The sequence below is a fragment of the Balearica regulorum genome, chromosome 24 (genome assembly GCF_011004875.1).
Source record: "Balearica regulorum gibbericeps isolate bBalReg1 chromosome 24, bBalReg1.pri, whole genome shotgun sequence".
Classification (NCBI taxonomy): domain Eukaryota; kingdom Metazoa; phylum Chordata; class Aves; order Gruiformes; family Gruidae; genus Balearica; species Balearica regulorum.
In genome coordinates this window covers 6476855-6617529 of record NC_046207.1, presented here as the reverse complement: position 1 = coordinate 6617529, position 140675 = coordinate 6476855, and the positions used below count along the sequence as shown (strand labels likewise).

The 140675-nt window shown below is 45.9% G+C and overlaps 4 protein-coding genes and 1 long non-coding RNA gene across 19 annotated transcripts; 3 read left to right on the top strand and 2 right to left on the bottom strand.

Annotated features, from left to right (window-relative positions):
• Positions 1 to 46717: 46717 nt before the first annotated feature.
• KAT7 (lysine acetyltransferase 7) lies at positions 46718 to 59960 on the bottom strand. Of its 2 annotated transcripts, none has more exons than XM_075775465.1 (15): positions 59723 to 59960; positions 58080 to 58227; positions 56537 to 56713; positions 56117 to 56356; positions 55465 to 55547; positions 55133 to 55222; positions 54460 to 54558; positions 54179 to 54289; positions 53130 to 53321; positions 52842 to 52931; positions 51789 to 51929; positions 50504 to 50597; positions 50175 to 50321; positions 49202 to 49308; positions 46718 to 48538 (listed from the first exon to the last, which is right to left on the bottom strand). In XM_075775465.1, exons 1-15 carry the CDS (start codon positions 59735 to 59737, stop codon positions 48437 to 48439), a joined length of 1836 nt encoding a protein of 611 aa, XP_075631580.1. In that variant the 5' UTR covers positions 59738 to 59960; the 3' UTR covers positions 46718 to 48436. The 2 variants fall into 2 exon arrangements, with proteins under 2 accessions (XP_075631580.1, XP_075631581.1); XM_075775466.1 differs by having other exon boundaries at positions 59678 to 59956.
• A 119-nt stretch (positions 59961 to 60079) lies between these two features.
• Positions 60080 to 91922, top strand: FAM117A (family with sequence similarity 117 member A). Of its 6 annotated transcripts, XM_075775473.1 has the most exons (10): positions 60080 to 60276; positions 60933 to 61037; positions 63539 to 63678; positions 84029 to 84195; positions 87623 to 87718; positions 88238 to 88351; positions 88678 to 88812; positions 89256 to 89478; positions 89813 to 89933; positions 90430 to 91922. In XM_075775473.1, exons 4-10 carry the CDS (start codon positions 84175 to 84177, stop codon positions 90767 to 90769), a joined length of 1050 nt encoding a protein of 349 aa, XP_075631588.1. In that variant the 5' UTR covers positions 60080 to 60276; positions 60933 to 61037; positions 63539 to 63678; positions 84029 to 84174; the 3' UTR covers positions 90770 to 91922. The 6 variants fall into 6 exon arrangements, with proteins under 6 accessions (XP_075631588.1, XP_075631587.1, XP_075631586.1 ...); XM_075775472.1 differs by lacking the exons at positions 60080 to 60276; positions 60933 to 61037 and adding an exon at positions 61979 to 62127; XM_075775471.1 differs by lacking the exons at positions 60080 to 60276; positions 60933 to 61037 and adding an exon at positions 61979 to 62127 and having other exon boundaries at positions 87602 to 87718.
• A 562-nt stretch (positions 91923 to 92484) lies between these two features.
• On the top strand, positions 92485 to 96763 carry SLC35B1 (solute carrier family 35 member B1). The gene is made up of 9 exons (XM_075775545.1): positions 92485 to 92810; positions 93051 to 93154; positions 93397 to 93527; positions 94030 to 94060; positions 94267 to 94424; positions 94782 to 94908; positions 95375 to 95481; positions 95760 to 95913; positions 96251 to 96763. The coding sequence occupies exons 1-9, from the start codon at positions 92617 to 92619 to the stop codon at positions 96301 to 96303; spliced, it is 1059 nt and encodes a 352-aa protein (XP_075631660.1). The 5' UTR covers positions 92485 to 92616; the 3' UTR covers positions 96304 to 96763.
• Positions 96764 to 106352: 9589 nt separating this feature from the next.
• On the bottom strand, positions 106353 to 108182 carry LOC142605134 (uncharacterized). Its single transcript, XR_012838886.1, has 3 exons — positions 108028 to 108182; positions 107783 to 107886; positions 106353 to 107695 (listed from the first exon to the last, which is right to left on the bottom strand). It is a non-coding gene; the product is annotated as an uncharacterized LOC142605134 (long non-coding RNA).
• Positions 108183 to 108229: 47 nt separating this feature from the next.
• On the top strand, positions 108230 to 137354 carry SPOP (speckle type BTB/POZ protein). Of its 9 annotated transcripts, none has more exons than XM_075775549.1 (12): positions 108230 to 108343; positions 111749 to 111820; positions 113929 to 114028; positions 123934 to 124076; positions 124426 to 124547; positions 126198 to 126349; positions 126451 to 126578; positions 130217 to 130394; positions 130975 to 131030; positions 131474 to 131596; positions 135202 to 135344; positions 136095 to 137354. In XM_075775549.1, the coding sequence occupies exons 4-12, from the start codon at positions 123999 to 124001 to the stop codon at positions 136237 to 136239; spliced, it is 1125 nt and encodes a 374-aa protein (XP_075631664.1). In that variant the 5' UTR covers positions 108230 to 108343; positions 111749 to 111820; positions 113929 to 114028; positions 123934 to 123998; the 3' UTR covers positions 136240 to 137354. The 9 variants fall into 9 exon arrangements, with proteins under 9 accessions (XP_075631664.1, XP_075631663.1, XP_075631665.1 ...); XM_075775554.1 differs by lacking the exon at positions 108230 to 108343 and adding an exon at positions 108909 to 109052; XM_075775552.1 differs by lacking the exon at positions 108230 to 108343 and adding an exon at positions 108942 to 109225.
• Positions 137355 to 140675: the final 3321 nt, after the last annotated feature.

Below are 140675 nucleotides of genomic sequence, written 5' to 3'. Positions count from 1 at the left end.
AGGCAGTTAGTAATTTCTTCCATTATCTTTGAATACAAGATGGCCAGGAGCCCCCTCCACTTTTCTACAGAGCAGTCCATGTATGGGATTCATGTTTGCTGGCTGAACAAAAAGGAAAAGTGTCTGTGCTGGAGCATAACCTTCACCTAAATTTAATTGTCTTTTTCACCTTGAAAAAAACCCAGATTAATTTGAAATCAAAACAGTGCTTTGAACCCCCAAAATTTAATTTCATTTCTGATCTTTTTGAAACAAAGCAAACATTTGAACTTCCTCCAGATTTTCCCTCCTGCCTTCTCCAAACTAAACTGCCAAATTCAATCCAAATTCATGAGTAGTTTTGGTCTCTCTTTTGATCATCATGCCCTGAAACATCATTCCTGGTGCATTTGCTTTTACCAAAAAGGCTTTGTTCAGTCCTGAAAAAAAAACACAAAACCCATCTCTGCCTGTTCCAGAGAACACGACGTTACCCACAGCATCTCGCAGCGTAACAGTACTCTGCGCTATGATCTGCTCTGACATACAGCCCGACGCGGACTGCTGGCGTGGACCATCACGCCCAGTGCCTGGAACCTTCCCCTACGGCCAGATAACCTCACACACCTCACACATTCATCCTCCAGGTATATCCCGCTATTTTGGACAGCAAACAACAGGGACCTTACCTCTATACATTCAGCCCAAGCAAAACTCTGCAAAGTTAGCTGCTTCGACACCGGAGTACTGCAATTGGTTAAAGACCCCACAGATGCAGAAAAGCAGCAGATTCTGCACAGCGTGCTGAGGACCCCACGATCCAGTCCGGATTGCCTCAGGAGCACTGAGATCCCAAAGCTCTCCCGAGCAGCTGAGTGGCTCTTATAAAGGAGTTATAACACAAAACCTCAAAATGGTGGCAGTGTGAATCTTAGAGCAGCTGCCAGATCTTCTGGAAGTGGCATGATGCCCCACAGGTGTAAGAGCTCTGCTCTGGGTATCACAGGGGAAGTCCCCAACTTTTTAAGTCCTCTCCTCAGCAGGATGCTGCGGTGACTCTTCCAAGGAGCTTCCTTCTCCTTGGAGTATAAAGTCATTGTACCTACGCTGGACAACCTCTGCCCTGGCTCTGGATGTAGTTGCAGGCTGAATTGCAAGCTGAGTTTGGCTGATCTAAATCCATAAGGAAACACATGACACAGAGTTTTTTGGAGAAGTCTGATAACGGGTTTTGATCATGCCTATCTCTAGACTGAGGTTTCTTCCCCATGCATCCACAGAAGAGACAGAGAAGCACCGAGAGGGAATTAAACAAAGACAGGGAGACAAGACTGGGGCAATGTTCCCCAGGAAAAACATTCAGGCTTTGGTGTGAAGTAGAGATCCCAGTATTTTGTGAAGCTTAAGCAGCCCACTGCACTTCAGATGAGTCAGAAATCAGGAAGATCATACTCAATCTCATCTTCTCTGGGGCTCCAGTGCCTCCTAATGAGCCCTGTGCATTGTTTTCATTCTGGTGTTCTTGGTTAAACTTTATCTCTAGCCATGCTTCATTATTATTTATATTAGGATAGCGCCCGGGGGCCTTCACCCAGCTCCAAGCCCCACTGTGCTGAGCACTGCACAGACATGCTCGCAGAGGGAGCCCAGCCCTGCAAGGCTTCCAGTCTCACTAGACAAAGGAAATATTATTATCCCCATCACCCCCACTTTGAGGAGCAGTCCAGAAAGACTCAGGGAAGTGCCCAGGGTCACAGAGGGTTTCCACCTCCAGCCTATGCTCTATTGCCTTGAGCTAAATTCCCATGTGGCCAAATCTGTCATGACTTCATTGAGTTGAATGGATGCCACAAGCTAAAAGGTCCTTTGTTCCCTGCTGCACAATGTGGGGCAGAAAAGCAGGGAAGGGCAGGACTCCTTTGTCCAAGCACCCCATCCAAAACCTGCTAAAGTCACCGAGTCTTGCCATGAGTTAAGTCATGAGTCCAGTTAAGACTGGACCAGGTCTCTGATATATACCCTGGGTAACCTTCATGCCTGTCACTACTTTGTGACTCGGTTTCCCCACCACCATGAAGCTGCTGGGCTCATGTGCAAAGCACAAGCATTGGTTTCGCTGGTGCCGGCACAGGCAGAGGCAGAGCAAGATGAGATCACCCAAGAATGTCCTGGGAAGAAGAGGACTCCTCCGGGATGTCTTCATCCCCACGAGGAAGGAAGTGGAGGGGGTATAAATCACCACGGCTTCACCTTATCAGAAATCAAAATCTCTGCAGCTGATCCAAGCCCAGACTGCCGTGGGCATCCCTATTGCTTTTCCTGTCAGTTCCCTTGTTGTTAGAAAGGCAAGTACAGAACAGCACATGCAAACAACACAATTAGGATTGTATGTGCTAATAAGGGTTTCGGCACCATGCGGCTTTAATATGCAGCGATCAGAGAATTTTCCCTGGCTCCTCTCCCCAAAGAGTTATTTGCTTAGGCTGCCTTGCTCAGTTGCCTGGGAGCTCTCAGCACCTCGCACTCACTCCAGCAACATCCTCCACCCCAGCAAGGCCACCTATTGAGGTTCTCCCTACCACGTACGCTCTACCGAGCAGGAATGAAAACATTGCTCCAGACGCAGTCTGAACTGCACCCTCTGCCTGGATCCCCTTATCTCGTCTCCGAGTCTGGGAGGTTCGTTTCCCAAAGGGGCTCCCTCCAACATGCCCCCGGATGTGCCAGCAGCTGGCACTTCGTGTCTGTTGGCACCATCTCCACCAAAATCTGAACTGGCAGTGGCAAACTGGCATAGCAGGATCGTGCACCGGCCACGCTCTTTGTAACAATAATCCTTAGCACACGTGGGCCCGTGCTTCTCATCCACCCTGCCTTCCTGCACGTGTGGAGGCCAGAATGACTTCCAGGTGGGGAAACTGAGTCCCAGAGCAGGGAACAAACATTGTGACAGTATTGTCCAGCAGTTACAGCACTCGGTGTAGGCTTCAGCTTTGCCACTGCCACTTGTGTTGTCCCTGAGTGTCACCTCACCCTTGGCAATTCTTTGGCTTCTCAGAGTCGCTTTGAAGCCTGTTGATGAGTGATGCTTGTGTTGGAGCTGAGATGGATGTGAGGGACCTTGTTCTGGTCGCATCCCATCCCCATGCCTCAGCTGCGCTCCAGCCAAATTCTTTGACGTTCAGATCACAAATTGGCACATAATTAAGATCGACTCGGTCCCTCTGGTTGCTGGGAGCTGATCGGCAAAGTCAAAGTAATTCTCCCCGTTTCCAGGCATCGCTCATTCCCAGCAGTGAGATGGCTCTGGGCCACGGAAGGCAGAGGTGGACACTATATTTTCTCAGGGTTTTTGCTAAGAGGATCTCTAAGGAGACAGAAGAGAAGGGGATGGAGGCCATTGGACTCCAGAATAGTGAACTTCATGGTCATTTCTGACCAGTTTGGGATTTGGAGCAATTTTACCACGGGATTGCTGCTACCACTGAGGCAGAATCAGAGACAGGCTGCAGGGCAACATGAGTGAGCCCCAGGGCGAGCCCCAGGACAGCCGCAAAGGGTCACAGCACCATCTCCTGTCCACCCTAGCCGCAGTGGCTGGGACCGGGTGGTGGTTGCTCTACTACCGCTCAGGGATCTCTGCACCTCCCTGCTCCGCTCAGGAATAAGCAGAAGGATGCTCCACAGAAACCTTTTGGATGCAAAAAGTTCTATCACTCACAACAGAGGTGGCACCCACAGAATCCACTGCCTGCCTTCTGCCAAATAACGTCACGGTCTTCGTTTTCCCCAGGGACCTAATTAGCTGGGTCCAAGCTGGTCTGCAAACCCCTCGCACCCCGTGTCAGCTGTGCACCTCCTGCTCCTGCCACCCACCCGCCCGCGCGGATGAGGCAGGATCCAGCCGAATGACACAGCCGCACGGCCCCATGTACTTTTAACCCAGGCAGTCCCTCTCCCTCGGGTGGTTCAAGGTCCGAGCGCGCCAAGCAGTGCTGACAAACGGGAACATAACAGGTGTTGCCTCTAGGGCTGTGGAGCAAGGTCAGTCGGGTGCCTCTCCTGAAAGCAAAGTGGGTGACCAAAAACTTCCATCCGCCCAGCTTTTCTTCCTTGTAATGTTCATGGGAGATGCTTGTGTCCATGAACACCCTACACTGATTCTTGCTGCTGGGACTGCATAACTGCAGCTGGTAGGCTCCTCAAGTCTCTGCAGCCATTGCACCGTGCCATTCCGGGGGAGAGGATAGGCACTCGGGGACATCGAAGCTCCTGCAGGATGAGTACCCTGTTACTTCTCACTGAGGACCCTGCTGAGGAATGATTTTAGTCCAGGCAGGATCTCTTGAAGCCCCTCAGACACGTGGGGAGAGGCAAAGGCGCCTCGAGCTGTGTGATGCCCCAGCAAAGCTGCTTGCTCAAGGGCTTCAAGAAAGTCTTTCTGAAGGAAACCTCAAGCTCTGGGAGGCTCTGGCCGCGGTGCCAGCGGGATGCACATCTCTCTGGAGGAGGGTGCGGCCCACTGAGGAGCTTAGCACAGCACATGAAAGAGGACGCCAGCGAGATCAAGTAAGAGATCTTTGGGAAGTTGCTGAAATTTTCTACCCTAATTCCCTCTAAGCCAAACAAGATCTCCCTCATCTGGCTGAAGTTCCCCTCCGCCACCCATCCTTCTGCAAAAATGTTGGGCTCTGCCTGGGCGCAGCTGAACAGAGACATCTTGCGGTGGTGAGGAATTGGGGAGGGGAAGGAAAATCATCCTTGGGCCCGAGAAGTGCAAACAGACCTGTCGGATGGGGAAGACTCTTACCTGTGGTAGGAACCACTGCAGTGCTCTGCAGCAGGTGGCTGCCAGGGATACCCATGGGGTAAATATCGACAATCAGCTTCTGTCATCTGGGTTTATGGTACCTACAGACCTGCACGCCTTGCCGGCACTAACTGGATTGCCTGCGAGGCAAGGAAGAACCAGTATCCTAAATTCACAGATGGCGGGAAGGGGACTGGGAGGTGTTAAGGCACTGAGGAGAGATGTGTCCTATCCAAGTCAGCCAGAAAACCTATGACCAAGCCAAAAGCTGCACTCGGGGCGGTCAGTACCCTCCCGTCAGCTCTGCCTGTTCCCTGCAGTGACTCATTCCCCTGCAAAATTCCCCTCCTGTGACCCTGCACAAACAAACTGGCTGCCACCGTAGGGGATGCTCTGCAGCACGGAATGGCCGTGTTGTCTGACATGGGTGCACTGCTGTCCTTCACACAGCCCCGGGACTCGCGTCTTTACCTCTGGTGTAAGGAGCACGAGGGGAGGTCAGGAAATAGGCTCCACATCCAAAATCTATTAGGACAGCATAAAGGCACTGGGTGCTTCCCCTTCTCCACCCACAGACAAGCTCTCTCTCCATCCTGCTGGTGTGCCAGCAAGGCTCAGCAAAATGTTCATAGTTAATTGTAAGAAATACCAAGATGCTAGAACCTAAAAAAAAAAATAAAAAATCATTCCCCAACAGCTGGCATTAGACCAGCTCTAATGTTTTTTTGGTAGCACAGTGATGAAACACTTGGCTTTCTTTGCATCTAGTCTCGTTGGCATCTCAGCGGCCTGGACAGCAGCAAACACAGCCTGTGGCTGGCAGCCGGATCAGGCAAAGCAAAGTGTCTTAGTAAGAGCCAGTTGCAACTTTCTAAACTAAAAATTAAAGATCTCTTAATATTACCCACTTTGAAAGTAATAACAAGAGAAGGTATTCCAAATATTTTCCTACAAGCTCCCATTTTTCTTCCCTATTATCTCATATTACTTCTAAGTATTATTGCAATGACCGAACCCCTTTATCAGAATATAGATCCCATTGTTCTAACTGCTGTGTAAACACAGATGAAAAGATAAATTATGCTCAGGGGCCTGAGGGCATCTTTAAAGCATCACAATTGTTATTATTATTTAAAAACACGGGAGCGGAACTTCAGCTGCTAATAACCAACAACAGTTGAATTAATCTCAGTGAAGTCGTGTGCATTTCCATCTGCTGGGAAGATGAAGCAAAAACCTCAAAATATGTTTTTGAGTTCAGAATATGGCATTGGAAGTGGGAACATAAATTATGAAAAAATACTAACAGATTTTAGTTAAAGCTCGTGTTGTTACGGAAAAAACTATTTGCAAAAAGCAACCATTTGGTACTTTATAATTAATCGGGAATTACTTCAAAGCCAGGTTTACCTTATTTTCAGTGGTTTCCTTTTGCTAAGACCATCCGTTATTAAGATTTCCCAAAGCACTCAAAGTGAACACACGTCTTTCACAGCTGGAACTACTAACCAATGGTAACACCTGCCTGTTGTAATCTGAATTGTTGCATTTTTCTAGTTACTTTGAAGGAGGAAGTCACACATGCACATGCATGTGCACAGACACCCACACACGTCTCCTGCGTATAAGAGTGCAAGCAGAGCTCCCAGGGTGTTCAGGGAGAGGTGGGAACCACCAGTCCCACCCGGCCACCCTGCTCCTTGACTGCTCCTGCCGTTCTCGGTGGTCAGACATCACAGCACACGATAGTCATGTAGGGTCGGTCATTTGGTCAATGCCTTGTTCGATACGGAGCTCACCTTCCCCACGTGCAGAAGACCCAGTGTCTCTGACATCCATTTCCCTACACTCCTGCTCAGAATCACACACCTGAAGTTTTCTGCATCGCTGAAAGATGACGGGAAGCTTTGCACGGGCTCTGGATTTGTAGGCAAATTTTTAGTATTTTTCTTTTGACCAATATCTGGACATTTGGTGCCTGGGTCCTGAATAAAGACCCCAAAGCCCAGGAAAGATTGCCACTGGGTTGGTAGAGGCAGCATATAATATCACATTTTTGGTAAACAACCAGCCTCATCAGCTGAGAGCCTTGCACTGCGTCCCATGCAGTAAAATCAAGAAATCAAATTCACTTCTGCTTGCTATGGAATTGCCTTCAGTCCTGGCTTTTCACGATGCTCTCAAAGTGCGTTAGACACATGGGTGTGTGGGGCTGGCAGCTCGCCTGCCTCCAGAGCGTGAAGGAATGACACGACTCTCAATCTGAACCGACTTGTGTGTTTTCCTGGGCTGTGAATCTCATGCAAAGACTCACACGTGGCTAGCTTCCAGTCCGAGCAGGAAATACCACAAGATCAGCTTTTCCCATCAAGTTTCAGTCGTTTCCCTCTCGGCTCTGGCAGGAAGCTGAAAAGACAGGACATTTGGAAGTGCTGGGGAAGCTCACGGAAAGGCTCGGTTAGAAAGGCATGGCAGGTTAAGCAGGCATCCAGAGAATCCTTACTTCAACTTAGGGGTTGTCCTGCACCACTCTTTCTTTTGCAATTCATTTTCTCCATGAAAAAAAAAAAGCTTTTTTCAGACCTGTCCTGTTGTGTTGGAGTCAGAGCAGTGAGCATCCTTGGGGCAGACGTAGCTGTTTCCTATAGTCCGCCCTCTCTGTCCGGCTCCTGAGAGCCTGTGTCACTGCTTTGGGACTAGCAGCAGCTCCAAAAGATAGCGTGGCCCTGCCTTCCTCTCTCCTGTGCTTGCTGTGCATCTAACAGAGAAACGCCAGGGATGGAGGCCAGGGGAAATACTGGTTTGGCGGCGAGGGACAAGTCACAAGCATGGGGCGGCGGGGGCTGCGATGGAGCAAGCACGATTAACTCTCACTGAGCAGTAAGCAAGCTCTGCTTTGGAGAAACTCCCTAATCCTTCTACTGTTCATAAGAAGCAGCCTTCTAACCAGAGAGGAAAGGATTTTTTATAAACCTCAGACCAAATTACTGCTCCCCAGGCCTAATCAAACACAGTTCCAAGAAGTATTGGCTGGCTGGGGGCTAAGTTTAGGAAGGTGTTTCCTTCCCTGCCTCCACTTTCAAACTAACCAGGATGAGGAGGAGTTCAAAGACCTCAATTGTTTGTGGAACACTTTGAACACAGAAAGGGCCTTGGGCAGGGAGATGGATTGTGGCTAAAGCACAGGCCCAGCAGGCAAGAGACCTTGTCTGCATTCCCTGCTCAGCCACAGAATCAGCATATGACCCCGGAGTGTTGTTCCGTGCCTCAGTTTCCCCACTGAAGAAATCAGGCTGAGGATCTGCCATGTAGGGCTGGTTAGAGCGTCTCAAAGGCTCAGCGAGTCCTTTGGATGGAGAATGCAAACCGTTCTAGTTCAAAGGCTTATTCCTTGCTTCAGTCGCGGTGGTGTTGCGCCCCTCGCGCCAGGCTCTGAACCTGCCCAGAGCGATCAGCCCTTGTCTAAAGAGCTCCCCAGTCCAAACAGACAAGAAGAACAAAGGGGTCCAGGGGAAGAGATGACTTGCCTGATATACTGAAGGGAACGTACCAGAGGAATGACTTGACTCCAGCAGTCCAAGAAAAACGCCCTAACGATATGCATAAACATTATAAACACATACGATTGCTTCATTCTACACACTTCTCCCCTGGCTGAGGTCTCTGTTAATCAGGACGCGATAAGGGCAGAGAATTTACCTCCTCCCCATCTACTCGTGCTGTTTCCTTTTCATTTATTCAATGAACAATCCCTTTGAGCAAAGTCTTTATCAGAGTTTTTCTGGCAGCTCACAGCATTCCCTGCCAGGAACAGAGGCACAGAAAACCCGCCCGAGGCTCCAGGGTTTGAGGAATCCCATCTTTGCCACCTTATGGATGCCAGCAGTCCCTGCCCCAAATGGTGCTGGGGTTGGGAAAAATTCACGTGTAGAAACCGTGAGTCTGAATCTGCCTCAAAGAAGACAGCAGTCGGAAACTAGACACATCTCCTCCCAGGCTCAGCGCTCTTCGCAGCAAAAGATATTGGTTCGATGCAACCCTCAAGGTCAAAATGGGTCATGAACTTTTTCAACAGGTGACTCAGAGTCTTCTGCTACTGTGGGAAACGCTGGAGCGATTTTTCAGCTCAAATGATGGCAGTTTATGCTTCTAGTAAGGTCCCAGCTGCGGTTGTCTGCTGATGAAGCCTGCATGCAGGTGTCACCCCAGCAAACCGGCCCATCACCAACCCATCGGCGAGCAGCTCCACAATGTCACGGCAGTCTTGAGAAACAGGGAGACAGGGCTGACGGGAGTTGTGTGGTGGGCAAGCGTAAGGAAGAGAGAAAGAAAACCGTTCACAGTTAAGTAACAGAAAGGAGCCATGCATCACTCTAACTTGGAGCAGAAAAGGAAGACTAAGGTCTGGAAAGGGTTAATTCCATCCAGGTAAGTTCTTTCAAAGCTGAATATTATGAGGTACATCCCATCTTAACCGCAGACATCTTCAAATCCTTGACGGAAAGCTCTCTGTGCAAAGTCAGACTTGTTGCAAAGGACCTGCCTGCTCAGAGCGGCTCTGTGTCACCTGTCAATCCTGGGGACGCCTCCAGGGATGGGAGTCTCGAGTTACTGGAGAGGAACACTCTGCTAGGGCTGGCGACAGCTCCGAGCGCAGGAGGCATCGTGCATTCCTCCCCGAGCTAAAAAAAGACGGTTGGGCTTTGATCTCCGGGCTCCGTCTGCACCACAGTGAGACAATGCAGAAGGCCCTTGGGGAGGAGGAGGGGGGAGGTGGACTTGACAAGACATTCCCTAAACCAGTCTTCTCTTCAGGTCCTAGAATCAAAGGGGATGAGGGGGCGGGCATGGCACCGAGGATGAAAGTGGAGCCGGAGCCTGGCAGAAGGGAAGATACCACAAAAAGCCGATCTGGGCGTCCTTCTAAGGCAGAGAAGGCTCTGACAACATAGGACCAGATGGCTAAAGAGAATGGGAATGAGCCTGAAGATGTTTCTTCTCTTCCCTTTATGCTTATGATGGGAACTGTAAAAACATCCTCGTTGGCAGGCTCCGTGGTTCGACCAGGGGTTGGATGGGCATGGAGACCGAACTCAACTTCCGGCAGCCTTGTGCGAAGCCAAGGAGGGGGTGGCCACAGAAAGGAACCCCACTGCAGGGGCATTTTGGCATGCAAAAGTGGTAAATCTGGAGTCACGGCTCTGCCATGAGTGGGTAAAAGTGATGGAAAAGGTATCAAAGCACAGGAAAGCCAGGGAACATCATTTCTTGGGAATGCCTGTCTGTTAAGAAATCTACCTTTGGCATCCAGTGAAGACTCAAAGAGATTGGGACAAAACAAGGGGGGCAAGGGGATTATCAAAGCTTTTAAGATTTGCTGAAATAACGATTACCTCTATCCAGCTGTCAATGCCCTGTCCCCGTCTGTCCCTCCAATCTGGAGGAGATGGCTGCTTTCCTCTTGCAGCACCCCTCCTTCTGTCACCGGGCGCTGCTCAGAAGACCCCGTTGAACCCCATCTCCACGGGCCACTGTACAGTGTGACTGAACAAGTTCAACATCACTAAAGCCTCTCCATCTTCCAGATGTCTAAGCCTAGGCTGAACCTCAGCTCCCTGCCTCCTTTGGTGCCCCAGGATCTAGAACTGGTAGAGTAAAAAAAAAAAAATTTTCTCCATGTAGAAAACTTGCAAAGCAAAACTTAACCAAAACAGAACAAATTCCAGAAAATTTCATTCTTCCTCCACCTCCACTGGAGTTTTCAGCTACAGAAACTTTAATTAGGATGGCCACCTCAGATGCCTGAAGCTTCTGTAGTCCATTCTCCCAAGTCTTTAACCTTTTTCTCACTATTGTATGGACATTTCCCGGTATATCTCACTACCTGCAGGGTTACAACAGTATTTAGATGAGTTACCTGACTGGAGCCCTACCGCACATAGCATTGGGGATACAAAGCAAGATGCAGCCCCTTTCTCCAAGGAATGGGTGACAGAAAGGGATGCAGTGCATAAACAGAAGTTTGGGAAACTGAGGCAGGGAAAAACTCGACAACTTGTCTAAAGCTGCACAGAGAACCGTGGAAGGAGAGTGAGTTTTCTGAAATCTAGGCCAACACTTCAACCGCAGGGTCGCCCCTCCTTCTGCAAAGCACTGAACCTTCATTCAACCTTCAGAACAGTTCCCATATATTTATATAAATATATATGTACACACCTGAGACATTATTGCTTGAGAATCTTCAGGCCCTGGGCCCTATCCCCGCCCTTCACACTCACTAATTCTCCTTTTTCCCTTCCTCACGTTCACGAAGAATCTCCCCTCCCGCAGGGAGGATTGGCCTTGGCTCCCTCGGCAGCCCCGTGCTGCTCCTTGCCCCTGCCCACAGGGCTGCCGAGAACAAACGCGGTGCTCCCCTTCGCCAGGGACACTGCTGCTCCCGCGATCCCAGCCCTCACCCCATCCAGAGTCCAGATCCCCTGGGAATTTCTCTCCCTGCCACTATCCCCTCGGGCCGTGGGTTCCTGCCCTGAGCAGAACCCCCGTCTCTCAGTCTCTCATGTTGTTGTATAAACAAGGATGGTCTAGATGCAGGGAACGCCGCGTATTTGAGACGAGAACAGCTGGAGTGATGGAATGGGGCTCGGGGATGTGACTGTGCTTCCTGGCTCCGTCACTGGCTTCCTGCATAGCCTTGAGCAAATTCATTTACCTTCTTTGTGCTTTGTTTGCATATCAGTAATAGGAGAGAACAGCGTTCCCGCACCTCGTGTCCATTCTGGTTTCTCTGCTTAAACTTTCCAGGTTTGGGACCATCCCTCCCTGGTCTCCAGCACTTTGCACAGGTAGGTCCGACTCTGATTTCTAATATCAGACATCTCGATTTTCAGAAAGTTCCTAATTTGGGCAGCGATACGTAGTGCACAATCCAGTGCCAAAGCCACTACAACCTTTGGGGACTGAGCTGTGGACTTTCCGTGTTAAAATCTGAGATTCTTTGCTTGGAGGGGGTAAAATAAAGCCTGAGCGGTTCAATACATCATCCCCAGGGTTTATCATCCCCCTGATTTGCAAAGGGGCCCTGGGCTACAAGGTATTCATTCCAACACTGCGCTCCCTCTCTTTCTCCCTCTCTCCTGAGCCTGCACCTACCTGCAAATGCAACTCAGCTAAATTGTAATTGGCAAATGCAAGCGAGCCAGCCCCCATATTTCTTTTAATGTTTCCACAGGAACCTGGGTGATGTCTTTCACATCATGCATCGTGGGTGGCAGAGACCTAAATAACCCCCTTCAGCATTAGAACATGTTCAAGAGGTGCCAGTGTTCCCTCTCTGACTCAAATTCATCTGCAGGATTTATAGCTTCAGACCTGTCAAGCTACAACACTAGCAAGCTGCTCCGTAGGAATCCCTAACCTGGGAAGAGTCTCCCATTTCTTCCCCATACGGATGCCTCACTGTTTTGCTGTACAGGGTTCATCGCCTCTTCCCTTGTTCAACAAATACCACTTTCTGGAGGGGGTCTTATGCCTCGCAAGCAAATGCCTTTAGAGTTTCCAAACAAACCTTTAAAACCCTGGCATTCCGGTCGCGTCCAGTGGTGCTGATGTGGGGTGGGATGCTCAGATTCTAAGGTATCAGGTCCCTCTTATGCACCTAATTTTGGAGACCCAAATTTGAGAGTTGGGGCCAGAAAATACAATTTTCAAATCAGAGTACCTAATATTAAATACTGAAATCCAGGACTCCGTGGTACAGAAAAAAACCCAAACACATCACCTCTAGTATGGCCAAGAATACGTAGTGTCCTTTCAAAATTAGCCCTAAGGAATGTGTATTTAGAGATCACGTTGAGAACCTCAAATCATTTTCTCTCCAAAGAGCTGAGTATTGACTTCTTGGAGTAACAATGTCCTTTGGTGCTAGTCAGAAAGTCAGGGGACAGATCAGACCTTGCTTCAGATACATTTTCTCACACAATTTAAAAACATTCTTTCACACCTCTCAGATTTCCCATGGAAATTTCCTTTACTTTCTGATGGAAAAAGTTGACTTCCAAAAGTTCTGGAATTAAAATTTGTGGATTAGATAGGAAACATTTCCACAATAAAAGTGCACTTTAAAACAACTTTCCTACGGAAAGCTAATTCAGGTGGGAGTTTTCAGACAAATCTTGTTGTACATGCTGATCTGAAGGTGAAGGTCAGCAGGAGATGCCTGGAATACATGAGGTTGTTCAATTTATCAGCTGTTCCAGACATTTCCTAGGGCATTTCTCCTTCCGTGCCGGTTCAGCTGTGCAAAGACCCACTAACACCACCTCTGTTCGCTCCTCAGCTCTGGGAAGGGCAGTCTTGTGCAGAACACCCTGCTGCAGGAACGCAGCCCACGCTGGGCTCCCTCCTGTCCCTCCTGTCCCAGGAGCAGGCACAGAGGATGCCGCAGTGAAGCTCCATTTCCAGGACCATAAAGCCTGTCTCAGCTCTCCGAGGGGCCTTGCTGTCCAACCCTATTTTCATGTTGGGACTGAGCTCCTGGGAGGCTACAGAGACCTCTGCAAAGATAAATGAGCAAGGGCACTATGTACAGTCTGTATTGTACAGCTGGGAACGGCTGAAATGCCTTTCCATTTCAAATGCCTGGCACTACAACTACTCAATGCATTTTCTTTCTCGATTATTGTGATCAAATGAGAAACAATTAATGGTAAGTAATTAACAATAATCTATAATGCATGGAGGCAGAGACCAGAGCACCGGACAGGGACTCAGGACTCCTGTTTCCAGTGCATGGGTATCGATCCTCTTTCACTAATGCTTTGAGATCTACAAAAGAAACTGCCCTGGAAGAGCTGGATTTTAGCAGTATCACCTTACAAATCGAGGGCAGAGCACACACCTGGTAAGTAGGAACTTTGAGGAAGTTGGACTTCAAACCCCGCTGCCCCCACAGCTTCCTGTGGCCTGGGCTAAATCCAGGAAACCTCGATCCTGCAAGGCTGAGCTCTGATCAAAAAAACCCCAAACCACTCACATATGTGCCTAGCTTTAAGTATTGATAGTCTTAATTATTGACTTAAACGGGAATTAAACACAAGCTTAACTTAAGTACTTGCTTACAACACTTTTATTGCATGCTTAAATACTTGGCCAAATCCAGACCCTAAACACATTGCAAAATGATTGCAAACCTCTCTGCTTGCAAGGGGCTGTAAGAAGGAAGTGGCTAGAACACATACGCAGTGCTAAGCAGAGGGCATTAACACTTCTCAGAAGGATCCCCGTGAGTTGTTGCACACCGTGCTGCTCACCAGAAGCACACCAAAAAGCACTTACCTGATCCAGCACTAACCCTCAGCTGCGTTTCGTGTGGGAGCTGGCAAGGAATGGTTTTGTGCAAGGGGGGACAGGAAGGGAGATGAGGGTTTCTTCAGGAAGCAGAGTGAGGAGTCAGGGAGGCAGAATGCACCTCTGGTGCGAAACAGCCTGGACAGTGCGGCTGAGGTCTCCTATAGCTCCTATGGCTCCTACAGGATGGACTATAACGACACCAAGAACTGCCAGATTACACGGGCTGCTGCAATAAAGATACCTGATAACCGGTCTAACGCGGGCGGGCAGAATTGATGACAGTGAAATTCTTGTCTTCATTTGCGTTACTCCCATTTGCTTCCATGCAAGCAGGAGCAGGAGATTCCCTTTAGGTGACTACATGCAGTGACAATATCAAGCCAAAGGTTTGCAGGATGATTTTGTAAAGAACTACGTTCAAATTCTGGCTGGAGGAAGAATAAGACACTCAGAACAGAGAATGACAATTCTTTATCTCTGAAGCCAAATTTACCAAATAACTTGAATTCATCAATATTTCCTTCCTGAACTTAAGCAACCTGTGAGTAGCATGGCCAAGGTAGAGAAACCTGTGAAGAAGGCTGAATGGCACAGGAGTTTTTCAAAAACTACCAGCTCTGGCCTCATTCTGCTCCCACTAAAGCCGAATGAGAAACTTCCTACTGACTCCATCATTTTTCAGACCTTCAGCCCAAAGCTCAGGCCAGGCTTAACTTCCAGCCCCTATAAGCACACTGAGTTCATTCAGGAGAGAATTTGGCCTTGAGCCATCCTCTACATCAAGGGCAAAACTCTGTCCATCGCATGGCACCTTTCCATAGCATCTGCGGGTGTACTGCTTGCACTGGTGAAGGGACTGACGTGCCCATTGGTGCTACACCTGAAGATGCAGAAATGGACCCAGGAGGCTGAATCACGAGTGACGGCTCGACTTTATCTAAAATAATATTTATTTATTTCTGTTTTGCACTAGGCTGAGGACAGGTTTGTTTTAATGAATAGATCTGTACAAACTCAGACCACTGATCAATCACAGTTTTTGCTTTTAACTTATCCTCTAAGTTCTGGACACACCTGGATATATGAATCAGGTTTAGGAGGCACAGCAGTAAGTAAAGGTGCTCTTTTTCCTTTTAGTCAAAACCATTTGCATTCTGGAACCAAGATCAATAGCTGGAATAAATTGAAAACTGCCTCTGAGATGTCAGGTATCTTACAATGCTGATCACAGGGTAGGAGTGGAAGTGGGGAATTCTTTGGGAACCGACCTCCCATAACACGTGGGTTCTCAGACACTCTTATTAGAGTAAGAAACTGCAAGCAATACCTTAGCCAAAAGCAGGACTGTCCAACACAGTTGTTAAGACATCAAGAGCTGTGCCCCCAAACCATAGATTAGCTTTAAAAAAATATCAAAATATTACTTTTATTCTCTGTATTTGCTTTGTGGCTTTCGAGCTTGTTGGGTTAATATTTTTTCAGGTTTACTCCACCGTAATGAGGGTTAGTAACATACTTTTCAGTTTTAAATGAAAGTTGAGCTCCCCAAGTCATCACACCACTCCAGAACCTGGCTCCAGAAGAAAATGACAAATATCATCAGATGTGAGAGTTGGCAGCACAATAAAGAACTAAATAACAGGACAGGATTCTAGACCCAGCAACGTCAAGGGATGTTTTGTCATTAAATTTAATGGAGGTAGGATTTTGCTATGGGTTTCTTGGTCTCCAAAAATAAAGCAGCCTCCCATTGAACTCTGCAAGCCCCCACCAGCTCTCCTGAAGCCCTGGGATGAAACAGAGACACAAGACTGCTGTACACCAGCCAGTCTGCTGTGCTGCAGCACTTCAAAGATGAGTTCATGCAGTGTGCGGAGATGAATCAGGCCCAAGCTGAGCACAGAGCATCGGCCACGAGTAACTCTCAGAGCTCTGTCCGAATTATGTTCCATTTCTTTGGGTCATGCTTGGCTCGGCTCCTGACCAGTCCCGGGTCCTACCAGACGCCTTCCCCTGAATCCTAGAAAGCTCCAGTCTCTCTGGGTTTACATACTCTCCAGCCACAGTAGCCTCCTCAGAGTAGGCAGGGTGCTTATTAACTTTAGGGGAATATCGCAAGGGGAGGACTAAATTGTAGCCTTCAAGGAGACAGCAATCTATCATTTCATTTCCCTCAGTCACCAGGGAGAGCACCGCTCAGTTCAGATGTGATTTCATGGACTGGATCAGCCTCTCCATCAACGCTGCCTTCTGCTCCCGACCTGGCACAGTTCCTGCCTCCCCCCGTACTGCCAAGGCTATGTATTAAAGGATAAAAGGGCAAAAATCAGCCCTGCTCTGGGAGTGGGCAGCGCTAAGGAAATGACAAAAAAAGCAACTTCAAGTGACTTGCAGACAGCCATGATGTTCTCACTGGGACAAGGACTAAACGTATTCTCCAGGGAGTGGAGGAAGCGCTGGTGGCTGGAGCAGCGGCTGTTGGTCGAGGCTTCTTGGCTCGTATTTCCAGCTGTGGGTGGGAGTGTGAGATGGGAAGGGAATTGGGAGCAGGGTGTTGGTTTGAGGGACTTAGAGCAAAGGGACCGGTCACCTGGTCCTTCCATCCTGTCCTCAGCTATCGCTGCGACTATTGCTTGTGGTTTGAGATGAGGATGAGGAGTGGAGACTCCTGGGCTGCATTTCTGGCTATCCCACTGCCTCACAACATGACACCCAGCAAATAGCTTCTGCTTCCTCTCATCTCTGAAATGGGGGTGATAAAAATGCTGCAGGACCTCAGTTTAAATCACCAATTTTTGCAAAGTGTTTGAGCTCATTGGCAGAAAGGCACTAGAGAAATACAAGATGGTAAAGAGACTTTGATGTTAAAGAAGATGGTAAAGAACCTTTGGTAACCCAGGTCCATCCCGAGTCCAAGGTCTCCAAAGCTGTGAAATGTGTGAAGCCAAGGAACATATCAGGGGAGTCACACACAACCACGAAAGACCAAAGAACCTCTTTTTTTCTCATGTCTAGTTCTGTCTTAATCATGATTTATACCAGAGAGCAGTGGGGATTAAAGGATTGGTCAGGTACTCACGGCAGGTATATAGGCAATAAAACCACATGGTAATTAGAAAACAGAGAGCTATACAGAATCATGTTCTTTCACTGCTTTCCAGCACAGGGAAATGTTTTCCTGCTTCATCACTGATGGGTTCCCCTACCTTCCCTGCTCACACCCTCTTCCCCTTGAAGTATTTGCTTTATGATCTGGCTTCCAACAAATCTCAAAATCTGAATGTCCAGCCAAGATGAACTTTCTCAATTCTGCAAGTCTGTGTACAGAAACAGCAAATTAAATTTCAACTTGTGCAGTTCCTGCCCCCGGGCCCTGCTCGAGAACAGCCCCAAACTGGGCCTGGCCATGTTTGAAAGGCAAACCTGAAGAATTGAGTCCTACCCTGAATGAAGACTCAAACTGGGTGGGAACTGGGCGTACTGGGTGTATCCCGATTCCTTTGCAGACACTGAGTCTGGCTCTCACACAGGCAAAGGATCAATATCGAACAGTGATCGGCGCCGAGACATCAGTCACTTTCCCACCTCTCTTCTTCTGCCAGCACCTCTGATCTTTCTTGCTGGTGGCCATGCCACCTTCTCTCCCAAACTGCAGCTGCACCAACTGAGCATCCAACCAAGCTGAGCCTTCCCAATACGCACGTCTAGTTGTAAAAACAGCAAATAAGCAGTACCCTGTCTGAACACCTGACAAATCATCCAGGAGAGGCTCATGTCAGCTCACACGGAGCACACGGAGCCCCTAAACTCAGCGGCAGGCACTGGGGGAAAATGGATCCAGTTATTTTACAGGTTTCTTTCCCAGCCCAGTTTTCTCAGCAGGTGCAACCTACTGATTTCATACGAGCGAGGAAGGCAGGATCAGGCCCGCACAACGGCACTCTTTGTGTGGCTCACAAAGAGCAGATCCTCCTCATAGCCAGAGGCCCTTTGACTGGTCAGGTGCGATGTTTATTCATTAGTATTACAAATATCTGTTGAACAGTAAAGCCTTGGATCTGCAGTCAGAGATGACAATCCCACGCTGCTGGCATTGCAAAAACCAACAGTAAAAGACAGTGCCCATTCTGAATAGCTCTTAATGTCAGGTCATGAATGGCTTGCCCATCTCATGCCTACAGCAGTCCAGTCCTCCACAGAAAAGCCCCAAATCTGGTTCCCAAGAAGAAAGGCTTTCTCTGTAGGCGATACAACTCCCCTTCTAGGTTAACATTAAACCAGCATTAAAGGTGCCACCTTTCTGAACCAGCTGTCATCTCTAGCAATCCCTCGGATGTTTCCACTTTTGGGTGCTATCAGAAACTTCCTCCATCCCCATCCTGTCTCCCCGAGCAGGGCGTGCAACACCTACACAGCCCATAGAGCCCAAAGCCTAGATGCCAATTGCTTTTGCCCAGACAAGAGGAAAAGGAAGCACCAGGAGCCTGTAAACAGGCAGGTCGTCACAGAAGGAACCAGGAACCATCCCTTCGCCTCTCTGCCAGCTGGCTTGGCGTTGTGGGTCCCAAAACCACGTTTAGGCCCTGCAGCTCCTCAGGAGCTGACATCACAGCATGACAGCTTGACACTGCGCTGGGATTGAGTGACATCAAGCAAATGCGTCTAAGCGATGGCTTTATTACGAAGCAGCATGTTCTCTGCCCCCGGTGCTTCCTGCACGCGATCTGAAAATCAGCCCCGCTCTCACGCGTGGGGTTTGCAGGCAAAGCAGCTCGGCAGGCCTGGGCTGGGTCAGTCTCTGGCAGGAGATGCGCGGGGAAGAGCGAGGTGCTGCAGGAAGCACGGAGGCTGATTCAGTAGGTGGGGTTCTCCCCTCGGGGCAGTGTGAAACTCAGTGTGGCTCCTGGGAGCTGCTCGCTGATACGGCGTCCCTGTTGCTCTCTGTAGGAAAAGCAGGACCTGGTGTGGTGTGTGGGCCAGGTTCCAGCTCAGCAGATGGCATGGAGCAGAGATCTCGCCTCTATTTGCAGTTTTTGGATCAGGTGTTACTAAACTGTTAGGCAGTGCTAGTGCGCCAGCCTTCACCCAGAAGGGTCTGCGTGTCAGCGATGCTGCAAGAATGTTTTGCAACAGAGGGAAAGGATGACTTTGTGGCTCAGTTTCTCCAGCGGGAATCAGAAAATCTGCATCACTTGTCAGCTGGGAGGCCTATGGGAAACATGTCCTTCCCGTGTGCTTCACAGCCCACGAGTGGGGACAATCATGCTTTCTCGTCTTTTCTAGGGAGTTCTCAGGTGGGCAATAGTTTCTTGCAGTCTCTGTGATTTTTATCAGAAGGAATCTCTGCTCTCAGCTTGAGTCCCTACGTGTGAGCATCACATGGGTAAGAGGAATAGAAATGCAAGACGGGATAAGCTAATACTGCATCATGCAAATATTCATAACTGCAATTCTTGCCGTAATTAACTTCTATGTTTTAAATCAATTTTGTATTTTATGCTAAGCCAAGAATAAGATTTGGAGATGGACTTCTTACAAGGACAAGAAAGGGGACAAAGATGCAGCCTTTGTTGTTATCTCCCCAGGTGCAGTGCAAACTCCAGATGGTGGGGAGTGGAGCAGCCGCACAACCCGACGCTTCCATTGCACTGAAGTCCGGCCCTGGAGATACCCCGCTCTTCCACCCTTGCACGAGGGATTTTACAATTATTAAGAAAGTTAAGAGTCCTCTCCTCTTTCTAACCTTGCAAAAGCCACTGGCAGGGACAGGGTTAATTGTGGGGTGCCTGTGAGCCCTCGCTATCTGCTGCAGGGTGAAGTCAAAAAGAATGTGCAAGGAGATGGAAGTAACCCCATGCAGCTCTGTGTGCCTCTGCCTCTGCAGGGTTTGCACTCTCTTGCTCTTTCTCACACACACACAAGTACACACACACACACACACACACACACACGGAAAGCCGGAGCCCGTGCGGCACCGGCTGGGCCCAAGGAGGAGACGGGAACAGGGCGAGGCCCATCTCGCAGCAGATTCTCCTGCAGACCTGCAGGCACCTTTCGAAAACCACAAAACGGTAACCAAATAAACAAGCGGGGCGTCTCCAGCTCACCACACCCCCACGTACCCCTGCGGGCACTCAGCATCCCGCCGCTGCCAAGTCGCTGACGGAGTTGGTAAATCAGCGAGGAGCCACAGAGTGCCAGCGCTGGGAGGGGTGGTGGGTAAGATGCTTTTCAGAGTCAGAGGTAGGAGGGTGGGCTGGGAGGAGAAGACAGCAGGCTGTTTGGTACGGCTCCCTGCTGTCCTCGCAGGAGCTGAGCCATCTGTCCTCAGGCGTGTGCATCAAAGGCTGACACATCAGACAGGCGAGCGCTCCGGCTCCCTGCTTGCACAGTCTCCCACACGCCGCCTCCGCCGTTCCTCCAAAATGTCCCAGCCCTCTCGGGAGCTGCCACGGCCCCAGTGGCAGGGCAGGAGGAGATGTTGGTGGAAAAGCGGGCCCAAGAGGATGTGTCAGTCCCCAGTAAATCTGAGAGTTGCACTTCATGTGCCTGCTAGAGAAAACGGCTCTTCTCACCACAAAGAAAGTTGTAAGGACTAATGGTCCGGTGTGACTGCGCTATAGACAGGCACTGGTTTGACGTAAGGGGGTAATCCCTAGATGTCATGCTTGCTGTTTCACTCTGAGCACACGTCCTCAGCGCTTCCCACTCCTTACCAGGTTTCCACGCTCCTTCTACATCCAGTTTGGCTGCTTCTTTTCTTTCAAGCCATCAAGAGCAACCGTAGAGCAAGTTGTCTGTGTAGGAACATCAGCCTGGAGTTCCACTCATTAGTTCAGCCTCTCTTTGTCTCTTGTGACCCTCCTGGAGGCCTCCTAACTTGTTAACGTTTTGCATTTTCCTAATTAGGGCTTTACATTTTCCTAATTATTTGTAAAGGTTTATCTTTGCCCTTTATCAGCATACAAAAGCATGCAAACAAGGGAAGCTAACCCGAGGCCCAGGTTAAAACGAAAGATGGAAGTTTCCCTGTTGATTTCAGGGAGTTTGGGATCAGGGATTAGTTCAGGCAGGGGAAACAGCACATCCGCCTTTGCACAGAGATACTGTGAAAAAAAGAAAAAGAACAGAAAAGAATAACTCTGCTGCAATTATGATCATTTGAGGGCTGTTTGTCAAGATGTCAAACAACAGACAACTTTCTCCAGGGATGGATCATGATGCATCTTTTACCTGCTGCATCTGGCTTGCCTGACACCGTTGCGGCTTTCTCTGCAACCAGCAGACTCCTAAAAACTCAGAGGTGCAAACTGCAGAAAACAACACTGAAGTTGTTCTGCTGCCTAAGCTAGTCTCCACCCTCCAGGCTCTGATCACCTCCACCCCTCTGATGTCCCTGCCCTTGTTTTGTCTCACAACCCTTCTTGCAATCTCCTCTGCGCCCTGCCTTCTCTCCTCCCTTAATGTTGCTGACTAGACGTTACGGTACCTCGGATGCCTGGAACCAAGAACTCGTTTCCATAGCTGTGGAAATGCCCCTTGTTTTCCAGTGTGTCCCAACTATTGAATACTCAAAGCCATGGTTCTGGCTTTATTACTACCTATTAGAACTAACAGCATGTCACAATGATGCCTAGGAGACCCAAACACAGATTGTTGCTGCCTATAAGCGAAGCAGAGAGGCAGTCCTCAAGAGCTTATGACCTCAGATGACATGCTTATCTATGTCACGCACCGATGTCATCCTGGGAGCAGAAACAGGAGCAGGAATCTCACTCAGACTGAGCTTAGGAGAGGCTGCTGAGCCTTCTTGACGGCTCAGGAGCTTTCCTACAGATAGCAAGGAGGCAAAAAGGGACTTTCTCAGTGGTCATAAATTACAGTGAGCAATGTTATTCTTAAAACTGCCCTGCACTGTCTCTCTGGCCTTTGTAAAATCTTTCCCAGCCCAACTCCTGCCTGTTTTCTTGCTAGAGATTAAGACAAAAAATAACAAAAACCTCCATGCCAAAAAGAGAGCTATTGATGAGGGCTGCGCAGAAACCTGGCTCTGGGGGCAAGAGACGCTCAGCAACGCGAGCTGTTGGTATCAGCCTGGACCGAGGGCTGCCGCGGTGCTGGTTACACTCGGTGTCAGGGATCAGCACTTGATGCGAGGAGGGGAGGAACACGCCTGTGTGGAGCAGCCCTTCCCCTAGTACGTCCTCTCAGCTGCTTCTACTTTATTTTTGTTGTTTTAAATATGATAATTGCATCAGGTACCCAACACTTCTTGTGTTTTTGAGACAAATGTGATTTGTAGACCTTTATCATACTCTCAAATCCCTTCGCCAAGCAGGAGACTCTTACTCTGTCTCTTCCCATGTGGAAGCCACTTCCCAGCTCCAGTCATACCGGTTGCCTTTTAGTCACAGCAACAGCCATTACCCAACGTGTGCCTGTCAGGACAGCGTGCACATGCTGTTTGTATCCTCGAACTGTTAAGGAGCAAATACACTACCAGGAATTTAAAAAGCAGCTGCATTTCATAGCTGCAGCAGCTCTGTTACGGAAGCAAGCTCATTGCACAAGCAAATATAATACAGCATGAGATGGCCTCAAGCTATACAATCCAGATCAGGGTATGTCCATGTTCAAGAGAATGAGGACTTTGGCTTGAGCCTGTCTTTAACAGTCAATATATGAGGATTGAATGGGTAAGCAAATATTGAAGTGTCTTTGGTGGTCTCACGGACTGTGCAGATCAGGCTCATAGGAAGACATTAGTTAATCAATACGTCGATGTTTGGTTTTGCAAAATTAAATTCAAATCAGTTTCAGGCTCATCCAGACCTTCAAAATTCAAATGAGCGCAGAGGTTCATCAGCCTTGCCTTGACATTGGTGGAACAATCTCCAAAATACTGCTGTCCTTGATGGGAGAGGCAGGAAGTTTTGCTTTGGGTAGGTCCTGTCTTTTGCATGGCTGCATTCAGTCTTCCAAATGGAGGTCTAGGACGGCCTTTCGCAAGGAAGCCATGGGCCACTGGCAGATGACAATGAGCTTTCATGCCCAGTTTCAGGAAAACTGGAATATGATGACCTTCCAAACCCAACTATCACTACTTGCCCCAGCAGTCCCAGGTTAATGGGAAAAGCTGGGATAAACCTAAATTGTTGGAATGCCAGCTGTTAACGAAGATCATTTCTGCATTATGCAGCGGTACTTGTGGTGTTGCTGGAGATGAAAAGCCAGAAGGCTGCAGTTCACACACATATGTCTTTGCTCCCTCCAGCTACCCCTCACCAGCCCTCAAAACAGCAGTGTGTCTGCCAGACAATTGCATGTTTGAGCATTGCTGATGGTAGAGTTGGTGATTAAGGTGGTGGTGAGGGGGGTGGAGGGATGTACAGTTGTCTAGGACTGTGTGGCTCCAGGAGGGTTTGCCAGGGCACAATCAAATTACTTCCAAGCCGAAAGAAATTGGTCTCTGTCTGTAATCAGGGAGACACTCAGCTGCAGCCAAAGGAGAGGATAAACATCCAGGTTTGTGATCTCCACCAAACAAGGCAAAAGAGGGAGGGAGTGGCCCTTGCAATCCTTGTTTGCCATCATGAGCTCCTGGTCAGGTAGAACATGGACATTTCCAAGCCTCAACAAGAGCCCATTTCGCTCAGACTCCTGTCTCCAAGAGCAGCTGGTGCCAGGTGCTTCAGAGCAGTTCCTTCAAAGCTTTTCAGGTCTGTGGATTACTGTCAGTGTTCAACATCTCTCATATATTAACAAGTGCTACTGGTACTCAACCATCAGCACGTCCAAAGGTGCTCACATTGAGCCAAGAGCAGGCTTGGGGCATCCCTGGTCTCAGTTTCCTTTGCTCTTTGTATTCACGCTGCAGCCTACAGCTTGGCCTACAAAGAGGAGAGTGTAGTCCAGCACTTCTGCATTAATCTCCGGTTTGGATGGCCCCACTCCATATCCTGCTGTGCTACAGTCATCTGTACCACTTCGTGCAAGTAGTTCTTACAGATGGAAACGAGAGCCCAGAGTGAGCTCAGAGGGGCAGGCTGAGGACAACAACATGACCTGACCTCAGAGCCTGTGGTCACAAGGGACATATGAAGATGTAAGGTAGCTAAATGAGTGTATACAAGTGGCTGTACAAGTGGAAGTAGGAGTACAGCACTCTAACAAGAAGATGTCATGAGCAGGATCTCTTTCAAAGCACTGCAGCCAGTGAAGTCATCTTGCCTGTACCCAGAATAGTTTCAGGGAGCAATAGGAGCACTCAGCCTGCAGAGAGATGAGAGGGAATGTGGCCACCCAAGGGTGGCAGGTGGTGCTGGAGGAAGGAGCTGGTCAGGGCCAGCCAGCATTAGGGAGAGATCCCCAATTCCTTCCAATTGATGAGGAACCTCTTCTTGACACAGTCTGGTTTTGCTCAGCAGTGGAAACAGCTGGTTGCACCTGCACAAGCCCCACTGGGGACATGCTTGGGTACTTGAAGGGTTAATAAAATATTTGGTAGATGGTTTATGGGCTTTCTTGGGTTTTTTTAAAGCCTTCATTCATCTGTTTCCTTGTTCCCTGTCCACTCCCACCTTCCCATAGGGCCCCTAGGGCAGAGCTGCTAGGGAGGCTGAACTCCATGGTATGTGTGTGTGCTGTGGCTCCTGGCGACGAGGCTGGGTGGTAAATTCACTTCAAAGGGGCTGCAGTACCAGTGAGCTGCAAAAGGGTGTAATTACCGCCCCGGCTGAACCACCCTCCCAGGCTGTTTGAAGTAGCTCAGAGCAGAGCAGCATCAAAGGGGAGCGCCTTGCAGGAGCTGGAGAAGGAGGGTAGGAGCCACTGCAGGCACATCCCATAGTGTCAAGAACAAACCTACAGGCATTTTACACCTGTCACCTCAAGAGCTCACTAAAGATCAGGACCTCTTGCCTCTGATCCTGGGAACAGCTTCCCGGCAACTCTGCCAGCACAGGAGAAGTGGGGCAGATATCTTCACCATGCAGAGGGTAAGATTAAGAATTTAGGAATAAGGCACTGGGAAGGAGCGTCCTGAAATGAAGATCCTACTGCACCTAAGAAATGCAAATAGAACTTGCATTTGGTGAAGAAGAGCAAATTTCCATTGCATGGGAAATTATGTCAAACCTTTCGTCTCCAAACTATATCCCAAATCAAAGAAAAATAGTTGTTGATCTTTGAAAAAATACAGGTTTTTGGATATCAAAATTACTCTCCTTGGAAGTTCCTCATGTCAGAACATCAGAATGTAATATGAAATGAGGCATTATGCAATATATACAAATATAAAACATTGCAATGAATAAAAAATATTATTAAAATGGTATTTTTTTATAAAAATCAAATTAAAATGAGGTTAGATACAATAAAATCAAGATGAAGCTTCTTGCAGTAAAAATATAGTTGAAATCAGGGAAATGTTTCAGTACTGATGAAAATGCCCATCTTATAAGCCCTTTAGGTGGATGCAACTAAATTCCAGCTGGTTAAGTTGCTTAAAAAATATAAATCATATGTGATCCTAGGCCTCCCATCCACACTTAATCAGATGTCATCAGTCTAGCCAGGCAAAATGGGAAAGCAATCCTGAGTGTTTCTGTAAAATTAATAACTAATAGACTCCTTTTTTCCTCCTCTTCAACTTACAGAATGCACATGAGATGCTGGTTTTGAGATTTTTTTTTCTGCTTTATGATAGCTAAAAACTTGTTTGCTTGATGTTGCTTTACAGAAGCTTCAGATTCGGTAGGCTGATTTCCAAAAACAAAGAGTTGCAAGGCAAATACTAAAACCTGCAACACTCTGCTAACACTGCCAGAGCTGCTGGAAGTCAACCCCCAAAATTCCCCAGTCCGGGTTCAAGGGATCTGGCTGAAACCCAAAGCATGATGTGAAACCTGAAACCAGGAAAGTTCAGCCCAGTTTCATGTTTTGTAACTGATGTTGCACAGCTCTGGCTAACGCTCAGCCACATGGGTTCCGTGCTTGATGCCTCCTTGTCTCCCCTGCCCCAGAGCCGTGGCTGAGGCTCCCTCTGGGCTTTCTCGAAGGCATCATGGGCAATGGCAAACAGCAAACCTAATTCTTCAGCCCGTGATGTAAGCAAAGAAGTATAGGAAGTCTTTGACCCTAAGAAACTGAGCATTAAATGGCAGTATCACTTCATCTCTTCACTGTCATCATCCCATGGGTGAGTCATGCCAGTTGCTAAATAAAACGTGAATTGGCAAACTGAAATGGGAACTTGAATGTGGCTGGTAGTGATGACTCAGTGAAACTCAGCCTGGCAGTCACTGAGGCACTGGTGGGCTAGTCTCCGTGTAGGAAGCACACTTGAGGGTAACCCTAGGGGGATGTTAAGGGAGAAAAACCTCCTCGCTGTTGCTGCTTGACTGTGTAAATTTATGGCACAGTAAGTGGATTTTATGAATAAATAACTACTGCAAATTGTTAACAAAGAAGGTAATTAAGGTAGTACACGTTACCAAAGCATGTGGCAAATTGGCCATCTCTTGGAGTCGTCTTTATGGCTGGAGTCAGCAGACGGCGCTGTTCCGTGTTGCCTTGCAGGTTTGTTTCCATCAGCCCTACTCAGGCGTGTAAACACTGCTCGGGCTTGGCAAAATGCTTGGCTGTTGGTTGTTTTGCGATGCTAATTCTTTCCAGGAGCTGTTGTGAATAGTAAAAGCTCTTGCTCTCTCAGTTAATCTTTCCATCTAGAGTCAGTCTGGGGAGGAGAACTGCCCCCTGAGAAGTGAAGGCGTAGAGGCTTTCTCTTGGCGCTCTTTCTGCACAGCTCCATCCCAGGATTGCAGGGTCCAAGGACAAGGCAAGGCCAAGAGAACGCCCTTCCCAAATGTCATCCTGTGGACATTCCTCCCAACTGAAGCCACCTGCAAACATCTCCTACCAGTCAGCAGAGGGAAGTGAGTGTAAATCAGGATGAGACTGCCCCATGTAAAATCTACAGTCTGGTTGATAACTTCACAGTTTTAGAGGCTTATCTCTTCAGTTCAAGCCATAACACCCTACTGACAGCCCATTAACTCCGTCAAGAGGAAGATGAAGGTCTCATTTCTTGTTCTTTAGTAGATGTTTACCCCATTCTTTAGGCAGGCAGTCATGCCCACAATTGGCAATCAATAAACCACGACTGGCGGTCTTGAAGTTAATCCAATTTTCAAGCCAGTGCAGCCCTGCTGGTGTGAAACCAAAAAGGTCTTTGCAGGCATTCAGTGTCAGCTTCTCTGTGCTGCCACCGAAGGAGAGGGTACTGGAAAACCTCCCACTGACTTCGGGGAGAATTAAATTAGGGTCCTGCTGAGAATTACCAAAACCACTATCTTTTAGTGATTTTGCTTGTCTACAAGATGATTTTACAATAGCACTGGACTTGGAGAATGGATATGGCTTAGGACAACCTCTGTATTCAGGTCAAATCCCTGCATTAAACGATACCTTATTCACTTAACAATTTAAAACTAACTCAGACAGTTTGAGAATGCCAAAATATCAAGGATATTTTCCTATCTGGGAGAGAGCATTTTAATCTAAAGGATTTAATGCAAATGAACTGTGTGTGCGTGTGTCACAACCTTGTATTTCTTACACACAGGGAACTTCCTCAAGAGTGCATGGGCAAACTGTTCACAGGGTATTGAAAAAGAGATAAGGCAGATGGATCGACTGACCAGCTGAGAGGAGTCTGGTACGCAGTGAGAATTTTGTCCCAATCTAGCCTGTAAAGCCTGGTCTTTCAGACAGTCTGGAAATCCTCTGAATGCCAGGAGAGAAGCAATTTGAGGCCAGAGTCCACACCTGCGCCACGCTACTGGACTTGCCCATGTGAAGGTGTGCGCACACACACATGCGTACACACACAGACACAAGCATCTCCTCCTGCCTGGCAGCAACACGCTGTCTGGCGCTCAGCCCAGCTCGTAAATCAGGGGCTGCAATAAAAGCAGAAGAACAGCATTTCTGACAAGCAGGGCAGTATTTATGAGCATCTGCAGCCCTCCTTCACCTCCTAATTTGGACATTGCCCTTATTAAACATTCCTCCCTCCCCCCAGCTTCCAAGTGAAGGGGGCAGCTCCCAGGGGACCTGGGCTGAACTCCAGTGAAGAGCAGCGCTGGCTACAACCAGAGCTCAGAGAAAAGAGTCGGCAAAGCATCTGAGCTTGCTTGATGTGGAGCCTGACTCCAGAAGAACCCATCAGCACAGAGCACAGCCAGCCAGGCCTCCAGTCCGTTTCAAAGCTGCTGATTCAGATGCTGATATGCCGTCAAAAGCTCCTCTGCTCGCACCAGCCATTCTCCCCTGTGCCACCTCATCCAAGCTCTTTACTGTTTCAGCATCAGCTTTTCCAGCTTGTGGCCTTGCCACCCACCTTTCTCACTAGTTCTTGAGTTTTCTCACCGGCCCTCTGGGCTTGGCTGCTAGACTGAGGTTCTGTACACAGATAACTGCCCTGGGACACAGGTCTGGTGCTGGTTTGCCCATGCACACTATGCTACTGCCACTTACAGCCTATCCTGAGGCTTTATGCACTTCAACATCTTTCATATGGAGCTGAATTTAATTTTCATTGCCAGAGCTGGAGACCAGCATTTACCAATTGATCTGTATCTCTGCCCATAGCTGCTCACAGAGGGGAAGAGGCCATCGCACAAGACACAGAGCGGGGAGAGGCCCCATCCAAAGAACTTGGGTCCAGCCTCTGGGAAGCCACATTTTGACTTCATGGGGCAATGGAAGTTGGAGCCTGAGCATGCCTGAAGATCTGGGCCTTAGAAAGGACCATGAAAAAGCTGAATTACTACCCCATTTCACAGGTAGGAACTGAGCAAGGGGATGACCTAGAGAGTCCACAGCAAAGCTGGACTTTGGGTCCAGATCTCCTGAATTCAGCACAATACCTTAACTACAAGAGACTTTCATGCTGCCCATCTGCACAGGATGAGCTAATGCCCAGATTCTGCAGCTATCCAGGGCCACAGCTTGTTGGGAGAAGCAAGAGAAAACACTCACCGCCCTCCCCAGCACATTGATCTGCTCTGCTCTGGGAGGACCGGGAGGGAACAAGCCCCCTGAGCATCTGCTTGGATATCTCCTGACATGAGGGGTTTTTTCCTGCATCATGCCTGCTATGTTTCAAACTGTCTCCTCTTCCACTGCGGAGGTGTCACAACACGCCTGTGTCTGAGCCCTTGGAGAGAGGGGTGGAAGAAGGGGAGACTGTGGTAAGCTAGTGCTTACAGCCGTCTCGCTGGCTCCAGCACTCACACATCAGTGCAGCCCTTTCCTGGAGGTGGTTAATCCACACACACACAGAGGAGACCGCATTAGCCTTGCTGAGAGCTTTGTCCAACAACAGAGATAACGGGTTCAAGGAGAGGAGGGGTGCACAGGGGCCGGTTGGTGGTAGGGGGATTGTTTCATGCTCTTTCTCTCATCCATTTCCCTGCTCGTCTCTAAAGGGCAGGCAGGAGCCTGTAATTTGTGGGGATGAAGAGGCTGGTTCCTTGGGCGGTTAGAGCCTCGGAGACTGGAAGTTCCTCCCCAGCAGCGTCTGCCACCACAGCTCTGGGCTTGGGTTACTTACTGGGAGGTCTTCAAAGCGGGAGAGCGGAGGTGGGGAGCAAAACAGAATTGTCAGCCCCTTCCTCTACTGCACTGGCTGTCGCAGCAAGCTGAGCCTAGAGAGAAGGGAGCATGGCCCCCCCTGGAAAGCACGCACCACAGCCCTGTGTGGTCCCCGAGAGCTGGACCCGCGCACGGGCTGGGCCACTCTCAGCTGGTCTTGGGCAAAACCATAGCATAATATTGGAATACTGAGTAACACCACTGTTCTTTGCATTGCAGAGGTAGTAACAGGCCCTCAGCTAAGAGACTGCCCCTACCTCAAAGGCAAGATGTGAAATGGGAAACTTGGAAAGAAAACCATCCGAGCAGAGCACAGAGAGAACAATGCGCTCTATCTCCGGAGTCCTAGCCATTACCTTCCCTAGTAAGCTGCACCATCTCCATCCCAGGAAAGCAGAGAACTTTATTATAGGACACACAGCTACAGAACCTTCATTTTTCTCCCCTGGAAGGGACTAGAGGCCAAACTAGATGAGCCACCCCCAAGGCGGACCCGGAGGCATCATGGTGAGACCATTCCTGAGCCAATGACGCCTCCTCTGCAGCAGCCACTCAGCTTGGCACCGTGTCCTGCCTGGACACTGGAACCGAAAGACTGCGTGATCCAGTGAGAGTTAAACCAACATATTCCTTCCTGTGCATCTCCCTGTTTCCTCCAGTGGGAAAGTCATCCCTTTTCTTCTCCCCAAAGCACAGAGGCCTTGCAATCCGAAGGGCTCCAAGCATGCGGAGCTGTCATGAATGAATACACTCTCTAGTCACAAGTGCAGATTTTCTGGCATGTTCACAACCTTGCCCTTCAGCCTTTTTCACCAGATGGTGGGCTGTGTGGCCAGGCTACGCATTTCCTATCTGTATTTGCTCCTCACAAAGCAAGGATGATAGTAGTTCTAGTCCAACCCTTGCACCTCTTCCCAGAAAAGAAGAAACTTTCTCACTGGGAAGAAAAATAAATGTTTCGTTTTCTGTGTTTTTCTGGGAAAGCATCCAGACACAAGGAAGGAGGAAAAAAAAAAAAAAAACCAACAAGTCCCAATATTCCCTGTTTCAGATCAACTGGAAAAATAAAGTTCATTCTTGGAAAGAGAGCAAAGGAAATGGTTTAATCTCAGACTGGTTCCAGTTCCAAACTGGTTTTGCTTGTGCACACACAGAGCCCCTCCCAAGTGCCCTGGTAGTTTCCCAGGGGAGGGAACCTCTTTAGAATCAGCAGTATAATTCAAGATTGGTCCTGCTGCCCCAGAGCTGTAATTTACCCTATGTACTTCAGACATCAACGTCCTTAGAGCTTAAAAAATCACCCTTTGGTACTGCTGGGGTACAGCACCATGCTGCCGGTGGTGGGAATTGCAGTCACTAGAATGAACCAGGACAATCTGGGGTTCCAAATCCATCTGCAGCAATTAAAACAACATCGGTGATACGCAGTCCTCGAAAAAGCCAAGGGAATTGTAATGAACAAATGCACTCATGCTCTCACAAGGGCTGTGAAACACAGAAACAGGGTCCAACTCCCCTCTCATCAATGCCAATATAAACCTGAAGTAAATCCACTAAAATTTATACTGGCGTGAGTAAAAGGAGCTTCCAGCCAAGTAACTTTTCCTGTCCTTGACAGCAGGTTTCTCACTGAATTTTTCTCAGTCATAGCTAAAGCATTAGCACTGTGAACTTCTTGCAGCAGTGCCCCAGCAATGTGAGGAGGACCCTGGCAGAGGAAGCCTTCCCCAGAGGAATGCCATGGCGTGTATTTGGAGATCCACATGGCAGTGATGCGGCCATGCTATCTGAAGACCCAGAAATGCAGCAAAGCTGTCAAAGGGCTGTGTTCAGAGGTGAACGCCTAGTGACAAACACGCAGCTAGGACTCCAGGAGCCTCTGCAGCAGAGCTACCTCGCATTGCATTATAACGCTTTCCTTACCATCAGCACCTTTCCTTTAGCTGCCACCTACGTTTTGATGTCGGTGAAGCTATGGGCAGTAAGATGGCATAAGCCTGAGAAAGAACAAAACTGCCATCAGCTGCAGTGGACATCTCGGAGGACTCCATCACACTGCTGCAACTGCTTGTCCCTCCAGCAGACCAGTAGATTTACACCCCAGTAGCTACTAGATTCCTGACTAGATCGGCTCCAAATGTTATTTGTTGGTTAAAACCAGATGAAAATTTCCAACTGCATAATTTCCGTTCCAGGCAGTAGAAGCAAGAACTGTAGGATCAGGGCTATGCGACAGCTTAAATGCCATGATGCCAAGACAGTACCCGAGTTGGTTATGTCCCTGCCTCTGCTTTGTATTCCTGCCAGCTCCCGTGACCAGCCCGCTCTAACGCTGGCGACCAGAGGCCTAGCCACAGTAAGCGGCTGTCTCTGGAGGGCCCTCCCAGGAGGAAATGTGGTTTCACAGTGGCTGCTTGTCCGTGGGATCTATTTGGAGACACGACCCCGCCCTCCCAAGGGCTTGATGGATGACCAGCCAGGAGGATAAAAGGCTTTCCTCTTAAAGAAGCCCAGCTAAATATAAACCTTTGCTGGCTTTAATGTGTCTTGAGCACTAACTAAAACCATCTGCAATGGTAAATCTGCTGTCCCGGGCCCAACCATTGTCTCACATGCAGCTCTGGACCCCGGAAGCTCCAGAAGCCAGGCTGACAAAAGATGGGAGCAGGATGGAGATGCAGCTCAGGTCGTGATGCAGTAGAGACTCTGGGCTGCTCCAGGCTCAGCGGTGTCCCGTGGGAGCCAGCTACAACACGGGGCACTCCCAAGGCTGTTTAAATTCATGCTGAGAGTAAGGGGCTGGTTTAGCCTGAACATTGCTTGGGGGAATGCAAAAGCAACTCAACACCTCCCTTTCTCCCCTTGTCTTCACAGAGGCTGTTCCCTCGGGAAGCAGGGTAGAGTCTACCCTGGGACGGCCAGAGTTGAAGTCTCTTGGCAAAACAAAGTGGAGGGACTCCAGCAATGACACCCCCCGCCAGCTCAGCTCAGCAGTAGGGGGTTTGCTAGAAGTCAGGGCTGACCTAGTGAGTCTGTTAGAGGAAATCTGTAGAGGACTCTGGGGCTAATAAGCATTTATTAGCCCTGAGGTGCAGTGCAATGAGAAGTTTGGTTTAGCCAAAAGCAGCTAGGAGAAACCTGGCTCATTGTACCAACAGCTTGTGGTGATACTGTTGTGGGATGAGTATCCTTACTCCAGGAACATGGGAAAGACCTGAAGACAGACAGTTAGGTAAGAGCCCTCCCAGGGCTTGGATGTTCCAGGTCTGCAGTGGAAGAAAACTCTCATGACCTCTTGCCACTGTTTGGAAAATATTCTGTCACTATCATGGTGTTATTCAACCCACGAAGTGCTAAGCAAGCCCAATAGCAGGTCATATAAATACAAATGGAAAATGAAGGGACTTGGAAGTTGCTTTAAAGAAAGAGAAGTTCCCTTTGCAGTGCAGCTCTGTGGAAGTAGGACAGCCACCCGCTTCACTGGTCCTCCAAAGATGGAACTGGGCCCACCGTTAAAGCCACGAGTCTCTGCACATTTAGGCATCAAACTCGGTTCTTTGGTGCAAACCACCTGAGGATTAGAACCAGCTGGGAGAGGAAGAGGTCCACAGTGCACACATCCACCTGCTCCTCAAAAAGACCAGACAGCACCGTTCTTCCATGCCAGCCACAGCCCAGTCCACCCGCTCCCCCTGCATCCCTCGTCCCGCTCTCCCCACCCTCAACCGCCAAAGTGACTGGCTCTCTCGCAGGCTCATGCAGGGAGAGCTGCGGTCTGCGCTGTGCCAGGGCTCCCTGCCAGCCTTCGCCAATGGCTCCTACGCCTCTGAGCCCAGTTTAGAAGCCTCGTTTTACTGCTTCCCAAACACAGCGGGTTCGGCTCAGTGCACCTTCTCCGGTTTACTCTGCGGAGGATGCAGGCTCGAAATAGAAAAAGGAAGGGACACCTAAAAATAAAATGTAATTACAGAGGGAAAGGGTGTTTGGAGTTCAGAGCTCTTGGCCCTGCTGGTAAGCAGTAACTGAGGCTCCAGGCTCACTGTTCTTCTATAGATGGGCAGATTTTAACCTCTCAGGAAAGACCCTAGATTCCAGTAGCTGCCTTGAGCCCCAAAAGCCCAAATGTGCCTGTGGGGAAGCCCTGTGGCAGCCAGAGCAACCTCTGCTAGAGCTCTGTACCAGCCAAACATGCACAGTCCTGCCCTGAGTCAGCAGAGAGCTCACTTCATCCCTTTGGGACACCTACAAGTGGTGCAGTGGGCTGCTCTTGGAGCACCCCACGGTCTCACCCCAGAGGTGGGGTAGGGTGAAAGGATGGGCAGCAGCCTTAGCGAGGTTTCTCAGTGCTGCCCTTGGGATGGAGGTACCTGCCTCACTCCCTCGGTTGACAGTACATGGGGTAGGAAGAGTTTCTACCAGTGTCTGGGGAACACAAGAACAAGCCACGGGCTGAATCTGTGGCAGCAGGAGTCCTCTTCTCAGTGCCTGTCCTTACCCGAGTCTGACAGAGAACCAAAGGTGACGAAAGACATTTCTCTACTCTTGTGTGACCACAGCTAGTGAAGGAAAAGCTCAATGCCCAACTGGCTGCTCCATGCAGGGAAGGGGTCTGCTGAGCCCCCGACCCCTCCAATAACCTGCAGGATCAAAGGCAGAGGGCTAGAGCAAGGACAGAAGCAGCAACCTGTGCCTGCCACCAAAACAACACACAAAAGGGATTTCCCAGTGGAGACCCAGATCCAGCCCTGCTGGTGTAACCAAATGTGATTCCACTGAGCTAAAAAGGAATTGGGAATTTGCTGTCATCTGTGAATGTTGCCTATAGAGCTAACATACAGTTGCACCACGACCAGGTTTGGCCTCAAAACCTTGGATACGAAGATGGAAAGGAAGCACAGAGGCTCCTGCTTCTAAGGATCACAGGCAGGTGCAGGGCAGCAAGAAATGTTCAGCATTTAAGTCCTGTTTGCTACTACTCTGTTAAAATTTAGATATTCTCCTGCTACCTAGTTGTCCCTCTGAGGTGGTCCAACCACCAAAACTTAATGAATGGCTTTCTCAGCATCTAGTCCCGTCTCCTTTTTACAGGTGCTAAACTGCAAGGAGGAAACAAGTGTCTTTCAGTGGATGGGCAAGAAAAAGTAGTCCTGAGGCCTTTGTCTGCACTGACTGCAAATTCACACTCCTTCCTTCTCCCACCGAAATGAATCCACCTTTGGGATGGAGCACAGGAGCCACGCAGCAATTCCTCTTATCAGTGTCGGCTAAGTAGTATCCTAAGCTATCACAGCGCAATTAATGACCTAAGCCATCAGGTTTGGATCTGGTCTGGCTGAGAGCATCTCCACTAGCATCATCTCCCCCCTCCTAGCCTGCCTGGGAGTGACTCAGAGGGAACAGCATCACCTGCTGAATCATCAGGAAAACTTCCTGCACAAGCCGGCTCCATGGGGAGAACTCCCATGCAGAAATCAACTGACCAAGCCAAACACAGCTTTGCTTGTGGGAGCTGCAGGGCTGCTGGCCAAGAAATGATGGGGCCTGCCCTGGGTGTCTCTGCTCACTAACACTCCTGATGGCGGGATTTCTTGTTCATCGGGGTTTCCTGACTTTAATATGGGCCCGACTGTGATAAGCAAGCATGTAAAGACCCCAGGGTATTCAGGGAATTAGCTTTGTGCTAGCTGCTGTACAAATCTGTCACAGAGACAGCCCCTTCCCAAAAGATGGAGGGGAACTGAACACAGGCAGAAGTGACTTGCCTGAGGTCGCACAGCCAGCTGCAGGCACTCACCTCCCCACCTCGCCCATCTCCAGGCCTGTGTTCAATCCAACAGACATGACAGCCCCCAGCTGAATTCTGCCACGCTGGGCATTCAAGGTGCACTGCTGCTCCCACTGCAACCCATCGGTGGTTTCACAGCAGGAACAAGATAGGACAGGCAGCGCTTCCCCCATGCCACATCCTTTCCCTTTGCCTGAGGAGGCTTGGTTATCTCGTCTCCTCAGCCTGATAGTCTCCGTCTGTCCGTCTGGGCAGGACAGAAGCTCTGCCTGTTGACTGCACATTGTCTGCGTCTGTCTGGCAGCCTTGGCTCTCCCTTGTTCCATTGACTGCTCCCAGCACTGTCTCTGTCTGCCTGTCTCCCTGCTCAGGAGAGCAAGCCTGGCTCCCCGCTGCCATGCCTCTGGCGTTCTGGCAGCATCTCTCCGTGTGTAGGAGGAGGTGGTGGAATAAGGGAAGAGCTCAGAGTTTGACACGACACAAACCGGATGCTGCAGCACCCTTACCCAGCCCTGGGAGGTGCAGAACCTGCCTGGCCCAGAAGCAGGGGCAGGCACAACCCCTGGCTGGAGACCTGGGCACTCCTGCAGCTGTGATCACATCACGCGACATGAATGAAGATTTGCAAAACCAGGCAGGGATAATATCTGCAGTGCCACCCTCTCCCTCAGACTGAGGTAAATCTGCACATGTCAGAAGTGGGGCCAGTCAAAACCAACAGCAATATGGATCGTGAGCCTGGATCTAATGGTGCAAAGTGGGTGAAAGCTTGTAACATCTGGCAAACTTGTTTTGCAGTGATGATATGGCTTTACTAGATGCAGGTAGCACTAAAGAGTCAGTAAAAAAGGTATATCCCCCCAATGATGACTTTTAGAATAAGATCTCCCTCTTTTTTATTCAGCCCTTTTCTCCAATGAATGCTTTAGGGCAGGCATTTTCCATCAGGCTTTCCAATGTTGGGTTCCTGCTGGGAGCTGAGGTGGGATCATGGCAGGAAGTCATTCCCAGGACAGGAAAGGTGGAAAAATTAAAAACATTGCACTAGAAAAAGGTCTGATTTGATGGTTACCAGTGGAGGAGATCTCACACAGTCCTCACTACCATACAGAGCACTCCATAACTTTTGTGTGAGACCACGTACTATGCAGGGAAACTGAAACAGAGAGAATGACAGGGCCAAGGTGGGGCACAGGTAATCTGTGGAGGGAGAAATGCAAGTCAATGATATCTCAGCTGATGATCCAGCTGGTGACCTGTCCTCTTTCGGAGCTGGCCGTGTTATGTCTCACCTCATCAAGGCTCACCTTGCATCTTTCTCATTAATGTGTAAATTAAAACTTGTGGACTGAAAATACTGGGCTCAATTCTGATCTGCTGACCACTGGTGAGGACTTATTGCTCTCAGGCTAAAACGGTTGCAGCCTGTCTGCCTCAGCCCCAGGGGTCTCAGGCAGAGCCCACTGACTCCAGCAGGTTGTGGTTGATGCAAGTGATGGGACCAAACCCTGCCTTCATGTAGTTCCTACTCTTACCAGCACAGCTTCAACACTTGTTTTTCAAAAGCAGCAGGTTAGCATTGTTACTTTAAAGCAGACGCCACTCTGTCCCCCAGATGACAGAAATAATCACAAGAAAGCAGTGAAAGAGAAGATTCTTGGAGTCCTGTCCAGCTCACCTCTCTAGGGTCAACAGAAGATGGTCTCCTCAGGTCTTTTCCTAGTGACCCTGGCGATGAGATTTCTCCCAGGGCTACAGGAACATACCAAAGGCTCAGAGGGCTCATGGTTTTTGTGACAGTCGTCCTATATTTCCCCTCTCTTTCATACCTTTAGTTCCAGTTATTTACCTCTCTATGTCCCCTAAAAAAAAATCTTTCTCCCTCCTTGGGCATCTTCCAAGAATGCGTATCAGCCTCTCCCCCCAATCTGATTCAGTCTTTTGTCACAAACCAGTCCCTCAAGCTCTGGACCAGTTTACTACTGTCCTCTGAACTCTGTCAGTGGTCATCTTCCGGCCGGAAGGCTAAAATTTTCCACAGGGTTTACTGCCCACAGTCAGAACCAGATTTTCAACAACATGCAGCACATCAGCTTGGAGCTGGTCACAATGAAAAAGCCATCTCTTCCTTCAGAGAACACATCAAGTCTCTCCCACCTCCCGACACCAATGCACAGACACCTTCCCATCCCACAGCATGTTTCACTGCTCGTTCATATAGTGGTACAATGAAGTCTGTATCTTAATTAGGGCACTGAGGTGCTAACAAGATGGAAATAAAAAAAAGAAAACCATAACTTGTTGAGCTGTAACAGATTCTACATTCAGACTGAGAGTCCTTCTCCAGAAGGGGAAAATCCTGAGCATTGTTGTCATACACTTGCAGAACCTGGGGCAGCTCTGGTCAATTTTAGTTAAAACTGCAAAACCAGAGGAGCTTGACTTGAACTGATCAACTTCAAAGCCCCTTTTGGTGTAGGAGGCAGAGAGCCTCCTGTTGCTGGTTGCATATATTGCAGGCAGCAGATTATTAAAGCGCTCCCTCATTAAAAGCACGACACAATATTAAAATAAATAAATAAACAAACATTTGCAGCCTACCAGTGACATCTTTAGCCACCCACTTCCACTGCCGAATGGTGACACAAGAGCTGCAGGGCCGTAGGTGTTGCTGGCACTCCAAGGGTTAAGCTGGGTTAGTCATGTCCGGGCAGGGCCAGGGGCAGATGCACAGTCCCGGGACACTGACGGTGGAAGGCCAGTGCCATCTATGGGCCACATCCTGCCTTGGCTGCTCTCCGTGCTGGTCTGGGACAGGGGACAGGAGTGGGGACAGGTCTGGCTCAAGGGACTGCTGCTCTGAGCTGTCAGCAGTCTGCTAAGGGGAGGGAAACTGTTGCATGCAAAGAGAGAGTCCCCAGGCAGATGGGTTCAGTCCGTGCTAGCGGAGAAGCTGTCGCTTGTGTTGATGGGAAAAGAGATGGGTCACGTCTCCTTGCAGCAGAGACACCTGACTGGGTTCCCATCTGGCAGATTGGTTTCCAGTTCAAGTGTCTAGGACGGTGTGGAAACCTCCTCGATGGGAGAAAAATAGATGTCCCGTCCCTGTGAGTGATGGAGGCAGCAGGTACTCCCAAACTCCTAGCAGAGGATGAGGAGAGCAGTATCTGTTGTGAAAACAGAGCAACTAAGGCCTGCAGTGGTGAAGGCATCTGTCACATTCAGCCATCTGCCTGTGCAAAACCTGGGAAGAAAACCCAAGGTTTTCTCCCAGGCACCAGTCAATGCTCTAAGATAAGTTTGCACCTTTCCTAAAGCACAATCCTAAAGCTGGCTGTAGATAAAAACATGCACTGCACACTGCAGAAATGGGTACTCTCGCCATGCTCTTCCTACACACCAAATACCCCTGAACGTGAATGGTTTTTTTTTTTGCCCAGAAAATACAGATAGATGGATAGATAAAAGTTAAACTGAGCTCCCAGAAGAAGTGTAGATGGGCTTCCGTGCTGGTTTGGCAGTGCCTTTGCACAGCAACCTTCCCTGCCCTGGGAAGGCAGCACCCTCTGCTGCCCTCTCAGAGCAAACCAGACCTCGCTATGAAACCTCCTGGACTTCGCTGACATTTTGCTGGGGATTTCCGGGGAGTTTTGCGGTTGCTTGGATTCAGTCATCACGTCTGCAATGCCTCTTCTACTAGCTAAGCATGATGAATTATCAAATTTAACTGAGAAAAAATATCCAGGAACTTTTAAAAGCCTTTTAATCCACTGCTTGTGATTCTAGAAAACAAGGCAGTGTGTGATCAGAGTAGAAGTCCTGGACTGGCAATGTAATACTCTAATAAATACATCCCACATCCGGTGGGTGGGAAACAGATTTTAGGATTCTTAAATATGATCTGAATCAAATTCATGTGGGAAATGGATTTCTCACAGCCCTGTCAAGCAAGTGTCTGTTTTTTAATGGAAAACTTGAGAAAAATTAATTGTCATGGTGAGCTTAAACAGGTGATCTTAAATTGCAAAATTTTCACAAAACAGCAAAACCTTTCTACCGACTTTTTTTATATGTGGTTGAATTAGCCAAAATACAAAACATGAAGAAAAGAAGTATTTAGGACCTGTGTGTAACATCTTCTTAATGTTAGACAACAGCACTACCTGATCAAAGAAGAGCTTGCTGAAGGTTAACAAACACACACAAAGTAAACCGAGCTTCACCTGCATCTTTCTAACAGACATACCTGTTCTGATTTCCAGTGATTTTAACACATGGTGTCTTTATGCCACAGGGCAGTGTGACTACCACGCTCCTCCTTAATGAGCAGGTACCTCTAAATGACCAGATGTGGTCCAGGACAATGTTGGAAGTGTCCTTGTGTGTCTAAGGTTTCTCCTGGGAAAGTGAACACAGGATCAGATAAGACAACCCCAACTTGGCCCTTCTCCTACTCTAGAAAAGACACAAATACCTGTCTGCAAAAGGATCACTGAAAACCTAACTACGAGAAAGTAGTAAGCTAGATACAAATTTATTGCCTACTGGCTACAAGCCATATCTCTGCGTATTTCTGGAAGCAAAGTATAGTGAAATACGGCAAAGCCATTTTCTAAACCAGCAGCTCCCAAGATGTTAAAATCAGTCAGAGTCTTGGCCAATATTAAACTTAGTCACTGAATTTTGCTGTTGTTCCCCATCTGATTTCTGTGTTTCTCATACAAGGACTAGTCTGTCAAAGAAAGATTGCTTGTAGACTTCTGATTGCTGGTTTCCAATGCCAGCATTAAGTAATAAACAGAATGGCTCAAGCAGCAAGTGATTTATCTCTACTGGAAGGAGAGTAATTGGTCTGCACGGAAAACTCCCTAGTGGGAAGGAAAGCAAACAAGTATCTTGATCCAGTGCATTGGCTCATCAGGAGCACACCGAAGGTGCCAACAAACACGATTTACTGACATCCTGTTTCTCTCTGGCTGCTCCAAGGGGTCAATCTGCATCTCCAGAGGTGGGAAAAATACGACCGAAGCTTCCTGTTTCCACTTCTCTGCCCAAGCAACTGTCCTCAGGTCGGAGTGGCGAAAGGAAGCACAGCCAGGTGAAGATGTCCCAGGTGTGCATTAACTGGGGGAGCCCTGGGAAGAGCAGATGGTGCCTCTACATCATCTTCAGCCCTGGCTACTGTGACATGTGCTATGCTGCACTACGTACTGCAGTTGCATGGCTACGCAGTTGATCCCTGGTCAAACCAAGGCTGTGATTGCCTCCATTTATATCTCAAACACCTCTGCTGAGATACACCCCTCTATGGATGAGTCCTCTGATTGATTCCTCTGCAGAAGACTCGGCAGTCACCAGAGCATCAATCAATGGCTGAGCTAGAAGGAAGAACCCAGGAGTTCTGGAGTGAAATGGAAGTGGGTTTGACTTTTTCATTTTCCAGTGGGTGCCCCACTCTAGAAACTGCGCTATGGGGAGGTGGGATTTGTAATTGCTAACCGTGAGCTTCCAGCAAGGGTACTAAATCACACTGAGATGTGTGAGGCACCCCAAGTGTCTCACATCAGAGGGCATCATTTCTCCATTTTAACTTGAGATCTGGGGGGGAGTTTCCCTTTCTATGAGTCATCAAAAGACCAAGTAACTAGCAATTAGTTTCTAAATGTTCACCCGACACAGCCCACTACACCGGGTAGCAATGACTTCCCAGTGCAGCATTAGTCTCTAACCTGGCATTTAGAGGACAGGAGGGACATGCAGCTGAAGTTAATTCACTGAGAAGGGATCAAGGACTGGAGAGCTCTGTAAACAAAATCAACACCAGTGCTATCGATACAAAGAAGGAATCAGACCGTTCTTTACTGCAGAGGAAAGATGAGAAGCCACAGGAGGGAGGATTGTGCCAGCGATTTGCTCAGTAGCCTGCAGAAAACTATATTGAGTTAGAACCGTTTTGCCCATCTTATACAAAAATGGGCTCTAAAGGTGGCTTTGCCACTTGTTTTTCCCTGAGCTGCAGTTCTGGTAATGTTTGTCTCAGGAGAAGCAGTGAGGAGCTCCTTAGAGGGTTTTCTTCACATGAATAGAAATGGTCTCATAATCTCTTAACAGAACTTGCAGTGGTGAGTTTCTGTTACTTCAGTTAAATAACGCCCAGCAGACCTGAAACCCACTGATCTCCTTTTTGTGCTAGATGTGAAAACCAAGAGCTGCTGTACAGGTAACATCCTTTCACACAACGCCCGGGCTGCAATGTAAAACCACAGAACTTTCCTGTTCAGACCAACTGATGGGTAAGAGTGAGTGATAGTGGCTGACAAGTGTACAGATCCCCTGACCTCCCACACAATCTCTTCCCACACTTGTTACCATCCATTTTTATGTTAAAGATTGATCTCAGTTATAAGCCCTTACTCAGACTGTTCATTAATCTCCACCTAAAACCACTAGCTATGGAAGAACCTGATGTAAATCACCTACCTAAGCACCAGGGGAATTAAATATGAAGAAAATGAAAGTCATTGTCATTTTCCTCTGTTCAGACAGCTCCCTTTCAACCACCCCCACTGAACTGAGTACTGCAAAAGCAAATTTGCTTCTGAAGATTGTCGGTTGTCTAGTGCCTTATATAGTTCAGCGTGTTCATTCTTTTACTGATTAATTTCTACAAGTAACGGAATATGTAATCTAGCTCCAGAGCCTATTTTTTTTTTTACTTCCTACTACTAATATATGTTGTAGGATTATTGTAATTTCTAGATTTGTGTACAAAGTAGGCACAAATTTAGAAGTATTTTACCACTGTTCAGCACGAGTTAATTGTGACACTGGAGAAGGGTGTCAAGTCCAGTTTAACAGCTCTCTCTGAATTTGCAATCTTTTACGGTAGAAAACTCGCAAGAGCCTTTGAGATCCATTCACTTCCTGGGGATGTTTTCTTTTCCTTTTGTTTTCTCCCTTTTTGCTACATCTCTGCTGTTATCCCAGACTTGGGTCTGGGTGTTTTCTTGTGGTGTGTGGGCAGGAGCCCAGGGGAGAGGGGAGAAAAAGCAGACGTAATTACAGGGGATGCTCTCAAAAATAGCGTTGCTTTTCCCCTTGCCTGTGAGCTGGTGCAGAGGTAGGTGTTCTAGTTCTTTCCATAGTTTTGGAACAACAGGAAGGCGGAGTTACTGGCAGATGGACTGTCTTACATGTGTTTAAACTAAGCTCAGAGTTACACAGCCATCACAATAGAAACAACTGAAGTAATTTTACATATTTAGCTTCCTTTCCTTCCTGCTTCCCTGCTGTCTCTTTTCCTCCAGTGTTCTTTATAGGAATATCAACCACCTATTCCTTCTCTGCAGATCCTCAGCGTGGCCACAACATGACCACATCCTGCCCCAAACAATTACATCAAAAAGGAAAAGCCAGCAGAACCGCCAGTGCTCAGCTGGCGAAAAGGAACAGCAGTGACAGACCAATTCCTGGAGATGCACGTAGATCTTCTCAGTGAAGAAAAAGAAGCACCAGTTTGCCTCATCGCGGTGAAAACGCTCATTGTACTAATATTGCAGGAGTCTGGGGAGAAAAAAAACTGTGAGAAGAAGGGGCCTTGTGATCTGCCAAATGAAATGGTCCAGGGACAGAATGAGGGAAAGATGGAGAGGTTTGGATCATGTCGGAGATCCCCAAACACCGTGCTGGTACGACAGGACAGCACAACGAAGACCAGGAGTAAGACTAAGCAGCTGGTGGTGAGAGAAGAGTGGCAGTGGGATCCCTATGCCTGTTGCCTTCATCTCAGTTTTCCACGCTGCAGAATAGAAGTTCAAGCAACAGCAGGCCCCGAAGGACTCCGAGGGCTCGCCTGCTCAGTAACAAACACTGGATCTCCAAAGCACAGAGTGTGATGAGTAAATGAGACCATTCCCCGTATAAGGCAGTAGTAGTTCACAGTCTGTTGTCATACCCATTCTAAATTCACATAAATTCTCATTTTGAGAGGTTTTAACTGTAAAAACTTGCCTTGTCCTGGGCATAAGTTCAACTTGGAAAGCTTCCAGCATGGAACTTTCTTTTGAAGAAATTCAGAGGAAAAAATAATTTAGCTATGTCCAAGGTCAAAAGAGCATTTTCCAGTGGTGGATTCTGAGAAAGTCCTGGCCTCAGGGCTTGTTCTTTGTTAGGGTCACCACATCTGAGGTCTTCACATCCATCGTGCTTCCAGAGTCTGGATTAAAGGACAAGGTTGGGGAGAGGCTGCAGTATCGTGTGTTTTAACTATTCTCTGTTTCCCAAGGCTGACGGAAGTTTTGGGATCGCATACTATTAACACAGCCCTGAGGCTGCTCTGATATACACAGGGATGAGCAGAGGATAAAGCAGGGCCCTGGGTGGCTTTAGAATGCATTGGTAAACCATAATTGAACACTAGAGGAGAACACATAATTTATAGATATATTTCTTTAAAGAGGTATGTAGACATCATAATTAATGATGACATACATTGTTGATGCAGTCATTAACCTTGAACACTAACCTCTGACTCCTGTCAGACACAGGATTGGGTTCAACTGATCTTATATCTGATCTAGACAAGCAGTTCTTACACTAGCTGGCACAAGAGCTAAGAATCCCTCTTGCTACGAAATCTTAAACTACATGGAGAAACTTGGAGTTGGTTTGGGGGGATTCTTAAATATACAAGTTGTGCATTAACTAGATCAATTAACTTCTCTTCAGCTCAGCTTCCTACAGCTGAAACAATTGTGAGTCCATCCGAAGAGCCAAGGCTATATCCATGCTGTTTGTCTACGTCCAGCCTGAAATAAGAGTAACTGTGTGTAGTGAAGCTTTAACCTGGGAATAGCAGTGCAAGATCCAAAGCAGAGCAGTGTGAGTGAAACCCTCTGGAAAGCACAGAGGATTTCAAAGCCCGTGTTATACCTGCCCAATTTGTGCTGTACTTTATTACACCTGTACTTTAATATGGAGACTAAAATAGAAAGTGAAGTTGTTTTAACTATGACATCTGGATTGCCAGAAACAGCAAAATAAACAGGGAAAAAGTTGCAGCCTAGGAGGACTGTCAGTAAACCGGCTACAGGGTAGCTGGAGTTTAAGCAAAGGGACAGAAGTCATGGAAAGTTCTCTGGGAAACAAACTCAACAGGAAACAATACTGTTACAGAAGTACACACGCTGGCGACTACCGCACCCATAAAGCTTTCAAAGGGCTATTCCTCATTTACCGACAGTAGAGAGACATAAAAGTTTTTTAACTTTGGCTCTGCTGAATTACCATCTTTTGGAAAAATACATGAGAAGTGCATTAGATGCCATCCAAACCAAACAAACTTCATTGCTGGCCCATGTTAAAAAGGATGAGTTTGATGCTAAAGCATCGGGACTCAGCATTGGAAGATCTGGCTTTGCCTCGTTCTTTGGGCACATAACCTGGGGCTTTCAAAAAGAGCCAATCCCTTATGAGGTTGTTTGCCTTTACTGGCATTCAAAATCCTGTTTGGTTTCTATGACTTTCAGTTCCATAGTCAGTTCTTGTTTCTGGGATGTACAGGTGAGGTGGTCCGGCACTCAACTTCTCATTCAGTCTTGCATTGAATTTGTGCTTGTTTCTTTGGGTCTATCACAGCAAATAACTGTAGGGTACCGGTGTGCTTAAAATTACATACATTATCTATTCCCGTGTTAGGTCAAGGCTAAATGCAAGTGGGTTGGTTTTTTTTATAAATGAGAAAAGAAGGGGACAAGAAGGCATCAATCTAGGAAAATTTACTGAAAGCACCGGCTGCTGTTTGGTAGCATCACAATTTTTGTGGGCTTCAAACTGCCCATACAGAATATAACATCTGCAAGTTTGCAGTTGCTATGAATAAACGGTGGGTGAAACCATGAGCATGTCTCATCCCTTGGTTACCCAGAGATGTTTACAGCTATCTTTATGACTCACTACTTCATCAGGGTTTGTACTACCAAAGCACCCAGAGGTCTCTGTCAAGCGTGGGACCCCATCGTGTTAAGAACTGTACATACACAGAGACAGTCACTGCCTCGGAGAAGTCACAACATAAACAGACTTGACAGAATAAGGACTGGAGGGGAACAAAAGCTTAGAGAGGGGGTGGCTGTCACACAGAGCAGCGTGGGGAATAAAACCCTTAAACCTCTTGTCTCTGTCCAGTTACCTACAAAGTAAATCACCCTGCAGCTCTCTATACTTGCAAGAAAAACAAACAAAGAAAAAGAAAACAAAAAAAAGGCAAAAAAGGCAACTGGTATTGTATAAAACTGTGCTCCAGTAAGTAAAAGCAAAGCTCCCAAATCAAAACAAGACAGAATTACGAAGAGCCTTGATGTGCCTTGAGTAAACAAACATCATCGTTCAGGGAGGTGTCCTTGATTTTGATCTGGATCAGAACAAGACCACCAAGGTATTCCATCTCAGTTAGTTTGCTCTTTCTTCACAAGCTGAGTACCTTGAGTCCCATGCCACGATCCCCGACATGTCAGCCTTACTCTGAACATCACCCTGGCCTCTCTGCAGCTTAGAGCTGAGAGTCCAAAAACATTCCCTACTCTTTTTTAACTCCTTTGAGTTATGAAGAAAAGCAGGATCTCTGTAGGGAGCTGGAACAGGTATGTGTAATTAACCATCTTATATCAGAGATTATATGAAAGTCTCAAAATGTTTGAGAGGTGCTGAACTTCAAACACTTTTTTTCAAGACCAGAGACTTCACTGCCCCAATTCCTCCCACAGTACAAGAAGCAAGAAGGTCATGGAAATACAGAAGAGGCTAAAAGTCTAACTTTTAGGGTAACGCCTTCCTTCTTCAGGTTGAACAGTTGCTATCCCAGTTTTGCATGACATAGTTAAGTTGCTGGTATCTGGCAACATCCGTACATTCCTCATGGCAGCCTCCCGTGCACAGCAAGCTCTAGGGTGAATACACAACACAGGCTACTTCCACCAGGTTTGACCTAAGGCCACTCTAGTCACAATCCTTAATGCACCGGCACAAAGATGGGTTCAGAATTAGTCCCCTGCAACATAAAGCAGCAGCTTCACTTCACTGGAGATGCAAAATAGCATCTGACTGGAAAAAAAAATATATAAAAAGGCGGCATAAACTTGAGCAGAGAACATGCTTTATTGAGAAGTAGATACAAGAATAGCACATTCTACCACATCATGGGAACAGGGTTTAGCTTCTGCACAAGAATGGCCTTCTTCCCTACTCCACAAGATCTACTTTGTTGGATAGTTTCATGAGTATCTGTAGTTAGTTACAATACAGGAGTAAAGGGCATGAGACAGCAAAATTCAGTAATGCCCACAAGGTACACGCCATGTACTGATGATCTTTTTTCTTTTTTTAAGGAGGCAGAGAAAGGCAGACAACCATCAGAAAAGCAACAGAGAACTTTTCCACAGTAGGATGGGTCAGTGGTTAACAGGAAACGGCTCCTACCTACTGGTACATTGCAAGTGCTTCATTTCAGACACCATTCCATGAGGAAGCACTGGAAGGTTTAAATGAAATCGGCACTATATGATGCTGTCATTGTCTACCCCAAGATTGTTCCCCCCTTTTAATCACACTGGAGCCATATAGGAAACTTGTGGCACAAGGACAGTGGTTATACTCGAAAGCCATTGTACAATAGTTTCTTCTGGTGGTGCTGATGAGAGAGAGGAAGTAAAAAGCTTTTCTGTTTTACAAAGACAAACAAGAATGCACTGTCAGAGAAGCAAACCATCCACACAGCTAACTGGAGCTGCCACTGATGCACAGAACGTACACTGTAGGCAATCCAACAACTGACGATACTGGCATTGTAGAGTTTCTGTGGCTGTTTGGACAAGGCTAGCAAAAATCCGTCTGAAGTTTTTTTATTTCTTCAGTCTAGAGGAAAAAAATCCTCTACAACACAAAGAGACCTACAATTCAAGGAAGACTGCTCTGGGAAAAATATCTCCACTGAAATACACTGAACAGGCTGATTTCTGTGTAAAGGAACCCAACAACTCCAAGAGATAAACCAAGAAAAACCAGTAACTTACAATCAAAGAGGTCTGTCCAACAGATGTGGTACTGTAGTAGCTCCAGGAGCATACGCCAGGAGCAACTCTATGAAACGTCTCAGACCATGATGTCCTCACACATTTGGCCTTGACTCCTCCACGGTAACACTAACAATCACACCACTTAGTTACAGGAAATGCTAGCTTCTGACTGTACAATATTAACTATGTGAAGACCTGCTGTATTATATGGAAAACACTGCTGAAAGAGGTGGCGTGTTATCTTACTAAAACTAATTGATACATGGAATGGAACCATCCATCAGACAGAAGTAATTAAAAATGCTGAAGTCAGTGTAACTGCAGCTTGTTGGAAAACCAGACTTTCCCCAAACAAGCATTCTTAGACCTTGTTCAAAAGCCACAGAAGTTATCTCCATTACTTAGAACGCAAGGAACCTGAAGGAAGAAACAACCAGATTATAGGACACAACACAACCTCATCAGAATAAGAACATGAGGGTAAGACCAGTGACTGGACAGGTACAGTACCAGATATCAGAACTCCTTGGGCCAGCGCTGCTAGGAGCTTTATTTGGGTCCTATACAGATCCAATCCTTGCAACCTCATTGAGGCCGAAACATAAAGTTCCTCAGAACTAGCGTCTGTGGTGTGCACAAAAGATCTGGGCCAGAACAGTACCAAGGGGAACTGATCTTTCGGGAGGGTACTGTACCAGCCAATCACAACAGCAACAGATACAACAGAGATCCCTAGGGTACTTCCTACTGTTGGGGTTCACCGGCTTCAGGAGCGATAGACAGTTAAGTTCCCTTAGGAGGGGTCCATTTCAAACAGCTGGGATCCATTATCTTATTGCTGTTGGATCTTTTGGCCTCTTTGGCTATCCATTCATCAATCAGATCCTAAGGAAGAGAGCATGAAAGGGCAGGTTAAAACAAACGGTCCACAATGGACAACTCTCCATGGTACAACACCACACATCGTACGACTACTAGCCTACTAAACTGCTTAGTGTGACAAAAATAACGATTCATCCACAGTGCTTTCTAGAAGCCCTTCCAAACAAACTGATAAGGCTACTTTTAGCTACAAAGCGAAGTGTCAGGGAGGGGAAAACACAAGAGAGAAGCTGTCACATTTGGGGATTTATAAACCACTTGTCTCATATCTCATGAGGGTACAAACAGGACTTATTCAGTATTCCATTCATTCAGGTCACTTCTATGTCATCCATTTGCTCAATAAAGGCAATGAGGAGGAGCATGATGGGAATGTTGATCCATTGCTCCCCTGAAAATCCGCTTACGATAAGCAACGTTACTCAACGCATCAGAAAAGAAAGGTCAATACAGTGTATTTCTACACTACTGAAGAATCAGGTTGGATGCCCATGTGGTGTTTTATCAGTTATTCCATTTGAAAGTTACGGTACTCCCCACACTAGAATGAAAAGGCCAGAAAACCCAGCACAATGCAAAGGAAATACTGATTTCAGCAAGTTCACATGAATCTAACAGCTAAACTTACGGAAACACAAATGCAGAAATAGCCATCACAAATCCTACCTGTCTTTTTAGGACCAGGTGTTTTCCCTTCCAGTACTTGAGCATCTGAAGTGCCTGCAACGTGCTAACAATGTCGACGGGGTTTACCGCAGTCTCCTGGCTGATTTCTGCAAACCAGTATCAGTTTTTGTTAGTATAGCAACAAATTCCTCTGCAATAGCCTATAATTGCTCTTTTTCAACTACTTTTATGCAGCAACTTTTGAAGCGATATACACAAAATGCCTTGCAGATACGAAGGAGTTACATGCAGCGTTACTGTTGCTGCCGGATTCGTACCCTTTCAGCACCCTGGTTATCCGCTGCTCAGCTTGCCTTTGCTTATGTCACTCCTGAGGACTGACTGGTTGCCTGAAGAACCACAGGCTATGGATGCCAACCGTGCAGAGCTGTACAGAAACAGCCCAGCTCACCCAAAACCTGAAAGCCAGCCTAGATATCACAACGATTTAGTGATACTAATTTTAGGATCCAAGGTGTAATCCTCTGAAAGAAGATGAAGCTGCTTCTTCAGAACCACTGTGATATCTCTATGAAATGCCACATACTCCTAGGTGCCATAAACATAACAATGCTACTAAAAGTCCAAATAGTTTTAGTATTTTTCCAAAGTATTTGAAAACCTCTCAGTGGAGCCATTTTTCTTTTTAAAATTAACATTCTCATCTACAGATGGATGAAGTTCTTTGCTGAATCTTTTTTAAAATGCTGGGGGTTTTTAGGGTTTTTTTTTGGTAAAAAAAGAAGAAGCCAGTACCTACTTTCAAAACTCTGCAAGCAGGCTTATCTTTAGTGGTGGCAAGACTGGAAAGGAGCCATACCCAACTACAGGAATATTCCACTAACTGCTGCTACACAAACACCGATACGAATGAGTCAAGCATGACCTGCCTCATATTTGAGGAAAATGAGTGAGATGCATAGGTATGTTCCTGAACCAACTCACTACAAGTTTATTTAGCTTGAAAACATACCTTTTATAGAGATCTCTTTTCCTTGGAAATTATGCAGGTAACGAAGGAGAACTTCCTTCCAGTAACTACGGTAGCTGATGAGACCTAAATCAGAGAGAGGGCGTTCCGGAGAGCCAACTTTTTCTTCTACTTTAGAAAGCAAATAGCCTGTAAAGGAAAGAAAACCTATTTATCCTTAAACTACTCTCTCCTGACTGTTAACCTCTTTAGTACATGCAGAAATCAGCTATAATGAAAACTGCTCAACCACCACCATAGATATGTTAGATTTCTTGGTGAAACTTTCATGTTGGACAGAATGTTTCCACAATTTCTCTCTCCATACTTACTGAAATCAATGAGCATTTTGCCGTAACCTTGCCTCATATATTGAGGCATTGTCAGGATACAAGAAACATTGTAGTTGAGAAAAGAATTCTTCTCCTAAAAACAAGAACACAGAGAAGAGAGATAAACAGGTCTAGATCTGTACAAACAAAGGGTATATCATAATCCCAACAGACTGAACAAGCCTGTGCAACTGATACAATACAAGGTGAAAGGAGCAACAGTAGAAAAACCTGCCTAACAACAAGTAACACGATCGTCCTTCAGCTACCAACCTGGCTTAGTGTCTTACTTTATTAGCCATTAAATTGGGTGTTTGGTGCACAATTTTAAGCCTAGGATGGCTGGCCATGGAGTTGTACCTGAGAAGGAGCCAGTAACTCACTACCACCTCTGTCATTTACTAGGTTTACATGCAACAAGAAAGTGACTTAGCAGCAGCATTATAAGCACATGGTGTATATCAAAATGTTCAGACAAAGAAGAGACTCAAACACACTTATCAATGCAGATTTTTCTTTAAAGCATTTTTTTTTTAAGATATTTATTCAATTTTGACTCAGGTGATTGAAGGAATACAGTTTCCTGCACTTTATTTGGGAGAGTATTCTTCCTACCTATAGAATTTCACCAACTGAAATATCTAAACTGATGACTGCATTGCATCATATCACCATGTCTGGAAGGGTCATCGCTTTTTCTGTAGTGAAGTAAGAACAACCGGGAAGTGTATTTCACTAACGTGCAGCAGAGATTAAGCAGATTGGCTATTTTTTAGGTAGGCAACATGTCTGAGCAAACAGTTGAGAAAACTGGCTCCTACTGTAAGCTTGGCCAGTGATTTACTTGTGGGATCTGCTTAAGTTACTAGAGTTACGTCTCAGCTTCTCCACCTAAGAATTTTTATTCCTTCAAGTATTATTAAAAAAAAAGAAATCATGGTGACTAATACTTATTTTAATGTATTCTTCCCTACATTTCTTTACATTTTCTTTATCCTTATTTTGCCTACATTTAAGACACCATTATGCTCCTAGCACGAACAGTTCATTGGAGCTGATTTTGTTTTTCCTAGTAGCAAGGAAAGATGCTACAGCAAAGCACCTGCAATCCCTGCAGCAAAGAGTAAGAACAATTCGTGCAGATCAGGTTTGAAACTTATCTACTCCTAAAAGCAACAAATCCTGAGACTGCAAAAACTCAGAGGGGAGACTCAGTACTGATAATTAGTGTCCTACGTCTCATTTTACTGTGGTAGTAATGCATATGTGTGTATTTTCAACTAACCTTGGAGAAATATCCTATCAGGTGACAGCCAGTGTTGTCAGCTTCTGTCATGACATAGAAGAGGAAGGGTTCAACATCGTAATACAGTGTTTTATGGTCCAAGAAAAGTTTTGCCAGCAGACACAGGTTTTGACAGTAGATCTAGAAGCAAAAGGAGAGTAAGATACAGCTGTTTATTACAGCAGAACATCCCAAGAGTGGACAAAAACAGGCATACATGGGAAATGACAAGAAAATTCTGAATCATCTGAGAAATGACGTACAGTCTTTCAAGCAGAGCAGCTGGGCCAGGAAACAATTCGATTTGTGATGAAACTTGATAAGCCTAAGGATGGGAATTGATGTTTGCGATATCAGTCTCTGAATGCCAGAAACGTAACATCCTCAGTGAAGGGGAGCAGAAGCTTGGATCTCTGCCTGCATGCACTGTATTGTATTAATCTCATGCTTCAAGATTACCTCTGGTAACTAGAAAAGACTCCTCCCAGCTTCCAACAGTGCACAATTTAGCTTTTGAAATTGTTTCTTTGTTCTCTTCTCTGAAGCCTTCAAGACCAGACACAATCAGAGACAGGGCATAAGCACGGTGCTATGACCCAGCACTGAATCTGCAGTTGCAGAGTCATGTTCCACTCTTCAATTCAAAAATTCAGGAGATCACCCTCACTAACATCAGGCTGCTCCTCAGTCTAACCCAAATTTGACTCGGTATTCCCAGCAACTGAAAGATGGGCAGTAGGGAGACAGATGGGCCAAGCACAGAATCTCCCCACTACCTTTCAGAAAGGGACCTTGACACACATCTCCAAACACGGTGTGAGAAAACAGATGGAACTGCTGGAGCACAACAGGGCTGAGGAACAACAACAAAGAAAACACAGACAAAACCACTGCCAGAATCACAAGAATGGACAGATCAGACTCTAGCAGCCTTTCTGCAATTAGAGGCAGAAATGGCCATTTGCATCCTGTTTCTCTACAGGAAAAGCATTGCCCAGCACATTGGAAAAAGACTCCACACTCAAGACTGGCCTAACAATCGCAGTTAGTTACCTTGTTCTTTTTCCCATCCACTTCAAACACGGAGATGGAGCCTTTGCGGTAGATTTCATCACCCGGTGGATGTTTCCAAACACATTTTGCCTATGACAGGAAAACAAAGTTAGGGAGACACTACTGTTTTAAGGGCGGAAAAGGCTACAACAGCGACTGGATATACGAGGAAACATGCCGTCTTCTCACCTCCTAAAGCGAGCAACTGAGCTAACAGTAATGTTTTAAAACTTTTACACGCTGACATCAGACTTAAAACTCAGGAATCAGCTCTGCCCTAGCCCTTACCATGTGTCTGCGCAGTATTGTCTGGCTCTTCATGTATTTGAGACAGAACTCGCACATGTAGAGACGTCCCAGACGAGCATACTCCTCTGGGTAGGGAGAATGATACCAGGTATCCAGCTCATAACGGCCAAAAGCGATTGTTTTAATCATGTTGCTGCCTTCTGTGATCTGGCCCTGGAGCCGCAACTTTTCCTATGAATGAAAAAGATGGATGATTATTTTTTAAAAAATTAAAAAGTAGGTAGGGCCCTATTTATTTCCCTCAAGGAAATAATTTACTTCAAGGCTTCTAAATCTTTCAATGTGACCACGTCTAATGACCCTTCCCACAGACCTCTCCTCAATCTAACTCTGTCTGAGCACTGTCCACAAGCAGGACAGTTCCTGACCATTCCTTTCATCAGAAAATGTCTTGTGAATCAGCACTTAGCAGCATGCTAACACTAGTATCACACTCTCTCTGTCATAAAAGCAATATAAGCTCCTTCCCACTTCATGCTTCTTTCCTAATCTGTAGGAAGAGGGTAGGGCCTAATTTCTGCCTTAGATATCCCAGATGCAGTTGTTGCTGGTAAGCAGCAAAGCATCTTTTGGTTCATCTCTGGAGATGGATGGTAGCTTTGGAAAGCACCTACAGAAGCCTCAGCAATACAAGGTTTTGAGCTCCATTCCACAGTCACCAGCAACAAAAGATGCCTTTTGTCTTTTGTTATCATCACTCCTTAGCCATTCTTCCAGCAGGTGAAGCTGTCTGTTCTTTCACCAAAAAAGAACATCTATTAAATAGGACTGTTACCAATTATTCCTATTGCAGGCACTGCAGCATTCATGACTGCAAATGCTTCGCTCCAGCTATACTTTCAGCAAACCCTCCGAAGGACTCGCACTTAAACATTATCCCTAGTGTAACGTTGCTGACTTGGTTGAGCTGTAGCTGGTCTTCTTACAAACTCTGAACCTATCTGCCCAAGTACAACAAAACCCAGAAAGCATTTGCATTTCTAACAAAGATATTTGCTGTGAGATATATTATGAGTTAGAAGGCTCACCAGGTCCTCAGATGCCCGTGCTTGTGCTCTTCGGAAAAGCTCGAGGTCATACTCGCTCGTCAGGTTTTCAAGTAGAGGTTCCCTAGTATTGCCATAGGTTTGTCTGTGCTCCTAGAACAGTAAAATAATAGGAGGTTTTGCTGTCTTGTTGCTACGAAGCTGTTGGATCTTGCAGCTTTTTTAGCTGAGAATGTTGCAGGATGACTGGGAAAGCCAAGCTCCTGCTTAGTGGTCTCATTCCAGACGGGAGGGAATGAAAGATAAAAAATTACTGCTTTTACCATGTATTTTTCTTTCTGCTCCTTGCTTAACCCCGAGTTCCTCTTCTTCCTGAGCTCAGCTACTTTCTCTTTGTATCGCAGCTGTCTCTCTGTTGGTGCCTGAAAGAAACCAGAGGTGGAAACCTTCACTAGGCTTTATCCGCTTCAAATGTTTTTGATAAGCCTAAGGGTGGGAATTGACCTCAGTCCCACAGGACAGGGTGCACTCTTTATGCACTGCTTAATTATGTGGACAAACTCAGAGCTGACTCATTAAGTCATCTGACTCAAGTCCAAGACTCATGAACTGAAAAATGTAATTCCCCTGGTTTTATTCTTTTCTGTTTAGTCAGAGTAAAATTGTAGTTTACAGTTCTGCAGTAATTCTCTTGTCATCAAAGCACACAGAAAAGATCATCCTGAGAACAGGTCCGGCCTCCTTTGTACTATTACTGACCAATGCCACCTCTCTGCTCTCACTAGCTGCTCCCGTTTCTCATTTAAGGGACACAAGGAATCACCCTTGCTGAAACAAATTGGAGGTGACAAATGGGGAGCGCCAGGACTCAGCAGAATAGCTTATGCGAGAAGTGAAGAAGGGAGATCAAGTTAAAATCATTGTCGCTGAAAACCACAAGCTGAGGTTTTTCCACTTTTAACTGAGCAGCCACTCCACTAGGTGCCGATTGCCTACCTGGTGTCTGGTGGCGTGCCTGTTGTTGTCATCCTGCCGATGGGCCAGCATTCTCTCCTCAATCTGCTTATCCCGGCTCTGTGCTCGCACCTGGAAGTCAAAACTCATCTGTCAATGCTACAGCAAACTACTATCAAAGCCTTAATCTTTTCCATTTCTCATTTAGGTGAATTTTCTGAACAGCAATTCACAGATGATTTCACACACAAATGCTGCTGCCTTACAGCTAAAGACATCAGCTGAAACATGTTAACTCTATTTTCTGTTCACAAATGACAGGTCTTGGCATTTTGTTCCAAAAAAACCATGAAGAAGATAGAAGACTCATTTACCTTGCACTCATCTGCTGAGAGATTATGATATAGTGGGCATCCCGAGATGGAGAAGTGTCGCTCATGTTTTCCAGTTAGGTGTCCTGCAAAGGATCAGGAAAAAACCCCAACTTTTAACATACGATCATAAAGAGGTTTAAAAAGTATCCCAGATGGGCAGATACCTCACATGAGCTTCTCAGGGAGCATGCTTGGTTTATTACCAGTGTAATAGGAGGAGCACACTCCATGGTTCGTGGCAAAAGCTTTAAGAACAAAGAAGGAAAATCTTTTTCATGCTAACTCAAAAGCTGCACTCCATGCAAGCAGCCAGGTGTAAGAGAGGTCTGCAATAATTAGTTTCTTAAAACCTGTGTCTGGCAGAGACCAGTGCCCTACCTGCAAGACTCTGCATTTTCTTCCCACCCCTGTGCTCATCCTCCTGACTTGTTCTTTACTCTATCATCCCCCAAACACTCCTAGCCAGAAAACATCTCCAGGAAGAATACACTTGCAGATACACTTCATATCCCTTCTCTATACCCACTTCTCAGTAAAACTTCTGATCCTAATTAAGTGCATATTACTAGGATAAATAACTCAACTGAGTGGGACTTTGAATATCACAGCAGAGAGGCAAAAACCAACAGATTAATCCTGGAGCTGAAATTACCTAAAGAGTTACAACCAGGAGTGGGACATTTCATGTTGAAATTGTAGCTTTCATGGAAGCGGCGGCGCTTAGGGCGGTGAGACAGGTCACTTCCAGAATCCTTCATGGACATGTCCTTGGCAATGCTCTCATCATGGGATACATTTGGACTGGAGATATCAATATCAGACTCTGAGGAAGGGGCATTCCCGGTGGGGGTACGAGGTGGAGACTCATCGTGATCCGCTGCATTTTTTGTGTCTGAATAAGGATCAAGATATTACAAATTTGCCTGAAAGAAAGCTTTCAAAAAAATATGTAAAGCAACTCCAGACAGTTGTCTCAAACCCTCTATCCTCAGGATATTATATGGCACCCTCAGAAAATGAAGTCACATCATCTTTCCAACAGCATTTTGCAAACTTTCACCACCTCACATACCTCTATCAGAAAAGTCAACCACTTGCTCAGTCTCTGAGCCAGATGAGCGAGTCTGCCGGAGCGGGTATTTCTTTGGAGTCACAGGAGCAGGCTGCTGTTGGCTGCGGGTTACCCTCCTCGTAGAATAGACAGGCTCTTCTGCTCCAAACGACGGCGGATTACGAACTGGGCTGGAATCTAATTCCACAGAAACACCATAATTACACCCACAGTAACCACTGTAAGTCAGAGACTTGCCTCACATGTGCTCTGAGGTCTGTAATACTAACATCTGAGAAAAAGGTTGGACCAGATGGTCCCTGAGGTCCTTCCAACCTGGTATTCTATGAGTACAATTGATAGCTGGGTATCAGCACAGAGTTCTGTCCTACTGCTCCCCGCTGCATGTCATCACAAAGATAGGCTCTGTTCTTCTAAGCTTAAATCTTTTGACACTTTTACCAACACTGAGGAATCTGTAATTAGATCAGCTTTCTCTTAACTTCTTAATTAACTAGTAATTACAAACCAGCTCCCATTTGGAAAGCTAAAGAACCCTTAGTTTAGATAAGAGCTATCAGTGTTTAGTTAAGAGCTATCAGTGTTTAGACAACCCTTGGGAATAGCAAGACTGCTTCTGGTGTTGAGCTGTATTTGAGACCCCGTGTGTGGTTTTGTGATCCTATACTGCTCCTAAGGCTATAAAACAATTATTTTGCATGAAAATGCTTTCATAACCTAGGAATATCCCAGGCATCCCATACACATCCAAACTACCTTTCCTTTTGGTTTTTAAGACCTAGTTACCAGATGATCACACACGTGTTTTGTACCTGCAATAAAATTTGTCACAAAATGGATTTTTGATAGTGTACATGAAGCAATGGAAATAAGTTATTATCTACTGTCATTTCCTCCCCTTAATGCCAAATGGCAGCTTATTAACTAACAGCCAAGAAATGACTCCACTAACACTAAAAATGAGGAGGTGGACACATTCCATGTTTCCTCTTACAATCTGGATGCCAAAGTAGAAGCAAACAAAATAACTAGCAATATGTTGATTACATTTATTGCAGAGTAGGGTCAGCGTCAGCAAGTCATGAAAATACATCTTCCCTTGCAGTACTGAAAATCCCAAACAAAGAAAACAAAAACAACTTTCACACCTAAACATAGCTTGGCTCTGGTACCAATGTATCAGTCTAGATGGAAAGCAAATTTTTAGAGTTCTGAGAAAAATTAGGCAAAGCTGGCAGCAGAATCGTGCGGTTTGATTCCCACTTCCTTTAACAAGTATATAGATTTACTTTTTGAGCAGAGGATACTCGAGTTTTGACTTCTACCACCAGTGTAATCTTTACATTATATTACCTCATTTGTGCAATATGCTTTTTGCTGTGGTACATTAATAGCCAATGGAAAAAAAAAAGTTAAATATTTTTATTTAGGTATAAACTCCACACATCTAAGTTCTAAAGGTCAGGAATATGGAGCTCACTGAGCCCCTTGTTGCTTAAGAGGCTGCTTTTCTTTTCGTTGTTTAAGAAAATAAAGCATTTACCTTGAGAGCTTTGACTGAGTCTGGCTGAGGAACGTGTCACACGGGCAGATCGTCGTGACGTGCCATCGCTTTCAGAGCTGTCTGTATGCTCAGGATCAGTAGAGAAATCAGAGTCTTCTGTTCCATCTGAGCTACTGCCCGCATTCCTCTGCAACCCCACAGACCCAGACATTAGCACAGGAGCACTTAAGCTTGTGTACTGTATTTATACTATTAAAAAGAGAACATACTTGATACTAGATAGATAAATTCAAGCTGACACATTGACATATTTGCTCTGGAGCAAATAGTTTAATAAAGAGGCAGTGTCAGACAGTGCCTTCAATAATTAAAAGTTTCTGCAAACTGATCCACTAAGAAAGATCACAGCAGCACCTGATTTTATTTAAAGCAAAAGGTAAAGGAAGTTGCAAGGCCGGACAGGACATGCTTGGTGTTCTCGGTTCACCCTGCCAAGCCTACTGCCCTCCCGCACCATCTGCCTCTTCACACCAGCAGAGACAGCCCAGCAGAGCACCAGGCACCGCGGGAGCAGGTGGTGGAGGAAACAGACGGGCTCCAGCAACGGCCAAACTGACTCTTCACCACTCAGCAATTCAGGGCGGCGTCAGGGCTCCCCGGTGGAAGCCAGGCAGAGAAAAGGAAGGCGGTATTCACCTCGTCTGGGACCACCAGCACAGCCCTCTCCACCAGGCAGCGGGCCGGGCAGCTCTCTGAGGGAAGCAGGCCTCAGGAGCTGGCGGGCAGCCACCAGGCCTCCGAAGATCCCTCCCTGCCCGGCAGCCCTGACCGGACAACCAGGGTGTGGGGGCATCGACAGGTCTTGGCCAGGACGGCCGGACCCGCGGCGCGGACACCCCGAGCGACCGCCGGCCCTGAGGGGAGGGGGATGGCGACGAGGCCGAGGCAGGTGCCGGCGCCCGCCTGAGGGGCGGGGCAGGGCGGGGAGGGGCGGGGCCGGCCTCAGAGGCCCCGCCCTCACAGTGGCGCGAGCGCGGTCCCCGCGCCTTTTTTTTTTTTTCCGCCCAGCGGAGACTCGCTGGTCGCAGCCAATCGAAACGCGCGTGGGAGCGGCCGAAAGGGAGAAACCGCCAATGTCAGCTTGGAGAGCAAAAAAGGCGTGGCCGCCGGGCGTGACTGACGGCAGGCCGCAGCCTATCAGGACAAGCCTCGCTCCCACAGAAACATCAACACGGGGGGGCGGAGTGAGGTGGGGGAAGGGAGACAGGGAGAAACAAGGCACGCGCGGGGAGGTGACCGTTGGGGGCGTAGATAGGCAGCCGCGGAAGCCAATCAGCGGCCAGCCCGGCAAAGCAGTCCGGCCAATACGCGAGCAGCTCTCCAACGGCCTGTCCAATCGGAAAAGCCAAGAGGCGGAACGCGCTGCAGGCGCGGGGGAGGGGAAACGGTAACCGTTGGGGGCGATGAGTGACGAGCAAGACGGCCAATCAGCGCCCAGCGGGCCCGTGCGGGAGCCACTCAGGGAGCGAGCGGGGCGGGCGCTGGGGGCTGAAGGCCGCTATTTTCCCCCCGGTTTTGTGCCCGTGAGATGTAACGGAGGGGGTGGGGAAGGGGAGAAAGCTGCCGCCTGAGCTCACCGGTTCTCCCGCTGGGTGCCTCCCCAGTTTCCCGGCCGCGCTCACCTTCCTGCGCGGCATCCTCGGCGGGGGCGGGGGCAGCGAGGTTGGCTGGTCCCCGGCGCCCCCGGCCCGCGAAGCGGCGGTCGCCGCCGTGTTAGCGTTGGCGGGCTCCGTGGTGACAGCCGTGTCTCCCGTCCTGCGGCACGTCTGCTCCGGCGGCGCCAGCCCGCTCCCGCCGCCGCCAGTCCCTGTTCCCTGCTCGGTCCCTCGCGCTTCCGCCGGGACACGGTGCACACCCCCCCGTCACGTGACCCCGAGCCAGCCTCACGCCAGCGGGGGCTGCCATCTTGGATTCGGACAGGTATCCTGGCGGCGCCGCTGACGCTGAAGCTGCCGGCGGCCATCTTGGGTTCGGGCTACAGGCTCTTGGCGAGGGCCGGGGCGGCGGCCATCTTGGGTCCGGGTATGAAGTCAGCGGGTTCCCGAGGATCGGAGCGGGTGTTTTCCCTTCGGAGCCATGTTGAGTTCGGGCAGCCCGAGCCCTCCCTCTGGAGCCATCTTGGGGCCGGGCAGAGGCGCGCCGCCGGGTCCATGGAGTGATTGGGCGGAGGAAGGCGGTGAGTCCCCGTTGCTCTTGAGGCGGAGGCGGGGAGCGCCGCGCCTCCGGCTCCCGGCCCCCCTCCCGCTGAGGGGGTTGCAGCCGCCTGCCCTGCCTGCGGCCTGCTGGAGGGAGAGGCCTTTCCCGCGCCCTGGCTCCGCGCTGGGCCGGCCCGGGGCGGGCCGTCGGCAGGGGCCTGGCGGGCCTCGGAGGGCCGTGCTGCTCCGGGCTTTCATTCTGGCGTTAATTAATTTTTCCGCTCTCGAAATATCGTTGGGGGGGATTTTTTTTTTTGTGAAAGTTTGCCTGTGTAGATCTCTGACGGGCCGTGTCCGCCGTGGACGCGGCTCCTGCCAGCTCGGGCCTCTGGCTGGCCTGGAGCAGGGAGGCGGCGAGTCCATCCCTGTGTGGCAGAGCGGGATTAAGCTGATAGCTGCTTAAATGTAATATATCACCAGCCTTGACGTGATAACACTGTCTGTGAGCAACAGTATATTGCTTTATGTAAAGACCTGGGGAAAAATAAGGGTATTTAGTCAAATACATGGTTTCTTTCCAACTGTGGTTATCTTTAGGCCCCAAGAATTTTACAATCCCTAATCCTTGTGAGTGCGTGTCATCTGTAGTCATGCAAGTAATACCATTTGTCTCACTCCAAATTGTTATTGCTCCTAGGTGTATCCAATCTCCTGGGAAATGTTGAAGGGCAAACCTGAAGAAGTCGAGATGAAATACCTCTGCTTTTGCCCAGGCAGAGGGGAATGGGAAGCAGTATGTGTGGTATGTGAAGTGGGAGTGTATGTATTGGCTGCAAATAAGCATATGTTTGAGCTAAAAATTGTACACGTTAACCCCAGGAAAACTATGGGTGGGTGAACAACTCCTTAGTAAGTCTGGTTATTTTAGTGAATCAATTTATAAGCCTACTGAAAGCTGGCTGCAGGAGAAAACACTGCTGCACAAATGCGTGAATTCTTCCTGTTTACAAGAAAAAAAAGACCTCATGGAATTTAACAGAATTTCGAATTGCAGTTGAGCCAAGATGTAGTGCTAGGCTAACGAGCATTATGCTCTCACATTATTAGACTGACTTGAAATGTTTAAGGTAAATTTGGGATGAACTAAAGCATTGCCTCGAAGGGCAGGAGGAATGGGAACTAAGAAGTAGTGCCCTGTTCCTTAAGCGGGGGAAGAAAAAAAGAGTTAGCCTGGACACTTTGTAGTTGCTCGTCTCCTGTGTATTTTGTATGAGACAAAGCTCGAGCCTCACAAGAGTGAATGTGTCTGATATAAACTGAGAAAAGGATCTAACGGAAATGCGGGGCAGTCAGGAGCAATGAAAAGGATTTCAAAGAGCTTATAGATTGCAACTTTGTTTTTTATCTCTTCTTGCATTAAATAGAATGTCTGTGATAGAAAAATGATAATTAGCTCAAAGACTGGTTCTAGCATAACATATTTGAACCTTGCAAATATCCAAACTCTAACTGAATGAAAGAGATTAAAGAATATGATGACCATGTGAAAAGTTGCATGTTACCACATCCCATTGAAATAGTTGCCTGTTGATAGCTACAGGATTCCTCTTTCAAAATCTCTATTATACGAGAGCTATAGTGCTTAATTGTATCAGATAAGCAAGTAAAATGTTAATTAGAGCTTCTAGGTGTTATTGAAGCTTACATCTGAAATAAGTTGTTTATGCTAATGCATATTAGCAGGACTTGCCACCACCACTAGGATGTTATTGGAAAAACAGAGTGAACAGAAGTGGGTGGTGTTTAATAACTTTCCTAGAGGTGGCAGTATGTGAATAGAAGCCAGGACTCCAGTTCCCCATGCTGTCTTAATGTCTCCCGATAATTAAAAGGTAGTGCAAATCGTAAGTCCTCTGTGCAGTTTGAACACTGAACTGACGTAACTCTGGAGTATCTGCTGTGTGTGGAGGAAGGGGGCAATGAGAAGGGAAGACAACCGTAAGGTTGCTAAGCTGCCTCATGCCCTCAGAAGAGGAAGGATCAGATAGCATTACAACCACAGCAGAGCTTGCAAGAACTCTTCTGTGTGTGCCCAAACTTTGGAGGCTTATGGCAGAAATAAATTTAAAAATCTTTTTTTTTTTCCATGAATCTGTATGAGAGGGATGTGCACAGCCCTTGGCCATGTGCCAGCGGTCAGTACTGAAGAAACTCCAGCCCTGGCATTTGTTGGAGCTGAAACCGCAGGTGTTTTCTAGGGGAAAAAGACAAAGGGATGTGAAACTTGGGGGACTGCGTGTGCTGGCAGGTGCCTTCCCTGTTGGTATCGCCACTAGATGTCAGTGCGTGAAACTGCTGCTTCACCCGGAAAGAGCCACTGAAATGGGGAATCGGCTTGGGAAGAGAGGGAGCAATTTCTTTACGGTGCAGAACTGGTGTAGCTGCTGCTTGCAGGGCTCTCTGCTGGGGTTAAGCTCCCTTTAGTAGGGTTCTTAAGACAGGCTTGCAGTCTCTTAACTCTGTCAGAATTTTCCAGGTAGGAAATGGGGAACTTCCTGATGTTATACCAGAAGAAAGTTTAGCAAGTGCTTAATGACTTGGAATTTCATGTTAAATCACACAAGTGATTTTGGTTTTTAAATCCTTGGTTATTGAATATATGTAGGTGCCATATTGCCACTGATGTCCACGGAGTTAGCTACCTGAAATCTCTTGGCCCTGAAGATCTTGCTGAATCTGTTGGAATCTCTCTAGGCCTTTTGCCTCACTAAAACTCTTTGGAACTAAGGCTTAGGTACATTTACTGTCATATTTGGGGGGGAAAAAAAATCTCTTGCTGAATCTTGGAAAATATAGGCAGTGAAAAGGGAATTTTCACCAAAACCAATCTCCATAAACAGGTATGGGCATCAATAGGTTGAAATCAGGTTTAAAACTCTAGTCTCCTGCCTTGGTTCCCATTTGCTCTGGAGACATGGCATTGAGTGAGCTGCCTGTGGGATCTTAACATAGCCATCACTTACATTAGTGCTAATATAAAGTCAGCTTGCTTATGTAGGAATTGTTATGAAGCAGAAGAAATGCTTGTAAAGTACTTCAGGTTTTTCAGTTGCTAAGTGCTTTATAAATGTTAAAGCATTTACTTTAATTGCATTGTGTGCTATTTGCTATGATGCATTCCTGCAAGGCTACTTTACCTACTTAAGCATGTTTTTAAGGCAAGGGAGAGAAACTCTATATAATGAAAATACACTATAAAAATATCTGAAGTGCTATACTTGAATAAACCTTACTTGCTTTTAGGTATCATCTCAGTGCAGCTCTGGGGGCTAGAGTTACAGAAAGACCAGGATAATGATGAAGTGCTGCAAAGGTCCAGAGCACTGTTATACAGATATGAAGATCCAGGACGGCTGCTTCTTTTACTTCCGTGTCTTCAGCAGGTGAGTAGAGAAAGTTTCCCCCCAATTTGGGTTCCAGCTTCGTATTTTTAAATGTTTGTTTTTTAGGCATGGTAGGTCTGGGCAATAAGAGCAGCATCAGATAACCTCTTGACCCAAACATGTAAAGCTTGAACCATTCCTGATCCAATTTGATGTGTCTTAAAGACCCATATGGGAGTGGATCTCTGTCTCTAAGGGACTTGTACCATAGAACAACTGTGGGCTAGCTGCTATTTGCTGGCTGTATTTTTGGATGGGGCCTGAGCAACCTGATCTATGTTGGCCTGGCTCTGAGCGGGGGTTGGAGCCTAAATTATTCTGACTGGTGCTAGCTGAAAAGTTTAAACTTGGTTCTTGACAAAGTGTAGTCGGTGATGTGCAAGCAGGTTAAATGCAGATGTGTGTATACAAATGGCAGAAGGTGCGAGGTACAGAATTTAATGTGGTAGAAAATCTGCTGTGGGGCCTGGGCTAGCAATGAGCTTGGCCCTCTGTATTTTTGAGTCTTGACTTCTGTTTACAGCTGAAGAGGGCCTTGGTATGTTTCAGAAGCAAACCCAACAGCAATGACTGTATTTAATTCAGACAATTGTAGTGCTAGTCTAGCCTGTGGGATTTCTTTGCTGATTGGCATATTTTTTTTACTTTCACATTAAAAAAAAAATACTTCATTGGCTGTTGTACATCAGGAGAACTCCAGTTTTGAGAGGATGTGTCTGCAGACAGTTCAGCAAACAGCTGGGTGGTGTGTTTATTTTTTTTAAAGCTTGAAGCTGGTTTAGATTTGAACTGATACTGACTTGTAGTATAAATAGTCACAGAACCCCCTGTATGGAGAGTTGTGGTCATGTACCATGCGTTGAGCTGAAGGTCTTGCAGAACACAACTAGCTGTAGGTGGATGGGGGTGTTTCAGTAGACTTGAACAGAATCCATGCACACACTCTTTCTCCAGGGCTCTGGCATGCAGACATCTGAGTGGGGCCTGTGTTTTCTGGCATCAGGAGCAGAGTCAGTTCAGTTTGACCTACATCTTTTTTTTTTTAATTGTAATGGTGGAGAAAAAAGATCCAGTCTGAGTTTTGCTGAAAGCAGAAGTTTTTCACTTAGTTACAGCCGAATATAGCCATGCTTCCTGGTTCCTTCCCTCCCCTGGGCCTCATAGTATAATCTAATTATTAAATAGTTGCAATAAAAGTACATTTTGCCCTGGCAGGACTGAAGCCTATTGAAAGGCCAGATATTTTTATGCCATCCTCATCCTGTTTCTGCCAAAATGGGTTATTTTTTTGGATTCTCTTGTCTGCTTTTTGGATTTGTGATCTGTTCCTTTAATACATTCCTTCCAGTCTAGGCAGTGCTCTCCAACTGCCTGGCACTGATGTTAATGCCTTGCTTCCTAATCAATCAAGTCCACTGCATGCTTCCTTAAAGGAAAACTCTGCTCATGTTGTTCAGCCCAATGACACAAACTTTCACAGGTGTAAGAAACATTTGTCACCAAAAATGACGCTGGTGTGGGAAGTAAAGGCGAAACTTTATCCTGTTTGGCATTTCTGAGCCTATCCTGTGGGCAATTCCTGTTCATAAAACTGACTGTGGTAGTGTGGGCAACTAGCCACAGACTTTGTAGCTCAGTTTCTAGCTGACATGAATATTTTGATTGTAGTAAGAACTTTGGGGATACTAAGAACAGGTTATATGTGTGTATTGTAGGGTCAGAATTTGTCTTTGCTTGCTGCACTAATTAGAGTGGTCCCTAATTACTGTATGCTGTGTCTCAGGTAGTTGCCTGCTGTAGTGGAGGTAGAGGGATAATTTAGGATGTGTCTATTGTTTAGATTGAGAGTGAAAATAGGAGGCAAGTAACAGAAACCAAATGTCACCCCAAACTAAGGGTGGCATATACTTGGAGGCTCAGCCAAAGGTTAAGAAAATAAGCAGCCCTAAGACAGAGTGAGACGGAATTGTAGTAAGACAAGGTGCAAGTAAGAACCAGAGTTAGGCAAAATGATTTTGAGAACAACAAAATACTATCAGTTTGGTACATTTGAGCAGCACCATTCCTAGGATGGTCTGATTTACTCTGATATCAAATATGTATCAATTTGGCTTCTCCCCTGTTCAGGCAGGTTTATCTTTCCCTTAGTTTCCTAGGAGACTGATTAGCTGTGTGCTTTAATGCTGAAGGAGCCAAACAAACACCAAATTGAATGCAAATTGCTAATAGAGAATGGATGGAGAATGGGAGGATATATCTGGAGGAAGCGCATTGCAAGATGGGAGCATAGCTTTTACACCAGTTTGTTATGCAATGTGATCACTGTCCTTTATACTTCTAACAGAAAAAAAACCATGTTGTCTTATTAGAGAAATCTGTGAGAAATAATGATTGGGGTGAGCAATGTTATTGCTTTCTGGGAGCTTGTGTCCTGTTAGATGTGTGCTGCTGCAAAATGGTTGTTCCTAGGGTAAGGTTTGTGTGCCAGCTGGAACTGCTGATTTCCTTTGAAACTCCTGTTTTTGTAATTATTCATGGCAAAAACAAAAAATAGTTTATTCCCATATGAACTTCTGGCTTGCTGAGCTCTGAGGTGAGCCAAGTAGGTTATTTTCATCAGTATCTGCATTTTTTCCTAATTACATTGTGCCAGTTGTTACCACACACTTTTATTTACCTTTATTGCTTCCAAATTCATAAGTTCCATGTTCTGGAAAAGATCAGCAGCATTTCTTGGGGAGCTTGTCTTTGGACTGCCTTGTATCTATGAGGGAATGATGTTCTTGTGCCAAACATGACCCTTTATGTAAGCTTTTTTCTATATCACATTTCTAATGCTTTCTAATCTAGTTTGGTTTCAGGAAATAGAAAGGTAGTGCTGTGTGACTGAGCAGCTGTGCTTTGCCAGACAGTAGCTAATGGGTGAACTAGAGCTCTAATTGCTGACACTCTTCTGTGTGAGCTGGGAAACCATGGGTTTGCCTAAAAACATAAAGCTTCCTTTAACATGTTCCCCTAAGCAAGCTGTTATTTCTTAACGATGACCGTTTTACATCTAATGGAGCCTGTATTATTCTGGGAAGTCTTACTAAGTCTCTGATGTTGGTTAACTCTTGAATCCATGTGGTTGGGCATGGGAGGAGAAACAAGATCCTCTCTTAGCATGAGATAAGTGGGATCTACCAGCATAGATCACAAGTCCTGGTGTCCCCTGCATGTGCTGTGTCCTGCTGCAGGCAACCTTTGTCTATCACTTCACACTGTCAAATGCCAGCTCCTGCGCAGATGCATGGCCTGGCACAAAGCAGGGGATTGCGCTGAATGCCACCACCACTAATGGTGATATCAAAGAAAATTGGAAGTCATGTACCCAAAATTCTGTGAGCGTATGATGAAAGGATCCCAAAGAATATAATAAACTTCACCCCCGCTGTCTCTGTTTTCCAGCAGGAGAAGCTGCAGGGTCACAGCACTGGGATGATCGGATGGCTCTTGTAGTGGGTAGAAGGAACCCAGGCAGCAGTGGAGGATGTTGCAGCAGCAGGCTGCTGAGACACGCTTTATCGTAGCCGTAGTTTTGAGTCCCTTGCCTGCTTTGAATTGCTTTGTTGGTACGTGACTGACTTGCTCCCCTTGGTCTCCTTGTGCTCATTTACATGCCCTGTTACGATGTTGGCAGTGCTGGACATCAGAGATTACTTTTAAGTGCGCTCTTTCTTTTTGGGATATTGGTGATTCATACTATTAGGAGAGGCTTCCTGCCTTTCCATGACTTAGTGAAATGATCTATTTCATAATGCCTCCTTACTCTTAGCAGGGCTTGTGCTCTGTTCCCAAAACTCCCACTGTTTTCACTGCAGGCATGACCAGACTGTGAAATAGCTTGGCTGGTCTGGTGAATAATCTGTTAGTCTCTTTTAATAAACTGCAGTTTTATTTATCTTGCTGCTCTTTAGAGCTTTTCATCTCAAAACATTTGAGTGCAGAAACTGTCCAGTAGTGAAAAGCAGCCATCTCTCTTGGGGATAGAGTGGGAGGCAGACAGGCAGGCATTTTACTCCACTGTTTAGAGTGAGAGGAATTTTGTTCAAGGACAATGAGGGAAAGCTTAGCTTGTGTGCTGAATGACCCTTTGATCTTCCATGTTCATGCTCAGCTGATCAGGACTTTAAATCTAAGCTCTGTCTCCCTCCTACCCGTAGCAAACAGCCAGAAATATAATCTCATTTAAGACTTGAGCGCTGGACCAGAATGACAGGACTGCAGTGGCAACTGTTCAGCCTTACGCATTTCCTATTTGCCTGTCATTTCTCGAGTGATGCTGACATAAAGAATGGCGGGTAGCAGTTCTGGGATGTGTAGTAGAATGTACTCAGAGGGGCCTGTGGGGAAGGGAAGGCCAGGCCTGTCACACAGAAATATTCTCCTGCATGCCTGTTAGTGCTGAGGAACCCGGCAGTGCTGTAGTGTTAAAAGGTGCCTTTCTGGAACGTGCTGAATGGGTTGGTCCACAGCCATGAGATGCATTTGATAATTCTGAAGCTTTTTGGTGTTTGCTAATGAAATGACTGGCTTTCTGAGACCCTGCGAGCTGAGAATAGTTAACTGGTGGTGTGGTAGGTCAGCTCTCCTTCTGTGTGAGAAGGCTACAGAAACTGCGGTGGCAGAAGCAGTGGAAACAAGCAGGCAGAGCATGCGGAGAAGTTGGATCCTTGACCTGCAGCCCTTGAGCAGTTGTAACAGATTGTGTTACTTCTGCCACTATGCAGCACATCATTAGGAACCTTAATTACGGGGAGATGACTGCATTGCGTAGGCTGGAGTGTAGCCTGCAGGAATGTAGGAACTTCAATTTTATAACACTTGCTCTGTGGTGTGTGTCTGTGTTGGGAAGGATACAGAAAGGCCTGTTCCTGTTGGAAATAAATGTGGCTGGCTGATAATGTGCAACTCAGCTGAGCTAGAGTGGCTGCAGCCCATTTGATAGGTAACAGCTGGTGCTTTCTTGCCTCTTCCTACTTATTAAAGCAAAATGTGGGGTTTTAAACCTTGAGGGAAGCATTTGCTGAAAGCAAAACTTGGACTTGAGGTGGAGTGGTGTTTAGCTTAGTTGTGCTGAACCACTTCATTTTTATTTTTTTTTTCAGTATTCCTTGCTGTATTTATAGCATGAGATATGGTGAGAACAATCAGAGGCCCAGCTGTGTGACCTCCTTTATGGTAAAACAAAACAGCCCAGAGGAGTGAGTATTTTTAGTTTGTTCCAGCTGTGGGGTATTGGGTTCAGACTGCAGTGCCTTAAAAAGGTAGTGTGACAGAGAAACTGAGAGCTGAATTTGAATTTCTACGTTGGAAGGACTGACTGAAGGGTTCCTAGAGAAGTTGAGCTACTGGTCTGTCAGTAAAAAAAAAAAATATGGTCAAAATTCCTCTACTTGGCATTTATTTTTTGTTGCAATTTTATGTTCTTTTGAACACCTGTATTTTGGTAGTTCCCTCTGTATTTCTTTTTCTCACATTTAATTTCCTGCTTCTCTGCTAATAGCTACTGTGGACCTTGGGAAGGAAATATTTTCAGGAAGAGTGTCTTCGACTTGACGAAATGTCTGTATACAGAGTAGTGGCAAGGTTTCAAAGATCAGTTGGGTATGGCTTTACCTTGTGTCTGCAGTGGGAGCTGGGATAGGAAGAGCTGTTAGAACAGACACTTGAAGACCCTTGTTTCATTTAAGAAAAATTTAGGTTGAAAGATTAAGTGAACAGAGAAACACTCAGACTGGCTTCTGGTGAGTGCTGTTCTCTCAGAAGTGCCCTTAACACTAGTGCTGTTATGGAATGTTCCCCTACCCTTGAGCAGAGATGGTTGTGCCTCCTCGTGTGACTGGAGTTTCCACCTTATCGAAGATCTTGCAGCACTCCTTGCTAGAAGAGATAGGGATGATTAGTTTGATGGGCGGCATTTTGTTTGTTTACCGATATCTAATAACCAGTGCTGTGGTTTCTGTCTCATCTTTGCCTCCATCAGGAGGCATGTTCTGTCTCTTCCCTCGGTAACTGCACTATTGCAATATATGCAGCCTCTTCCCCCCCCGCCCCGGGGTTTTTCTAGAAGCATGAAGATGAGACAGTCTCGTTTCCCATCTGCTGCCTGATTACATGCAAATAGAAACAGCCGGCCTTGTGAGCAGGGCGATACAGGAAGAAGATGGGGAGTGCTGCTCTGCCGCGATAGCCACTGGGGGAGGCGAACAGTCTGCTGCTGTCCAACAGCTCTCCGGAGAGGCTGGCGCGAAGCCTGGGCTGCTTTGCCACCTCATGCCTTTCCCCCTCTCCTTATCTAGCTGTGCCACAGCTTCCCAGGCTCCTGGGTTGGTTAGATCAGCCTCACCCTTCTCACTCGAACAGATGCTTCCCTTCCCCTGAACCCATGTAACTGTGTCTGTCCGGAGGCACAACGTGGACCTGGAGCAGGTGGAGTCTGTGGGTTTAGTACAGGTATGGCGAGTGGAAGGTGTGAAATGGCATGACCTTTATTTGAGGGCTAGTTACACTAAAAATATGTTTTAGGGGACTAAAACAAGGAAAAAAAACCAAAACCCACCCTGCATGTTGTGATGTCTTTCCAGGAAATCAAATTAGATGGTGTAATTCTAAGGTTTAAATGGAAGATGTGACCAGAAATGGTGCTTGAGGACCAGAAAGGCAGAGGATGGTGGGTGACGGGCTGCCAAGAGCTGGGGAGGTGAAGGGGTCCTTTGAGTAGGAACCTCATGCTGGGAGGGGCGGGGGGGCCGTTCCCAGAGCCTTAGTGCTGGGGAAAACGGGAGGTTTGCTGGGGCGGGGGGGAAGGAGAGCAGGTCTCATCCTGCTCCCCTTGGAGCCGGGGCTGATGGGTCGGATCCACCAGCGGGCCGGGTACCAAGTGCGGAGCAGGAGCAGCGGGGCCTGATCCTGCCCGGCCTCGGGCTCCGCGATGGCGCGTCTGGCAGCCGCTGCCGGTGTCCGACAGCTCCCCTCTTTCCGGCTGGGGGGCGGTTTGGGTTTCAGCTCCGGGTTGCAGTGAGATGACTGGGCCTTGTGCTTCCCGCTGCCGCCGGGGGGCGGGGGGGGCCGCACCGGGAACGCTCCGTGTGTCCCGTCCCCGCCGCCTCCCTCCCAAGGTGAAAGAGAAACCGCCCGCCCACGTGACTCGCCGCAGTCACCGCCGGACGCAGAACACACCCACTGCCGGGCGTCTCTGATTAGTCTTTGCGGGAAGGGGCGGGGCGTTAGGGCAGCCTTGCGATTGGTTTACTGCAGTAGGGTGGGCTTTGCGGGGCTGTGTCGTGTTGCGATTGGTTGTGCCAGCGCTGCGGGGAGGGAGAGAGGGCACGGCTTGAGTGTTGTCCTCCTTCTTTGATTGGTTGTGGCGCGAGGGATAACGCCTTTTAAGTGTGGCCATGTTTCTGATTGGCTACCGCTACACCGCGTGCGGGGGAGGAGCTCGCAGTCTGCTCTCATTAGCTGCGGTTAAGGGGGGGCGGGTCGGTTTGCTGCAGACGCCCAATGATCGCCGGGCTCCTCCCGCCGGCCCCGCCCCCGGAGCGCTGATAAGCGGCGTTGGCGGCGCGGGGGGGTCAGTGCGGCGGGCGGCGGGGCATGGCGGGGGCGGGCGGCACCTCCTGCTCCCGCGGCGGGACGGGGGGGCTCCAGCCGCTCCGCGCCACCGTCCCCTTCCAGCTCCAGCAGCGCCGCGGAGACGGGGGCCGGGCAGGTAACGGTGGGAGGAGGCGGACGGGCACCCCCGGTGTGGAGCCGGGACCACGGGCAGCCTCGGGGCTGCGGCGGGGCACCCCGCGCGTCCCCTGCACCCGGCGGGGCACCGGGGGCGGCCGGGCCCGGGGTGGAGTTCCGAACCGGCACCTCGAACCGCTCCGCAGCGTGCCCCCGCGGGGGAGCGCCTCTTCGCCCCGGGCCCCGGCAGCTGAGATGGGTCCGAGGCGGAGCCGGGCTCGGCCCCTGCAGCGGGAGGTCCTGGTGCTGTGCGCGCCCACCCCTCCCGTCCGGGGCAGTACCGGCGTTAGCGAAAACTACCGTGTGCTCGGGAGGCTTCTCCTGATCGGTGCTGCGTGGGTGGAAGTGAAAGAGAAACGAGAGAACCGAGGGCAGAGGAGCGGGGAAACCAAACCCGGGAGGGCACGACGAGCGAAGGAAAACTTCACCCGCGGGACGCGGCCCCGAAGCAGCCGGAGCCCTTTAAAACGCTGCCGTGGGCTGCGATGGCACACGCGAGGCGGGAGCTTTGATCTCCGGCCCCGTGGGGTCAGCAGATCTCCCTTCTGTGCTGGGCTCCGTGCAGGCAGGACAGTGCCACTGCTTGCGGTCTCCTCCTGGGCGGTGGTTTCACAAAAAAAAAAACCCCGACCCCGTGTTTTATGCAGCTGATCTGGCTTGATAAAGAAGCAATAATTTGATTTGCACTAATGGCAATTGTCCCTAATTGCATTGCTGGGATTTTCTGGCCACTTCGGGAATGCTTATTTAAATAGAAGTTTTTGGTGACCTAATAACAGCCTTTAGCTTGATGGACGTATTACTTTCGGCTGTTCACGGCACTGCTGCTGGATGTTGGGTTCTTGCTTGGCTTGTTCGTTATCTCAAGAAGCATTAAAATAGCAATGAAATGCTTTTTGAGTTAAATGTAAGATGAAAGAGACTTTTGGAACAGAGAAATATTTGTCAGGCTTTGGGCCAGCTGATCTTGGTGGCATCTGCTCAGAGCGCTGGTTTCTTGTTTAAATCCGCCTTGCAGAGGAGCAGGCTGCAGCCTGTCCTACAATGAGAATTAAGTGTGGCTACTTGAAACTTCCAGCCATTCCTGCTGCTGGCAGGGTTGGTATTGATCAGAGAAGCTATTAAAAAGATTTTTGCTCAATTTACACTTGAAACAAGTTAATGAAATAAAATTATTTTGAGCGTTAGTGTCTCCTTCCCTCTCAGCGCTATGCTGAAATGGAGGTGAGGTTGCTCTTAATGGGGCAATTACTCAGTAGCTTCAGATGTTACAAAGAAAATAAATCTCAAAGGAGAGCCAGGCTGCCTGTGATCTCTCGGTTGGGTTAGAGTGCTGTAGTCTACCTGCTCCAAAGCCTGGGGAACACCGTGCAGCTTTCCGAGGGCAGAACAGCTGGAGCTCTGCTGACATGAACCAGAATTGCTGGTCCTCATTTCTTCCTGGCTCTGTGCCTCACTGTTCGGGCTGTAGGAGCTTGAATTTTTCCTCTTGATCATAGTCATTTCATCTACAGTTTTGGAAGTGTTTAAATTTCCATTGCTCTCTGCTTCACTGCTCTTTGTAAGCCTCAATTTGCTCCCTGCGTGTGTGGGAGCTGTAACAGTAAACTGGCAGGATTTAACCGAAAACTGGTATCCTGGTGATTTTGTAAGCTAACACTTTTGCTCCTACCTTTTGGGAGCTCTGCATGGAAATCTGTTGCTTTATCATGTCTTTCCTCATTTGATTCTGCTGACTTTCTGAATTGCTCTCCAGCTGCGTGGCGGCTGGGGATCTCTGTGGTTCTGGCTTGGGGTTGTAGAAGAGGTGCAGGGTGATCCGAGGTCTGATCCTGCAGCTGCTCTGATAATAGAGGATCCCATTGAGATGAGGAGCAGCTGCTGAGTTCTCAAAGAGCTTCTGTTAAAGGAAGAGCTAGAGCTGGGGGATGCCAGGAAGGAGGTCTAAGAATATTTTAAAAGGAGTTGACTCTAGAAATCCAAGATGTTGGAACTTCTAGTGATGAATCCGATGTGTGTCATTGGGGTCAATGTTGTTGGCTTTTTTATTAAATTCCTTATCTTTTCAGTGATGTGGCAGTTGTAATGAGTTCGTGTTTGATCCTCTTCAGGTGCAGGCCAGACCTCTCCCTGTTGCATCGGTTATGCCAGGTTAGGTGGCTCGGAGGCGGTTGCTGGGGTAGTCAGAGCTCTGCAGGTGCCGTAACACTGGTATGGTTATGTGTTCTCTGGGGTGGGATGAGCTTTGTGGAGACTTTGAAGTTTAAATCAGTTAACGGCAATGCTCGTGCTGTTTGTGGCCTCAGTTGTTTCCTCTAAAGCCCACACGGAAGCATGCACTGGCCGGAGAGTTTCCACGCTTGCACCAGGCTTCAGCCTCCCTGAGAGACCTACCTGTGCTTTCGCACTCCTGAATCCACTGACTGTCCTCAGTCCTCATCGAGCATCGCAGGTCTGAAACCTGGTTTTCTAAAGCATGACACCAAAAAGGTTTTATGCCTCTTTTTTTTTTAGTATAACACTATAAAAACCAGGATTATTTAAATCACAGCTCGAATTTTAATTTGCAGACCCACTGGTGAACATAGCATTTTGTGAACATGAGTGGGTAAGTAGTCTTGGCCATCTGAATTGGTTCATGCACAGAGAGGGAGAAGATGGAATGTGGTGGGAAAGCAAAGTTATTTCGTACGCTACTCCTTCAGTGCACTCTTTATTAAAAGTGCAAGGAGTAAGCTGGGGTGAACACTGGGAGCTACCTCCCAGCTGTTCTTCTGAGCAGTGTTGGGGTAGATTTCCTGGACAGGGTAACTGCCTGCCTGCCAAACACTACCGCGGCTGTCGGTGACAGTGCGGCATAGGAGAGGAGCAACAGCGAGGTGTGGGGACGCGAGGCTTCGCCTGTAAATCTGTATGGTTGTTTTGGGGGTTTCATGAATGGCTTCGGCAAGAGCTATGTCTTGTATTTCACATTAACGCTCTGTGAAACCAAAGCTTTACTGATAGTCTCTCTTCACCAGAATTCAGAGAGATTCCCTATGTTTCCCACTCCCCCCCTGCAACCCCAGAATTATGTGATGCCTTTTAGTTTTTCAGGAAGTTACTGCTGGCTGAGCTGATTCATCTGGATGGGATTTTGTTGCTTGCCTGCTGAACTTGCCTGGTTTTGAGATGTCCAGTTGGTTTTGCTGTGTGGATCCTGCTAGAGAGACTAAGTGAGCAGACTGCCAAATATCTTTATTTGGTATCTGAATTAAACCCGTGCCTGGTGTATATTATAGTGGCAGACAAGTGGGACGCTATTCATAGGCTGTCTGAGTGTATGTTTAGCAAAATGAAAATGTTTCTTTAGAAATAAAAATGTCTGTTTACCACTCGAAAATGCTGTGGGATTGCTGCCTACGTGGTGGTGATACAGCAGAGCCGTTAATACCTTTCTCTGCTTCTTCCCCTTGCTGCAGGCATTGCATGATGAGTGGGGGGGTCTCCTCCCCCTTCAGACCTTACTGCATTTGCTTTAGCAGTTGGTATCTGATGGGGTTTTGTGACCGAAGGGATGGGTATAAAGGCTTTCGTTACTGAAATAGTGGTCCAGATGTTTGTGGTGTCTGCTCTTGAGTTTTCTTTTATGCTGTTTAACACCTGTAGTTTTTCAGGGGGCGCTTAAGCAAATCAATGAGGGGTACACAGGTTCGTAACGTTTATATCCTGCACCCAACTTGAAAGTGAAAAAGCTCATCCTGCAGAAGGTGTCTCAGTAGTAGCAGCAGCTTGGTTGGTATTAACTCTTCAAAAGAGAAACAAAAATCCTCAAGCAGGGGTGCAGAGTACTGACATGAGAAAACTGTGCTGCTGCACTGTGCGAATTGCTGGTTCGACAAACTTTGCATTTCCCAATTTTGGGATTCATTGCTATTAAGTAATTCTGCCTTTGCCTTTAGGGTTTTGCTGTGGGTAAGCAGGCCGATAGAGTTAAAGAGTTAAGCACAGGTAGGGAGCTGTAACGGGGAAAAATGGTCTTGGAGGGACTGGTTGAGGGATGTGAAAATCTTGAAGATGTCCTGCTGTTGCACTGGCCCGGAAGAATCCTGCCTCTGTCCTATGGAATCAAGTCAGTCTTTGTGTAAAACACAGCTGAATAGAATATGTGGCTCAGGTTTGGAGGCAAAGCATTGCAGGTGGCTTTGTTTAATGTAGAACGAGTTTCTCGCACAGTAATTGGAGCCCATTCATGGCATTGCAGCCCTCTGCTGATACGGATCATACCTTCGATCTAAACTTGCTGCTCCCAGTTTGTTAGCCTCTGGATACGGGTGTGGGAAAGGGGAAACAAAGGACACATCTATAACTAATCTTGACTTGTGTTGACATTCTGTGGGTGAAACAAGTTTTTCCCTGCTTTAAAATGCTGGAGATGACATTTAAAAACAAATTTGCGTGGGGAAGGGATGGGACTGTGCAGTCAGTTTGATCTGTCCCTTCTATAGCAGAATGCTCCAGAGGAACTAGGAAGCTCTCAGGTCATTTACCCTGGGTGGATTTTTATTTGTGAAGCTTTCTTTCAGCTGAGGCTTATCTAACACAGTTGCATGGACCACAGCAAAGTTTTCAACGTTTGTTGGGTGAGTAGAGAACTGAAGGAACCCAGGCACCTATTTGTTCAGAGAAGCAGCAGCTCTGTTCCAGGTGTGGTAGACGTTTTACTGTCTGACTGCATGGTGCAAAGGAAAAAAAACCAAACAAACAAGTAATAGGCCTAGCTGTGTGAGAGAAATAATGTCAAACACCAAAGTGCAATGAGTTCTCTTTATGCAAAGTTTGGATGATGAAATACTGTGGAAATGGCAGAATGGCAGCGTTGGCTACACCGAGCTGATCTTGGCGCTTCCCTCATGGTCCCCACAGTTTAAGATGACAATACTGATTTAGTGGGATTCACAGTTGTACAAGAAAGATCTCCAAGAAAGACCAATAGTGTTGAGCCTGTAAAAATATTTCCTCTTGGTATTTACATTAAACAGACCTTTTCTGTATTAAAAATTAGGCTTGTGGTACTGCCATTCAAACCACCTGCTAATGCAGGGTCGACTGTACAGGAAATGAGGGAAATATCAAAGACGGTTGTGTGGTTAGCCCATTCTTTAAAAATAATGGGAGGTAATTGTTTCCATGCTTGCCTGGAACCAGCTGCATGACTCTGGGCAAGCTGGTTCTCCTCCCCGTGCCTCAGTTTCTCATCGTTTCTGTGCCATCCTCTCAGACTGGAAGCGTTCAGGAACAGGAATTAGGGAGTTTGTAGGGTTCCTGGCATGCTTGAGCCTGAGGCTGCTGTCAGCAAGTGCTGTATGCACAATGCCGCTGTGCTTACCCTGTTTAGGCTAGGTGTAACGCTGAGCTAGTACTAGCTTTGGTATCCTGCTTCCCAGTTAGAAAAGGCACTAGGGAGGTGATCAGAGGTTGTGATTTATTTTATTTTTTTTTCCTTGCTGAAAAGTTGTTTCGGTAGCTTCATGTTGGGCCCCCCAGGCTTAACTGCAACTAGCCATAAAGATGGGTGTGGGAGGAGGGCTTGTCATAGTGTGGATGTGATTTATGTTGTGATATGTATATAAAGGACAGGAAACCTTCTTTTTCCTTGCTTTTGACCTTGTCTGTAACTAGAAATATCAAGGATGTCTTACTCTGTTTTCATTTTATTTTGTTTTATCTGTACGGGAAGATTTCCAAGGGCTTGAGAATCAGAGGTTTCTCATCTTGAGAGTGAGAGCCCTGCCTTTTGCAGTGATCTTGGTTCCTAGATGCTTATCAGGAATTCATTTCAGTAGGGTTAACAAAAGGGAAAAACTGAAACCCACAGCTCTATCTTCATTGCTTGGGTTTCACTCTTCTGATACGGGTGACATGGATGATCCTGGTAGCTCCTTAGTCATCTGTATCCTCCAGGATCAGCGTGAACAAGTCCTAAAGATCGAATGTTTGAACAAGTTTTTGCTTGTTTCTAAACCACTCTTACTGTTCAGGAGAGGCTGCCTGCCCATCTGGTTTTTTCCTACTTCTTACTTAAATTTCAGAGCATAAAGCCAGCCCAGAAGCACTCCCAGCCTGTATCAGGGGGCAGGAGATGGGCTTGCTTGAAGATCCCACCAAAGTGGTGCCTCGTATCAGGCTAGATTTAGGGAATGTGCACTTCAAGCAAAGACTTTGAGGATGTTGAAATTCTTCAATTTGTTTTATCATCTGAAAAACAAACTTTGAAAGAATTAAGTTAAAGGTGAAGAGTTCAGCTCTTTTCCTCCATCAGATGGGTGTTCAGCTTCAGTTTCAGGCCTTGAGTCCTGTTGGAGGGAGTTAGTTTCTAACAATGTCTGTGTCCAAAAAAAAAAAAAAGACAGCTTGAACTACTAGTGTCCCTTATTAATTTCCTTCAATGATATCTGCAGATGCTGTGTCCTTTGGGTAGCTCTCTCCAGCTGTACTCTCATGCAGCTTGTAACCAGGGGAGTGATTACAAAGCCTGGAATTTCTTCCCTTGTGCTCCCCGGGCCAGTTGTGAAGCTCTCGGGCTGGTTCAGCAAAGCCTGTGGGGCAAGTTGCTGCTGGGTTCTATCAGATGGGAATCCAGCTCCCCAGCCCCGGGTAGGGTCCTCTTTGCCCTTGCGTTTTCTGCTTTCCTGATGTGCCCCCCCCCGCCTTGGTGGGTTGTTCCTTTCTGTGTCGGTCAAGCGCTGAAGCAGAGAAAGGTTTTGTGGGGTTTGTTAGAGGGCTGTGCTTTGGGAACAGCAGGTACTTTTTTGGGTGTCTTGGGCTGTGTGCGTATAGTTTGAGCAAGAGTCATGAGGGGCAAGCGTGGTTTAACCACAGCTTCTGCCTTCTGACCGGAAGGTGCGATGGATTTCAGTGCTCTGAGGGTTTTGCATTTCTGTATTAATGTTTACTGAGATGAGCAAAGAGCTATGAAATCCCATCCTGGCATGGGTGTGAATTTCCCTTCAGTTGTAAATCGTCTTTAAAGGCAAAGGGATTATAATTTTAAAATATGGAGAGAGAGATGTAGAATACTTCCTTTGCAGAGACTTGAAGGGAAAAGACTTGGTGCCTGAAGTTACTGCTGTGGACAGGTTAACTCTTTGCAGGAGCAGCCGAGGGTTGTGTGTATCATTACCTTTTAATCTGCCTATAAATTCCAGGGTTGTTCTCCTCTTTGAAGCCCTTTAACATCTAAACCGTTCTTTTGCTCTACCCATACATATCAATTACAGCTGGTTGTCTTACTGCTGCCTTCTTCCCTGTTGCATTACTACTGAACATAACTGTCCTTTCTCGCTATTGGGCTAAAGCAAGATTATTCTTTTCCTAGAAAATGCAGATGATGTGTCCAGCCTTCAAAGGTTGCTGGTAGTCAGCCTGCTGCCTGTCTGGTACTGGAGATCATCTCTGCATCCCTGCTTGGCGTCATTTTCTGATGGGAGTTCTGTGGAGACCCCTCAGATGTGGATTTAAAACCTCTCTCGTCTTTTGGTACCTTGAGGAAGCATGTTCTGGCAGACTTCTGTGGATCTCCTACTCCATTTCTGGTTAAAGCTTGAGATCTTTCCCTTATCTGCTCCACTTAAGACCTGTCTGTAGCTCTCTGTGGAGAGGATATTCTTTTTCTCTCCAGCTGCTCCAAACTTTCATCCCAGGACCTCTCCAGCTCTTGATCCTGCCTTCATCCCTGTGTTGGTGGCTAGCTCTGACCATGCCGTGAATTCCTGTGAAATCCTTCTATTTTCAAGCACGTTTTCAGATTTCTGTAGTATACGAAGCATGAGATCTTAAATTTCATTAAGAACAAGTAAAACTGCCTGTTCATCTCCTCTTAGGCTTTCTGGGATTCCCAGGGCAAAAGCATTTATTTCTTGCAGAATCCTGTGTTGCTTTCAGATTGTGAAACTAAGATTAAGGTCCTGTCCGGGAGTGCTCTTGCAGAAGCAGGATGCGATGGCTTTGGTGTGCCACGAGGAAGTGCCTGGGCTGACTGCGATGGTGGCAAGCGTGGTTTCTGAAATCTTCGCATCTTCTGAACGCGGAGAGAGTGCTGTAAAGGCATAACGTTGGGAAAAGGCAGTTCTTGCCCTGTAAAGATTTTTTAGTCGTTGCTACGTTAAAGACTGAGACTGATTCTGTTGCGTTTCCTCAGTGCAGCAGTCGGGACACACAATTTCCTTTACCTGCTCCATCTGGAAGAAAAGAATTAAATAAAAACTGAGGATCTATTTCTGAAACTTGCTTGCTGCTGAGAGCTTTTTGTCCTATTTGGCAACAACCTGTCAAGTAACTTGATTCACCATGATGAAACTGCAGAGAAATCGAAATGAGATTTAAAGAGGTTGCAGTGTTGAAGCTTCAGTTTTGATCTTTCTCTCACTAACTCTTCCGCTGGCTGTCACTGCACTGGAAATGCCCAGTAAAAGTGGTTTTGCTCCTCAGAGAAGATACGTTTTCTGATCAAGTACCATCTTGCAGAGTGAGGTTAGATGAAGTGCAATTCCCTGACATAGTTTGTGGATCTCTGTTCTTCACATCGTCTGGAAGTCCTGCACATGTCTCTTGTCTGGGTGTGTTTTAAAACAAGAAGAGGAGAAGGGAAGACTCTGGATTTGTTGCAGTGTACCAGCCTCATCTCCTGCTCTGTTAGATCGGAGCTAGCCAGCTCGGGGTGATGCTATGGCCAAGACCTGCTCCACATCAAAGCTTTTGGTTAGAGCTGTAGCTCATTAAGCAGCACAGTCCTTCAGATGAACGTACGGTGCTCTGGCCTGGCAGGATGGCTGATTTCCTTTCTGCTGTGGGAGCTCCTGCCCTGGTAACCACCGCAGCAATGCCAGTGTTGTGCCACCTGGGCTGTATGCAAGTAGCTGTTGTGCAAAAAAAAAAAAAAAAAAAAAAGTTTTGCATAGAGATCTCCCAGTGAGATTGCCTAGGAAGATGTTAAAGATCAAGGAAGTGGTGCTGGGGTGCAGTAGGGGACTCTGATACACAAAATATTCACACCAAACCAGGCTGCTGGGTGTGTAAAAGAGGTGCTTCTGTGTCACAGGGTCCTGCAGTGGTTTGACAGGCCCACGAGAAACTCAGCTTAGGCATTCATGTTATCTGACTGCGTCCGTCCCCCACATCAGGAGCATTACCTGAATAAGATGTTTGTTGCAAAGAGCGTTGAAAGGTGTAGATGGGAGAAGCTGATACAGAAGTTAAATAATTAGCAGTAATTTCTGTTACACTGGGGTGGAAGATGTTTGCATAAGTTAATTATTGACGGAGTTGCTTAGGTTCCATCTGAGCTAAACTCTGCCTGACAAATTCTCTTGTGAAAGCTTACAGCTCTTGCTTGAGCTAATAAACTGAAAACTGCATCCAAAACCATTATGTGCGTCTCGATATTACAGGGAAAGCTTCCTTGTGTGGCAAAGCCTCAGACAGCCTGTCGTTCCATGGTTAACTTGAAAGCTGATTCTGTTTAAACAGGAACTGTTATTTTATGCTTCATCGCTGTAAGATAGACCTTTGCAGGGCCATATTCCAAAACTGTCAGGGTCTGAACAGCAGGTCCCGACATTTCTAAACATTCTTCTGCTATTAAAGGGTCAGTTTCCCCAGGGTGAAATCTAGAGAGGGAAGGAAGGAAATTTTACAACTCTAAAGAAAGTAATAATGGGAACTTTATTTTTGCTTGCCATCATTTTTGGATTCAGCTGTAAGTATTCTTTGTTGAAAAGTGACCCCGGAGATTTTTAAAAGTTTACTGAAGACTTTTATTTTCTTTTTAGATGCAGAGATTGGCTGGGCTAGAGAGTGTTTAGGAAGCTCTGAGCTCCCCGATGTTGATGTGGTTGGGAAAGACTAGGGACACTGCAAATCTGCGACTCCTGTACTGAAAACTTTCTACTTTTAAACGCACGCGTTGCACCACTCTCTAACTTGCAGCTGCACGAAAGCTCTGTGCAGCAACTGGAGGCAGCCAAATGGCTCCTGGAGATACGGTGACGGTTCTGTTATCAGTGGCAGCTTTACTGTCACATGAAAAGTAAAAGCGCCACAACCTGATGCTTCTCAGCTGCGGAGCTGGCTTGGACCCGCTCCAGAGCTGGTGGCCAGGTGGCAGCTGTGCAGCTCGGTGCGGAGGGATGATAATAGCACGGAGCTGTAAACAGGACGCTCCACCCTGCCTCGGCGCCTCTCGCACCCTCCTCCTCGTGCCCAAAACGCCGTGCTGTGCACGCAGCCTTTGCACCGTAAGGAGGGGCAGCCTGCTCCCAGCTGCCCCCTGGGCTTCTCCATGCCACTTAAAACCAAACTGAATTGTTGGGTAGCAGAGTTGCACTTCGGGAAAAGGAATAACAGTTCTTGCTGTTTGTATGTGAATAGCTTTAGATGTTTGTCGGCCATCGGACGTGATTGATGTGGTTGTCACCATGCAAAGCCACGGCTCCTCTGCTCCTGTCTGCCCTCGAGGTCCCTCCAGGCTGGTTTTGTCTGTGTTGCCCTGTTGAAGGTCTGGAGCGTGAAGGTGACCCCGGTCACTCTGGATGTGCTGGCTGTGTTGGGGAGCTCTGGGAGGGGTGTGGGGGAGAGGGGCTGCCCTCTTGCAGTAGCGTTCAGTTCTTCTGCCACAGCCTGGCTGGGGAGAGCAGCAGGAGAGGAAGAGACAGCTGGAGTCATACGTAATGGAGATGCAGCCTGTGGGGGCAACGAGGCACTGAAGAGGAAGCTGCAAATACGAAAATTTCTAAATTAGTTTCTAAATTAGAGTTAGTGGTAGATGTCTTTGACTGTTAAGCGTTGGGAGCAGGGAGGGTGCCTTGAAATGCCAGCTGGACCCGACACAATGAGCCTTTAATCCAGTGTGGACCTTACGAGGTGTGGCTGTCATGCAAGGACTAATGCTTCTCTCGCCCTCCCACATGGCTTTTTGTTCCTACCCTTTTCTCACCTAGAATTCGAATTCCACTGCTCAAATGGTATTTTAGCTGATAAAAAGATGTATTTAACAGGCCATTTCCCTGGAACTGAGACTGTGAGCCGCAGCACCTTTGTATACAGAGGTATTTGGCAAACACAACGTCGTGCTTAACAGTTTTAGCACTGGTTTTAGCATGGTTAACTAGCCGCATGCCTGCCATGCCCCTGTTTTGGGGAGGAAGGAGAGAATGTCTGTACACAAAGCACCTGGAGCAGAGCGCTGTGCGTGGCCTTAATATCTTGCCAGGAGGCCATAGGGCTGGTTCTAATGTGCGTGGTAATTTGCATGTCTAATCAAAATGAAATGCAAACAAACTTTCCTGCTGGCTTGAACTTGCCTCTTTCTTGCTACCTTTTTGGTTTTGACGATAACAGCTTTTTTCAGCTGCAGGGGTGACACTGGGGGTGCAGAACAGGGCAGCGGTACTGTCTGCCGGTGGCTCCGGGTCAATCGCATCTAGTTTGGAGCCAGCCGGGATGCGATGGAGGAGAGAGGGAATGCGAGTGAAGCGTGTGTGCTCTGTCTCCCCTCGCTGTAGCCTGCCAAGAGAGACCCTTGGCTCTGTGTCCTCGTGATGGGATTGCGCTGGTGTGCGTCATTGCTGACACACAAACTTAAACCAGTCTTATTTACAAAGGTTTTCTGTTAATCGTGTTTCTAGCTACGGTTATGAAAGTAATGTCTGAACAGGCAGTGCGGCCATCCTGTGGATGCTGGGCAGACCCAGAGCTCCTGGATTTGAGCTCAGGTCCTGCCAACGATGGGTTATGACAGCGAACAGGTTGCGCATCTCCCTTTCTGGTCTCTGCTGAGTGAATTCTCGCACCTACTAATGACACCAGGCACTCGTGTAGTCCCACTGGAGGGTCTAAAACTTTGCAGACTTTCTTTTGGCCTCCTTGAAACTGGAAGCGAGCAATAGCGTGCTTCCTTGGGGGAAACTGAGGCACGCAGGTGCCCTTCACTGCTGGGTCTTAGCCTGCATTCTCTGACTAAGCGTTGTGCTCCAATTAGTAAGAAAGTGGGGGGTTTTCTGCAGTGCTCATGCCAAAGCAATGTGGGCATGCCGAGTATTGCACTCGGTTGTGTAGCAGCTCCCTCGACTTCGACTGGAATGTCTAATCAATGGCTTCAAGCACCACTTAAGGACTGTAATAAAATCTCTGCTGCTAGAGAAGCAATCTCTTGGTGATAGCGTGAATACAGCTCTCCACAGCGGAGCGAGTAGGAGGGCAGACCGAGCAGTCGATCCAGCAGCCCTTGCTGGCCCACTCCACTGAAGTGGTGTTTCTGTTGCTGCTTGTTTTCGATAGCTGACTCGGAGCAGGAACGCTGCCCGCGCTGAGGCTGAGCCACAGTGCGGCCTTGGCAGGGAAGAGCTGCTGCTGTGAGAGTGGGAACTCACTGGGCACGTTCGAAGCAAGAGGTTTCCAAAAAGTAAATGGACTTCTCCAGGCTGTATGTGCTAGTTCCCTTCTTGTGACCTTTGCAATGGTCGTGGGCTCGTTAATTGTGATAGCAGTTGCCAAATCTTGGCCTTGGAAGTCTAATTTTCTTCTCTTTTCCCCCATCTAGCCAGCGTTCCCTGCGCTGCCGCGGTTGAGAAGACTGGCCGTCCCCGGCAGCCCCACGTGCGGCGCACCTCTTCGCTAGACACCATCGTGGGCTCCTACCTGTTGGGACAGTGGCCACGGGACACTGAAGGAGCTTCCGCTTCGTGCATGAATGACAAAGCTACCCAGGTATAAATGCCTGAAGTCTGGGCAGGACAGGGCTGTGTAAACTGGGGGTGAATAGGGAAGGCATTAAGTTCCCATCCGTCCAGCTGCAACTTTCTAGGAAGGGGTTTTTTTCCCCTGCTTCTCAGCTTCAATTGATTCCACTTTGGTGCAGAGTTAGAATTTCCTTGGCCTTGTTTGGAGGCAGATGGCCTCTGGCTTTCTGCTCCAGTACTGGCTCAGTGCTATTTATTTTTTTTCTGGCTTGCATTTCTGGGCCAAGTCCTTACATAACGCTCGCGGGCTGCGTGCCACACGCTGCGAGAAGTCGAGGGTGCTCCGGCAGAAGGGCTCACCAGCACGAACGGCACAGCTCTCTGCTGTAGGATGGAAAAGCTCCAGACCTCGAGGAACTCTTAGCAACCTGTAAATATTACTGTATGGCAGCAAATAGCACTTGCCTATCTGCAGAGGTGAACGATTTTAGAAGGATAAGAGCATCCGTTTGCTTAATGAGTCGTTTATTTAGCACATTCAATCTCTGTTAACTTGCTGTTTGATCTTTGCTATTCAACAATTTATTACTGGGCTGTTTGCAGGAAATGCTCAATTGGATTCCAACTTCCATTGTCCTTTTCCAAAGTATTCTTGTCTGCTTTTGTTTCAGTTCTAGTGCCCAAGAGCGCTGCTGAGAGCAGAGGGCGTGCTGGAAAGGAAGGGAAAGAATTCATCTAACTTTATTTCCGAGTCAGGGAAGCACACTCTTCCTTTCTGTCTTCACCAGCAGTGGGAACACTTAACCGTGGTGTTTTGGGGCTAATTAGTTTTTCTTGCATGTGGCCCTTTTGGGGAAAGGGTTGGAGAAGAGGGACACCTCCGTCTTCCTGGAATGGAAGATACCGGGATGGTAATTCCCATTCTGCTGAGCGCGGAGCTGATGGCTCCTCTGCAGTGAACAGGCCAGGTGTGCCCCAGCCTTTCATCGGTTATCTGCAAGTGTCTTGCAAATGCTAATTTTCACCTTGCAACACACCCGTGCAATGAGCAGCGATCTGCTCTGCGTGGCAAATGACTTGTCTGTTGAAAGCTGGGAATAAAGTCCTTGGGTCTAGACTGCTGTGTGCATTAACGAAATGTTCCTCGTGTAACCTCCGGGACTTTGCCACTCCTTCCGTGTTTTCAGGCTTAATAGTTATCAAACTTGGAACTTTCTCTGCTAGCCAGCACATGTTTACTTCCCTCCTTATTCAGCTGCTGATCAGCTGTTTTGCAGAGCTCTGTAGATTTGCTATCGTAAGGTGGTTAAGCGAGAGATACAACTGCAGGTGCTCGGTGTGGGGGTGAGGATGGCAGCACTATACACAATTGGAGCTTGTGGCTTTATCTTGCTGCGCAAAGCATTTTTTTTTTCTCTCCTTTTTCTGAGGAAGCGGTTTTGCCACAGTTAGTACAAAAGGTTCCGTAATTTCCTTCTGCCTTGACAGTCTGCCCACGAGAGGTGGGACGCATATGCGCTCTTCATTTTCAGGCCTTCCTATTGCAAACAGCTTTTTTTTTTTTTTTTTTTTCCTTTTTAGGCCCTATTTTTTTGGTGAGCACTGGTGCAGCGCTCGGCGCTCTGGGTATCACGGCAATAGGCTGCAGTAAGTGACTTCTCAAACAGGGCTCAGAGGCTTCCAGTGCCTGGAGGGGAGTTTCTGTCGCATTCTGCCAAGCAGGACTGTTATTAGCAGCCGGAGTTCAGCTTCCCACAGACTGGCTTCTTGCAGTAACGTGGGACAGGCTGCGGATTTGTCTTTTAGACCTTTGCCTCTTCTCCTTAGCTTTCTTCTGTGTGTGATCTACTGGGATATAAAATGACACAATGTTTTGGGATAACAGCCAAATAACGATGTCGGAGTTGTTTAGGAGGGACTATTTGAGGTAGGAAATGAGCTCAGATGTGCCATGTGCAGAAGTGGCGAGGTTGGTCTTTGCCGTAGGATTTCCTATCACGTCGGTCAGCCTGGCATGGATCAGGGGGAGCACGGGGGTGGCTGTGACCGACTGCTCTGAGCTCAGCAGGGCCAGGCTGAATGGATTTCTTCTCTCAAACCGAACCCTGTAAATTGACTAGAACAACTCCTGTGCCACCATGTCTGCTGCTTACAGGCATTGCAAAACGGAGACCTGGACAACAAACAGTTCTAGCTGTAGGAACACTGTGTGCTCTGCTTACAGTGGTGTGTGTAAGGAGGGGCTTCATTCAGAGCCTGTTAAGTCAGGAGAGGGTTGGATTTCCACCTAGAAATCACCTGTATCCCTTTACAGAAGGGAAGTTTGGTAACTCTCTTGCCTTGTTCCTTTGGTTTGAATAGATTTTCAACTCTGTTTTGAGAGAAGAGGCTTCTGTCATCCCCGTGACTCAACAGGGTTGTTTAAAACAGCTGCTGTTCTTGCAGCAGCCTCTGGGGAGATCAGTTAAGCTGCTTGGAGGGGAACTGTTCTCAGGCCCTTGCACCTTCTGGCAGCCTGTCACTGAGGATGGAGGAGGGAAGGATTGTCCAAAGCCTCCCACAGAAATGGCAGGCAGCAGCGAGCGTTTTGAGAGGCACTCAAATGTGATGTTGGGGAAAAAATGATGGCTGGTCTTGAAAATGATGTGCCTTGGGACCGTTCCGATTCTGGAGTCTCTGCCGAGAGGGCTGAGTTCAGTGGAAGGAAGTTCACACCCTTTGCTGATCAGATTAACTGCCCTTTCTGATTTCCATTGATATTCAGAGTGTAGCTGTCGCTTGGAAAACAGCTGTGTAATGTGGTGCTGAGGCTGTTTTTCTGCATGAAGAGAGTCAGCTGAGAACTGCCAGCCCTGCAGATGGAGGGACGTGAGCTGGAGAGGCAGCTGGGTTCTTCCCGTGCTGCTGCAGCAGCAGCCGTCAGTCTGCAGGCCAAACTCGGGTTTTGGTTACGCCTTTGAACTCCGATATGGGAGCCTGAGGTCTCAGAAGCAAGTTGTGTGTTCTCACAGTTGGGTGAGGCTTTTCCTCTCGGTAACGCTTCTTCGTACAGTGAGTGCCTGCAGCCCTACGTCACCATTTGTCAGACGGGAGCCTGTGCAAGCGGCGCAGGGGGTGGTTGCGGTTGTTCCTCCACAGTAATGGCTCGGAGTGCTTTATCACGCCAGGTTCTTGTGGTGATTTGAGGCACTGACTTCTGGGCAGGTCTCTTGCTATGTAGGTCTGTGAGGTCCAGTTTCCTGATAGGTGCAAATCTGGCCAAAATGACTTTGTTTTGGCAAATATAAATAGATGGTTATCTCTTAATGCATGTTAGCGAGCAGCATGTTAACGGGGGAATGCAGGACTAGGACTGTGAACAGGCAGAAGTTGATCGCTTACTCTTAGGGCTCTACCACCAGTCTCCAACCAGTAAATGTTGTGATTATTCTCAGCCGTGTTTCTCATCACTTCAGACTCCAGTGTCCTGGCATGACGTGGAAGTGGGGAAAGCCAGCTCCAGTGTTCACAAGCGTTCTGCTTCTTGGGGTAGCACAGATCACCGCAGAGAGGTAAACCAGACCACCCCCAACGCCTGAGCGAGATCTGTGTTAGTTGCTAATGTAGAGGAGGCTCCTGCCTGCGTGGGAGGGCAGTGGGAGGACAGGATACTGTTGAAGATGAGACCGTAGCCCTTGTGCTCGTCCCTAACGCTCCACGATTCAACTGCAGACTGATCTCTGTGGCTTCCTCTAGCAGGCAGCTATTGTAAAGTAGCTCTGCTGAAACTCGGTGCGTTGCTTGGCGGTGTTGTGGCATACGTGGGCTCCAGCGGGGCCTGGTTCCTGTCGCTCTGTAGGTGGAAGATAACCCAGACCCACTTGAGGGAAGTTTGTGCCAAGGCCTCGCGAATACTTCTGGCTCATCCTTTGAGAGGTGGCCAGAGCCACTGTTTGTGCGATTGAAACCGTCTCTATTTTGGCACTTCCTTGTGGGTTGGAAGAGAGGGGGAGGAGAGAGACAAGGCACGATCCTTTCTGGTGGAGGTGTGTTGGCTTCTCTGGTTCTATACCTGAAACTCTGTTTGCTAGATTGCCAAACTGAAGCAGCAGCTCCAGCGAACAAAGCTAAATGGCAGAAGTGGCAAAGAAAAGGAGAAGAGCTCCCCACTCCAGGGGGACCACGCTGTCCTTGGATCACTCAGGGTACGTTCACGTCTCCCCGTGCTCTGCTGTCACTGTACATCCTAGGGAGGGAGAGAGCAAACTCCTTTGGGCAGGTGTCCAAGGTGTTCCCAGGCTGCTGCTTTCACACCTGAGAAGGGAGAATTTGTTCTGTCTTCTCCCACCTCTTCCGTGTGTCCCTGCGCTTTGACCTGCAGTTAGTGTGTTTATATGGCGCTGCTGTCCGTCTCCTCCCAGCAGACGCCTGGGAGGCTTCGGCTGAGCCCGGGGGAGCTGTGGGAACAGGGTGTAACTGCCGAGTTTGTGCAGACAGAACTCGTAACTGCTTTGATTCTGGATCATTACAGGACTCTCCCTCAGGCTTCCTTTCTCCATGTCCCATTTTGAGGCTCAGCCCCTGCTTGCACAGGAGCCTGGAAGGGCTGAACCAGGAACTGGAGGAGGTGTTTGTGAAGGGGCAGGGAGATGAAGAGCTTTTGCGGGTAAGTGAAGGTCAAAGATTGCCCCAAATCTTCTGGGTGGTCTTGGAAATCCTTTCCTCTAAAGACACCACCTATAGCTGTTTCTTGGTCTCGGTGTTTAGTTTTAGTTTGTTCTAGGCATGTAACTGTCTAAAGTGGGTCCAGTGGCTGCTGCCTTCTCTCCTTAAAACTTGCCGGTGCCAACAGATGAGCCAGTAGTGATCTGGGGGTAGAGGACACCTCACGGACAGCTTTAAGATGCTGTCTTAGACTGGGATCCAAAAACCACTTTGTACAGTGCAGGAGTGGGAGAGGTGATCCCAGACAGGTCGTGAACTGCAGTGCGTTACAGATAGAGATCCCTGAAGTGGATCCAGCACCCCAAGTAGCTGCTGTCTGCAGGTGCAACTGCTGTTCAGCCTTTTCGCTGGTGACCCAGGTTTCTTGCTTTGCTTCCTCCCTAGATTTTGGATGTCCCAGATGGCCACAGAGCACCAGCGCCTGCCCAGAGAGGCTCCGGAGATGCGTCCCTGACTCTGGAGCCCAGCAGCAGCAGCTGTAGCAGCCTGTCTCTTTCTCCTTCCCCTTCCGTGCCTCTCCACCTTTCTCCGCACACCCTGGTGAGACTGGCAGCAGAAGAGCCCTCCTCTGTGGCGGACGAGGTGCAGCCGGATCCAAAGGAGAAAGGTAAACCAGAGAGAGCAGAGGGGCTGGGAGGTCAGGGGGACAAAGGGGATCAGTGCCACAAAAACCACGGTGTGGCGGCTCCTCCCTGTCTGCAGCTGAGGTGGGAGAGGGGGTCTTGGTGCATAAACTGCTGCAGACTTTTAAAGCTCCGGTAATTCCCCTCCGGGTGGGTGGTTTCCAGTGCTAGAGGGAGGATGTGAGCTGGGAACTAAGCAGATAAAATGCTGCAGCTTTGGAGTATTGTAGCCTGCAGCCACAGGGTCTAGAAGAGCATGTCTGGTGTTAGTGTTGGATTCTTTTCAAAATTTCTCAAAAAGTATCTTTTCCCTGTTAGAAGAGGGCAGCCCTTCACCCATCCTGGCCTTCGCTTCTTCTCCTCGACCCAACCACAGTTACATGTTTAAACGGGAACCTCCTGAGGGATGCGAGAAGGTCCGGGCCTTTGAAGAAGCTTTGTAAGTGTGAGGAGCTGTTGGCAGCGGAGAACTTGTGTGCGGTCGGTGCTACGGGAGGGTGCTGGGGTGGGGGCAGCTGAGGCTTCTGTTGCTGCGGTTGCCACCCCACCCTCCTGTAAAAGTAGGGAGCAGCCTCAGGAAAAAGTCCCAGCACAAACATGGCTGCTCAGGCTCTGGTGAGAAGAGCTGAAAGCTGAACTGCTGACCCTCTGACATGTGGGGGGGGGGGTCTGGGGGTCCTTGCCTGTCCCAGGCAGTGGGCTTTTCCCGGCCAGCAGAGCCCCTTGAGGAGAAGAGGTGGTTCTCCTGTAAACAAGCGTTCTCCCAAAACGGCTCTTCATGCCGTGCTGTGTCTGAAGAGCGGCCCAGCTCACAGAGGCAGTTCAGCTTTTAGTCCGGCCCCCCAAAAGGTGCCCACGCCTGGGTGTTTTCCCTGGGGCTGCTCAGTGCCCTTGGGAGTGTCTATCCCTGATTGCATCTGCTCTGTCTCCTTCAGCTCCCCCGGCCCCGATCAGACTTTTCAGCCTTCCTGCCCAGATAAGAACAAAGTGCACTTCAACCCCACCGGCTCTGCCTTCTGCCCTGTCAGCCTGGTGAAGCCTCTTTTCCCAAACGTGGGTTTCCTCTTCAGGGGCTTTCCAGCTTCTCCCAGCCCTGGCACGGGCACATTTATATCCTGCCAGCCCCCGGCACCCACCCCGTTCCTTGGGGTGCGGAAGGACGCCGCCATAGATGACTTTGGCGAGGTGTCCAAGTCTCCTTCACTGAATTACGAACACTGGAAGCATGGCCAGCCAGAGGAGAGCGTCGTCTTCCACAGCTCCCTCATGGTGTGAAGCCTTTGGGAAAGCTAGCCAGCAACAGCAGCGCCGGCTCTTCGGTGTGTCTCCGCCAGCCTGTGGAGAGTCGTGCCTTGAAGGTGGGACGTGACAGCCAAGAGGCAGCCCTGGGAGCGAGAACCGCAGCAGGCTTCCTCCGAGGACGATAGAAACCGTAAAGTACAGTGTGCCACAGGACTTCTTGCTGCCGGAGAGGCTTGTTTTGCCAGGCCTCCCCTGTTCAAAGCACTTTCCTGTGTTGAATCGTCTTTGTTTCCTGTGTGATTGTTTTGCTGGTGAAGAGCAGCCGGGCACCGCTGCAGGGAGCAGAGGGAAACTCGTGCTCCGTGGCTCCATGAACGAGGTTGAGCGGGGAGCGTTCAGGTGGGGTTTCATAGCACCCCTCACCCCTGCGGCTGTCTGGGACTGCTGAACCCTGGGGAAGGGGGAGGAGGGGCCTGCAGGACGCTGCCCTTGGCTGTATCGGCGCAGAAAACATCGTGGATCTGCACAGCTCATCTCCCTCGCGAGCACAGAGGGGGCTGGAGAGCGGTGGATCCCTGACCGTGCCACCCCTGGACACCTTTACCCCTGGAAACAAGCCTGGAGCTTTAAGAAGGCCGTGCTAAACGGTGACTAATAAATGCAGGCTTCCACAGCCCTGCGCCCTGGGAATCTGCGTGAGCGAGGGCGAAGGACCTGAGCTGCTGCCTGATTTCCCTGCCTGTGAGCCAATCTCTTCCCCGGTGCCCTGGCCGTGCTGCAGGAGGAGGGGACGGGGTGAGAACTGGCCGGGTGCAGGTCCCTGCTCCAGGGGGTGGTTGCTGCTGCTGCGGAGAAACTTCCTGCTGCTTCCCAGCCCGGAGCCTGGGAAGGGGTAACGCAGGAAGGTTGATTGTAAAGCCTCTTGACAACAAAGTGTTTGATTTTGGGTTCTGTTGCAAAGGCTGAGGGTTGTATTGAAGAAGCCTATTTTCTTGTATCTGATGTAGAAACTATTTTCTTCCAAAGACACTATTTTTGCAGCTGTTTGGAGTTTGTATTTTATGTACGTATTGCAAAGCTTAAAGGAGGAATGTTAGCTTTGGAGTTCGTGTCTTGTGTTTAGAGGGGGTTTTGCAGATGCATTGCCAGTGAAAAGGAAACAAAATAAATATTTCAGGCATCCAAAGTGCTGCTTTGGGATTTAATGTATTGAGGCTATAGTGGTGGTTGAAGCCGGGAGCAGGCTGACGGCCCGCTCCCCAGCTGGAGCCCAGCCTTGTGCTGCGCTGTCAGGCGTACAGAGAAACGCCTGCGTACGCAAAGGGCCGGGGCGCAGGACCCTGCTGTGCGGCTCCGGGCAGCCGCGGGGTGTTGCCGGGGCAGAGCTCCCGGTGGCGGGGGCAGCTCCCGGGGCAGCAGACGGGGGCGGGCGGGCGGCGGGACCTGCGCGGCGCTGCCGGAGGACGGGGCGGCCCCGCCCGTTGCGCATGCGTACACCCTGCCCAAGTCGCTCAGGCGACGGCGGCAACGCCACCCAGGTACGGCATTAGCTCCGCCCCCGGTCGTGCAGCCAATCCCCGCGATCCACATCGGTTTGCGTCACCGCGAGGGCCGCGCTCAGCGAAGGCCCCCGGCCCGGGGCTGCCCCGGGCGCCGCCCGCCCCGAGGGGCGCCCCGCGCCCGTGAACGCCGCCGAGCCGCGGCGGGGGCGCCCCCGGAGAGTCGCCGGGGGGGGTCTCGGCGCGTCCCTCCCGCCCGGCCGCGTCCGCTTCTCCCGCGCCGCCCGCCCGCCGCCGCCCCGCGGCAGTTCGGGCAGCGCGGCGGGCGGACGGCGCTGGGCCGGGCGGGCCCTGACCCGCTGGCGGGCGCAGGCCGGGCGTATGAGGCAGCCCGCTCCGCCGCCGGCCGCGCTGCGGGATGTGGTGCTGGACGTGGCCCCGGCGCTGAGCGGCCGCGCCGCCGCCATGGGAACGAGCGCGAACGGCGCCGCGCTGCCCGAGCGCCTCCGCCTGCCCGTCTGCTTCCTGGGCGTCTTCGCCTGCTACTTCTACTACGGCATCCTGCAGGAGAGCATGTGAGCGCCGCCCGGGGGCACCGGGGAGGGAGGGGGGGGCCCCGGCGGCCGCCGCCGCCGCCACCACCCGCGCTGCAGGCCACGGCCCGGGGCAGCCTTCCTGAGGCCGGTTCCCGCCGCTGTCTCACCGTGTCCCGGGGAGGCTGCTCCGGGCCGGTTCCCGCCGCTGTCTCACCGTGCCCCGGGGAGGCTGCTCCGGGCCGGTTCCCGCCGCTGTCTCACCGTGTCCCGCTCTTGCAGCACGCGGGGACGGTACGGGGAAGGCGCGAAGCAGGAGAAGTTCAAGTACGCCCTGACCCTGGTGTTCATCCAGTGCGTGATCAACGCCGCCTTCGCCAAGCTCCGTAAGTCCGTCGGGTCGCGGCAGCCGCCGGCTGGGTCTGGGCGCCGGGGCCTCCAGCGCTCGGGAAACCGCTGGGAGTCGGTACTCGGGGTTTTACCCGCCGGACGGGTCGGGTCCTGCAGCTTTTACAGCACAGCATCGGCGCGGGTCGTCCCTCGCGTCTCTGGTGATGTTCTTAAGGTGCTTCGTGATGGCGGTGGCCGTCTGCAGCTCTGCTGACCTTCTTCTTTATCTTCCTCCCAGTGATCCAGTTTTTTGATGCCGTCAAAGCGGATCGCACTCGGAGCTGGCTGTACGCCGCTTGCTCCCTCTCCTATCTGGGCGCCATGGTTTCCAGCAACTCGGCTCTGCAGTTCGTCAGCTACCCGACTCAGGTGGAGCAGGGAGGGCTCTGCGGGGGGGAACGGTTACCCCCCCGTGCTTGGGGTGCCCCAAAAACGGGCACTGCGCAGGGGAAGCGAAGGCTGTGGAAGGACCCACTGGAGAAATGACGTGGAGGGAAACTGATTTTGAGATTTGTTGTCCTGCAGCTGCGTTGGTGGGGCTGTATCGCTGTGTTTCAGTCAGCACCGGGTGTGCAGAGAGGGGTTAAAAGAGCTCGAGACTGTTCTGGAAAGAGAAGAACAATCCCTAGAAATTCCAGGAATTTGCTAATTGGGAGTTGGTGCTGGTGTTGAGATGGTTTCTGAGACCTTCGCTGTTAATTAGGAGTTGCCCTGTGACAGGGTTTTTGTCTTTGTAGCAGCTGGCGTGATTTATTGGAGGGGGTGTGAGGGTGGTCTGGTCCCCGGTGCTCGCCATTGCGTTGCTGTGCTCCCTCTCCTTGCGGGCGAGTGACGGGATGCGGATGGTTAATGTCGCCTCTTTCTTTTATAGGTCCTAGGCAAATCCTGTAAGCCCATTCCAGGTACGCAAAACTCATGTTTCTTGTATGTCTGTGTGGATTTCTGTGCCCTCAAGGAAGACCTCAGCTGTCAGAACAACGCCTCTCCCCTTCCGTCCGCTCTGCCACGGAAGCACAAGCTGTGTTTTATCTGTGTGTTGTTCTGTTGGGCCAAGTTAAAATCCCCTGAGGCGGGTTTGGGAGCGGTTTGTGATGTTGCTTCTTTACAGTCATGCTTTTAGGAGTGACTTTGCTGCGGAAGAAGTATCCCCCGGCCAAGTATCTCTGCGTCCTCTTGATAGTGGCAGGCGTGGCTCTGTTTCTGTACAAACCCAAAAAGGGGGCTGGGAGCGATGACCACGTCTTTGGCTATGGAGAACTCCTCCTGGTGAGTACTGCCAAGGCACAAATAACCTGGCAGGGGTGAGGAGGAACAAGCAGTTACAACACAGATAAGGCCATGTCCTTTGTACCTCAGGTGTACCCTAAAGCTGGCGCGGAAACGCTTCCGCAGGAGGGCACGGGGGTTTGAGGGGCGCACTCTTAATCCACGGTGCGAGATCAGGGTGTGAGTACAGGCGCGTTGCTCTCAGCGTATGTTTTGAGGCCACGTAACTGCTGTCGAATAGGCAATTGATCAGGATGTAAAAAAAGGGGGCGAAGGCTCCAGATTTTCCTTGTAGAGAAGAAATAATGAAGGAAGGTTTCCCTTGCTTTCACTTATCTCTGTCTTTCCTTTTCTTAGCTGCTGTCGCTGACCTTGGATGGGCTAACCGGTGTGTCTCAGGACCACATGAGAGCTCACTACCAAACGGGCTCCAATCACATGATGCTGAACGTTAATCTGTGGTCCACCCTGTTCCTGGGGGCTGGTAAGGAGCACCCTGCAAAACCCACAGCCACCGTGCCCGGAGACTGCCCTGTGGGACGAGCCGTTGTGTCACGGTCCAAAAATGGGCCTAGAGCACTTTTTGCAAATAATTTGCTGTTTTGTCTGGGTTGGGGTTTTTGTTGCCGGGGTTCGGTGTAGCTCTTCTCGGGCCCACTAGAGGACAGTGCTTCCCGCGGAGCGTGGCTGCCAAGGCTTGTTCACTTCTGAGCAGTCCCCTTGCAGGCTGGCGCCCTCCAGTCAATGATTGCTTCTTTCATTAATTAACTAGGAAGGTGATCGCTTTTTCTCCTGTTCTCTTTGTTTTCCACTGTGTGGAATTTAGTCTTTGCTGTTAGTAGCTCCGGTTGGGTTATCAGTGTAAACCGAAATTGCACTATGTTGGCAGTGGCTGCTCAGGCTGCTTCTGGGCTCATAACTCCTGCTTTTCGTCTCGATCGTTCTTCCAGGGATACTGTTCACCGGAGAGCTCTGGGAGTTCTTGAGTTTTACGGAACGCTACCCCAGCATCATTTACAATATCCTCCTGTTTGGCCTGACAAGCGCACTGGGTCAGGTAAATACACTTCCCTTGTTCTGCAGTCTTCACTGGGATGTTTGCCTAGTGGGGAGATGGCAAAGTAAGGCTGCCTCGCTTCCCATTGCTTTGGCTGTTGCTTGTTCTGTACAGGCTACCTTCAGAATAAAACTGGTTTAAGTTTGTATGCAAATAATCAGGATTTGAAATAAGATTCTTCCAGCTCTATCTTGATGGCTTTTCATCTGAAAATATGATCTGTGTTGTACTTTTTCCCGTCAGAGTGACAAAAGGCATCTATTTTTATCTGTTTTCAGAGTTTTATTTTCATGACTGTGGTATACTTCGGACCTCTGACTTGTTCCATCATCACCACAACCCGCAAATTCTTCACTATTTTAGCCTCTGTCATCCTATTTGCCAATCCCATCAGTACGATGCAGTGGGTGGGGACAGTCCTGGTGTTCCTGGGTAAGTCTGGGGAGCAAACGCCTGAGGTCTCCCCCTGGTAACTTCAGTAGAGATGATGTACAGTGAGGGCAGAGCTGGTCAAAAAAAACGTAACTGTATTAGAATGCTCTCAAGGGAGGAGTGTGTTAGTAGTCCCACCGTGCAGGAAAAGAGGAGCGGGACTTCTAGCAGATCTGTTAGGTCTTTCCCCCCCCCGCCCCCACACCAGGGAGGTCGCTACCTCTGAGCGATCATGAGTAAATCGGTGCTGTTAAGCTGGCTTTTCACAAAGTTCCTTGTGTTGTTGAAGAATGTGAAGCAATTTTCTATGCACATGGATTATTTTATCTCTTTGCAGGCCTTGGACTCGATGCCAAATTTGGGAAGGGAGTAAAGAAGACATCACATTGAGGAAATGGTTGATCTCTGCAGTTGGAATGAACTTTTAATTTATTGTCTTGTACCTCAAAATCTGTTACGAAACTGGACTCAGGATAGGTAATCAGAAGGGGAGTGTTTGGATTTTTTGTTTGGTTTAGTTTTTTAATTCTAAATTGTCTTAAAATGTAATACTTTAGTTTTAACTGTGATTAAGCTTTTTTTTTTGTCTGTAATCAAAGCTGCATTACTAGATCCTAGCAGCAGGATGAAGTTCTTGCCTTAACAGGAAAAAAAAAAACCAAACCTCCATATCTTTATTAAAGAAAAAGTGACAATGGCCACTTTTCCAGAACTTTAATTTCGGTATCGTTGGCTGATCTTGGGGAGAAATAGCACAGCTCTCTCCAAGGAGAGGGCTAGACTTAGAATTACATTAGTTCTTTGATGTGGCCTGGAAAGATCCTGGATTAAAGGCCTGTGCTGAAGACAACCCCCTCTTCTGATTGTGACTTCCATAACTGGGTTGGTGGAGCAGCCAGTTGGACATTCTTCTATTAAGGTAATATGTGTAAACATTGAGATGAACATTATATCCTTCATCTGAGCCCTTCTAAACCAGAAGCAGCTCTTGGCGCATATGTAAAAGTTTACAGGAAACCTGCTTAACCAGTGGGGCCCAAATTAATTCTTTTCATCCCCCCTGCTGATGAAGGAACAGGACCCTCTGCTGCTAAAACCATGCCAAGGTTGTGTGACAACAGCTTCTAAATGTTGAAAGGGCCCCTGTTAATTAACCACCATCACGGTGAGCTTTCGCACACCCGCTCCTGAGCACAGGCTAGCTCCCCAGTGTTGTACGGGGAGGAGTTATTACCATAATGATGCCTTCAGAGTTGGAGAGCAAAATTCTCCAAAGAGCAAACTTTACACATGAAAGCATGTTTCTACCAGCTGTCGCTTGGTCTCCATCTGTTCCGTGGCTTTGGCCTTTTGCCCCTCCAGATGGGATCTTGATCTCTTTCCTGAGCTGCTGTTGTAAGTCTCCCTTTCTATCCCCTGCCTCCCCCCCCCCCCCACCTCCAGTGTTTCTGGCCTCAGATTTGGTTTTCATTTAATCTGTCTTACTATCCTGTAGCTCTACTCAAACAACACGTTTTTGCAAAATTAAACCCGAGGCTATTAAAGGGTTTTCTCTGTCACCTTCACCTCTTTGCTAACTTACATTGTCTTAAAGGTCAAGTGATAAGTAGCAAGCAAACATGTTCTCAGTAGTAGAGAATCCTGAAGTAAAAGCTTCTGTGACTTAACGCCATGGATACTGCCTGGTGATCACCATGTGCTGGCATCTGCTACTGTACGGAAAGTCTGGCTGCCCTGAAGACAGTTATGCTTCCCAGTATCTCTAAGGTAATGAATACTATTTCTGTTTTACAAAAGGAGCAGAAACATTGCATGACTTGTTCATGAACACTGTGGCAGAGATAAGAATCAGTTATCTTTCGTGTGTCTTAATCATAAAACTATTTTTTCTCTGTGTTTATAGGACTTACGCTCCTCTATCTCTTAGCACTATCTTAAATGTAACCAATTCTCAAACTCAGCAACCAAAAGCAGCAGAAAGATTCTAGGCGAGCTCTCAATTCTTTAGTTTTGCAGGCTTGTTTTCCCTTCTGCTAAATTAGTAATCTAATGTAAGGATAGACCCAGCTCCCGTCACTGTGCAAATACAAAGACCTGATAAATGCATTATAAATCACTTCCTCAACCATCCACTTCCTCGTGATAATCTTGGAATTTCTGTTCAAACATGTCACCTGCTAAGAATATTTGAGTCATTGCTGTTACAAACCACTACTCTATTCTAGAATGTGTGCTACAAATCAAAGGGAAATCACTCTTATTTTGATTCCACGGAAGCAGAATTGCTTATTAGCGATAATTCTATACTGACTAAAGCTCTTGAGAAAGTACATGATCAGAAATTGAGGGACTGAGACAGCAGCAGCCTTTCTCCACTGTGCTGTCAGTCTGTTATCGGTGATCTTTTTATTTACAGCATCTCGAGTGAAATTGCCTCCTCTGTGTGCACGCTAGGAAGACTGTTCTTCCTGAACTCTTCCCCCCCTTTTGCCTCAAGTCTGGGTGTAGCTCTAGGAGAGACAGTGTCTTAAAAAAAAAAAACCAAACCACCAAAACCGAAAGATTGTGTTAATTTTTTCCTTAACCATTGAAAAGAAGCCAACGTAGTTTCAAGGGAACTCTTGCTCAAAGCCACAGGCCTGTCCCCCTCCCCGCACTGCAGCAGCCTAGACAACCATCAGAAAGAATGAAGCTGGGAGCTTCCCGGCATCTATTTTCTAAGCGAAGAGCTGTCTTTAGCAATATCTTCAACTTGTCTGTATTCAGAGCACAGATTTAAATATCAGTCTGCCAAGAAGAAAGAAAATAAAGGAGATTTTCTCTCCCCTGTTTGCTGCAGGCTCCCTTGACCCACTTTAGCTCAAAAGCCTGCTCTTGGTATTGCTCCAGCTTGGTTCTTGCTGCACCTCCGACTCTTAGTCAATAAGAATTTCTTAAAACAAAGGCAGCTCTTGTACCTACCTTGAGTCTGAATCCTTTGGATTTCCTTGGACAGCTTGCTGTCTTCTCTCCAGACCTCACGTACTGTGAGATCCCAGAGGAGGCTGCAGAAGCAATTCAAGAAGCTATTTTCAAATCAGCACTGGCTTTTCTTCTTGGACAGTTTTAACAACACTGCCACAGAACAGGTCCCCAGCCTGGAGCTGCCAGGAGGATTGCTGTAATGCCTCTCCCTGGTGACAGACCGGTTACCACATTTTGAGAAGCCTGCCCAGTGGCTTTTGGTGTACGTTCCTGCTTGACTTGAGCTGTCTCTACATAGAGACAGGTAAACTCCAAAGGAAATGGGTTAGGATCCAATAGTTTTTATCCTCCGTGTTACTTTTTCCTATTAGAATTGGTAGCTCCTCTTGGCAGCACCTTTTGCAGAGGGATAATTATGTTTAATAGCTTTTTGGGTTTTTTCTTTTTTTTTAATAAACAGTGCAACTGTTTTCAGAGGCAATGCTTGAATTTCTGGTGAAGTGTCAGGAAAGGCTTTCTGTCTTCAAGAGATTAGTAACGTACAAAGCGTTGACAGAACTTACTCCAGTTTGCCTAGATACTGCATAACATCTAGGGTATGGCTGCGCAAAGGCATCTTTAACTACTGCTGGCAAGTTATGGTTTGCTTATTCAGAGAAGGAAGTGTTCTGTGGTAGCACGTGCTCTAAGCAGCATAGAGGTTTCACGGAATTACAGCACAGCGCCCAGGTTCTCTACCAGCAGCCTGGGCTTTGCCAGTTCTGCTGTGACTCACTTTGTCTCTCTGCTTTTCTTAGACATTCTCCAGTTTATTAGAAGGGTGCAAATCTAGTTAAATGAAGACGACTACCTTCTTCTTTTTAGTCCTGTGTGCTTGATCTGTCTTTATTTCCCTGGCTGTAAGCAAGCAGTAGTGCTGTGATAATGACATCTTTTCCAAAATGAAAAATTTGGAAATCAGTTGAGTAGGAGCTTAATTTATTAAGTGCCTTAAATAAAGCACTGCAAGTGCAAAACATGAAGGTCAGACTGAGAAGATATGAAGAGATTCTATCTTCCTCTCTTCTACCTTCTCTTGGCTCCAGAGGCCCAACCCTGAGTCCATTTATGACTCAGCCGGTTACCAGCAGGGGGAACTCTTATTTCAATCATTTTCAAGAGATGCAAGGAGAAAAACAACAAAAAACCAGTTCCTCTTTAATTAGCAATACAACTGTACTTATAGAGTTTTTTGTGCTTACAGTAAAAACATAATGTGGAAATCAAGGTCTTTCTTCATTTTTATTCTGATTAATTCTTTCTGACCACCAGTAGAGACTACATTGAAGCTAAGGCATTAGAAGCTTTAAGACAATCACCACCTCTTCTGCAGAACGGCCTTCATTACAAATAGCACAAGTATAAATAAGTCTGTGCACACCTGCATGTCCCCTTGTCCTCATGTAACGCCAACAGCTGGCTTCCTGCGCAGCAGCCACCACTGGCATCACGGTCAATGTTTTTTGAAAACATTTCTGCCAGAATTCTCCTAGGAACCTTGTCAGTTCTTGGTGGTTCCAGGCAGACGAGAAGAGTCACGCACGTACTGAGAAAAAACAGATTACATTGCTGCAGTGTTTGTGCCTGTTGGCCCTCCAGGAGGAACTCGTTGATGTATCAGCTAAGAAAGGTGAAGTTTTATTTCATAGCTAACTGAGACATGGCATCCGCAGGGGGGAAAACTTGGCAGCTGCTTTCTTTTTCCTTTCCTCTTCCTTGTTTTTACAAGCTCCTTCTGCAACTCCATCACAGATGTTTAAAATACCCAAATGTTTAGAGACCACATAGAATAAAGTAGATGATACTGTATGTGCGTGTCTTCTAGAGGTGGATATAATTGTATAACACCGAGAATTTTCTGGTTACAGAACAGTATAGACTCGTGCTTACGTGACAACAGTTTAAGGGATAAGGAAGTTATCGTTACTGCTTTGAAATCAATGAATTACCAATCTTGAAGATACCACTTCAAAAAAAAAAAAACAAAACCCAAAACCAACCACCCCAACCCTAATGGTCATTCTTCAAGAACAACTAGGATTGATGCTGTGCCACTCAGTTGAGTCAATGATAACATGAGCTTATCCTGTAGGATTCCACACACTCTTGCGTAGAAAATGGGAATTCCTGTCAGGTTTCACAGACTGAAAAGCACGTGAGAATCAAAATAGCACCCATCAGGGAAAATACATGCTAGCTTTAGAGTCCCACTTTAGCATGTACTAAGTTTATGCTGACTAGTAGTAGGAAGATGTAAGCCCAGTAGGGATGTGATAGGAGTTTGACTCTTATAATAAACAGTTTCATACTTAAATTTACAGTTCATGACTAATAGAATTTCAGCAACAGTGAGCCAGAGATGCATCTAAAGAACAGGGAAGACAGTAATTGCCTCAGACTGAGGCAGCTGGATGTCACACTGGAATGAGGTATTTAAGGTTTTAAATATCTTAAGGAAAAAAATTAAGATGAAAAGGGCATTTGAGGCTTCAGAATTAAATTAGCAAAAATATGGCTTTTTTTTTTCTTTGCTATGCTTTTCTGCAGTGCTTGCAATGTCATTTTCATTCTTTTTGTATGTTTATGCACATACAGGATCCTGAACCCTTTTAATACCTTCTTCAGCAGCACAGTTCAGTTACTTTGGTAAGCTCAAAACCTATTTCCAAAGTTTTTATGAGCAATTAAAAGGGGGGGGGGGGGGGAAGGCATTCAGAAGACAGCATGGTTTTCATACACAGTACTTCTTGAAATACTGACTCACTCAGTAGAGGTGTTTTGCTAGAATGCAAAAAAAGACTGCCAGAGTTGGAGATAGTGGTGTGTTTTTCCCTGGAAGCAGGTTCAGGTCCTTGAGCAGCACAAAACTGCAGCATTAGACATTCCCAAGAGCAGTACTATTAGGACAGACCAGATGCTGAAGAATCCATAAAAGTTAAAATGCAGCCAGGTCAGTCATGGAAACCTGCCCTCACTTGGAATAAGGACTAAGTCTTTTGGTTGACTGAAACTTTTAAAATGGGAATGAAGTGAACTATTTTAATAGGCATAATTTTGGGGACAGCAAGGAAAGATTTCCCTAATGGTCCTTGTACATAGTGATTTGCTTTTCTGCAGGTGGGACTAGCACCCCACACTTTTCAATCAAATGTTGTTGTAATTTCGCCTTAATAATAGCAACTGTTTAAAGATAACACTACGGAATCTTGCAGTGGCCCTGGACCATGAATAGAGGGCACATCAGGCCTATCTGTAATGGCCTCTTACCACTAACAGCAGAAAACTGTCCTCCAAATGACTATTTCCCACCTAAAATCTCAACCTTCTTAAGTACACTCCAACAGCAGGGATCACTGTTTCCACTTTTTGTGGTAGTGGAAAAAAGTAGACAGTTGAGTTTGTGTCCTGGCAGCATGATTGCCTGACATTCATTAGCTAAACTTCTAAAAATCACTTCTCGGAACAATGCAAACTGTTTTCCAGGCAAGGGCTGCCTCTCTTATTCCTTATGAGCTTTGAGGAGCAGAGTCTGCCTTCCAGACAAATTTGCAGCCTGCTCTGATTTAGTTTATTCTCAGAATTGTAGTGTCACTTTCTCCCAAGGTCTTGGTTATCATTTGTTAATTAGTTTTACAGTGAATATGGCAAGAAAAACAAAATCCTGGTCTCAGGATTAAGAAACACCACCAATCTGGATTAGCGGATTTGCCCCTGCCTTAGGACCTGTGTGACAATCCCCCCACCTGAAGTGTTTAACTGATTATGAAGTTTGTTATTTTTGTGTGAACAGCTGGGCTAGCTCTGCAAAAAGGGGGAGTGTTCACAGCCACACACCTGGAGAGATGTAAAACTCTGATCTGAACACAGAAAGTACAACTGAATAATACTGACTTCTCTCAGTAGTAAGGCCTGAGGTGTATGAAGTTGGGCACTTAGATTAGTGCATAGTTCTAACTTAAGCTTTACTTTCTCTGGTTGGATAAATTCTAAGATTTTCTTTTCCTCTCTGTCTATATTGCATGAAGCATATTATCACTTAAAATCACAGGGGTACTGGTTAAGATAGCTTCATTAATATTTCTAAGCAGCAAGACACCATTATCTGATAATTGAGGAAATCCCCAGAAAGAAATTAATTATTTTTGCAGTCAGTAAATATTTTAGGAAGTGTGAGTTATGTAAAGCTTGGGAACCCATACAGGAGGCAACATTTCAATTAATCATTTGTAAACTTACCCAGTCACAGAAAGGGATAGCACAGTCCAGCGAAAAAAAAGTTCTGTAAATGCTGGAATTAGCAATCCCTGCTCTGATGGAATGTAGTAGAATGCAATGATTTTTGAGGCTACTTTTTCTTGGAAAACAGTGCTGAATTAGAAGCTATTGAGGGGTCAGAAGATGGGAACATCAAACAATGTAAGCTTTGTCTCCTAGGAAATCAGGTTAAAGATAACGTGATCATACAATTAAAGACTACAGCATGCAGATTTCTACAATAGGACCAAAATATTGCATGGACAACCTTACTTTTGGTTGGTCTTTGTGGCTTCTGAACGCCTGGTTTTGAAATCGCTGTTCTAGAAAACAATTTTCTATGCAATAACTTAGTGCATATTCAAATGAAATTAAACATCAGAATACTTATTACTGCCATTTTGGTTGCAGTAACTTAATGCCATAATAGTCATTGCAGGACATTGCTAATGAGAAGGCAAAATCAACTGATTGGCTCCTCATTAAGCTGTTCAGTTCTGTAAGAATGCTCTAGAGTAGCAATATTTAAGTCACAATACTTGCTAGAATTTGTGCAATAAAGTACATATTGACAGCTAATATTAATCTATCATTGTGTCAAAATTAGAGAGCTCTCCTCTCTTCCACCAACATTAAAAAACAGAACAAGACTAAATGTCATCTAGTTATGAATCCTGATGCTACGTAATTGAAAAATTCTTTGTGGATACCTTAAAAACCCTGGTTTTCCTCTAACTGCTGTTATTCCCTGCAAGGTCCAGACTGCAAATGCAGTTTTATGTTTTTTTCTTTACTACATCACTTGGCTTCATTGTTCCCTACTGTTTTCGTACTGGATTTACTTTTTTTTTTTTCCTTCCAGCTGTTTAAGCTCTTTATGCTCATTCATACTTTCATGCTGTAATACAGAGTGAATCTTATCCTCGATTTTCAAGTCTTTTGTCTGTACCTGTAGAAGGGGAAAACAGTAGTGATAAAAACCTTCAGACTCTGTTGCAGTCCATTCCCACTTCTCCACTAAGGAAGATTGCTAGATAACATTGAAGATTAATTCTTGTTTGTGGAGAAAAGCTGGTTTGAATAAATCAGAAGACTTTTGACAATGTTCTGAGCTCCTCTACTCTGCAGGTGCTAGCAGAGTTAACAGCATCTTGGAGAAAGGAAAATAATTTCACAGACCATTAGGGCTGGTGGGAAGCAGCAGGATCAGGTTTTAATGAATACAGGATCAAAAGCATCTTAAAGTAAACCAGCACTGAAAACAAGAGCAGGCTCATCAGGGAAGACAGGAGATGCTTCTAACGAGAAACAAAGCACCAACTCAAAGACATTAGGGAGTCACTTTCTCACAATAGTGCATTTTAAAGTATAATTTCCTCTTCTAAAAAATTAGCTTTGATACTTTTCCAATACATGTAAAAATAGCACTAGGAACAGATTCCCTGCAATTAAAATCTCCAAGTCAGAGTTTTTCCAAAGGAGATAAAAATTTTTTAAACAATGTTTGTTTTCTCATGAATAAAAGTAGTTTTTAATCACAGCAACAATGACTAAGTTAAGTTATCTCACAGTATTTTGAAGTCAGGAAAGCAAATATGCAGAGCAGTAAACTCAAGAGAATAGTTTTCATGTGAAAAAGGAGACTATCCCACCACTACCTGCAGGCACTTTCTCATAGAAGTACTGATGGTTACTGTGTTTTGCAATTAATTTAATGCTGGTTTCATGTGGTAGCTGTCCTAGAGCAAATTTATCCTTTCATGCTCAAAGGACATAGGTGCTACTGGATTCAAATGTAATGAAAGTAGGAGCTAATTGCTTAAGTGCTCAGGCAATGATGGTTTTGAGCACATTCATAACCAGAAACTGGCAAGGCTTAGGTGAACTTTCAAGTCAGAAAGGGCGGTTCCTGAAAAATTTAGGTACCTGTAATTTTACACGTGTGGAAAAAGAATTGGTTTTGGTCATAGTTTTAAATCTAGATGCCTAAAACCCAGCTAATTCCTGTACTCTTCTGGATATCTGCTTTGAAACTGGAAGCAATCAGTTTCCCAGTTTTGTCTTTTTTTTTTTTAATGTATGTATAAGCTACTTTTCTACACTTTTAAGAGTTTTAAAAATGGGTAATATTCAGCTTACCCTCCTACTCCATCCAACACTGACTATTACTTAATTTATAATGAAGGAAAAGTGAGTGGGGAGACTGGACTCAGTATCTAGCTCAGTACTTGCTATTCTGTTGCAAATTAAATTTTGAGGAAAAGGGATGCAAAAGAAGCAGCTCACCAGTTTCCTTTCCCTGGAGGAATCTCAGACTTAACATGGTTCAAAGAAGCCAGTAACTCGGAAGCTTCTCCTTTCATCACAAACCATATCAGCACTTACTGTCCTCTAGTGTGTTCTGCTAGTGCCAAACCTTAGACTCCTTTGACAAGATAAATAATAATGTTGGCTTTGTACTGGGCTAGGTGAGAGCATGACATTTCCAAGAAGATGGAGATAACCTAGCAGAAGTCAGATTGGAAGGATAACCTATTAGATACTAGATTTTTAATTGGCTGCGACACAAATATTACTATTTCACAACCATAAAAGCCTATGAAAAAAGATTATTTTTATGTCTTAAATTTAAAACAAAGAAACAGTAACCATATCCTCAGACCAAGCAACAATTCCATTACTGTTTGTGAATATACCACAGCATTCCTTTTGCATTACATATGGAAAATGAGTTATATAGATGTCTCACTGGTATAAGGAGAGGTGAATCAAGCAGCTTGAAATGTTTGTGTGACTGTTGCATACATAAAAGCCTCATTAAGTCTCCCCAGTGACTGGAGATGGGTTTTGTTTAGAATGATTTTGTTTGTTTTTGTAACAAAGATAGCAAATACAGGAAATAATTAAATAACAGTGTTTTCATACTCTCCTGATCATCAGGAGCCTATATGAGATTTTAATTAGTGCTGCATTTTCAATAACTCTGTATCTGTACGTGTTGCAGATTCTTTCCTGGATAACAGGGAGATAATTATGAGAATCCTGTTTTTCAGTCTCTCACTAAAGGGATGGCTGATATATTTAATCATGATGTAGAAATGCTGGCAGCTTTCTCCGAGTTCAGCCTCTCTCTAATTACATTTCTAGATTTTTAGTAAATTGAAAGGGAAAACGTAGGAACAAAATAATTAAAACCAAAGAGGAAGTGAATATTAAAAAGCAGGAGCTATTTAAAATTCTTGCGCACAACTCTTTCACGGACATCAGTTTAATCAGCTTCACATAAAAATCAAACTTACATATACACAGAAATAACAACTCCAAACCTATATGTACATTAGCACTTACTGGTTCTTCTCAGGCAGAGTAAACAACCTGTCTTGTATCGTTCAGATGATACCGAGAATTATACCCAAAGTGAATGCACTTGAGAATTTGGTGCCCTCCCATGCACAGTAGTGTCAAACCACACATACATCAGCATATCCCCATGCAAGTTTTCAAGGTTCAAGCAGTACCTGCACCTAGGAATTGTCCAGTAATTTTAGTACAGAAGTGTATTAAAGACAGAAGGTGGTAGGGTTTGTGAAGAGTGAGTGACAGTATTTCACTTGTATCTGCAACTGAGGAGGGCAGAATTGACCCTAAATAACTTTTTCATATGGAGGGGAGGTGAAATTCAATCTTCATTTTCACAGATACCCAATTTAATTTCCCACTTCCTGGGAACAAGAGAATTTTGATCAGGAGAACATCATAAACTGCAAAAGAGGTTGACCTCCCTACTGCTAAGTGACACATGGCCGGTGTTGAATTAAAGGAGGTATTTCTGTTTGTTCTATCTAGAAAACCCTTGTATCAAGACTCCGCAGCCTAAGAGCTCTAAGGGAGAGGAGGAGAGGGGGGAATCTCTTTGTTGGTGCTGTAATTTCCTTTTGTACTTCAACTATAAGAGAATAAATAGATCAGTAAAAATCCACAGTTTAAATTGGGAATATTAAATCCAGGATAATGGATAGGGTATGTAAATAAGTTTCTAGGAGAAATGTGTAGCCAGAATAGGAATGCTAATACCAATTCTGTACTTCCCGAGAGGCAGTTTTATGGCATTTCTTCATTACAATGCAGCATTACCTGCTGTTTTGTCACCATGGGCAGCAGTTTGTGAAATGAAGGAACGAAGCAGGGTCCAAGAATCAGTCATGACTTGGATGAGATACTTGCCAAGAAAACCCAGGACACTGCAGAAAACGTTAGCAATAAAACAGGCAATAGTCTCTTGAGTCAGTAGTGGACAAGTGTGGCAACCTGGCATACAGGACCAATTCTGGGCAACCTGTCCAAATGCATATCCATGGTCATGATGAAAACCTTCTTATATCCAGTCTAAATCTCCCGGTTTTACTTTTGTTTCTCATCCTCCTGTCACATACTACTATGAAGTGCCTGGCTCCATTTGCTTGCTAACCCCCTTGTAGGTACCAGAAGGTCTAGAAGGTCTCCCTTAAGCTCTTGATCTGGACCTCTGAATGACAGACATAAAACATGTTTGCTTTATAATCCTTTTTCTCAAAGGGTTAAAATAAATACTGTGCCTTGGAAAAAACCTCACCAGTCATCCTCAAACTTGGCAAGACATTCTCAACGTGCACAGTGCAGTGAGCTGACCTTCACAAGCACTGGTGATCCACACACTGAACTGGCCCACAACCCAGCCTGAAATGAAAGAAGGTAGAAAGAACTGTTTCTGTTTTCACTACACAACAGTAAACCCAACCCTCAAAGGAAAGGGGAGGAAAGGTGAAACCAGGCCACACCCCAACACTTCATCCTTGGGTGAAGCGACTTAAAACAAACCTGCTCTAAGCAGAGCCCTCAACCCTCATATCAGCGCAGAAGAGGTCTCCAAGGCAGGAGAGGGAAGAGCGGCGCAGCCACTACCTCAAGCAGCCAGTTCCTCACAGAGCTGTGAGGAAAGAGACCACGGCGCGCGCCACCTCGCTCGACGCCTTTCCCGCCTCTTGCCCTGCCTCCCTTTTGCCCCGCCCGTCGCCGCGCACGCGCGGTGCGCCTCCCCGGCCCCCGCCCCGGTGCTGTGGGGAGCCCGGATGTGTCAGTGTAGGGCGGTATGAGGAGACCGCAAGGGGACAGCAGGCAGCGGTGTTCTTCTCAGGTGAGGTGGGAGGGGCCGTGCGGGGGAAAGAAGCAAAAGGAATCGGGCGAGGACTGGAAACTTCCGCAGGGACGGGGGGAAGGTAGTGTCGTCGTCCCGTCCCCACCGCTTGCCTTTGCGAGGTGTATGTGGGGCAGCTCTCCTCTGTTCCTGCGGCGGCTCTGCCGCACGACTGGGAAGTGAGAGACCCGCAGGGCTTGCCTCACTCCTCCGCCGGCTGTTTACATTTAAACACTGCGACAGGAGTAGCTCTTTGCCAAATAGTGAGCTTTAACACTTGAGGGGACCCCAAGGCACACGGCGCATGCTCCACCGCACTGCCAGAAAGTGAGCCGCTGGCAGGCGAAGCAGGCGAGCGGGGCCGAGCGCGCATGCGCAGGGGAGGGGCGAGGGCGTGTTCGAAGCGGCCGGCGCATGGGCGGAAGCCTGGCTAACGGCAGAGCGCATGCGCAGGAAGAAGCCGGAGGCGGGTGGCTGGGTCTTGCGCGAGGGAATGTGCGCATGCGCAGTGCTCGAGCGAGGGGCTGCGGAGGGGGCGTTGCTCGGGGAATTGCGCCTGCGCGGCCGGGAGGGGAGCGCTGGGAACAGCCATATCCTGCTTGTTCGTCAAGTCGGCGCCTGCGCAGAAGGCTGCTGCGGGGACTTGCGGAATAATGAGCCTCTGCGTCCGCTTGGGGGGAATCGGAGGAGGAAGACATGCTGCCAAATAGTGAGCTCCAGCTGCTGGTGTTCTCCTAGGGGGGCTGGCTGCGGAGTGGGGGGCAGAGCCGGGGGCGCCATCCCCACCCACCGCACCTGCTTGGGACAGGGCTTCTCGGGCTCCCCAACCTGCCTCGGGACGGGGCTTCCTCCGGCGGTAGGAGTCACTCGTAGGGCCAGGAGGTAAGAGCTGTGGGGAAGGGGGCAGGAGTTGAGAGAGGGATCGGTAGCTCGGCTGGGGAGAAGGGGGCGAGCGAGGGAGCAGGGCCTGAGGAGGGGAGAGGGCCTGGGAAAAGTTGGGGGGAGGCCTGGTTAAGGGATTCCTGGAGATCCCCAGGCAAGGGATCGGGTTCAGTGGGGTGCCAGGACGTGAGGAAGGAAACACGAGTGGGAGAAAGGAAATAAGGGCTGGAGTGGAAAAACTGAGATGACTAACAGCATAACCAAGTAAGGGATGACAGGTCTTGGCTTCGCCACTGAGGACTGTGAGGCACATTTCTAAACCAGGAGGGAACTTGGTCTTCCTATGAAATAGACCCCAGGGTGTCTGGGATCAGTACTGGTATTTCTTAGCAGTGTCTCAGGCCTGTGGTGGTGTTTAAAGGAAATGGTGCATCATCATGCAGTATGGAAAGGCAAAGGAATTCCCTTCCACAGTTAAATGTGTCACTAACACAATTTGATAGCAGAGTGCCGATGCTTGTAGCAAGCACTATCTTGATTAGCTATAGATGGTATTAGAAAAGTAGAATATTACTCTTATAGTATTTGTGAAGCTGCCCGTGAAATGGAATTGCCTTTTTCTGACAGGAGTTTCTGGGGGGGTGAAAAATATGGAATGTAATGTTATTTGCTGTCATTTTTTCTGTAACTCAGCATTATTAGATGTGTTTACATTTGTGATTGTAGAGCATCATTGTGACATAATGAAAAGGAATCCTTTTTTGTGATTTCCCTTTTTTTTTTTTCTCTTTGCCTTTAGAGTTCTAAATGGTTATGTCTGGGGTGGCTAGATGTGATGCCCTGTAAGAGTCTGCAGAATTTCACTATTATTTATGATTTATAAAATAGAACTCATTGGTTAGGAAAAAAACCCCTAAATTAGTGAATTAAAACATATAACTGGCTTGCTTCTTTTTCAGTTACACTTTCTAACCAGATGCCCAGAATGATTTGGTTTCACTATGTCACTTGTTTCATTTTAATCTGAAGAAAAAACGGATTTTTTTTTTCTTAATGATACTTTGTCATGGATGTGTATTGAGATCAAGACAACGTGACAGCAGAAGTACATCGCAAGCTGTTATCCTGTCTCTGTATCAGTAGAGGACAGTAATATAAAACTGTACCTATCATAAGATCGTAGAAACTACTATCAAATCTGATATCCTGATCTACTCGAGTATAGTTGCCACTATTATAAAACTAATTGTGTTTCCTCCTCCAAGCCTCCAGGATTTGCACGTAGATACAGATCAGGGAGAGAGTTAAAATGGAAAGGGGTTTGGTTTGGCACATGGTCTCAGTGAGCATCATTGATTGCACAGGTCACAGTGGAGTGCGTAAAAACCCTATTTCTTGTGTAATTGATCTTACGATTTGCTGATGTTTTAACATGGAGAAGGTACCAGAACTGGGACTAGTATTAAGTTGATTAGACCTCATAAATGTTAAAAACAATTCTATTCACCAGAATCTTCTCTGAATTAGTTTCCACTGAGACAGCTTGACCAGTGTGGGGGGAGGTTTAGGGTTAATCTCTGAACTGCAGCTTAGCCTCTAGACCGACCTGGTGTTAGGTATGTACTGTGAACTGAGTTTGTTGCCCTCTGTAATTTTTCTAGATACCAATCCAGTTTACAATAAGAGGGACTTAGCAGCTTTATTCTTGGCACACCCTTCTGATCAGCATTTTACTCGTGGGGCTTGCCATTCCACTGCCTAGCACACTGTGGACCTGTAAACTTGAAATCATCTGCTTCATTTCTTCCTTGATGTTATTTCTGCAAAGTTGGGCATAAAGCTGGCAAAGATATCTATTTCTTGTACGATCAGAAGTTATTGCTGCGTTACCGATTGCATTCATAGTTCCATGTTTGGAAATATCCACTGTAATTTTGTAAAATTCCTTCTCCTCTCCTAGCTTTGGCTCGATTTTCTGCACGATTGGAGTATTATATAAGATCTTGCTGTATTCTTCCAACCTCTGACTGCTGGTATTTCCAACTCAGCACAGAGAGGAAATACAACAAAAATGTGGGTTTTTTTTAAAAAAAAACAAAACACACACCTCTATTGAGAGTGTTACTTCTTGATTCTCAGATGATAAGCTGCTACTGCATTCTCTCTTGTACTTTGTACTTGAGAGACCTCTTAAATAAAGCATGTGTCCCAAGTTCTAGAAACACATGACGGTACAGGAAACTAGCATGAGATTAAAGTATTCATACCCTTGAGAAAGCAAAGAAGCTGTTGTTTTTCGGAAGCTATATCTGTAAATATACTAGAACTTCTTTTCTTGCCTTCACGTTGTTAAGTGTCCCTTTACTGAACTCCTGAGCAGTGTTTTGGAAGGAAGGAGTTGAGTGGTTCTGGAAGCCTCTTCCTTTTTGCTGATGTGCATAGCTGAGAATTCAAGAAAATACGTAGCACACATGAAATGTAATTTGTGGTTTGGTTGTGTGTTTTTTTTCTCCACATTTTTAGGACAGAAAAGATGCAGAACCACTGACTGTGTAGCAAATGCCCGGAAAAGACTTGGGAGTTCATTTTTATACTGTGAGTAAATTCTTTGGCTACAGGCAAGAGTTTCACCATTGCATTCTGTGAGGTGTAGCTGGTCTTAGAACCCCATGGATTTTTAGACATCTGTAGAGTTTATAAAGTCAGGGCCATGGGAGGGATTAAACACTTCAATGCTACATTCATAACTGGAAGATGTTGTTTTGGCCATTGATATAGTAGAAGCCAGTAGGATCCTGCTGACTACAGAAAATAGTATTAAAAAATTTCATCTTGAGATCTCAGTTGAGCTTTTCTTAGTCTGTGTTGTAGGTCTTATTCCATAGGTTATATTGTATGACTGTGGACTTTAAAGACGGCTTTTGTTAGAAATCTAGTGTGTATTTTAATGTATTGTGCATTTTAAATTGGGTCTGATGTAATGCTTGGACTGTGAATCGTCTACAGTAACATAATGCTTTTAAAAAAAGTGATCCAACTTCTGATAACAGAAATGATTTTCCAGAAAAAAAAGGATGCCCTTGTGCATACCTTTAAGAGACTCGCATACAGAACAAGTCAGAATATTAATTTGAAAATATGCTAATTTAAAATATTTAGGAATCTTGTAAGTTCAGTAATAGTAAAATATACTGGAAGATTTAGAACTCTAAACACTTAAATTTATCACATAGAAACATTTCATGTCGCACGATATGTAAACATAGCTGAGTATAGTTGGACACTGGGATACTTAAATTGCTGATTGATAGTTTAAGTTACTCTGAATCACTACTTTTTCTTTAGAGTTAATGTGCCGTCCTTTGAGTTAATAGAGATAAAATTGGAACACTTTCATATGTGTGACATCAGGCATACTAGTGACATCTATACAGCATCAATCTGAGAAGACTGATGTGATGTTCTAAAAATGGAAGCTGTATCTTCTGATGTCAAACTGAACTTGAAGAATCACACTTTTTTAACTGTGAATGTGCAGGAATGGTACTTGCAGAGGTTCACAAAATTATTTGTGGGGCTTAAACAGTGTTGTTCAGGTTTTTTTCCTCCTTTCCAGGAAGGCTAGGTCCTCATATTTACCAATAAACAGCTATCTCCAGAATGAATATAACATGTGAATATCTCCGTTAGGGCTGTGACAAGAACCGATAGTTAGGCAAAATTGCACAGGCAGAAAAGATGATCTAGAAAAACTAACTGATCTTAGAGCCAAACAAGAAGTAGAAGTTTGCTTATGGGACTTGATCAGATGAAGAAGTAATTTAATTTAAGAATATGTGGTTTGTTTTTTTTAAGTGTGGCTTTAGTTACTGTGCTGCCCACATGCTTTGCTCATCACTGCAGAAATTTGTTCAATAAATTATAAATCGGGTCAGAATTGTATGCTAGTGGGAGACTTCCCAAAATTATTTGTATTTCTTCAGCTTAGATTTTAAAGCTAGTGAGACCTCACTTATCTTCTCTTAAAAAGAAATCCTTTTTTAATTTTTATTTTTATTTAAAATACTGGATTTGCCTTTGTGTCTGAAAGAAAAGCTCAGATGAGAGCCCTGATTTGAGAGACATGCTTATAGCAGTGAGACTGGCGAGCAGGTGGAGACCAACACACTAAGTCGTCTGGAGCTGCTGTATAGCAATGCAGAGAAGCTGCCTGGCTGCCTCCCAACTCTTGCTGCATAAAGAGGCTAGGACAGACGCTGACTGCATTGATGGAGAAGTTTTCAGTTAACATGGCTAGAATCATGCCTACAGATTAACTAGGTTGACTGTTAGAGAATGTTGTTGTATTCCCCTGCCCAAGAATCTGTTGTCTTATGGAGAAGATGTCCTACAATTCCTTCCTCAGATGCACAACAGGCAGGCTGTTGTAGGCTGTGTATCCTGACCTTACAGATCTGCATTTGTAATTTCAAAATCATTTTAAATGACACCACTATATTGGTGCCTTCATTTCCTCAGCCACTTTTTTGTAGAAGTGTGCAACCTCAACAAGTTGTGCTTAAAAACCACATGTATCAGTTTGATTAATTTCTTACAGCACTTGTGGGCAGTAAGTGAAATTCAAAGAACAGTATTTCACTGCTGCCTTTGAGAGACAGACGATTTTCCTGTTAGCTTGTGATTTTCTTCATACTTGTTCCCAGAGAGAAGAACAGTGTGTTGGTGTAGGTGTTTGAGCCCAGAAGTTTTGAAAATTGCCGTCACGTGTCGTGTTCTGCCTTACAGACCTCTGCTTTCTAGCAAGTAAGATTGCAGTGAAATGACTGTCGTTTATATTTTATGTAATATAATTTTAATCGGGGAGCACAAGCATTACAATAGATTATATTCAGCTGTATCCTGGAAACGTTCTGCAACATCTTTGCTTTAGGTTGGTGCCAACCTTACCAAACCTGCAAGTGTGATAAAAGTCCGAGTCTTACTCAGTAGTAAAGATTTAGAACTTCTGTGATTTAGAGTTGGTTCTTGGCTAGCAGAGAAGTGATACTTCTCTTCAGATAATACTGCGCAGTAGCTTGTTGAGTTTTACTATTGATGGGGAAAAGGAAGACTTTTTAAAGTGTTTTTGTAAGAACAGAAGGGATAACAGGAAGAAAACAAAAGCAACAAGAATTGGTTTCTTCTTTGAGGCTGGGCACGGTTTTTGGAGATGGCATGTTGATGTGAAAAGGGAAATAAATGTAGGTATCACCTGGGAATTTATTTTCATGTACTTTTATGTTTCCCTCTGGTTTTTAGAGATTCAATAAATGGCTTATGCCAACAATACCTTAGAATGTGTAATTAAAATTAAAAGTCCCTTTGTCCAAGATAATTCCTTTGAGATTTTTTTCCACATATAACACAAGTTACAACATTAATACCGAAAGCAGTGAAAGGAATGCACCTTGCTGCCCTGCTTCCAAAATGTCGCTAATATAAACAGACGTATAATAATGCCTCTGGCCCAGTCTTTTTTTCCTATTGACTAAAAGCATATTAAATATAGAATAGCTAAGCTACCAAAATTTTTCTTTGCTCTTTGTCTTATTAATTCGATAATCTTGGTCTCGAATGGTTAGGATATTCAAATATGGGTGTAGGCGAATGCCATAATTGTGTTATTTTAGAGTGTGATTTATGGTAATATGTGATTTTATGTTAATGTGAGTAAGATTATTAAAATTATGCTAGCAAAAGCATCACGCCTTATTGAAGTTGGTGTGACATGTTTTATAGAGAAAACACGGCTGCTGATTTTTCAGGAAAATATAGATGGTTTAGAACTGGAAGTTGTTTGGAATTTAGTTCCCATCTTCTTTCTCTCCTTATTCCTTATTCTCATGTTGATGACTGATGAGATCTGAGAAAAGACTAAACGAAGTAACTGAAAACTGAGGACTCTTCCTGCCCATAAAACCAGAAGTGTTAGAGAAGCATTACGTGGTAGGACAGGCTGCAAACAGGAGTCTCCTCGGTGCTTGTAATTGTTATTTATTATCCTTTAGAAATAAGTCCTGGAGTTAGGTTTCTGTTGGAATGAAGCAAGCAATTGATTTCTTTTTCAGGCTTTTCCAAAAACTCGGGTTTACGTGCTGATTCTGAGAGTGCTTTTATTTGGCAATCATATGATCTTTACATTTAGCAGGTTAAAATAATTCTGATAGCCATCATGCTGCAATTGCAGGTAGGTGAAAGAATCCAGTAGTTTGATGTCTAGTTTTGGCCATGCGTTGTAATCTCTAAATTGATTATTTGAAAGCTTAATTTCCAGAATAATAACGGCAGGAACTTATTTCAGCTCAAGTTGGTTTTGATAAGCTCTTAGAAATATTAATGCAAGATGGCAACTGGAAAATGTTATGTGAGGACTACCAGATGTTTGTATTACTGGAAAGTTGATATAAATAAAAGGCTCCAGAGGGGATTATAGTCTTGGTGGTTTGCTAGAGGTCAGATCCGCAATCCCATTTGAGTGCTTTAGCAGTGTTTGGTACCAAGTCTCAGCACAGTGGATTGAAAAATTCAGTCCTGTTTAATTTTCAGTTTTGGCTTGTTCTCTGATTAGACATCATACCACTTAGGCAGGCATTTTCTTCCAGTTATTTTCAACTCCCCAGGAATCTGTTGGGAATTTAGAGGTGTGAGGTATTTCTAGCAGTGTGTCGCTCTTAAAAGAGAAGAACAATCTACAGAGGGGAGAAAAACCCTGCTGCTGCCAGCCTGCTCTCAGAGCAAGAGGCTTCCCTGGCACGTCAGGAAGTTTTCTGGGAAAGAGTAGTTTTCATGGCTTTATCTTTTAATTTGGAATATGATTTATGTGCTACGAAAGTGCAAATGTTTTACTTTAAAAAAAAAAAAATTGCTAAAATGGCAACTGAGTTACTTGATAAGTGACAGGTAACAATTTACCCTACAAGTAGAAACTGAAGCTATGAAATACTTTTTACAATTTGCCTGTGACCAAGAGTCTAAAATAAAAGAGTTCACGGGCTATAAAAAAACCTTTCTTTTCAAAAAATAAGATCAGGTTTCTTATTGAAGACAGAAGTCTGCTCAGGCTGATTGTTTCTGTAAGACCTAAGCTGGTGTGTTCAAATCACATTTTTCCTGTGAGAGAAGTGAGCAGGAATGGATTGGCAAGAGGGAGGAGAAAAGAGGTGAAAAGGAGAATTTGGAGAAAAAGAAGTAAGAGATTTATTTCTTTTTAACATGCTTATGATCTGAACTAAAAATTATGAGGAAAATTAACTTCTGAGGAAAAAGAGTTTTGAAGATTCAAGCTTTAAGCATCTCAGGATGTACATGAAGAGGATTAAAGATGGAAGTGGAAAGAGTTAAAGAGGCAAACATCTGGTGAAAATAGGAGTGGTGACTTAAAATGCAACAGTAACTCTAAAATAAAAAATAAAAAAGTTTTGTTTGCTTTTAAGAACTTGATTACTTTTTATATTTACTGGTGTGGATGTAATTCTAATATACTTTGGGTAATTTATAGTTAGGGTTGGATGTGATTAAAGGGGATACAATTTTCTGCATCTGTTCAAACACCGGCATGAAGCAGTCTTAGAAAAATGTCAAAAATATGACTTGACTTAATGACTGAAGAGCAGAAATTTTCAGTGGAGGATTTGTTTATAAAAGCAGAAGGTTATTTAGAGAACTCTCGGCTGCTTCTTACCACCAACTTCCTCTCTCTTTCCTTGGTTTAGTTTTAGCTGTTTGCTCTTTTATCTGGTGATATTTGGGGAGGAGGGGGAAGGGGTGGTAGATGGTCTACAGCTAAAGAATGATGGAGTTTCTTTTCTTACGAAATATATGTAAAACTTGTAATTCTCCTTACAGTGCTGATGTTTCACTGACAATTGTCCCACCCTTTCATGGTTTCATACACATTATGATTCTTGTAGGTGATCAAGTGGGTTTGGTTTGGTTTTTTTTTTCTCCCTGTCTTATAACTGGAGAGTTGGTTTAAGGGAAAAAAAATTAAAAACATTCCAAGAATGGAAAAGAAACCTTTAGTTTTGGAATATTTCTCCAAGTGGAATTTTACTTACTGAGTTCTAGTGGGCTGCCAATATTCAGTACATTTTGAGATAACTCTATCTGTCTTATTAACTGTATCGAAAATTATTTTTCTGGGTAACTCCTCTTTACTTTTCTGTGATCTCTCATCTCAAAAAAAAAAAAAAGTAATTTTGGGTATTCTGACTTGATAATGAATTTTCTGAAATAAACTGAATTAAGGTGTGTCTGCCTTAATTAAAATCTTCCTTTTATGCAGTGTCCAGAGGGCCCTGTTGTGACCTCGGGAATTTGGCCTTCTCTAATGTACTTGGCAACTTTGGGGTATAATAAAGAGACGATACCCATCCAAGTTCCTGAATGCTACTGATGGTGTAATGGGGACAACTTACAAACTGAATTAGGACTGATACAAAGTGCCTTGGAATCAAGAGAAAAGCACTCTGAACTGTTGAGAGAGATTGTTTGCACTGTATGTTAAGGAAACCAGGTTACTTCTATTATTTCTGTCCCCCAAATGAGAAGTTGTAGGTCCTTTAGCCTGGTGCGCATCTGCCACTGGATGCCAGTTCATTCCTTTTATCTGTCTGCTGTGATTGTGTTGATTTTCCAGTCTGTTCTCTTATGACTGAAGATTGTAAATGGAACTCCATGTGTCATTTTGAGCTCAGCAGTTTTTGTGGCACTCAACAGGGTACAGGTTAAGTAAGATCTGGTTTTGGATTTAAGAGCACAGAAGGTAGAGGAAGGTGTAATGCACAAGCACCTGTTTTTTTAGAAAGTGTTCAAGCTTAATGCCAACCACTTTTTTGGGCATAGATTATTCTTCCCTCTAATTCAGGTGCAGTTAAGTCTGTATATATCCCATTCATGTTACTCCCTTATAGTTTGTTTTTTTTCCAGGCACTGATTGGCTTCTTTTAGAACTGTTCACATTTCTTTGTTCCAGAAAGATAAGCCTCTCCCTTGTGTAAACCAGGTTTCCTTTCAAGACATAGCTTTTTTGTATGGGTCACTTTAATCTTTCATAAGTGTTGATTTCTAATCTCAGTCTATTTTTATTGGTACAGGTTGTTTGCTACCTTGGTGCAGTCTCTTCTACACTACCATGTTAATAATTAGGCAACTTTGTGTAACCTCTGGAATTCACTGTTCCTGACTTTAACCTGCATTTGTTGCTAGACAAGATTTCCTGCCATGTAGGAGAGGTTGCAATCAGTATCCTTGGTAGTGTTAGCATGGGCTACGTGGATACTTTGCCCATCATTGCTTTCTTCTGTGGTACGCCAAGTAGGAAGAGTGGTATGATGCCTTGTTTCATGTGCATGTTAAAATCTGAAAATTTACTGATTTTATTCATCCCCTAATCAGATAGCATTGCATCCCACTTTGCTCTTTCAGTTAACTTGCCCTTTTTTTTTTCCTTCCTTTTCTTCTTTTTCTTTCTTTATGGCAGCGAATTCAGACCTTCCATTGTCCTTTCCAAGGCTTTGAAGAATGCAGGGAGATAATGGTCTTTTCCTGTGCTTCCCTATCTTAGCCCCTTGTTTTATTGCTCCAATTATCTTTGTCCTGCTCCTTTTCTCTGCACTTTGTGCTGTTCTTGGATAGTCTTTGATATGTTGCTGTTCCAAGAAGCAACCACCTCGGGTTTTGAAACAATTTAAAACAGACTTCTGTACATTCTCTTCTGCTGAAAAAAACTTACTGAAAATGAATATATGTGGAAATTTCTGGTGTAAACTACTGATTTCTTAAAAGGTAGTTGGTTTATCTTGAGAAGAAGTAGAAATTAACAGGCTCTTTAGCAAAAGTCTAGTAATTTTGAGACCTCTTCTTGAAGTATTTATTGAGTGGATATTCCCCACTTCTCTCAGGTCAAGTCTCTGCCACTGACAGAATAGTTTTGACTGTTGGTTTCTACAGTAGATGAAGTTTTGAGCTGAGATGTCCCAATACAGCTGCTAAGCCAGGAGGTAGTTACGAGGACAGGGTGGCAAGGGAACATTTCCTGCACTTCAAAAAGGTCTGGTCTGGCTCTGGTTCTTAGATAAAATGTCTTCATCTGGAAGTGGTTGTGAATGAGGTGAGAATTATTCTTTCTCTTAACTGTAATCTTAACTATGTCCAGAGACAAGTGCTGTTTGTTATTTATATCCAAGGAAGTAAGAGGCTCACAGGGGTCCATAAGATAATATTTTGTATTTTGTTTCCTGTGACTTGGTATTTATGTCTGTACCTTCAAGTTTGTCCCTGCCTCTCCTGGCCAGAAAGAACTTTGATATCCAGGCTATTTACAAAATTTTTTTCCTAAAACCTCTGCCTGCAGCACTTAAAAAATTCACTCCTAGTTGAGAGGTGCCAGCCCCTTTAGTGAAGAAGTGTGAACTGGTGAAGTATTAAGGGTTCATGAGCAAATAAACACCAGGGATGCCCTGCTGATTTCAGAAACTTAACTTTACCTTAAGTCAGCTGTGGTTCCTTTTAAACTGCATTTAATATTGGTCCATGCCAGAAGAGCGATTCAGCATTTGAAGGTGGGAGAACACATGGCGATTTCTACGGCACACTTCAAAGATGTATTTCAGTGACCTTTTATGTGCTTCTCCTGTTCGTGTGCTTGTTAAGCAAGGCAAGCGGCAAGTTTTTCCCTACTGGTAATTTCTGCAAAAGGCAGTGATGGATATTACCTGTTTATTCCCATTATGAGTCGCTACAGCAGTAAAAGTACCAGTGATGTCATTTAATGACAAGTATTTGATGGTTGATTGCTGTATTGAGCTAGGGGTATGTTGGAGTTTAACTTTTTTTTTTTTAAACTGTATTTAACTGCCTCACAAAGCATCTGCAGAAAGCTTTGACATACCAGACTGAAAGTATTTTCCAAATAATAGAAAATCTTTAAAATCTAGAACCTTTGTCCCCTTTGGGCCATTTTAAAAACATAATGAATGACGCGCTGCCATGCAGCCATTCTATTAGCATGTTGTCATAACTTTTATTACCACCTGCCTATCCAAGCCATCTGGGAGGAAAGGATATAGGATATAAAAGTGACAGTTACTCAGAGGATATTAAATAGTCCTGTGTCTCTCAAGCTCATACATTAGTCTTGCCTTTAGACCACAGAAGCTTTCTAAAACATCTTTGCATACATAAGATGGAGGTAATATTTAGGTACATCTTAAAATCCTGTTGAAATACAAAAAGTAGCTGTTGAAGTTTCAATTTTTGCATCACACGATTATCTATTTCCTTCCCCAATTGTATAATTGATGGCTGCAGTCTTCTGGAGTTTGCTCCTTGGAGACCAGTGAAAGGTACAGGAATTTAGGATTAACTTCTGCCTCTCCATCCAGGAAACCCTTGTGCCATTGTAACATTAAAAAGTTGTTGTTTTCTCCTCTTTCCCTCCTCATTAATCCCTCATTTTCATGCCATAAAGGGAGATGTTGCCACTAAATTTACCAATTTGTCTTCAAGAAGGACCCACTGGAGTCTTTTAACTGCATAATTACCGTTAGTGTTAAACCACTTCTCTAATGTGTGTGTAGAGATAATTAATTACTTCAGTTTACCTGGAAGTAGAAGTCTTCTTATAGAAAACTGCTTATTGTTGATAAATACCTTATGTGGGAATTGGGTCCTTATGCAAACTGTTCTGGATCTGCTCCTTGTAATTATTCTGAAGCCAGGCAAGGAGAACAGCAGTCAGGGAAGATGAAGATGTGGATGGACACTGCTGCTGGCTCTTCAGCCATTCCTCACATGGAGCTTTAGGGTATCTCGCAGTGACAGGCTGTGCCCAAAATCCCGGTTAGGAGGAAGATAAAGTGGGTTGTTGTGGCTCAAGGTTTAATTCACACCTCCATTTTGGTCGTTATGGAGAGATGTATGGGGGCCATAGTGTCGTTGTTTCAGAGAATTCAAAAGGTATTTTAAGCTAAGTTTTTTATGTCTTTTCTTCATCCCTCTAATGGTTCTTAAATAAAAGTTGCATTATTTCTCACTCTGCATAAGGAAGTATTTTAAAAGAGAACGGAATACTATCATGTTGCAAGTAGTTTGAGTAAAAAGATGTTAGTTAAGAACTAAAATTGCTGAAACTATGATTTTAACAACCACCACCAAAAAAAAAAAATCTAATTTCACATTCCACTCTTGTGTTTTATTTATTCGTTGTGCTTTCTTCTGGTCAAACCTGTTCATTAGGCTTAGCATCTTGTTGCTCAGTGTGCCGTCAGCAAGGAGGTGAGCATAAGAAACTTCATCCTTTTCCCTGGCTGCTGCTTCTCCCATGAGTTTGTGTCCCTGTCGTTTGTGCCTGTGCTATAAAACAGATCACTACAATAATGCAGATTAAAAATAGCTGTGAACAGAACAATGGAAGAGTCTGGGTGGAGTTGAGCAGTGCTTCTGTGAACGCTGAGGGGAAGGAAAAAGCTTGGGTCTCTCCTGCCCATAGACTAAAACCAGCAAAAAGGCATCATTCCCCCAGCCATGGTGAGAAGGTGTTTTTTGCTGCTTGTGCTGGAATTTCATGTTTTATCTGTCCCCCAAAGACCTATGACTGGAGGCAGCCAAGCGACGATGTCCTCGAAGGCAAGACTGAATGTTGCCCATGGAAGGGCAGCGAGCTAAGTATTCAAAAGTAGTGTCTGCTAATTTTGGCTTAATTTGAATGACACAGAGCGGTTTAATTGGATTTCTTTGGAGGAATTGTGGTAATTTTAAGTTTAATGTAATAAAACCTGCAGCAAGTACCTAAAGTGCATATCGATGGCCCTTTCTTTTCAAAAGGATGATTTTAAAGTCACCATTTAAAAACTTTTTTTTTCCCTCATTCCACATGCATAGCACAAACTGCAAATGCAAGAAGTTTGTAAAGCAGTTTGATCGGAGAGCACTTGGCGTTAAATTAGTGCTAGTTGTCTACAGTTCAGATCTTACGGAGTCAGTCATTTGCCCCTGAGCTTTGCTCTGGGAAATAAATTTCCATCGTTAAGTGTGCACCTCTGCAGGGTTAAATACTTATTTCTTAACTCCTGATAGCTGGTGTCTCTCTTTCAGTGTTTACATGGGCTCACTTGTGCATTTTTAAAGGAAATTAAACCTGAAAAACCCCGACTTTTGTTTTACGGTTAGATAATGCCCATGTACTGGTATTTCCAGGTACTTTCTGAAGGTGCATAGAACTCAAAACCCGTAAAGCAAAGTGGAGGCTGATGTGACCGTTGCTTGGGAGAAGTCTGGTCTGCAGCTGGAGCTTGTGCTCAAATCCAGACCTGCCCTGCTACTGTGCTTAAAGACTCCAAATTATGTTGATAGCAGTTGGGGGGGGGGGGGGGGGGGGGTTATATGCATATATGTTGAAACGCTTATTGTGAACATCCTCCTGTTGTTTTGAGGCGTGGGATGTTTTAAGTATATATTCTGTATGCTTTCCACCATTTCCTTTCAACAACTAATGCCTCAGCCTTCCTTAAGAGCGTGAGCCTGTGCTTTACCTTTCTCCCCCAGCGAACCTCAATACCAGCCTTTGTATTTAAAGCAATTTGTATTGCAAAATAACAATTTTATGTCTTTTACTCACTGTTTTTTTATCCTTTTAAGTTCAAAACTAATGGCAAAGGAGTTCTTGTGGTTCACTGGCTATCCTGTGCAGTAAGAGGAAGGCAGATAAATACCACCTGTGAAACAAAGTGTTTAGCAGAAGGCTAAACTTAAACTGTAAGGCATGTGATGCTTTTATACCTGCCAAAGTTATGAATCCTAGTTTCCGAGCTCATCTTTGAAGACATTTTGTGTAGCTGCCTTAGGGATCTGGACTCAGAAGTCAGAGATTGGTTGATTATTCTATTTTGTTTTAAAATCGCCCTTCTGGTAACTAGGTGCCTGTTTTATCAGTTGTGCCTGTGTATTCATTCAGGTGTGCTGCAGTGGTTTTAACCCCGTATGTTCTCTACAGATGGCAATTTGACTTGGCACTTAGAAGTTGGGAATTTCACTAGCATATAAAGGAAATGAGAATGTCCCGCTGGCCAAAGGGATTCGGTTTGAAGTAGAGAAATCATTACCAACACCTCCCGTAATAGTAAGGCTTCGGGAGAAGGTTTAAGCTATAGAAGTTACTCTGCTGATGTTGCTGGAGTCACTGTGAACCTGGGGTTTTGTTTTCGTGTTGAGTTTGGGTTGCATGTTGCTACCTGTAGCTTTTTCACATTAAGAACTTCATTTATCAAATCTGATCTCTGATAGTCTGAGACTCTCAAAGTGAAAATAGGGAGTAAGTAGTGAGTTCAAACGGTGGCTTCAGGCTAAAGCAGTAAATCCCAAGTCAAGTGGGGAGTCTCCTGTTTGAGTCTTGGACTCCTTAAAGGAAATTATATAGGAATAAGCCCAGCATAAAGAGCTGCATATTGAAAGAATGAGTGGAGGTGGTATATCCCTTCTTCAGAAAACATATGGTAACACTTAAAAATGTTTAAATGTAACATCATATTTTGAAGGTGCTAGGGGGGAGGGAGAAAGCATGATGGCTTTAACTTCTATCCCATGAGATTTAAGAGCAGTCCTGAAGTTTTGGGGGTTTTTTTCTTTGTTCTTAGTTTTGTTTTTTTTTTTCTCTTTTGGGGGACTGACAGGGTGAAGATCAATTATAAATTTCTTCTGCTGAGTTGTGAAATTCTGTTCAGTCTTCAAACTGGCGATGTCAAGGGTGCCGAGTCCTCCTCCTCCGGCAGAAATGTCGAGTGGACCTGTAGCAGAGAGCTGGTGCTACACTCAGGTAACTCCACACTGCTGAGATACTCTTGATGTAACGCAATTAGAACCTGTGGTAAGAAATTTATTCCAAACAAATTTAGAGCCTGGATTTTCAGACAATGTCACACTTGCTGGCTATGAGCATTCACCAAGGCAACAGCAGAATGTTGCCTTCTGCCCTTGGCAGAACTTTGGAGGAGGCAGTTGGAGAAGTTGGAGTGGTCCAGCTGCTACTGCCAGCCATTTCCAGACTCTGCTGTCTTGTGCCATGCAAGGGACTCAGTAAAACTTCCAGATTTTCAGTTTTTGCCTTTAGGATGGCCATGGTGAATGGACATGACCCTAAACCACATATTATCCTCTGTTTTAAGATCAAGGTGGTGAAGTTTTCCTACATGTGGACCATAAACAACTTTAGCTTCTGCCGAGAAGAAATGGGTGAGGTCATCAAAAGCTCAACCTTTTCATCTGGAGCCAATGATAAACTCAAATGGTAAGAAATAGAGCAGAGAGGTTCACCCTGTTTGTATGACTGTGAGAAAGAATTTGGAGTTCTATAACAGGGGAAATATATAAAAAATTACTTGTACTGCACACAGCTTCTTGCTTCCTTGAATGTACAACATACGCACAGGGAGAAAGTACTGTTGCTTCAGCGTAGTGTTTGGCCGCACAAAACAAATGTGAGGATCCGGCTGTTTGCAGTGTTTCTCTGATAATGGAAAACATCAGAAGTAATAGAAGCCATAGCTGGAAGGGAGACTACATCCTGCCTTGAAGCAGAGACGTGCCGTGGAGGATTATTAATGTCTTAAGTTGGGGATTTTTTTGACTGATGTTTGTCTTAACAAGTTCTTATAAGCCAATGAGAGTCCACAGTCAGTGTATTCAAGCTCTATTTCAGCCTCCCAGATTCAGTCTCTAATACTCCACGTTGTTAAAAAGATAATTTTTGCCTGCACTCTAAATCCTGCAATTTAAGACTGTTGCTACTGGATTACTTTTCTCTTTACAGCAGCTTTTTGTGAATTCTGAGACTTACCACAGAGATGATCGAAGCAATAATGTTCTATCCTGCCCAATAACAATGTCCTCCTGCCCAGGAGTTTCTGCTTCTTAAAGATGACATTATTTTTGCTCTTTTCCTTTCCTTTAGAACTGTTCTTATCTTCCCCGAGTTCTCATGTAATTTCCAGTAACTCAGAGTGAACTTTGCTCAGAATGTGCAGCTGCTGTGAGTTATGTCTGACCTAGTAGATCCATGGACACCTGGTTACTCATTTTATCCCTTGTTGCTGATGTTAAGTGTTTAAGTATTTTTTTAAACCTTCTTAGCATAGATTGCAGCAAATCAGCCACTAAATAATTTAGTGTGTGTGTGATATAATTTGTGTTCCCTTCCTTTGGGTGGCAGACCTGTGCTTTCCTTGGACTGCTTTTTGTTATTAAATTATTTACCTTTATAACCTTTGCTATTCAGATCTCATTCTAATGTCTAGATCTTTCTGATTTTTTTGTCCACGTGTGTTTGAGCTGTTAGTCATTTGGCCTAGTTTTTGCTTCTTGTTAAATTCTGTGTCAAGTTTCAGGTCATGGAAGTGCTTGTGAGTTAGCTTCTCCGTGCACTTACTACCTTTTCCCACACAGGAGTATTCTTCTCTTTTTGCCCTAGTATTATCTTTTCGAGAAACTACCAGCCTTCCAGAAATCCATTTCCTTTCAGTTGCTTCCTGTGGAATTTTACCTATCATTTCTCTGGATTTGTTGCATTTCCTTGAGTCGATTGCCTCCATTCTGCTATTTTTTTCACTTAGCTTTTGTGAAAGTTGACATCCAGGGTGCTTGTCGGTAATTTAAGCCGTACCCCCCTCCTCTTTTCCCCCATGTGTTTTTGAATTGGTTTGCCCATAGTTACTGCCTGTGTATTATTATCTGTCTTGGAGATGTGGCAGGAGGCAGACTGTAACATGCAGTTCCACTCTATTTACCTATCTATTATTTCCTTGTGGTTCAGTGGCTGTTAAACAGAACTTGTTTGCTGTGCATTTTATTGTGAAAATTCTACAGTGCCCTTTCTTTGAAAGCTATGAATAACCTGCCAAAAACTGTTCCTGACGTCTCATTCAGATCCCTGCTTCTACAGGTGTTTACGTGTGAACCCTAAAGGCTTGGATGAAGAAAGTAAAGATTATCTATCCCTCTATCTGTTGCTGGTGAGCTGTCCAAAAAGTGAAGTTCGAGCAAAGTTCAAATTCTCCATCCTGAATGCGAAAGGAGAAGAAACAAAAGCAATGGGTGTGTAAAAACTCTTTCTCTCTGATGGGGTCAGTTGTTTGTCTTTTGCTGTTTGATCGAGTCACTCAGCTGGTGTTTGAAGCGCCATATCTTTCTTTCAGAGAGCCAGCGAGCATATCGATTTGTACAAGGCAAGGACTGGGGATTCAAAAAATTTATTAGAAGAGACTTTCTTTTGGATGAGGCCAATGGACTTCTTCCAGATGACAAACTCACTCTCTTCTGTGAGGTAAGTCTTCCTGTGCAGCTGAAAGAATAGCGGTTCCATTAGCTTAAGGTAGATGTGACCTTATTTTTCATCATTGCTTTTAAGGAGTCAGAGGTATCGGGAGAAATACTGGATGTTTATACGGCACTTAGATTTTATTTGTGTGTGCATGCACCTGTATGGCTGGTGACTTTTTCTCTGTGTGATTCATCGCGTTTCACTTGCATTTATTTTTTGTTACTTTGTGTTTGTCTTTTACCTGTGATGATGGTAGGAATTAAGTGTGTTTGACTATCATTTCACTTCTGGTTTTGTATTAACATACATCTGTTTGTACCCCTTAATTTGAAACTCACTTGGGATAATAACCAACACTAGCTTTGTAGTGGAAACTGGCCCACCTGTTACTTGCCTACTGAATAAAGAAGAGTTTTCTTTATTTTCCTAAGTGTGTCTATACAGCCAGCAAAAAGAAAAATTTAAGATAAAGGAATTTTATAGTAACCACAATTTTCTGTTCATTGTGTTTGTATTTTTCTACAACTGCTTACAAAATTATTATTTCACTAATACAAATTTCAGACAAAGATGTGGACCGTTATTTCTAAAACTAGATATTTAAGTTTCTAAACCTTAATAAGCAAATCTAAACTGTCTTAATTTAGTGTCTTCAGAGCTTCTGCTGTCTTATTTCCATTGTCATTTTAACTGCAAAATACCTCCTGTAGCTGTGATTTTTGCCAGAAGACAGGTAGAACAAGTTGTTCTCTCTTTGGATCTCCTGCAGTGTTTTTATGGGAGTCTTTTCTTTTGCCGTGTTTTCTTTCAGGAGTGAAAGAAATAGTTCATGTAAAGGTGTTCGACAGCTGCATTTTATTTTCTTTCTAGTTTTGTTTGGCCATCATAAATGTGCACGTATTTAAATTAACAAACATGTCCTAAAGGATACGTATTCAATCAGTAGCTTAAATTATTACTGTCACAGAGGAAACCCTTCCTTTAACACTTGTAGCAATATGGGGGAGAAGAGGTCAGTGTCTTGGATACACCTCTCTAGACCTGGCAGTTACTCTTTCCTTCATGATAAAAGAAAACTTACAATTGTGGAGTGAAACTCAAAAATTTATGTCTGAGAAGGTAATTTGCGAGGTGCAATGTAGATAAACCTGAGATCCACCAGTAGTCTTGGCAACCAGTACTAATTCAAGTCAGTCCACTCTTTACTGAATTACTCCCTTCAAAAGCTTCAGCTCAGTGTTTTGTTTGTTCTGGATGAAGAGAGAACTTGCTGCTGGCTTCACCTGGCCTTGATATCTTCTGTTCTCTCTTTCGGTTTGTTCTGCAGTCTAGCATATAAGAAATCTTAAATTTGGTGATATCAGAGGGGAAGGTTTTGCTGTCTGGAAACAGTTTGATGAGAACTTTCAACAGCTTGGTTCTGGGGGTTTTTTTCCCCCCATTTTTTTTTTTTTCTTTTCTTTTTTCTTCCCTGAGCTTATAAGTCTCTTAGCACATAAACCAGTTTGCCATATGCGTTCCTAATGCTTCCCTGCTGGCCGCAGGTGCCAAGTGATGCTGCTCACATCTGTACCTTCAGCAAGCATGTTTTGTGTGTAGAAACTCTCGAAGGAGCTAGCAATACTGGATGTTGAGAAGCTTGTTATGTGGGGATGTGTTAGAGTTTTCTGTAGATCAGGAGGTTGCTGAGTGTCTCCGCTGCACCTTCTCCTTGCTTTATTAAAGTTAAAAGAAAAAGCCTTTTGCTCTCTACTCATGTCCGGTGCTGAACACAGATGATGTCTTGCTGAAAATGCTGTTAAGGCAGAGAATGATGTTTCTTGTCAACCATTTCAAATGTGACCTCATTTAGTTGTCTGCTTAGGGATTTTTCGACCTCTGTTTTGCAGGTGGGGTTGATTGTTCATATCCCAACTGCATTACTTTTTACTGTTTAAATTATATTCCAACATCATAGGTAAATATCATTCTGGTAAATCTGCAAAAAGAATGGTTTTCCCAAAGTTATAGTAATAGCTGTCTTCTGTGCTAGGTAGCGTTGATTCCTCTGCTAAGATGTTGAAAATAGCTTTAAGCAAAACCTGCTCTATTTTGACCTCTAAGGTTAGTCACCACTTGGAATCTAAACTCCTTACGTAAAAAGCCATGTAATAGATTTTAATGCCAGTAACAGTCTTCATATATGAAGAGGATTTATTTGTTAATTTGAGACACAGTTCACAAGTCTTTTTTTGGCTGATCTGTAATCAGTGTTGGACTCCATCAAGGGATATATGTCTTGGAATTATTTTTTTATTGAATCTGATGAGTTTTCATCTGTCCTTGAGACCATGTTGCTAGTCTAGATGGCACAGGGCAAAAAGAGGTTGTAGCTGTCAAATTAATGGCGAAGAATACTAGCTTCCTCACATTTGCTCTGGCTAATCATTAGTGTCCTTTGGCAAACAGCATCTGGTATTTGTTTGGTTTTGAGTGTTGTATAGTTTATACAAGATGTGGCTGCCATCAGAAACCCACTGGAGGTTTCTCGAGAGTTGGGGTATGTGCTGTCAACAGTATTTTTCCTTAGATGATGCTTCTGTCATCTTTCTCACTTCATAATTTACTTCTCCTTTTACATAATTGTGAAGCTTTCTTTGCTGTCCGTTGTTCTTCTTTGGCCATTGGTTATTAATAGAACTGAAATTTAACTTGGACTTGACAGCAAATGCAGGAAATAGTCTCACGTACGCTTCCCTGTCAGTCAGCCTCTTCCTTTATTCTTTGTTATAGCGGGGTAGTATTAGTCACTCTGATCTTTTCTAATTGGAGTCTGCTGTAGAAGGTGTGTGATTTACTGCGTGTTTAACAATAAAGGTTTGGTTCTGAATAGGCTCTTACTGGTTCCCTTTGTGTAGGTTATTCATCAGCCAGTATGGCCACGTATGGTCCCTGCCTAACTGTGTGTGCTTTAGAGCAGGTGATAATCTATCTGCCTTCCCCAAATCTTCCTAATTACTTGACATAAAGCTGCTTTCTTAAACTTACTGTGTACAGGGTTTTTTTTTTTAATTTTATTTTATAATGTGATGGAAGCGTTGAACTCTCTAAGAAATTTAGAACCAGAAGCAGCAAGACATCTGGAGGGGTCAGACACTGCCCTTGCATACACGTGTGTATGCAGTGCTCATTTATAGAAGCTCTCTGTATACTTCATTTTCATTTGTACTGCTGTCTATATTGCATTATTGATTGTGGAGGGTTTCAGAGTGTTAATAGAAGGAAAAAAAAACTAGGTCAGGTATGGTGTCTGTAAAAGCAGAAACATAAGGTTCCACTTCCTTAGGAAACCGTCTACTAAAGTTATGATTACCTTGCATAGAAGTGTTGTTAATTTGGGGTTGAGAAGAAAACCTACTGCTGTGATTTAGGACTTGGGATGGACACTCTAGAGAAGCAGAGAACAGGGTTAAGGCAGGGTAGAAAGGATGCCTTAAAAATGTCTTAATTTTTAATCATACACTGATTCTGCTTGAGAGGTGTGGGTTTCACTTTGCATTTCCCTTCAGCTGCCCTGGAAGTAAAAACTTCTTGTAGGGAGATTATTTTTTCCAGTGTGTGTTTTTGAGTTTTTGGGTTGTTTGCTTTCCTTTCCCCTCCAGGTGAGTGTGGTACAGGACTCCGTCAATATCTCTGGCCAGAACACTATGAACATGGTGAAGGTACCAGAGTGCCGCTTGGCAGATGAGTTGGGAGGACTCTGGGAGAATTCGCGCTTCACAGACTGCTGTCTCTGTGTTGCAGGCCAGGAGTTCCAGGCTCACAAAGCCATACTAGCAGGTCAGTATTGAGTTGCATGGGCCTTAGCGGGATAGGAGACAACAACATGATGAGAAGTGGGTTTTTTTGAGTAACTTCATCTTTAAAGGAGACTTCTGCAGCTTTTTTAACTGCAGAACTGTAGTAAAAGACCATTTTGTGAACTGTTTCAGGGAGAGGAAATATCTACTCCATTTTTAACTGCCTACTTCCTGCCACGGCGAGAATGGTAGGAGGGCTCTTTTGTGGCTGTAGTGTACTGTAACATATTCCTAGGGCATTTGTAAGGAGAACTTGCCAAATTTCCAGAGGAATACTTCCTTGTAAAGTCAAGAAGCATACCTTACCACCCATGTACTCTTCCACCTTGTTTTGAAAGGACGTTAGAAGTTCTCCCATACTCAGTTTGAAGCTACATCAGCCACATTACGTTATGTCACAACCTATACTACTTTAGCGGTCGTACTGAATTTGTCCTGCCTACTGTAGGAGAATTTTTCCTGCATTAAGCAGCAGAACAGTTGTTGGAAGGCTACGTTTAGCATCTCCTGAAGTGTAAAAGAGCGTCTCTAACTATGTTTTGTTTTCCCCACTGCCATAGCGCGTTCCCCGGTTTTCAGCGCCATGTTTGAGCATGAGATGGAAGAGAGTAAAAAGGTAAGTTCCTGAAGGAAGAACAACTTCTCCGGCTAGGCAAATAGCTCTCTAGTCAACTCTTAGCATCACTGGTCCAATAACTTTCTTAGGTAGTGTTTGTGACTATTGTCACCTTTTAACTGTTTTTCTCACATTAGATGCAGGTCTCTGCTTCAGCTGTCCTGAAGGGAGGAAGAAAGGGATCAAGGAGGCAATTGTTACCTTTGTTACTCTTGGGGAAAGAGTCTGGGGTGGGATAGGGAGAAGCAGAGAATGTGAAATACAAGTTAGAATTTTTCTTATTCCATCCACATATTTTTCTTTCTTTTTTCTCTTTTCCTTTTTGCGAGTAGTACACGTTCTAAATAGTTTGTAGCAAATTTCTGAATACTAAAAGAGCTTGGGTAGAAGGAAGCCTTTAGTGTCTTGTCAGGATCTTAATAAGCTTCATTTTTCTGATACAGAATCGGGTTGAAATCAATGATGTGGAGCCTGAAGTTTTTAAGGAAATGATGTGCTTTATTTACACGGGGAAGGCACCAAATCTTGACAAAATGGCTGATGACTTGCTGGCAGCTGCTGACAAGGTACAGTTGGGTTTTATGGGTGTTCAGAGAACCAGGAATGACATGTGCCTTGCTTTACGCAATGCTCCTCAGAGATTGCTGCAGTAAGCTTTTCATGTCATCATTATGGTTGGGCAGTTTCTTTGAATTGGTTGTGGCTTATAGGTAAACCTGGATGTAGTATAGCTCCATATAAGAATCGTATAGCTCTATAGATACATATCTGAACGTATAACAGTCAGGAATTTCTGTCTCTACTGCTCATTTTTAAGCATTTTCTTAAAATTTCAGAGGACATCTCTATTCAGCATGATCTAGCATAAGAGCTGGGGGGTGAGAAGAAAATTTCAAGGTGGACCTCGCGATTTTTTTTTTTTTTTTAGTGTGATTATTACCAAATCTCAAAAATAGTGTTCTGTCTTGGCAAACAGGACCTGCTTCTCCTTCTGGTCTGGCTGGTATCAGCAGCTTCAAGAGACACTCTAAAGCGATGGCTAGCCATGAGTGGAAAGGTCCTGTTGTTTATTTTCTTTTTGCAGTGGCAGTCCCTGCTGTTTATGGAGAGGAGGGGTGCACTGGAGGAAGCCCTGTTGCCTAACCCGTCTGTGGTTTTGCAGGGTCGTTGCCAGGGAGGTGTCGGGGATGGTCTGACTGGAAGGCTGCTGGTAGTACCCGTGTAGCAGGCGCAGCGCTGTGGCCTTGCCAGCCAACCAGCCACTGCCTCCTTCCCTTTGCAGCACCAAGGACAGAAGAGAGTGCTCTGCTGGCCAGTGAGCCGTATTAACCAGTGAAAATTCGTTATATATAACCAAAATTTTATTTCCTTTTTCTTTTTTTTTCTCTTAAAAGTGAACTTAGTGCTGGTGAAAGATGCCAGTTTGACAGCACTGGAGACTAAAGTCCTGAATTTATCCATCGAACAGGTTCAGCACGGGTAGCAGCAGTGCAAGATTCTCCACACTGCCCTGCCAATGTGCCTCAACTCTGACCTGGAGGGACCACCTCTAGGGGTGAGAGCGTAGTTCAGTCTCCATGCTTCTTCAGTCCTTGGATTCTCTTGTGGGTGCCAGTTAGGGTGGTGGATTTTAAGATGTGGATGCATGTAACCTTGTTCCACGCAACCACCACACGGCCATCAAATTCCCTGTCACTGCAGACCTGGGCTTCATCAAAAACACTGATTTTAGAGGTGAAATGCTCCATATGGCATTATTAGGCCACTGCAACTAGAATTAAAATGGGAAATAATGCAAGGAGATTCTTGGCCTGATTGCCACATATTTTATGATTCATTGCCACATATTTTATTCAATATTTAAAGAGTATTGACTGAGAGCTCACATACCATCTTTAACTGAGACAAATGTAAGTAAGAAGCAGCACATTAAGGACAGAGTAGGCTTTAACTTTGAGTTTCCTGGCTTTTAATGTAGGTTTTTTCCTTTTAAACTCATTGTGTGTCTTTTAAAAGCAGAAATAAAAAATCTTTCATGAAAGCACATAAAACATCTAATATTTACTCAAGAGACTGAAACAGCTTCTTCTGAGTTCCTCCTGTCTCTTGGGGAAAATACGTAATTAGACCAAAAACCAAAACAAAGCACGTCTTCTCAACCCAGGAGATACTATTTCAGCCTCTTGGGTAAGTATGCTATTAGGTAGGGTGTTTTTTTTAAAGTGTAATTAAGAAAAGGGGGAAGGGGAAATCTTGGTACCTGAGAGACCAGAATGGCTACTTTTGCACAACTATGTAATTAGAAGCTGAGCTATTTGTAGTGAAAATCGAAATAAAAATTGTACTTGCATGGAGGAGAATATTCATTTTACAAAAAGGCACAATTTTAAGCTTTGTTTGCTGCATTTTAAGCTATTGACAGACAATAATATAAACTAATGGCTTGCCCCTCATTTGAAACTGTTTTAGTTATTGATATGGATTAAGCAAGTAAATTTGATTTGCATTCTCAGATCTTCTGGTGGGATAAACTGTCCTGGTTATGAGGTGCCACGCCTCAATTGCAGTAGTTATTATTGCCAAGTCTTAAGTGAAAAAAATGTTTCTATAATCTAAAATTACTCATTTAAATTTAATTATAATGGTATGAAAATCTCAGAATATAAAGTCAATTTATAGTAATAATGCTTATCATATGGCAAGTACTCCCGTCGTCATGCAGATGAGCTTGTTACCAGCTCTCTGTTCAGGATGACAGAGCAGTCCTTACAAATCTGGTATCTTCTCCAAATGCAGCCTCACATACTCAAGAACTTGTATGCCATCTCATCTCTGAGTTGTCCAAAAAAGCCTTATAAACAATATGAAGGATACTCTCAAATGCAGTTATCTGTCAGATTAAAAAAAACCCCACCCAACAACCCAATCTTAAAGATTTTTTTTTAATTTTTTTTTTAAGAAATGTCCCTCAATTTGAAGTCATAACATGAAGGAGACTTAACTGTGTTTAATCTTTACAACAATTTATGTAGTGCTAATGTTATTACTCATATAAGAACTGCACTAGAATTGACTGCTTTCCTAATCCCTGTGAAATATAATCATGGGATCTAGCATATTCAGAAATACTCAGTTTGTTTCATCCAAAGAGCCGCAAACCCCATAATCAGATCACACATACCAAGATTTTCAGAAGTATCTCAGTCTCGCAGTTCCCAACTATGATATTTTAAAAGACTGAGGTTTGGGGTTTAGGTTCCATTTCTTGGTAATGTTTTCTGAGTATTGACCTTTCTGAAGTCTGCCCGAGACCACTGTGTTGCTTTTGAAAATCTTGGCTGTGTCTGCATGTTTCAGTACTGACCGAAGTGCTGCAGAAAAGTCGAGTGTGAAATTTATTAGACAGCACTCTTCATCCTTTGAATTTCTCAAACCATTGACGCAGCCCAACCCTGCGGATGTAAAAAATGTTGAGGCAAATGCACAGTTGAATGTTAGAAAAGCTTCAATTGAGAATTGAAGTTAGGCTAGAGCTTTTGCCAGGGCACTACAGACATGCTGTGATGTTTCATTTCCAGCTGGATAGCCGCAAGAAATCAGGGGCATCTGTTTAACAGTTTAGCATTAAACTAGTAGCATGTACTTGAGCAAGGCTGATCCTAATGTGCAGGTCATTAATGGCAAAAAAGTGAGTGAAAACAGCCTAAACATCACTGGAACACCTATGGAGCATTCACTGTTAGATAGGTCTTCCCACTGAACCCAGGTAATACTGTCATGTGGTAATAGAGTGAGAATAAAGATTTGGCTTTAGCATTCTGTGCCTTGAAGTAGCTGAGGTAGTAAGTATTACAGGTGACCTGAAATTCTCATTTCAAAGTATGAACACAGCACCAGTAAGCCTGTAACACAAGAAGGCCGGGATGAGAGTTATGGTGGGTATGTTTCCTCTCCATTGCTTTCCTCAGGGTGGGCACGTCATGATTCTCCTTTTTTCGCTGGTCGCTGCTACTTTGAGTCCAGTTCAGATGCATATAGCAAAGCAAAGAGGTCTGTTCAGCGTAGTAGAGTAGTGTGTTACTGGAGAGTGAAGGAGCACAAGTAAAGCTTCACGTCAGGCCTGGTTAGGTGTTTCCCTCTTTGTAACTGTACTTTGCCTTGTATTTTGCAGTATGCTCTAGAACGTCTGAAGGTGATGTGTGAGGATGCACTGTGCAGTAACCTGTCTGTGGAAAATGCAGCTGAGATCCTCATTCTGGCAGACCTACATAGTGCTGATCAGCTGAAAACTCAAGCAGTGGACTTCATTAACTAGTGAGTTTACTTTTGTTCCAGGATGCAACAAATGTAGAGGGAAGTGGTGTTTATTAGCAGTAGGGTTCACAACTTGTGAACTGTCACGTGCAGGGGAGATTCTCCTCTATTATTTTTTTATTATTATTTAGTTCGCCATTGTTATCCTCCATTTATCTGGCATCCCAGAAGTGGCGTTGCCTTAAGGGCGGATCAGTCTTGTCCTGCTGGGACTGTTCAGAGTGTAGGGCAGGACTGTCTCTGTGAGCTGTTCGGGATTTCTTTCTAAGATCACCAGAACTTTAGGTAGTAGAATATCAGGTAGTCCCTGATACTGAGGCACCATTTGCAACTCATGATATAACAGACTTTTCAGTAGATGTAAAATGACTACCAATTGCTTTGATGGAAACATTTTTAGTCCTATTTGTCAGTTAATACAATTTTTCTCAGTACTTCTTCCTATATCAATTCAAAATACTTCAGTGCTGAGTAGTCAGGGTAGATAAGCACTGTGTTGCTGCTGTCCTTCACTTGGGATGACGTGTGTTTAAGCTTTTCATCCTTAAGTTGAAGAACTGTCCAGCATACCATTGTGCCAGCAGAGCCAAAGCTTGCCATCTTCGCAGAAGATACCTAACATGCGTCCCGAGTGATCCTAAAACAGTACACTAAAAATGTCAGCTTTATCAGACATGTGGAAAGAATCTATTTAGTTAATCCTTTTTATCCCCAGTTGTTAACTTCAGATTTATTCTCTCTTCTTTCTAGTCATGCTTCTGACGTCATGGAGACATCAGGCTGGAAGTCTATGGTAGTATCGCATCCCCATTTGGTGGCCGAGGCATATCGCTCTTTGGCCTCTGCACAGTGTCCCTTTCTGGGACCCCCACGTAAGCGACTGAAGCAATCCTAAAGTCCTGTCTGTCACACCGCCCCATGTTTTTCTGGAAGCAGCATCATCTGTTGCTGCTTTAACCTTGACCACCAGGTAGACAGCGAAATCTGTGGAGCTTTTACTCTGTTGTTGGGGGGAAGAGACTGCTTCGTGACACCCAGACTTTTCAAAACAGCACCAAGTAACTTGGGGAGAGGGGGGAGGGTGGGCCTGGGGCTCTGGGGCTGTTCAACCTAACGAATCCCTGTCGCTGCATCGTCTGTGTGTTCCCTTCGACTTGGCTGAGTCAATTAAGTACAGGGTTCGGTTTAGGCACCGACCCAAGTCGGAATAACCCAGCAGTGGTACTGGGGAAAACAACGTCTCTGCGTCTGGCAGCACAGAACAAATCGTCAGATGCCTGGAGCAAGAGGACATTTTAGCTTTGGAGAGTGTTGGAGGGTTAAAAAGAATTTCCAGTGAGGTTCTGGAAAGGAAGTACCTGATGGGAGCTCCAGTAGTATTTATATCAAAAAAGAGAATTTAAGTCCTTCCAACTGAGCTAAAAACTGGACGTTTGTGTAACTCCTTATTGCCATCCAGCAACAAGAAGATCAGTTTCTCTGTTAGTAGCACTTGTATGTTAACTGCAAAAAAAAAAAAAAAAAAAAAAAAAAAAGAAGAAAAACCCCACCTTTTATAAAATGACAGGTTGAAGTGAAAGGGGACAGTGAAAGGCTGTGTGTTCTGGAGGGTGTGAATAGACTGAAGGCAGCCTTTGGCAAGTCTGTATTGGTTCTGAAAGGACTAGAAGATCCTTGATCTGGAGCGTGCTGTCTGACAAGAACAATGATTACTGTTTTTAGATATTGTGGGAAGTGTTTTTGGCATTTTTCCCTGCTTTATTTCCCTCCTCCCCCTTTTTAAAAAAAAAAAAAAAAAAAAGAAATTTTATTGTTCATGAACGCTGCGTCAAAAGTTCCTGTCCTGAGTTGCTAAATGATTCTTAACAACTGTTTGTACCTGACTTGCTGACTGTATAGGAGCCAGTCCTGTTCCTTTCTATTAGTCACTCTTCTTACAGGGAAGAAGTTTCAAAATAGCTGGTAACTTTTTTTTTTCTTTTTGAAAATATAAATAATTACTATTTTGTACTGTGTGGTATCTGTTGTCTTTTATTTTTTTTATTTCATTTTTAAGACTTCCCAGTTTAAAACTGGCTCCCAAAAGGTTCCGTTTCAGTCTGCTGCCATGTACCGATAGTGACTTGCTGTTCCTGGAACTCAGGTGGGATTTATTAAGGAATGTTGCACACAAAACTGCAAAATTTCTCAGAGCAGGTATTACCGAAATACTAGAGAGCATTGGTTTTAATAATAGCTGCGTGAAGCTGACCTGTACCTGTTTAGATGTGGGAAGGGAGAGCAGTATAATAAGCCATCTGGTTTATAACGTTAAGGTGCAACGCAGGATGTCTGGGTAGGATAGACACCATCCATTTATGTCATCCTTAGCCCCAAGTCTCCGGGGAGGTTAGATTGAAATACGCAGTGTCGGGGCAGTGGCAAATTGATCTGACCTTAAGATGGTCAGGTAGGGCACGTAATGGATTACAGAGAATAACTCTGTTTTGTCTAGAAAATAGATTAGGTATCTGTTGTCTCTGATTTTTCATTCTGTTATCATACTTTCTCTCACAGCCTCTTGTCCCTTGTGTGAAGGAGAATTCTGTTCGTACGCTCGTGTGTCTAATCTAGCTGCCGTCTATTTTTATCAAATGGTGACTCATGAGAGGGTCCCTGCCCCTTTTTGTGTTCCCCCACCGAGACTCTCATCATAAACACACAACCGCCTGTATAGTAAAGCGTTCCTTTTACATGGTTCACAAATTCCCGTATTACATCTATTGCTCGAGTGCCACTAATTCCTTTTATATTGGATTTAGCGTGAGTTTCCTTTTAGGTAAGCAAAGCATTTAGTCGTAACAAAATTCTCCCTGCTACCCTGTCAAGAACTCAAACCCAGCGTTTCTAGCTTATAATTGCATACAGAGATGAAAAGTTCATTGCCAGGTAATTGCAAAAGTTGTCTGTGTGGCACAGAGATGTCTAATTATGCTGCAGTAACTGCATTGTTTACTGAAATATTCAAACCTGAACGAGACCTTTTATCCTTGTCACGTTGGAGTGACCAACTGTTCGAGCAGCATCCCTGGCTCAGCCTTGCAGCAGAAGCAAGGGAGGCAGACATGCCTAGAAGAAAGTAAACGGCATTTCGTGTCGCCTGTCCTCGGCCTTTTTCAGGGAGGTATTTACAGGAAAGCGATACAGATCTGGCAGGCTCCTTCCCCAGGGAATGGGGAGATACCTGCAGGAAAATAATCTGTTCTGGGCTTTGTCTGTCCCAGCCCTTCGAGCGGAGCCAGGTGCAGTTGCAGAATAGACTGTGGTGGAAGGTCTGAAATGAGATCTGTGAAGGAGGCAACTTGTTCAGATTCTTCCAGTTGCAGGTGAATTAATGATTTATTTGTCATCTTCACTTTTTTTTGTTGTTTGTTTTTCATTGTAAATGATACAGCTGAAGCCATCTGGTTATAACAACATCAGAGCTAGAGCATACTGTTCATAAACCTCCCACTGACATCCTCCCCTCCCCAGATCTGAAATGTAATTCAAGTTAACTCACAATCTGTGGCATGTGTTGTTACTGCAGAGATGGCCATGCCAGTTGAACAGTTGGAGATTTGAATTCCACAAGGAGATGGCATATTTATCAAAACAGTATTTCAGAGAGACATTTTTACCGGGTCTTCTGAACCATGGTGTAGCTACCACAGGTTCGGATTCAAAACTGAGGTTGGACCCTGCGGTCGTGCTTTTAATTCTTTCTCTTCCCCCTCCTCAAGGGTGTTACAGAGACATTTCATCCCTGTGTGCAGTCTTTCATGTGCTTCCTTCTCCCTATTATCTCCTTGCTCCTGCTTCCTCCGCTCGCTTTTGTGCTGACCTACGAGTGTTGCAGCCTTCATCTGGGTGCAGGGAGGAGAGACGGGAACGAGAAGCGCCTCGATGAATCCCCTGACCTCCTCCGGCAGCGGTAGGATGTACGTATGCCCTGCACCCAGAAGCACTTGGCTCGCTCTGAGGATCGGAACACCAAATGTTTTTTACTGGCCAAAAGATGTCTTTCTGGCTGCCCCTTGCGCTTTGTTATTACAGACTCCGATTCTATTGAGGTATTTTTCTTATTGTGTGAGGTTTTTTTCCAGATGAAAGGAAACAGGTTGTCTGCTTATGAGCAGAACAAACAGCAGAGTGGGGAGAGCTGCTGTGCTTTGAAACTCTCTCTGGCTTTGTTCTGGTTCTCAAATTGCTGTTAAGGACACAGTACCGGCTCTCCCCTTACCCCCCCCCCCTTCCTTGAAGGAGCCAAAGATTTTTATTTAAAAAAAAAAAATTCAGAAGGTTTCTCAACTTCCGTGCAATTTATTTTGCAAAAGGCTTTGCTGAAGCAATTATCTTGTTCAGTCAGCTTAGGCCACACAGTTTTTCTTTTTCTCATGACTGCCATTTAACTTGTGTTGCAGAATTACTTAACTCATTTATTTCTAATGACTTTTTTTGGTTAATCTAATATGAAGACATTTAATTATAGAGGATGTATTTTTTTTTTTCTGACCTGCTGCCCACTTGGATCTTTGGCTGCAATTCCAGACACATGCCGCAACAAATTTTGCCTTGGCAATTCCAGGTTTTTGTGTGTGTTTGTTACATTTAAAGTTAACTTTAAAACTGCTGGTGCTGGTTCTGATGGGTCCACAGCAAGAGGGGGTACAGCGGGCGAATGCAGCTTGAGCTGCCCAGGAAGACAATGGGCAAAAGAAACTGGGAGACAGCGGGGGGGGGGGGGAATATGACAGCCGATGAACTAGTTGAGGGAAACAGTGACCTGGAAGGCTTTTGGAAAATATATACAATAAATAAGGCAGGAGCAGTTCAGCCTTTTAACCTGGTTGAAGTTTGCAGGCAAGGAAAATCAGCTGAGTTTTGGGTTAAGTTTAGGGTTGGATTTTGCATCTTGCTCCTACTTGATGCATTAGACTTTGTCTCTAAGACTGAATTTTAAAATCACTTGAGGAAATGTATTAATTGATGGGGTAAATTGGGAAGGGATGGAGAGAGGATTGCAATTATTCCATCAAATTATGAAAAAATACAGGCAGGAGAGGTATAAAATGTAGGGTTTCTCTTTGAATAATTGAAAAGCATCAATGGCCAAAAAAAAAAAAAAAGTAGTTAATCGAGATGGTGGATGATAAACTGGATGGGAACTGGAACACTTCCCCCAGCCCTCCAGAAGAGAAATGATATCCTGTGTTACACTGGAGTATTTTTCTCTAATCTGAATGCAGGAATGTTCCTTTGAGCTCTGCCATCGGGAAACCGAGCAGGGATTGAAGAGAAAATCGTTGACTC

Coding starts and splice junctions, on each gene's coding strand:
- SPOP (XM_075775550.1), top strand. CDS start 123,999: ATGTCAAGGGTGCCGAGTCCTCCTCCTCCGGCAGAAATGTCGAGTGGA. Junction 126,350..126,450: donor AGAAGAAACAAAAGCAATGG/GTGTGTAAAAAC, acceptor TCTTTCTTTCAG/AGAGCCAGCGAGCATATCGA. Junction 135,345..136,094: donor GCAGTGGACTTCATTAACTA/GTGAGTTTACTT, acceptor TCTTCTTTCTAG/TCATGCTTCTGACGTCATGG.
- KAT7 (XM_075775466.1), bottom strand. CDS start 59,737: ATGCCGCGCAGGAAGGTGAGCGCGGCCGGGAAACTGGGGAGGCACCCA. Junction 58,228..59,677: donor GGCACCCAGCGGGAGAACCG/GTGAGCTCAGGC, acceptor GTGGGGTTGCAG/AGGAATGCGGGCAGTAGCTC. Junction 49,309..50,174: donor AAAAGAGATCTCTATAAAAG/GTATGTTTTCAA, acceptor ACTGGTTTGCAG/AAATCAGCCAGGAGACTGCG.
- SLC35B1 (XM_075775545.1), top strand. CDS start 92,617: ATGAGGCAGCCCGCTCCGCCGCCGGCCGCGCTGCGGGATGTGGTGCTG. Junction 92,811..93,050: donor GGCATCCTGCAGGAGAGCAT/GTGAGCGCCGCC, acceptor CCGCTCTTGCAG/CACGCGGGGACGGTACGGGG. Junction 93,528..94,029: donor TCGTCAGCTACCCGACTCAG/GTGGAGCAGGGA, acceptor TTTCTTTTATAG/GTCCTAGGCAAATCCTGTAA.
- FAM117A (XM_075775468.1), top strand. CDS start 71,317: ATGGCGGGGGCGGGCGGCACCTCCTGCTCCCGCGGCGGGACGGGGGGG. Junction 87,719..88,237: donor GCACAGATCACCGCAGAGAG/GTAAACCAGACC, acceptor TCTGTTTGCTAG/ATTGCCAAACTGAAGCAGCA. Junction 88,352..88,677: donor CTGTCCTTGGATCACTCAGG/GTACGTTCACGT, acceptor GGATCATTACAG/GACTCTCCCTCAGGCTTCCT.